Source organism: Eriocheir sinensis, unplaced genomic scaffold, assembly GCF_024679095.1.
Source record: "Eriocheir sinensis breed Jianghai 21 unplaced genomic scaffold, ASM2467909v1 Scaffold733, whole genome shotgun sequence".
NCBI lineage: Eukaryota > Metazoa > Arthropoda > Malacostraca > Decapoda > Varunidae > Eriocheir > Eriocheir sinensis.
The window spans coordinates 80,001-210,000 of NW_026112091.1; the positions used below are offsets into that span (position 1 = coordinate 80,001).

Sequence of the window (130,000 nt, forward strand, 5' to 3'; positions counted from 1 at the left end):
GTGTTCAAGTGACAAGACAGAGGGAAAGCGGCGGGTGGCAGGGTGGTGGTCACCGATAGTGGCTCGTGTGCACGCTGCCATTTGAAACAACGGTATCTATCGCTGGCCACAGTGGCGTGGTCGGAAAATGGCACCGCCCGCCACTACTCGCCACTGTTTAGTCGTGACCACAGAAAAATGTCTCGTGTGCTTGTACCCATAGAGATGTGTGTGTTCTATTTTGACCATTATTTTGTGGCGGCCACTGACCACTAAAAAGTGTCTCGTGTGCTTGCACCCATAGAGATGTGTGTGTTCTATTTTGACCATTATTTTGTGGCGGCCACTGACCACTAAAAAGTGTCTCGTGTGCTTGCACCCATAGAGATGTGTGTGTTCTATTTTGACCATTATTTTGTGGCGGCCACTGACCACTGAAAAGTGTCCCGTGTGCTTGCACCCATAGAGATGTGTGTGTTCTATTTTGACCATTATTTTGTGGCGGCCACTGACCACTAAAAAGTGGCTCGTGTGAAGCCAGCCTTACCGCACTACTCCGGAAAAAAATACCGCACTACAGCAACCGCACTACTGATTTTTCAGTACCGCGCCCACCTTTGCATATCAGGGACTTTTGACAGGATTTTCGTAGAGTTTGGTGCCTTCCAGAGGTACCTTTATGACCCTGGTGGTAGTGTGACTCTACTTCTGTACCGTGAACGTGAAAACACCATGAAAAGCCGGTTAATATCCTTTTTGGCCTTTGGAAATAGTTGACGAGAGTGTTGGAGGCGTCTGAGGATACCTACCCAGGTAAGGATACATATTAACGAGGTCGAGAAACGTAAGTACACGGCAGAATAAGGCCTGCAACTTACCTGTCTAGAATGAGGCGGAAGTTTCCCATTAATATGTACGGAAGAATTTGAACTGCCGGGCACTGAGCAAGCCTCCCCTAAAGTCTCGCGGACGCACAGAAAACCAGTTGTCGAAAGGGTAGCTAGGATACATTATTGTGGAGCACTACGGATTCATTTATTTATATATTTTTGCAACAAGGGAGGCAGTTCAGGGGAAAAAATAAAAACGACAACAAAAATTGGCCACTATGCGCTGCTCCGAGCAAAGGGAAAAAGAGCGAGACGCCAAAAGCGAGGTGGAGCGAGCGGCGTCTTGATGCTGTCCTCTTCAATGTGAAAAACTCGTGAATACAAACAGATATACAGAGACGATACAAACATGATGACAGGGCGATAGCTAAATGTCAGCTGGTGTGTGAGAGAGAGGGAGAGAGAGAGCAAGAGGGGAAACCAATAACCAGCAAAAAGTGCTCATCACCAAGAGAGAAAATAGAGATTGCAGGAACGTAACTAATGGACACCAACACCAATATATAAAGACGTACACTACTCCCATACAGCTGCTGCTGCTGCTAAGATTAATCCCCATGTATGTATGAGGCCTTTGGCCGTACGCCGAGTCGAGGCAATGCAAGCTTCGGGGGGCGTCCCCGCCGGCAGGTGCGCGCGGCGGAAGCATGGGTGCGCTGGGCAGCCCGTGGCAGGACCCGGGGGAGCAGCCAGACAGTCAGCTTAAAACCGGCGGACCGGAAGGGCGGGCCAAGCTGCTCACTCGAGGAGGACTGGCGTGTCTCTGTCTCCCATACATACACCCACAGAGACATATACGAACTCATGGACAGACATACACCACTCCCATAGGCATATACACCCACATACAGACATACACAACCCATACACCCACAGAAAGACATACACACAAACTTGGACAGACATGCAATACCCCCATAGATCCACAGAAATACAGGTATTCACCCACAATGACAGGCATACACCACTTCCATATACTCACTGAAAGACATATACATCGGGTATTCGATATATGCGAGTTCGATATATGCAAATTCGCTCATATGCGACTAACCTACATGTGCCAAGTATTCGTTTTATGCGAGAAAAAATCGATATTATGCAAGAGAGAGAGAGAGAGAGAGAGAGAGAGAGAGAGAGAGAGAGAGAGAGAGAGAGAGAGAGAGAGAGAGAGAGAGAGAGAGAGAGAGAGAGAGAGAGAGTGGCGGCTTTATATGGAGGCTGCATCCTCAGGCCCTCAGGCCCTAAGTATTCAGGGGCCCCCCGATGAGGCAATGATTTAAAAACAAATAAATTAGTAAAAGAAACAAAACCAACAAATATAATGTGAAAATATCTTTTTACTTTCCCTAAATATACTGCTTTTCCCTTCGTATTATTTTCATTTTAGCTGAAATACTATAATTAATGTGTCAACACTGCAACAAACAACAGTGGCAACACTGTACTGCCACTGTGTGGGATCTGTATCTTTCGCGGTTTTCAGAGTGAGATATCAGTGACAAAGCTGTGTTGTGTCTATCAGCATGTCCTGTAATAGCCACTGATCATTGTCAGACAGTGATAAAACCCGGTCGCTGCCACAGACATGATTTGTGATGAGTCTTGCAGTGTTGACTTGATCTTTGAAATGAGAAACAAAGCTGGCTGATGGCCGCTTGGTGCATGGCATGGTTCATGGTGGGGTCTGTATTTTAATAACTTATGTGCTGATGGGTAAGAATCCGACTGACTGCTATTATAGTGAATACGAGCAACAACATTGTGTTGTGTTTTATCAGCATTCAGCATGCTGTATAATGACGAGTGATCATTGTCGGCCAGAAAGTGACAAAACCCCGGTCATTGCCACATACAAAGTGCGATGAGTTTTGCAGTGGTGTTTCTGTACTGAGTGGCATGATGCGTGGCAGGATCCTGCTATTCTAACAACTTTTGTGCTGAATAGTGATTATAAGAACTTGTTGGATTTGTGTTGTGGTATAAACCGTAGAATGCAAGGGATGCATGTTTAAAAGATATGGAGATTGCACCTAATCCTCACCCTAATCCTAAGTCCTAACCCAAATCCTAATCCCTTCCCAGCCTCCTGAGCCCCCCGCACAACCCCCGCATACTATACCGCCCAAATGCGGCCCTCTGTGGATCCGTGACTTGAAAACTTGAATACGCACGATAAATATATTATGTGGCCGTGGTCCATGTGGGACACTGATCAGCTGGCGTTGTGATGCACGACGCCAAAAGATACACCACCAGGTGCCACCTACGAGGTGCTGTGCCTGTAAGTATGTTTCTCCGTTTACTGCGTCATGACTGACTGACGTAGTCCATTTTGATCATTTATTGCACGAATATTACATTGTTGACAACCAAAAATAGCGTAATTAATAGTTACTATTGCCGGTTACCTTCATTACTTCATCCCGAATAGGTATGGCTGCCAGCTATATGAACTCAGTAATAATATTATAATAGGCTATAATAATAATGTTAATATGATAAGCTAAAATAATATTAGTATAATAGGCTACCTATGTAAAATATAACATTAGGATATATTAATGATATAATAGGATATAGTAATTATAATAATATAATAGGTTACCTATATGAATTTTAATATAATAGGCTGAAATAATATTAATATAATATGCTATAACGATAATAATAGTAATAATACCTAATAATAATACACTAATTACTAAAGAATTATGGGCATACTACAGGTTTGACAAGTTTTCCAGGAAAATGTCTTGCTATTGAAAATTGTGAGCTGTGATCTTTTTTTTTTTTTTTTTTTTTACTGCCGACTACCAGCCCGCGGCCATGGCGCTGCTTCGCTTGCCGGCCGCCTCCGGCAAAATTTCGCGAACAAAAGTTTGTCCAGGGGCCTCCAGCCAGTCTGTTACGCCATTGACTAGGGGGCGGTGCGTGAAAATGTTTTCCCGCACTTTCCTCGCCTATAGTTAACATTTTCCTCCCTCTGATCCTAAAGTTAATACTCAGGTAGCTAATTATCAGCCTAACTTTGGATGTGTCTCCCCGGAAGCAATCAGCAACCCTGGGTTGTCAGACTCGGTGAAGCTCCCTTGAATAAGGCACACATAGCTTCGAGTGTAGTATCCATGTCCTGATTTCCCTTCAGTAAGAATCAAAATACATATGAATATACATTACGTGATATAGAAGAAAAAAAAAAAACATGCACATTATAACTGTTGCTTTAGTGCTTTATTATTGTGAAACGATGCCGGAATAAATAGTTAGAGGGTTCGAAAACGGGTCGTGGAACATAACCCCCTAGAATTAATGGGATGATAGGTTTGATATATGCGAATTTTCTTTATGCGAGCTTTTTGCAGAACGTAGCCCTCGCATATAACGAACACTTGGTCTTTATCCTCTTTGACAGACATACCCCGCTCCCATTCACACAAACACAGATATATTCAGTGTTACACACACACACACACACACACACACAGGCCAAGAAATTCACATATACTTCATTTTTAATATCTCAGACAGGTGTTGATCGAGAGAGAGAGAGAGAGAGAGAGAGAGAGAGAGAGAGAGAGAGAGAGAGAGAGAGAGAGAGAGAGGCAAGGATTGAAACCGTCTTATTGACTGACTGGCTGGGTATGACCTGTGTGGCATAGGAAGTAAAGGAGGGGGATTAAGATAGTAGAGGATGGAGAGCGGAAAGCAGGGAGGGAGGGATGCAAGAAAGGCCGTCTGACTGTCTCGCAAACTGGCTGGCTGGCTTGGATTGGTTAAATAAGACAATTTGAATGTTATAAATGGGTCTTCCTTTTAGAGTTTTTGTTTACGTTTTCAAATTACTATCGATAGGAGGATGAAGGCCTTTTCCGATGATTTTCAAGGCAATGGGAGTAAGAGGACTGACTGATTTTGGGGGGTATAAATGGGCCTTCCCCTCAGAATGTTTTTGTTTACGCTCTCATAAAGACTGTGGATGGGAAGCTAAAGCCCTTCTCTAGTGATTTTTAAAGCAATTGGAGGGACGAGACTAACTGTTTTGGGGTTTGGATATAATGGAGGAGGTGATAGTTTAAATGGGCCTTCCCTTGATTCAGTTGTTGTTTACGGTTTCGAAGTACTGTGGATGGGAAGGTGAAGGACTTTTTTGGTTATTTTGAAGGCAATGAGAAAGACAAGACTGACTGACTTTTAGCTTTGGTTATATTAGACAAGTTGAATGCTCTAAATGGACCTTCCTTTAATGTAGTTTTTGTTTACGCTTTCCAAGTAGGTACTGTGGATGGGAAAATGAAGGCTTCTTCTGGTTATACTGAGGGAAATGAGGAACAAGACTGATTTGCTGGCAAGCTAAATTTGTTTTTGTTGCATAAACCAGGATCTCAGGGCCATAAAAGGACCATGTTTTGAGAGCTGATATAACCAAACTGCTACGCTTCTAAGGACGGTGTAGAGGTGGACGGACGTCGTGGAGAAATTAGGAAAGAGGAGAGAGATAAAGATCCCTGTGACTTCCTGACTAACCGGCTGCCGTGGTTTGGTTATTTGGACAGGGTGAAACCAATGATGGGACGGGTTTTGAGGGCGCCTACCCACGCTGTTACGCTTCCATAAGATATTGAAGAAGAAGGTGGAAGTCTCGTTTGATGATTCTGTGATTATTGGCGTGGATGGGAGATATGGCGGGGAGGAAGGGAGGGAGCGACGGGGAGAAGGAGGGTGGGAGAAGGCGGCGGGTTGAGAGGACACAGCTCGACGAATCGGTCAGTGGCGGTGAACATGAGTAGACCAAGACCAAAATAAGACCACAGACCAACATCGAGACCAGACTTAAGGAGAAGAAAAAGGTAGAGTGAATGTGAGAGGGAAGTTTTCTCTTTACTTTGCCTCCGTTTAGAAATGTTAATCATATTCCACTCGCTCGTCCAATAAATCTATGTAATGTTATCGCCTTACTTTCACGTCCGCTCAGGCTATACAACTGTGTTCGTTATCGCACAGTTATATTATCAAGGAGACTCAGGATGTCACGTAGTATTTTTTCAACAAGGACTTGAAGATATATTAAAACAGGGGGAGGAGGAGGAGGATATGAGGAGGAGGATATGAGGAGGAGGATATGAAGAGGATTAAGAGGAGGAGGAGGAGGAGGAGGAGGAGGAGGTGGAGCAGGAGGAGGAGGAGGAGGAGGAGAATAAGTAAAGGTATAGGTAAAACGAAAGGGAAAAAGAAAGGGAAAGGGAAGCGTTAAGGCAACGAGAAAGGGAAAGTGAAAGGAAGAGGAGGAGGAGGAGGCGAAGCAAAACATAAAAACGCGCATTACTCAAATAGGACGCCACGTTTAAGTTGCAGAAACGAAAAGAAATATCAAGATGGTTGTTGAGCACAGCCACTGGCTAGGTCTGGGCTAATGGCCTGTCTTGTGAGAGCCATAAGGTGCCTTACACAACACAGCTCCCTCAGAATGGAGGTCGTTAAAAAAAGTAAATCGTGTATAGCTGGAGTAGGTAGGAAGACACCTACCGAACGGGCGCAAGCCACTCCCGGTGAGGTATAAATGGGAGCTGAGAAGGGAGCTGAAGCCCTCCAAAGACCCTTCCCATGTCCTCACTAACCGTTTCCCTATTGTCTCACCAACACCGGAGAGTAGTTCAGCATGCTTTCTAAAGACAGATCCTCTTTATCCACACCACACTACATTCACACAACATATACATCTTTTCCCAAAATCCAAATTTCAAAATGGCGCACTTACATCAAGCCTCGGAGTCCCCGCCTGGGGGGGGGACCACAAATTCCCCCAGGGAGGACTCCCCTTCTGGCTGCCGACCCGAGAGGTGTCTTGATAACTCCTCGAACCTCTTTCTTCTCAATTTCTGCAACATTCGCGATCTTCGCTCTAATTTTCATTCTGTGGAACACCATCTCTCTTCCTCTAAGCCTCACCTTCTCTTCCTCAATGAATCACACTCTACCTACGCTGAAATCTCCATTCTAGGAGATTTCAATGTTCACCACCAGCTTTGGCTTTCATCTTCTTTCACTGACCAGCCTGGTGGACAAGCCTACAACTTTACTATCCTCAACGATCTAGAGCAGTTGGTCCAGCACCTTACACGTATTCCCGACCGTCTTGGAGATCGGCCCAACATTGAAGACCTCTTCCTTACCTCAAACCCCTCTGCTTATTCTGTCAAACTGTTCTCTCCGTTGGGCTCCTCCGATCACAATCTTATTTATGTATCATGCTTCTGGCATTTTGCTTCAGCTCGGTGGGACGACCTGAGGATGTACTTTTCCGATTTCCCGTGGAAAGATTATTGCTTCCAGTATAGAGACCCCTCTGTGTATGCTCAGCGCATCACAGAGGTGATTGTCTCTGGAATGGAGGCATACATTCCACATACTTTCTTTACTCCTCACGCTAAAAAGCCTTGGTTTAATCACGTTTGTTATCATGCTGTCAATGCTAGAGAGGCAGCTCACAAAAGGTATCAGAGCCTTCAAACTAATGCTAACTATGAACTTTACATTTCTGCCACGAATCGTGCCAAATCTATTTTCCGACTAACCAAAAACTCTTTCATTAATAGAAAATGCCAAAATCATGCTTTCTCTAACGCTTCCCGTGACTTCTGATATCTAGCCAAACACATCTCCTCCAACTTCACTTCTTACTCTTTCCCTCCACTCCTCAGTCCTGACGGCAAGACTGCCGTCTCATCTGTCTCTAAGGCTGAACTTTTCTCTCAAACTTTTTCTAAAAACTCCACTCTGGACGATTCTGGGCATATTCTTTCTACTCATCCCCCCTCTGACTCTTTTATGCCTGTTATAAAGATTCTTCAAAATGATGTTTTCTATGCCCTCTCTGGCTTCAATCCTCAGATGGCTTATGGACCTGATGGAGTGCCTCCAATTGTCCTTAAAAACTGTGCCTCCGTGCTGTCACCGTGCCTGGTGAAACTCTTTCGCCTCTGCCTGTCAACATCTACCTTTCCTTCCTGCTGGAAGTATGCCTTCATACAGCCTGTGCCTAAGAAGAGTGACCGCTCCAATCCCTCAAACTACCGTCCTATACCTTTACTTTCTTGTCTATCTAAAGCTTTTGAATCAATCCTTAACCGGAAGATACAAAAGCAGCTTTCCACTTCTGACCTTCTATCTGATCGCCAGTATGGGATCCGGAAGGGGCGTTCTACTGGTGATCTCCTTGCCTTCCTAACAGAGTCTTGGTCATCCTCTCTTAGCCATTTCGGTGAAACCTTTGCTACTGCGCTGGACATATCAAAAGCTTTTGATAGGGTCTGGCACAGATCTTTGATTTCCAAACTACCCTCCTACGGTTTCTCTCATTCTCTCTGTACCTTTATCTCCAGTTTCCTTTCTGACCGTTCTATTTCCGCTGTGGTAGACGGTCACTGTCTACCAAGGAGGGGGGGGGCAGCATGCATTAGCAGAGAGAGAAAGCAGAAATGAAAAAATGAATAGGAGATAAGAGAGGCAACATGGCAGAAATTTGGGTAAAGTACTCAGTAGTAGAGGAGAGAAGAGAGGAGGAGGGAGGAGGATACTCCTCCAGTCCAACAGAGAGAGAGTGAGTGCCCCAACACATGACATGCGACATGCTATGACCATGGACAATGCCTGGATGATATGGATATTGTAATATGGGTGGAGAAGAGGGCGGTGGAGAAGAACTGGCGAGAACCCCCAACCTCGAGGAGGCTGATTTTGTGATAGAGGAGATGTGAAGTTTCCTGTTAAAATTTTTAGTTAAGGATAGACTGAGGATGTTTAGTGTAGAAAAAAAGGTTACAGCTGAGTGTTATCGAAGAATATGGGTATATGTTTGGAAGATTGTGTCTAGTTGATATGTGCAGAATTTTAGCTTTTGAGGCATTGAAGGACACCAGGTTTCTTCTGCCCCAGTCGGAAATAATAGCAAGGTCAGAGGTTAAGCGTTCTGCAGCCTCCCGTGTAGTCTTGTAATTCCTGTTGAGAGGGTCTTCTGTTGAAAGAAGTTGAATAATGCAGTTTTTTTATGGAAAGAAGATCATTGATGAATAACAGGAAGAGAGTGGGTGATAGGACAGAGCTCTGTGGAACAACACTGTTAATAGGTTTAGGGGAAGAACAGTGACCGTCTACCAGAGCAGAACGGTCTGAAAGGAAACTGGAGATAAAGGAACAGAGAGAAGGATAAAAGAGGGCAGTTAAGAAAGAAGACTGTGCCAGACTCTATCGAAGGCTTTCGATATGTCTAGCGCAACAGAGAAAGTTTCACCGAAACGGCTAAGAGAGGATGACCATGAATAATTTAAAGGAGCAAGAAGATTGCCAGTAGAACGCACCTTGCGGAACCCAACGATCAAACTGAGGATCAGAAATGGAAAGGTACTTTTGAATCTTCCGGTTTAGGATTGATTCAAAAGCTTCAGATGGACAGGAAAGTAAAGCTATAGGGCGGTAGTTTGAGGGATTGGAACGGTTACCCTTCTTAGGCACAGGGCTTGAGAAAACGCAACATAGGCTGCCCCAGCAAGACGCCGGCTTCACAAGGGTGTCTGGAATAAAAGGCCTCTAGATCCGCGTTCCTTTAGGACAGATATTTTTTTTCATGAGGAAACTATTTTACATTACGTAGTCTTAGGGAGTACAGTCCGCGTTAGTGGTGGGAATTTTAAGGGAAGATGACTGAAGACTCGAAAAAAGATGATTCGAGAGAAAATGACGACTAATGTCAACTGTGTGATGACTGTGGTTGGATTCATGGCTAAAGCAAAGGGCAAACTGTAGGGTGAGCATTCTAGGAGATTTCAATGTTCACCACCAGCTTTGGCTTTCATCCTCTTTCACTGACAATCCTGGTGAACAAGCCTACAACTTTGCTATCCTCAACGACCTAGAGCAGTTGGTCCAGCACCCTACACGTATTCCCGACCGTCTTGGAGACCGGCCCAACATTCTAAACCTCTTCCTTACCTCAAACCCTACTGCTTATTCTGTCAAACTGTTCTCTCCGTTGGGCTCCTCCGATCACAATCTTATTTCTGCATCCTGTCCTTTCGCTCCTGTACACCCTCTGGACCCACCGAAGAGGCGATGCTTCTGGCATTTTGCTTCAGCTCGGTGGGACGACCTGAGGATGTACTTTTCCGATTTCCCGTGGAATGATTATTGCTTCCAGGATAGAGACCCCTCTGTGTGTGCTCAGCGCATTACAGAGGTGATTGTCTCTGGAATGGAGGCATACATTCCTCGTTCTTTCTCTACTCCTCACGCTAAAAAGCCTTGGTTTAATCACGCTTGTTCTCGTGCTGTCAATGATAGAGAGGCAGCTCACAAAAGGTACCAGAGACTTCAAACTAATGCTAATTATGAACTTTACATTTTTGCCCGAAATCGCGCCAAATCTATTCTCTGACTAACCAAAAATTCTTTCATTAATAGAAAATGCCAAAACCTTGCTTTCTCTAACTCTTCCCGTGACTTCTGGCATGTAGCCAAAAACATCTCCTCCAACTTCACTTCTTCATCTTTCCCTCCACTCCTCAGTCCTGACGGCAACACTGCCGTCTCATCTATCTCTAAGGCTGAACTCTTTTTTCAAACTTTTTCTAAAAACTCCATTCTGGACGATTCTGGGCATATTCCTCCTACATATTCCTCTGACTCCTTTATGCCTGTTATAAAGATTCTTCAAAATGATGTTTTCTATGCCCTCTCTGGCCTCAATCCTCAGAAGGCTTATGGACCTGATGGAGTGCCTCCTATTGTCCTTAAAAACTGTGCCTCCGTGCTGTCACCGTACCTGGTCAAACTGTTTCGCCTCTGCCTTTCAACATCTACCTTTCCTTCCTGCTGGAAGTATGCCTTCATACAGCCTGTGCCTAAGAAGGGTGACCGCTCCAATCCCTCAAACTACCGTCCTCTAGCTTTACTTTCTTGTCTATCTAAAGCTTTTGAATCAATCCTTAACCGGAAGATTCAAAAGCACCTTTCCACTTCTGACCTTCTATCTGATCGCCAGTATGGGTTCCGCAAGGGGCGTTCTACTGGTGATCTCCTAGCCTTCTTAACTGACTCTTGGTCATCCTCTCTTAGCCGTTTCGGTGAAACTTTTGCTATTGCGCTGGACATATCAAAAGCTTTTGATAGGGTCTGGCACAAATCTTTGCTTTCCAAACTACCCTCCTACGGTTTCTATCCTTCTCTCTGTACCTTTATCTCCAGTTTCCTTTCTGACCGTTCTATTTCTGCCGTGGTAGACGGTCACTGTTCTTCCCCTAAATCTATTAACAGTGGTGTCCCACAGGGTTCTGTCCTATCTCCCACTCTTTTTCTGTTGTTCATTGATGATCTTCTTTCCAAAACGAACTGTCCTATTCATTCCTACGCCGATGATTCCACTCTGCATTACTCAACTTCTTTCAATAGAGGACCCACCCTACAGGAACTTAACGACTCAAGGCTGGAGGCTGCAGAACGCTTAGCCTCAGACCTTACTATTATTTCCGATTGGGGCAAGAAGAACCTGGTGTCCTTCAACTCCTCAAAAACACAGTTTCTCCACCTATCCACTCGACACAATCTTCCAAACAACTATCCCCTATTCTTTGACAACACCCACCTATCACCTTCCTCAACACTAAACATCCTCGGTCTATCCTTAACTCAAAATCTCAACTGGAAACTTCATATCTCATCTCTTACTAAATCAGCTTCCTCGAGGCTGGGCGTTCTGTAACGTCTCCGCCAGTTCTTCTACCCCGCACAGCTGCTGTCCATATACAGGGGCCTTGTCCGCCCTCGTATGGAGTATGCATCTCATGTGTGGGGGGGCTCCACTCACACAGCTCATCTGGACAGAGTGGAGGCTAAGGCTCTTCGTCTCATCAGCTCTCCTCTTCATACTGATAGTCTTCTACCTCTTAAATTCCGCCGCAATGTTACCTCTCTTTCTATCTTCTATCGATATTTCCACGCTGACTGCTCTTCTGAACTTGCTAACTGCATGCCTCCCCCCCTCCCGCGGCCCCGCTACACTCGACTTTCTACTCATGCTCATCCCTATACTGTCCAAACCCCTTATGCAAGAGTTAACCAGCATCTTCACTCTTTCATCCCTCACGCTGGTAAACTCTGGAACAATCTTCCTTCATCTGTATTTCCTCCTGCCTACGACTTGAACTCTTTCAAGAGGGGGGTATCAGGACACCTCTCCTCCCGTATTTGATCTTGCTTTCGGCCACCTCTTTTGTTTCTTTTTTAGGAGCAGCGAGTAGCGCTTTTTTTTTATTATTGTTTTCTTTTTTGTGTGCCCTTGAGCTGCCTCCTTTGTTGTAAAAAAAAAAAAAAAAAGTTGTACGGGCGCAAGTTTTTGCTCATAGAGACCTGAGCCCACATTACGTGCCCTCTCTTCCTGGGCCATTCCCTTGACATCAGTTCCACCATTTCATTATACCAAACCCTTTCACGACAAGGTTTTTATGAGACACTTATTCATGTTAGTAGCTACATCAAACATATTAATTATCTACGTAGCAAAATGTACATTAATATAAGGCATGCATTTATAACAGCAGCATGCTGAAGGATTTTGTTGTTTATATACCCATTGCTGTGATGTCTCTATCGGCGTATTTCTGCCTCTCCTTTACTAAAAGATGTCGCTTATTATCAACTCGTAACTGAACAGCAGCTCATAAATAGTTTTCCGCTCTTGGTGAGCTCCACATACCTAAGATACAATTATTTTTATCTTGGGTTATTTGCGCTAAAGAACAACAACACGGCTCACCACCTGATCGCCGGTAAGACGCACCATGCCTCGTGGTCTGTGCAGTATCTGTTTTCGAAAATTTTCGAGATTTTTCACTGTGATATAACAGCTACTCCGATTTTGTGTTCCCTTGAAAACGTGGCCGAGCAGCCTGTCTGTTCTGCTCATCTTGTATTCCAAAGTCAAGTCATACGCAACTTTGTAGGAGGAGACACGTCAGAGGCGTGGCTTATGCGTGACCCTGCTTAGTGCCAAACTAGAAAATGTAGAAGGAAGATTTAGAAAAACGAGGAAAAGCGGACTATTTAAATCAATCACCTCAACATGCCCCTCCACCCCTTCCACCTCATATCCCACACCGCCGTTTGTAGGCACTGGAATTAAGTCACGCATATCACAATAAAAAGGTATATTTTTTCGTCAGTTGCTTGCCTGAGCACGCTGTGAAAGTAGGCGAGCATGCACATCCAAAGCGCATACACGGCCGCACCATTAAGCCCTATTCACACATAGGCGATCTAGGGACGTCATCGCCACGATCCTGGTTCGTTCTGGTATCGTCGGGATTTGGTGCACTTAAGCCCGTCCAAGGGGTGTGGATTATTTTGACACGACGCTTGTAAGAGTATTTCCGAAACGCTGGACGGAAGCTGCACAACCATAAAGATGCCTGCCGCACAGCTGTCCGGTATCTGAACGATCGACGACGATCAATCTTGGAGATTTGGATTTAACGTGGTATGTGAACCGCCCTTTCCATAAACGCTAATCACTAGGTGCGGGAAATGGGAGGAACACAGACATGTGTTCCTGCCATTGTCGACCCATCTCTCTCTCTCTCTCTCTCTCTCTCTCTCTCTCTCTCTCTCTCTCTCTCTCTCTCTCTCTCTCTCTCTCTCTCTCTCTCTCTCTCTCTCTCTCTCTCTCTAGATGGCTACAGATTCTTCAACAATGATCGTGTAAACCGTAGAGGGGGTGGTGTCGCCCTTTTTGTCAAAAGCTACTTGCAACCCACTGACAAAACACCAAGAAACAGTAACGTTGAACATTTGTGCGTGCGAGTAAACACTGCAAAAGTCAATTTAAATATATCTGTCACAGGCCTCCGGGGCAATCACTCGATGCCGATCTTGAAATGTACAGCGTCTTAAGGCAGTCACTTAATAACAGCGACTCACTGATACTAGGAGACTTTAACCTTCCCCATATCGACTGGGCGACACTGTCGGGTACAGAAGGTGAGTCCCACAGAATGATCGAATTTCTAGAGGAAAATTATCTAAGCCAAATGGTTTCTGAACCAACTCGACAAAATAACATACTTGACCTTGTTATAGCGACCCAAGATAACCTAGTCAGTAATGTCACGGTAGGAGAACACCTTGGTTCCTGCGATCATAAACTAGTGCGCGTTGACATTAGAGCTCAAACATCGGTGACTGAAAACAAAGTAAAGGTGCCCAATTTCAAAAGAGCCAACTTCGTAGAAATCCGACGAAAACTAATAGATATGCAACTATCAGATGACGGCAATGTAGAGGACGCCTGGCTAAGCTTTAAAAATCACTTACTCACTCAGCAGGACACATTTGTCCCCTTGTGCGAGAAGCGAATTAACACTAATAAAAGTCCACCTTGGTTTAATAGCGAAATTAAACACTCAGTCAAGGAGAGAAAATTGTCTTACAGGTTAAAAAAAGAGCAAAGCACGCCCGAAAACATTAGACTTTACAATGATGCCAGGCGACGAGTAAACAGATTAGTGCGTCAGGCAAAGCGTAGATATGAAGAAAATATTGCAGCCAACTGTAAAAATAATCCGAAATCCTTCTTCAGTTACATTAACAACAGAAAGGCGATCAGAAGTGGAATTGGACCTTTAACAAACAGCGACGGTGCACTAGTGACTGACAGCCAACACGTTGCAAACCTATTAAACAATTACTTTTCCTCGGTGTTTAATAATAACAGTCCTCCCGCCACCACCACCAACACCAGTACTAATGTAAATCCCGAGCATGCATTGTCTAACTTTGAAATAAAACCCGATGAAGTCCTTAAAGCCCTCAAATCACTCAAAACAAATAAAAGTCCTGGACCTGACAAAGTATATCCAACTCTGCTGAAAGAAACAAAGAGCGAAATACTCTCCCCCCTCACAACCGTATTCAATATGTCCTTGCGACAAGGCATCGTCCCTTCAGATTGGAAAAAGGCTAACGTGACACCGATTTTTAAGAAAGGAGACAAAAAAGTACCAGGTAATTACAGGCCCATTAGTCTAACTTCGGTTGTAGGTAAGCTACTTGAGGGCATAATTAGAGACAAAACTGTGAGTTACCTTGAAAGCCACTCATTAATTGGGGACTCACAACATGGCTTCCGAAACAAAAGATCCTGCCTATCAAACCTATTAACCTTTTATAACGACCTCCTCACTGTTTATGACGTAACCAAATCACTGGACGTAGTCTATCTTGATTTCCAGAAAGCGTTTGATAAAGTCCCGCATCATAAATTACCTTACAAATTAAAGCAAATAGGTATTGACGGTCAAGTAAACCAATAGATCGCGAATTGGTTGAGCAACAGACAACAAAGAGTAGTGATTGACGGATTTAACTCAGAGTGGGCGCCGGTCACTAGTGGCGTCCCTCAGGGCTCGGTTCTTGGCCCAGTGCTCTTCATTATTTACATCAACGACGTGGATGTTGGACTCAATAACCGCATTAGTAAATTTGCAGACGACACAAAGATTGGTAACTCGGTTCTGACTGACGAAGACAGGCAAAGCCTCCAAGAGGATTTGCACAAAATTTCAACTTGGTCGGATAGATGGGAGATGCCCTTTAACGTAGACAAGTGCCAGGTCCTTCAAGTTGGAACGAGGAATAAGAAGTTCGAATACGAAATGCACGGCGTTAAACTCAAAAACGTTCAATGCGTCAAGGACTTGGGGGTCAAAATCGCGTCAAACCTCAAATTCTCACAGCAATGCATCGATGCAGCAAATAAAGCGAACAGAATGTTGGGCTTCATTAAAAGAAACTTTGTATTCAAGAATAAAGATGTAATACTCCCGCTCTACAACAGTTTAGTCAGACCCCACTTGGAATATGCGGTACAGTTTTGGTCTCCCCACCATGCAAAGGATATTGCTAAATTAGAAGGTGTTCAGCGTCGGGCAACGAAAATGAATTCCTTGCGCAACAAATCCTACGAAGAAAGGCATTTTTTCTACCCTTAACATGTTCTCTCTTGAGAAACGTCGCCTCCGAGGAAAACTGATCGAATGTTTTAAAATACTTAATGGTTTCACGAATGTAGACAGATCAACATTGTTTATGATCGATGACACTTTGCGCACGAGGAACAATGGCGTAAAACTCAGATGTAGACAAGTAAATTCAGACTGCACCAAATTTTTCTTCACCAACGTTGTAGTGCGAGAATGGAATAAGCTTCCACCATCAGTTATAGTGGTCCAGTGTAACACGATCGATTGACTCCTTTAAAAATAATTAAGCTCGACCGTCACTTCCTTCAACTTATTAATATCAACTAGAGTAGAAATGCAACGTTTTGGAGCCTTCTGATTAATGTAAAATCACTTAGGTTTAAGGACAGACCACCAAGTCTGGACCATGGGTCTGTGGTCTGATTTTCTATGTATATCTATGTAATTCTCTCTCTCTCTCTCTCTCTCTCTCTCTCTCTCTCTCTCACACACACACACACACACACACACACACACACACACACACACACACAGAAACAAACACACAGACACACACACACACACACACACACACACACACACACACACACACACACACACACACACACACACACACACACACACACACACACACACACACAGAGAGAGAGGGAGAGAGGGGCGCACACACACACACACACACACACACACACACACACACACACACACACAAAGGGAGAGAGAGGGAGAGAGAAAGATAAAAAGAACACACACACACACACACACACACACACACACACACACACACACACACACACACACACACACACACACACACACACACACACACACACACACACAGAGAGAGAGAGAGAGAGAGAGAGAGAGAGAGAGAGAGAGAGAGAGAGAGAGAGAGAGAGAGAGAGAGAGAGAGAGAGAGAGAGAGAGAGAGAGAGAGACACACACACACACACACACACACACACACACACACACACACACACACACACACACACACACACACACACACACACACACATGCAATACATACACATAGACATAAACGCTTAAGGGAAACCATTGGGCACCTCTCATATTTCCCACCCTCACATCCTTTCTACTTGCCATCCTGTTCGCCTTCCTCCTCCCTCTTTGCGCTGCCGTTTATACGGTTCCTAGAACTCTACTTTTCTGCTGCTGCCTGGATCTCCCTTCTTCTTCCGCTGCTCTTCCCTATTCCGATTAATAGAACCGACCTGAGAAACATGGCATGCAGGCGGACCTAACGTTCAGAAAACGTAACTTGGATCAACCACGATATATAACCTAACACAACGCACGACAAATCAATACGAAACCCCCAAATGCGTAAAATAAAACACACACACACACACACACACACACACACACACACACACACACACACACACACACACACACACACACACACACACACAGAGTATTCCACCATGCAATACATAGACAAAACGCTTATAAGGGAACTATTAGGCAGTCTGATCTTAAGTCACTTCGTTTCTCCGTCCCCTTTCTCCCTTATACTTTTTTTTTTTTTGAGGAAGGAATATAACATGTAACGTAACTTGGATCAACCACGATATATAACCTAACACATCGCACGACAAATCAATACGAAACCCCAAAATGCCTAAGAAGCAGAACAGGCCACTCGCGCACGCCTTACGAGAACACAGAAAAAGCTAAAAAAACAAGTTCCATGGCACATTACCTGAACCTATTGGCATGCACGGGAGAGACCGGCACGTTACCTGTGGGAGAGAAAGGAAGCATGTTAGCAGCCATATAGTAGAGGTTTATTATAAGAAATATTACTATTGCCATTACTATTATTGTAGTTTCGAGGAGGGAATATAACATGTGAGCGACAATAGTTACTTTGATAGACATGCCGCTAGATTTTATAAGTGGTTGTAGCAGTAGTAGTAGTAATAGTAGTAGTAGTAGTAATTGTAGTAGTAGTAGGGGTAGTAGTAGAAGTAGTATTAGTATTAGTATTAGTAGTAGTAGTAGTAGTAGTAGAAGTAGTAGTAGTAGTAGTGTGTGTATATATATATACCGAACGGGTGCAAGCCACTCCCGGTGAGGTATATATGGGAGGTGAGAGGGGAGCTGAAGCCCTCCAAAGACCTTTCCCATGTCCTCACCAACCGTTTCCCTATTTTCTCACCAACACCGGGGAGTAGTTCAGCATGCTCTCTAAAGACAGATCCTCTCTCTATCGACACCACACTACATTCCCACAAAATATACACCTTTTCCCAAAATTCAAATTTCAAAATGGCACACCTACATCATGCCTCGGAGTCCCCGCCTGGGGGGGGACCATAAATTCCCCTAGGGAGGACTCCCCTTCTGGCTGCCGACTTGAGAAGTGTCCTGACAACTCCTCGAACCTCCTCGTCAATTTCTGCAGCATTCGCGGTCTCCGTTCTAATTTTCATTCTGTGGAACACCATCTCTCCTCCTCAAAACCTCACCGAAACACAGGCTTCTGAGGCTACTGACAGCAATCTCTACTCTGTTCCCTTCTACTATCCCTATCCGAAATTTCAATCCAAAGCTGGATGTTGCGCCTACGTGCGCAACGGCATCACTTGCTCTCGTGCCCACAACCTTGACTTCTGAATTTTCCACCATCTGGCTAAGACTTCATTGTCATTCTATTACTAAATACATCTGCGCTGTTTATCTCTCACCTAACTCTACTATGTCAAATTCTTTGACTATTTGAACTCTAAAGTGGAGCACATCTTGACCCACTCTCCCTTCGCTGAAATCTCCATCCTAGGAGATTTCAATGATCACCACCAGCTTTGACTTTCATCCTCTTTCACTGACCATCCTGGTGAACAAGCCTACAATTTTGCTATCCTCAACGATCTAGAGCAGTTGGTCCAACACCCTACACGTATTCCCAATCGTCTTGGAGACAGGCCCAACATTCTAGACCTCTTCGTTACCTCAAACCCTTCTACTTATTCTGTCAAACTGTTCTCTCCGTTGGGCTCCTCCGATCACAATCTTATTTCTGCATCCTGTCCTATCGCTCCTGTACACCCTCTGGACCCACCGAAGAGGCGATGCTTTTAGCATTTTGCTTCAGCTCGGTGGGACGACCTGAGGATGTACTTTTCCGATTTCCCGTGGAATGATTATTGCTTCCAGGATAGAGACCCCTCTGTGTGTGCTCAGCGCATCACAGAGGTGATTGTCTCTGGAATGGAGGCATACATTCCTCGTTTTTTCTCTACTCCAAATCACGCTTGTTCTCGTGCTGTCAATGATAGAGAGGCAGCTCACAAAAGGTACCAGAGCCTTCAAATTAATGCTAATTATGAACTTTACATTTCTGCCCGGAATCGTGCCAAATCTATTCTCCGACTAACCAAAAACTCTTTCATTAATAAAAAATGTCAAAACCTTGCTTTCTCTAACTCTTCCCGTGACTTCTGGCATCTAGCCAAAAACATCTCTTCTAACTTCATTTCTTCATCTTTCCCTCCACTCCACAGTCCTGACGGCAACACTGCCGTCTCATCTATCTCTAAGGCTGAGCTCTACTCTCAGACTTTTTTCTAAAAACTCCACTCTGGATGATTCTGGGCATATTTCTCCTACTCATCCCCCCCTCTAACTCCTTTATGCCTGTTATAAAGAGTCTTCGAAATGATGTTTTCTATGCCCTCTCTGGCCTCAATCCTCAGAAGGCTTATGGACCTGATGGAGTGCCTCCTATTGTCCTTAAAAACTGTGCCTCCGTGCTGTCACCCTGCCTGGTCAGACTCTTTCGCCTCTGACTGTCAACATCTACGTTTCCTTCCTGCTGGAAGTATGCCTTCATACAGCCTGTGCCTAAGAAGGGTGACCGTTCCAATCCCTCAAACTACCGTCCTATAGCTATACTTTCTTGTCTATCTAAAGCTTTTGAATCAATCCTTAACCGGAAGATTCAAAAGCACCTTTCCACTTCTGACCTTCTATCTGATCTCCAGTATGGGTTCCGCAAGGGGCGTTCTACTGGTGATCTCCTAGCCTTCTTAACTGACTCTTGTTCATTCTCTCTTAGTCGTTTCGGTGAAACCTTTGATTTTGCGCTGGACATATGAAAAGCTTTTAATAGGGTCTGGCACAAATCTTTGCTTTCCAAACTACCATCCTACGGTTTCTATCCTTCTCTCTGTACCTTTATCTCCAGTTTCCTTTCTGACCGTTCTATTTCTGCTGTGGTAGACGGTCACTGTTCTTCCCCTAAACCTATTAACAGTGGTGTCCCACAGGGTTCTGTTCTATCTCCCACTCTCTTTCTGGTGTTCATTGATGATGATCTTTCCAAAACGAACTGTCCTATCCATTCCTACGCCGATGATTCCACTCTGCATTACTCAACTTCTTTTGAAAGAAGACCCACCCTACAGGAACTTAACGACTCAAGCCTGGAGGCAACAGAACGTTTAGCCTCAGACCTTACTATTATTTCCGACTGGGGCAAGAAGAACCTGGTGTCCTTCAACGCCTCAAAAACACAGTTTCTCCACCTATCCACTCGACACAATCTTCCAAACAACTATCCCCTATTCTTTGCCAACACCCAGCTATCACCTTCCTCAACACTAAACATCCTCGGTCTATCCTTAACTCAAAATCTCAACTGGAAACTTCATATCTCATCTCTTACTAAATCAGCTTCCTCGAGGCTGGGCGTTCTGTACCGTCTCCGCCAGTTCTTCTACCCCGCACAGCTGCTGTCCATATACAGGGGCCTTGTCCGCCCTCGTATGGAGTATGCATCTCATGTGTGGGGGGGCTCCACTCACACAGCTCTCCTGGACAGAGTAGAGGCTAAGGCTCTTCGTCTCATCAGCTCTCCTCCTCATACTGATAGTCTTCTACCTCTCAAATTCCGTCGCAATGTTGCCTCTCTTTTTATCTTCTATCGATATTTCCACGCTGACTGCTCTTCTGAACTTCCTAACTGCATGCCTCCCCCCTTCCGCGGCCCCGCTGCACACGACTTTCTACTCATGCTCATCTCTTTACTGTCCAAACCCCTAATGTAAGAGTTAACCAGCATCTTCACTCTTTCATCCCTCACGCTGGTAAACTCTGGAACAATCTTCCTTCATCTGTATTTTCTCCTGCCTACGACTTGAACTCTTTCAAGAAGAGGGTATCAGGACACCTCTCCTCCTGCATTTGACCTTGCTTATGGACACTTCTTTTTTTTGGGGGGGGAGCAGCGAGTAGCGGGCATTTTTATTATAGTTTTCTTTTTATGTGTGCCCTTGAGATGTGTCCTTTGTTATAAAAAAAAATATCATGTTCCTGATCACGGGTCAGTCAGTCAGTCACTCACTCTGTAAGGAATTGGGTTCATATACACTCCTTGGAAGGTCAAACTGGTGCCTGCTATTGTCTATAGCTTTGTATATTACCAAGCCGACAAAATATATATCATGTTCCTTGTCACGGCTCACTCACTCACTCACTCACTCTGTAAGGAATTGGGTTCATATACACTCCTAGGAAGGTCATACTGGTGCCAGCTACTGTCTATAGCAGTGTTTAATGGGGTCCGGAACACCTGAGGTCATCTAACTAAACTATCTTGTACTGCGACGAAACAAAGTAGGTATCTATGTTGCCTACATTTTGTACGAGCCAGAACAATGTATGTATACTTTATGTATACTAATACGTATACATGTGCTTATAAGTGTAGCGACACTTAAAAATACACAGCACCATTAATACAAAGCCAATCACTTTCTTTTTTTGGCTGTAAATAGTCTTTAGGTATGCTTAGAGCGCTATAGAAAATATTCTGAAAGTTTCCCATTTAAAAAGGCATAATGGTATTTCTTTTATTATGTTCGTCGAACATCGCGTAAAATCGTTTTTTTGTCACTTTTTCCTGTTAATACTCCTATCTCCTTCACCCTATCAACAATATCTAATCATAGGTCCCAAGCTACTTGTACAATCAACATTCCCTCTACTTTTTACGTAGATCTGATTGATTTTAGATTTTCTGCGCCGGTAGGTTCGGGGATCATGTTTCGAAAAGGCCCCTCTAAGCGAACTAATGAGAAAAAATAATCACTCACAAAAAAAACATTTCATATTATATATCAACGCATTTGTGATCAGGTTATGCATAATTTATTTTTTGGGGGGTTTATATCATGGCAAAAATTTGGCCCCCGTCGCTGGTACACGGTAAAGCCACAAATTTGGCCCGTCGCTGGTACACGGTAAATCCACAAATTTGGCCCGTCGCTGCTACACGGTAAAGCCACAAATTTGGCCCGTCGCTGCTACCGGACTAACTCGATCCATTTAAACCCTCGCCAGACATGTAAAATTTGCGCTACGAGGAAAACATTGCTCGGGGATTATTTCTAGATGGTATATGAACTTTTTAAATCAAGTTTTGCAAAATGGTATATTTTGACAAAAACACCCCTCCCCAGGTGTCGCGTACGTCCTTAAGACTAAGCTTTGAATATATATCATTTTCCTTTTCACGGCTCAGTCACATAGTCACTCACTCACTCACTCACTCTGTAAGGAATTGGGTTCATATGCACACCTAGGAAGGTCATACTAGTGCCAGCTAAAGTCTATAGCTATGTTTAACCCTTTAAGTGCTATGGCCGGTCATGGATGAGTTCTATGGTAAGACTAAAAAAATATATATATATATATATATATATATATATATATAGCATATATATATATACATATATATATATATATATATATATATATATATATATATATATATATATATATATATATATATATATATATATATATATATATATATATATATATATATAGATATATAGATATATATATATGCACAAATATGTTACTCTTTCTTTCAGTGTAATGATAAACCCTATATAATAAAATAATAGGAAAAAATAATTAGCTGCACTTCATTTGATGAAATGGGAAATAAATACTACAAAATGAACTCGCATTATGATGACGTCATCGGGAACGACATTCATGCATGACTATATAAATCTTGTGTGTGAAGTCAGCGAGATTATGAAAAAAAATCACACAATCAATTGTCTATATTTTTAATAAACGCTAAAATCCTAAGAGAAGTATTAACAAGTGGCCAGACATATAATTCAAAGTTGCACGAGATATACGACAGACGACGCGATATAGCCTATTGTCTGGGTAGAGACGATGCTTGGCCAGCGCTGCACTGCTGCTTTCTTTCATTCATCACTGTCGAGTGAATTATATACATCTGATCAAAATAATAATATATATAATTTGTAGGTATGAATAGTGAAGCGACCCCTACTCCGCCCCGGCGATTCTTTAAATGAATGTGGGTGGCTACATAACCTATCATTCCAATACGTTTCTCTTTGCCACATTCACATAAAGCGTTTAAAATTAAGTAGTTTTATAAGAGTCGGTAGAGAATGTTTCCCCGAGGATAGTTGCCAGATATCGCCAGCCTACGCCCCGTGTCCGAAAGATTATGAAAAATGTGTTAACACTTCGTAGCGCGACTGTACATAACACAATATTAATAATGTTAATGTAAGGGTGGTGATGTTACCAAAACTCTGATACCTTTCCACAGCATTTATTTCAAACAAGTCGCTATGCAAATGTATATTAGGTAGTTAAAATTGATATATAAAATTATGATATGAACAGAAGTACCGGTATTTGCTTCAACTTTGAAACTTGAAAAAAATCAACATATTACTTCATATTACAACCAAGAAAAATTATATACCTATTTAAACTTGCTTAGTACAGTAATTGAGTAATATCATTCACCATGCCTGCCGTGCATAAGGAAACAAGTTATTGTAATATAATGAAAATTATTTTTACTCAGTACTTTAAGCAAATCACTTTTAAATTGTAATGTAAAAACATTAATAAAGTAATATCCTTCACCATGCCTACCGTGCATAAGACAGTAAATTAGTAGAAGACTTGAGAGTCTGATAAACTTTCTGTACACTACCATTTCTAGTAGCATCTGGGATCACCACAAGAACGAGAAAATTGTCAACTTCTAACATATTAAGACCGGTATGTTTTCACAAAGCAAGGCTAAATTATAAGTAACAGACTACTAGAAGTATTTGTTCTCCATACAGGAGATGACAGTTGGGCAGTAAACAAAGTTGTAAACATGAGGGTTACGGTATGTCTTTAGTTTTGTGGTACCAGTGTCCAGTATTTAATGAAGATTAATCACATTTATACTTTATAAATAATCGGCCGATTCTTGGTTACCGATTAATAGGTAATCGGCCAAATTGCTTATCGGTGCAATCCTAGAGACAAGCAGGATGGCACCACTGCAAACACTTGCCTCTACCATAACAGCTTACCGGTGCCATAGGCAGTCGTCGGTTTGACACAGTCATTCCAGCGATATCCCATGATTCTGCGTAGACACTTATTACCAAAGGCATCAATCTGCCTCTCCAAGTCTCCATTTAGTGTCCATGTCTCCCAACCATAGAGTAAGACAGGGAGCACAAGGTACTTGAAGATCCGGATCTTAGTCCTTCTGCACAGGTATTGACAACGCTGAGCGAGTCCATAACACCGTGGGCCAGACCAATCCGTCGCAAGACTTCCTGGCCAGACTCACCGTTGTTATGAATTACGCTACCAAGATACGTGAAGCTTTCTGAGATCTCAACGTCCTCGCCACACTCATGAACAGACTGTACTGTGTCATTCAGCAAGCCTCCAAACACCTGTGCCTTGGTCTTGGAACAGGAGACCTGGAGTCCCAAGGGGTTCCCCTCCTCGTGCAGTGCCTCGAGAGCCATCACCAAGACCTCCAGCGACCATGCCAGGATTACTGCATCATCAGCAAAAACAAGGTCAGTGACCCTGGTATTGCCAATGGATGCTCTGCAATGACTCTGGTCCACAACCCTGCCCAGTACGCAGCCTATACAAGTGTTGAAAAGCGATGGGGCAAGGGCACAGCCCTGCCTCACTCCCGCATTCACGGGAAAGAAGCTGGACAAGCCCCCCCCACACTTCACAGCACTCTGTCCCAGAATACAGGCCAGTCAGCAGACCAATAGTCCTCGCAGGAATCCCACGGAGTCGCAGAAGATCCCAGAGTGCCTCACGATGCACTGAATTAAACGCCTTCTTGAGATCAACATAGGCTGCAAGCATCCCCTGTCCAAACTCACGTCGGCGCTCCACCAGCACGTGCACAACAACATTTTGAGTAATTGTTATTGAGCTTTTAAAATAAAAGAGTAGCTGTAATTTGAACTGAGCTATTAGATTAATAGTAGTTATAACTGTTGGTGGAATTGAGGTTTTAAATCAAATAATTGTAATTCAGCCTAACCCTCTCGCGCACGATGACATATTTTGCGTCATCAGGGGTAAGAGGTCCTGGCACACGGTGACGCAAAATGCCTCATAAACTTTAAAAAATTGATTAAGAAATAAGCTTTCGGTGAAAATGCATCAAATTTGGGAGCTTCATTTGTCGGGATAAGTTTCTTAATGGTAACATATGGCAACATTTCTAAGGAGCGTAGATGAGGAGCTTTAAGCGATTTTTTTTTTTAGCCTACTGTGACGGAAGAAAAAAAAATAAAGTTTTCTTGGTGTAACTCGGGAACTATTTGGCGTATGAAGATTTTGAGGATACCATAAAAGTCCTCACTAAGCTCCGCTTCGAAACATATATTCAGATAAAAAAAGTTGGCCCATAAGATTTCGAGCTAGCGAGTGGGGAAGAGCTGGTACTTAGGATTTGTTGTCTACAATACTCTATACGGAGACATGAAACAAGTCTGCATTGTTTATATATTAAAAGTTCCTCTATTTTTATTTGTGGATGTTCTAGTACAGGTTTTTATGAAGCCATTGATATCAAATTTTTGGGGGTACGATATATCTGTGAGGGTAAAATATGACCGGGAATGTGGAGTATCGCGGCGGCAAAAAAAGGCCGGTCGGGCCAGAGAAATGCATGATGATTTTGTGTGTGTGTGTGTGTGTGTGTGTGTGCGGGGGGAGGGGAAGATTGCTCCATCTTGCACGAGGGGGCACGGGCCTTTGCCAAAGGCAAAGCAGGGAGCCGACAGACCGACTTTATCGGCGATCAAAATCTAGCCGACCAAGTCGGTCTGTCGACAAGGACTGGCGTGTCTCTGATGCATGATGAGTGGAATAGTTTACTTTTTACAACTCTTAACCCTCTCCCGCACTGAACGTTTCCAATAAGTTTCCAATGCATGATGAGTGGAATAGAAACTTATTGGAAACTTTCGGTGCGGGAGAGGGTTAAGAGTTGTAAAAAGTAAACTGACTCATGCAAAAAATATTATCATGAGTAAATACAATCATCATATATATAAAGAAAAAAGTGCCCACCACCTCAGTCAATTTGGTGGAGGAGACTTAAAAATCCCTCCCTGACACTTACCCTGACGGTGGTAAGGGTATACAATATACATCTACATATTAGCGACATTTCACAGGAGGTTTAATACATTATGTTAGTATTTTAGCCTTAATTAATACATACTAACTAACAGCTTACAGAATATTGAAAACTTAAAAAAAAAAAGCTAAAAGTTTTAAACCATACATTGCATTCTGGCAGAGACACAGGTCAGTCAGGTGTCATGTTAGGTCTTGCTCGAGTTCATTATGTTTGGTTGCAATTAAATAACACTAAACTTCCTAGCGATTTGATCACACCTCGGACAATGCATTGCATCAGAAGCACACGTTAGGTTTTATAAGGTAATGATTCTTGCTGTAAACAGAACCAGCTCATGGGTAATATATATGACAACAACATTGCCCACATAGCTGTGTGCTGGATAATCATAAACAGCATGCATTACTTACCAACTGACGCCGGGGCAGGTCATGACGTGCGGGGCGGGGCAGGGCGGGGCGTCAGGGAGTGGACCTCCAGTATTGAAAAGTCACCCATTCAGCGCACGGTTTCTGTAGAATAGCACCATCCCCATAATAAAGGGCATCATATAGGTACTGACGAGAGCAGTAGTACCAATGAATCAAGGTACAGACGGAATACGAGAAATTTTTAAAGTAAATTCTCAGACGGGGTTAGATTAGGTTAGTTTCTTTTTTTATTAATAGTAAAGGAAGCAGTTCAAGGGTAACTATGCATGAACACAACAAAGCCCACACAGCTATAGGCTTGTGCAACCATCAACAGTGGTATGCATCTCTTACCAATTTATGCTGGGAGGTCATGACGCAGGGCAGGGTGGGTCGTCTCAGACATCGAAGAGTCAGTCATTTAGGAGTTTCTGGAAAATATAACCTTATAAATAATAACAGGCATCATATTTTTGTTATCAGAAATGAACAGTCAGTGTCACAAAAATGGTAGGCAAAGCTAATATACATAACTACTACTCCCAAGGTTAGGTTAGAATTGTTTTGAATCTTACAGTAAAGGAATACAAGTCAAGGGTATATATAACAACACACCCCACATAGCTATGGACTGGAATATCCATTAAGAGCATGCATTTCTTACCAATTTATGCCAGGGGGGCGGGCAGGTCATGATGGTGGGTTGGGGCGGGGCGGTGCATCTCAGGCATGTAGTGGTTTCTGTAAAATATACTAAATCCAAGGAATTACCAGACTTAAACCACTATTACACCAGCCCACCACTCACGACACACCACAAAAAATGTCCATATATGCAAACTAACCCCTCCTCCCAACCCAGCAGGGGGCTTCGTGGTGCAGTGGTTAGCACACTCGGCTCACAAACAAGAGAACCCGGGTTCGATTCCCATGGCACCCTTCCACGCCCGTGCACACGTGGATATATGAAACGAGTGCAGGAAAGATGTATTATAGCCGTGAAAAAGAAAAATATGTCACGGGTTAGGTTTCTGCCCTAAGCCCGCCACGAAAAATATAGATCCCTATTTTCTCACAAACGAAGCCACTTAAGATAACGCCCGTAAGCCCATGTCAAGCTTCCACGCCCGTGCACACGTGGATATATGAAAAGAGTGCAGGAAAGATGTATTGTAGCCGTGAAAACGAAAAATATGTCACGGGTTAGGGTTCTGCCCCAAGCCCGCCACGAAAAATATATATCCTTATTTTCTCACAAACAAAGCTACTTACGATCACGCCCATAAGCCCACGACAGCCTTCCACGCCCGTGCACACGTGGATACATGAGACGAGTGCAGAAAAGATGTATTTTAGCCGTGAAAACGAAAAATATGTTACGGGGTACAAGTCAAACTGCCCGCCGAGAATATTTTACCTTGTTTTCTGCAATATTACATTATCTACGCTAACGCCAGTGTAGGCAAGCCTTTCCCCATCGACAATGAATGCGTGGGGCGTTGTGGCGTCTCTTGCAAACGATAATTAGTAACATAACGTAAGAAAAACTGTCGGGTGTTAGAATCGCTCCTAACGGGGTAACTAAAACTGGCACACCTGACCTGGCACCTCACACACCTGCCGGCACACCTCTAAATTATGTTGTAATAGTCCACGCCTCCCCAGTGGTCAGTATTTGGCCACCTTAACTGATATTGGACGAGGCAACTGTTCGTCCATAATTAAGCAAACGTTCGTGTTTTTTCCAAATCAGTGATAAAAATGCATAAACGTTCCTTATTTCTAAACGTACAGCAATTCTGATGACACCACTGGATTCGTCGTCATCTTCTACACATAATACTTGACGATTTAGAGCGGAATAATAACTTTTATTTATTTTGTTACCCCGATAACAAGAAAATAAACAATGAATTTGGGAGCAAAACTGTGACGTCAAGATCAGGATCTAGATGTAGAAAACTGCGAATAACTCTTTTCATATTCATTATAGAGTAAAACCAAGACCAGTTTTGAAATCCTCGTCACATTCTGCATCATGTGAATCTTGTTCGTCCATAATTAAGTAAACATTCATGTTTTTCCCAAATAAACGGTAAAAATGCATATATGTCCCTTATTTCTAAACGTACAGCAATTCTGATGACAACACTGGATTTGTCGTCATCTTCTACACATAATATTTGACGATTTCAAGCGGAATAATAAGTTTTAATATTTTTGTTACCCCGATAGAAAAAAATAAACAATGAAACTGGGAGCAAAAACTGTGACCTCAAGATCAGGCTCTAGATATAGAAAACTATGATATTTCTGGCTTAGTTTTTACTCTGAACTTTGCAAAGGGTACCTAATCAATGCAGAAAACTCCGACGAATCGAATGATACTCTCAGAATTGCTCCAAGATAAAAAATAACCGATATATTTGCATATAACTATCACGAATCTTCGGGGATTTTTTTGATTTACAGAAAAAAAACACTTTTATTCCTTTTTTTTAGGTATCTATTTCCCAGAGGCACTTCATCTTATATAGTAAAGGATGAGGAAGCCGTTCATGGCCTGAAATCAACGCTCCGGGCAAAATTAACGGTGTTTGGGGTATGGTCCCTTTTGCGAAAAACAAGAAAAGCTGATTTTTATCGCTTTACTTACATTCCATTAGCTCCCCCCCAATTACCATTAACCCCCGCCCCTTTTAATTATCACCACGCAATTAACTGATCCCATTTACTCCCTGTTCGACACCGAACATGACCTAATTCCTTATTCCACCTACTCCCATTAGCTTCCCCCATTACCACTAACCCCCGCCCCCTCTAATTAACACCACGCAATTTACTGATCCAATTAACCCCCTACTCAACACCCCATATGACCTATTTCCGAATTCTAGCGTCCAGATCTTCTTCCTCCTCTTGAGGGCTTATAACGGAGCCACGCACGGTATCCACTGCATCGCGGAGCAAGGTCTTCTCCTTCTTCTTCTTTTGACCCATCACACAACACCCGCTCTTATGAATTGCTGTTTTCTTACTCTCAACTAGCTCGATTTCTCTATGGAAAGGTCTTCTTCCTCCTCTTCTTTTGGCCTCTCAACAACACCCGAACTTATGCGGTGCTGTTGAAAATTAGGGTGTTGAAATCAAGTTAGGTTTTGTTAAGGTACCATAAACTCAATAGCATTTCATAAGATGGGGTGTTGATGAGAGGCCACAAGAAGAAGAGGAAAAAGACCTTTCCGTAGAGAAATTGAGTTAGGTTAGGGTAAAGGAACAGCAATTCATAAGTTTGGGTGTTGTATATTTGCATATAACTATCAGGAATGTTCGAGGATTTTTTTGATTTACAGAAAAAAAACGCTTTTATTCCTTTTTCTATCTCCCAGAGGCATTTCATCTTATGTAGAAAAGGATGAGGAAGCCGTTCATGGCCTGAAATCAACGCCCCGGGCAAAATTAACGGTGTTTGGGGGTAAGGTCCCATCTGCGAAAAACAAGATAAGATGAATTTTATCGCTTAGTTTTTAGTATGAACTTTGAAATGGGCACCTACCCCATGCAGAAACGTCCGCCGAATCGAACGGTACTTTCAGAATTGCTTTACGATGAACGCTAATAGAGTTATTGTCATTTTACGATGTATTTTATTAGGTTATTTTTATATAAAAAAATAAAATGAAATCATTTCCGTATTCCACCTACTCCCATTAGACCCCACCCATTACCATCAACCTCATCCCTCTTTAATTATCACCACGTAAATTACTGACCCGATTTAATCCCTATTCGACACCTGACATGATATATTTTCGAATTCCACCTATTCCCATTAGCCCCAACAATTACTTTTCACTCCCACCCCCTTTAATTATCACCACGCAATTTACTGACCCCATTTACCCCTTATTCGATACCGAACATGACTAATTACGAATTCCATTTACTCCCATTAGCCACCCCACATTATCATGAACCTCCGCCCCCTCTAATTATCACCACGCAATTTACTGACCCCATTAACCCCCTACTCGACACCCCATATGACCTATTTCCGAATTCTAAAATCTAGACCTTCTTCTTCTTGAGGCCTTATAACGGAGCTATGCACGGTAACCACTGCATCGCTTAGCAATGTCTTCTTCCTCTTCTTCTTTTGACCCATCCCACAACACACAATCTTATGAATTGCTGTTTTCTTACTCTAAGCTAACTCGTGAAATCGAGTTAGGCTAGGCTAATGAAACAGCAATTCACAAGTAGCGGTGCTGTGTCGACGTGTATGGAAAAGTGATTTTTCTCGCTTAGTTTTTACTCTGAACTTTGCAAAGCGTACCTAATCGATGCTGAAAACTCCGACGAATTGAATGGTACACTCAGAATTGCTTTAAGATAAAAACTAACGGATATATTTGCATATAACTATCAGGAATGTTCGGGGATTTTTTTGATTTACAGAAAAAAACCGCTTTTATTCCTCTTTCTATTTCACAGAGGCATTTCATCTTATGTAGAAAAGGATGAGGAAGCCGTTCATGGCCTGAAATCAACGCCCCAGGCAAAATTAACGGTGTTTGGGGGTATGGTCCCCTTTTGCGAAAAACAAGAAAAGATGAATTTTATCGCTTAGTTTTTAGTATGAACTTTGAAATGGGCACCTACCCCATGCAGAAACGTCCGCCGAATCAAATGATACTTTCAGAATTGCTTTACGATGAACGCTAATGGAGTTATTGTCATTTTACGATGTATTTTATTAGGCTATTTTTATATAAAAAAAATAAAATGAAGCCATTTCCGTATTCCACCTACTCCCATTAGTCCCCCCCCCCATTAACTTTAACCTCATCACCCGCATAATTATCACCACGTAAATTACTGACGAGATTTAATCCCTATTCGACACCTGACATGACCTATTTTCGAACTCCACCCCATCCCATTAGCCCCCCCAATTACTTTTCACCCCCGCCCCCTTTAATTATCACCACGCAATTTACTGACCCCATTTACTCACTATTCGACACCGAACATGACCTAATTACGAATTCCACCTACTCCCAATAGCACCCCCTCCTTACCCTAACCTCCCGCCCCCTCTGATTATCACCACGCAATTTACTGACCCCATTTAACCAGTATTCGACACCTCACATGACCTATTTTCGAGTTTCACTTACTCCCATTAGTCCCCCCCCAATTACCGTTAACCCCCGCCCCCTTTAATTATCACCACGCAATTTACTGACCCCATTTACCCCTTTTTCGATTCCGAACATGACCTAACTACGAATTCCAATTACTCCCATTAACCCCCCCCCCCCTTACCATCAACCTCATCCCCCTTTAATTAACACCACGTAAATTACTGACCCGATTTAATCCCTACTCGACACCTGACATGACCTATTTTCGAATTCCACCTATTCCCTTTAGTCCCCAAATTACCTTTCATTCCCACCCCCTTTAATTATCACCACGCAATTTACTGACCCCATTTAATCCCTATTCGACACCGAACATGACATAATTACGAATTCCACCTACTCCAAATAGCCCCCTCCCCACTTACCCTAACCCTCCGCCCCCTCTGATTATCAACATGCAATTTACTGACCCCATTTAACCAGTATTCGACACCTCACATGACCTATTTTCGAGTTTTACCTACTCCCATTAGCCCCCCCCCCCATTACCGTTAACCCCCGCCCCCTTTAAATATCACCATGCAATTTACTGACCTAATTTACCCCTTATTCGATACCGAACATGACCTAATTACGAATTCCACCTACTCCTATTAGCCCCCCCCCACATTATCATGAACCCCCGCCCCCTCTAATTATCACAACGCAATTTACTGACCCCATTTACCCCTTATTCGATACCGAACATGACCTAATTACGAATTCCACCTACGCACATTAGCCCCCCCCCACATTATCATGAACCCCCATCCCCTCTAATTATCACCACGCAATTTACTGACCCCATTAACCCCCTACTCGACACCCCATATGACCTATTTCCGAATTCTAGCATCTAGATCTTCTTCCTCCTCTTGAGTCCTTATAACGGAGCTATGCACGGTAACCACTGCATCGCGGAACAAGGTCTTCTTCCTCTTCTTCTTTTGACCCATCAAACAACACCCAATCTTATGAATTGCTGTTTTCTTACTCTAACCTAACTCGTGAAATCGAGTTAGGTTAGGCTAATGGAACAGAAATTCATAAGTATGGGTGTTGTGTCGACGTGTATGAAAAATGTGATATTTCTCGCTTAGTTTTTAATCTGAACTTTGCAAAGGGTACCTAATCGATGCTGAAAACTCCGACGAATCGAATGGTACACTCAGAATTGCTCTAAGATAAAAACTAACGGATATATTTGCATATAACTATCAGGAATGTTCGGGGATTTTTTTGATTTACAGAAAAAACCGATTTTATTCCTTTTTCTATTTCCCAGAGGCATTTCATCTTACGTAGAAAAGGATGAGGAAGCCGTTCATGGCCTGAAATCAACGCCCCAGGCAAAATTAACGGTGTTTGGGGGTATGGTCCCCTATGCGAAAAACAAGAAAAGATGAATTTTATCACTTAGTTTTTAGTATGAACTTTGAAATGGCACCTACCCCATGCAGAAACGTCCACCGAATCGAACCGTACTTTCAGAATTGCTTTACGATGAACGCCCATGGAGTTATTGTCATTTTACGATGTATTTATTAGGCTATTTTTACATTAAAAAATAAAACGATGTCATTTCCGTATTCCACCTACTCCCATGAATCACCCCCCCCCCCCGTTACCATCAACCTCATCCCACCTTAATTATCACCACGCAAATTACTGACCCGATCTATTCCCTATTCGACACCTAAGATGAACTATTCTCGAATTACACCTATTTCCATTAGCCCCCCCATTACTTTTCATCTCCACCCCTTTTAATTACCACCACGCAATTTACTGACCCCATTTACTCCCTACTCGACACCGAACATGAACTAATTACGAATTCCACCTACTCCCAATAGCCCCCTCCCCTTATCTTAACCCCCCCGCCCCCTCTGATCATCACCCCACATTTTACTGACCCCATTTAACCAGTACTCGACGCCTCACATGACCTATTTTCGAGTCTCACCTACTCCCATTAGTCCCCCCCCAATTACCGATAAACCCCGCCCCCTTTAATTATCACCAAGCAATTTACTGACCCCATTTACCCCTTATTCGATACCGAACATGACCTATCTACGAATTCCACCTACTTCCATTAGCCCCCCCATATTATCATGAACCACAGCCCTATCTAATTATCACCACGCAATTTACTGACCCCATTAACCCGATACTGGACACCCCATATGACCTATTTCCGGATTCTAGCATCTAAATCTTCTTTCTCTTCTTGAGGACTTATAACGAAGGTATGCACGGTAAGCACTGCATCGCTTAGCAATGTCTTCTTCCTCTTCTTCTTTTGACCCATCCCACAACACACAATCTTATGAATTGCTGTTTTCTTACTCTAACCTAACTCGTGAAATCGAGTTAGGCTAGGCTAATGGAACAGCAATTCACAAGTAGGGGTGTTGTGTCGACGTGTATGGAAAATGTGATATTTCTCGCTTAGTTTTTACTCTGAACTTTGCAAAGGGTACCTAATCGATGCTGAAAACTCCGACGAACTGAATGGTACACTCAGAATTGCTTTAAGATAAAAACTAACGGATATATTTGCATATAACTATCAGGAATGTTCATGGATTTTTTTGATTTACAGAAAAAATCGCTTTTATTCCTTTTTCTATTTCCCAGAGGCATTTCATCTTATGTAGAAAAGGATGAGGAAGCCAGTCATTTTACGATGCATTTTATTAGGCTATTTTTATATAAAAATAAAATAAAATGAAGCCAATTCCGTATTCCACCTACTCCAATTAGCCCAACCAGTTTCCATCAACCTCATCCCCCTTTAATTACCACCACGCAAATTACTGACCCGATTTATTCCCTATTCGACACCTGAGATGACCTATTCTCGAATTCCACTTATTCCCATTAGCCCTCCCCATTACTTTTCATTCCCGCCCCCTTTAATTATCACCACGCAATTTACTGACCCCATTTATTCCCTTTTCGACACCGAACATGACCTAATTACAAATTCCACCTACTTCCAATAGCCCCCTCCCCTTATTCTAACCCCCCGCCCCCTCTGATCATCACCCCACAATTTACTCTCTCCATTTACCCAGTATTCGACACCTCACATGACCTATTTTTGAGTTTCAAATAGTCTCATTAGCCCCCCCTAATTACCGTTAACCCACGCCCCCTTTAATTTTCACCACGCAATTTACTGACCCCATTTACCCCTTATTCGATAAAGGGTACCTAATCGATGCAGAAAACTCCGACGAATTGAATGGTACACTCAGAATTGCTCTAAGATAAAAACTAACGGATATATTTGCATATAACTATCAGGAATGTTCGGGGATTTTTTTGATTTACAGAAAAAAACCGCTTTTAATCCTTTTTCTATTTCCCAGAGGCATTTCATCTTATGTAGAAAAGGATGAGGAAGCCGTTCATGATCTGAAATCAACGCCCCAGGGAAAATTAACGGTGTTAGGTGGTATGTTTCCCTTTGCGAAAAAGAAGAAAAGATGAATTTTATCGCTTAGTTTTTAGTATGAACTTTGAAATGGGCACCTACCCCATGCAGAAATGTCCGCCGCATCGAACGGTACTTTCAGAATTGCTTTATGATGAACGCTAATGGAGTTATTGTCATTATACGATGTATTTTATTAGGCTATTTTTATATAAAAAAATAAAATGGTCATTTCCGTATTCAACCTACTTCCATTAGCCCCCCTCCCATTACCATCAAACTCTTCCCCCTTTAATTATCACCAAGTAAATTACTGACCCGATTTAATCCCTATTCGACACCTGACATGAGCTATTTTCGAATTCCACCTATTCCCATTAGCCCCCTCAACTACGTTTTACCCCCGCCCCCTTTATTTATCACCAAGCAATTTACTGACCCCATTAACTCCCTATTCGACACCGAACATGACATAATAACGAATTCCACCTACTCCCAATAGCCCCCCCCTTACCATAGCCCCCCGCCACTTCTGATCATCACCACACAATTTACTGAACCCATTTACCCAGTATTCGACACCTCACATGACCTATTTTCGAGTTTCACCTACTCCCATTAGCCCCCCCAATTACTTTCCAACCCCGCCCCCTTTAATTATCACCACGCAATTTACTGACCCCATTTGCCATTTATTCGATACCGAACATGACCTAATTACGAATTCCAATTACTCCCATTAGCCACCCCACATTATCAAGTACCTCCGCCCCCTCTAATTATAACCATGCAATTTACTGACCCTATTAACCCCTTACTCGACACCCCATATGACTTCTTTCCGAATTATAAAATCTAGACCTTCTTCCTCTTCTTGAGGCCCTATAACTGAGCTATGCACAGTAACCACTGCAATGCGGAGCAAGGTCTTCTTCCTCTTCTTCTTTTGACCCATCACACAACACCCAATCTTATGAATTGTTGTTTTCTTACTCTAACCTAACTCGTGAAATCGAGTTAGGATAAACTAATGGAACAGCAATTCATAAGTATGCGTGTTGTGTCGACGTGTATGGAAAATGTGATATTTCTCGCTTAGTTTTTACTCTGAACTTTGCAAAGGATACGTAATCGATGCAGTAAACTCCGACGAATCGAATGGTACACTCAGAATTGCTTTAAGATAAAAGCTAACGGATATATTTGCATATAACTATCAGGAATGTTCGGGGATTTTTTTGTTTTACAGAAAAAAACTGCTTTTATTCCTTATTCTATTTCCCAGTGGCATTTCATCTTATGTAGAAAAGGATGAGGAAGCCGTTCATGGCCTGAAATCAACGCCCCAGGCAAAATTAACGTTGTTTGGGGGTGTGGTCCCCTCTGCGAAAAACAAGAAAAGATGAGTTTTATCGATTACTTTTTAGTATGAACTTTGAAATGAGCACCTACCCCATGCAGAAACGTCCGCCGAATCAAATGGTACTTTCAGAATTGCTTTACGATGAACGCTAATGGAGTTATTGTCTTTTTACGATGTATTTTATTAGGCTATTTTTATATAAGAAAATAAAATGAAGCCATTTCCGTATTCCACCTACTCCCATTATACCCCCCCACTACCATCAACCTCATCACCCCCTTAATTATCCCCACGTAAATTACTGACGAGATTTAATCCGTATTCGACACTTGACATGACCCATTTTCGAACTCCACCTATTCCCATTAGCCCCCCCAATTACTTTTCACCCCTTGCCCCTTTTAATTATCACCACGCAATTTACTGACTACATTTACTCACTATTCGACATCGAACATGACCTAATTACGAGTTCCACCTACTCCCAATAGCACCCCCTCCTTACCCTAACCTCCCGCCCTCTCTGATTATCACCACACAATTTACTGACCCCATTTAACCAGTATTCGACACCTCACATGACCTATTTTCGAGTTTCACTTACTCCCATAAGTCCCTCCCCAATTACCGTTAACCCCCGCCCCCTTTAATTATCACCACGCAATTTACTGACCCCATTTACTCCCTATTCGACACCGAACATGACCTAATTACGAATTCCACCTACTCAAAATAGCCCCCCACCTTACCCTAACCCCCCGCCCCCTCTGATTATCACCACGCAATTTGCTGACCCCATTTAACCAGTATTCGACACCTCACATGACCTATTTTCGAGTTTCACCTACTCCCATTAGCCCCCTCCAATTACCCTTAACCCCCGCCCCCTTTAATTATCACCACGTAATTTACTGACCTCATTTACTCCTTATTCGCAGCCGAATATGACCTACTTACGAATTCCACCTTCTCCCATTAACCCCCCCCCTTTATTATTAACCCCCGCCCTATCTAATTATCACCAAACAATTTACTGACCCCATTAACCCCCTACTCGACACCCCATATGACCTATTTCCGAATTCTAGCATCTAGATCTTCCTTCTCTTCTTGAGGCCTTTTAACGGAACTATGTACGGTAACCACTGCATCGCGGAGCAAGGTCTTCTTCCTCTTCTTCTTTTGACCTTTCCCTCAACACCCAATCTTATGAATTGTTGTTTTCTTACTCTAACCTAACTCGTGAAATCGAGTTAGGTTAAGCTAATGGAACAGCAACTCGTAAGTTTGAGTGTTGTGTCGACGTGTATAAAAAATGTGATATTTCTCGCTTAGTTTGTAATTTGAACTTTGCAAAGGGTACGTAATCGATGCAGAAAACTCCGACGAATCGAATGGTACACTCAGAATTGCTTTAAGATAAAAACTAACGGATATATTTGCATATAACTATCAGGAATGTTCGGGGATTTTTTAGATTTACAGAAAAAACCGCTTTTATTCCTTTTTCTATTTTCCAGAGGCATTTCTTCTTATGTAGAAAAGGATGAGGAAGCCGTTTATGGCCTGAAATCAACGCCCCAGTCAAAATTAGCGGTGTTTGGGGGTATGGTCCCCTTTGCGAAAAACAAGAAAAGATTAATTTTATCGCTTAGTTTTTAGTATGAACTTTGAAACGGGCACCTACCCCATGCAGAAACGTCCGCCGAATCGAATGGTACTTTCAGAATTGCTTTACGATGAACGGTAATGGAGTTATTGTTATTTTACGATGTATTTTTAAGGCAATTTTTATAAAAAAAAATATAAAAAAATAAAGCCATTTCCGTATTCCACGTTCTCCCATTAGCCCCCCCCTATTACGATCAACCTCATCCCCCTTTAATTATCACCACGCAAATTACTGACCCGATATATTCCCTATTTGACACCTGACATGACCTATTTTCGAATTCTACCTGTTCCTATTAGCCCCCACCATTACTTTTCCCCGCCACCCCCTTTAATTATCACCACGCAGTTTACTGACCCCATTTACTCCCTATTCGACACCGAACATGACCTAATTACCAATTCCACCTACTCCAAATAGCTTAACCCCCCTTACCCATAACCCCGCCACCTCTGATTATCACCACGCAATTTACTGACCCCACTTACCCAGCATTCGACACCTCACATGACCTATTTTCGAGTTTCACCTACACCCATTAGCCCCCCCCCCCAATTACCATTAACCCCCGCCGCCTTTAATTATCACCAAGTAATTTACGGACCCCATTTACCCCTTATTCGATACCGAACATGACCTAATTACGAATTCCACCTACTCCTATTAACCCCTCCCACATTTTCATGAGCCCCCGCCCTATCTAATTATCACCACGCAATTTACTGACCCCATTAACCCCATACTCGATACCCCATATGACCTATTTCCGAATTCTAGCATCTAAATCTTCTTTCTCTTCTTGAGGACTTATAACGAAGGTATGCACGGTAACCACTGCATCGCAGAGCAAGGTGTTCTTCCTCTTCTTCTTTTGACCCATCTCACAACACACAATCTTATGAATTGCTGGTTTCTTACTCTAACCTAACTCGTGAAATCGGGAAATGGAACAGCATTTCATAGGTACGGGTGTTGTGTCGACGTGTATGGAAAATGTGATATTTCTCGCTTAGTTTTACTCTGAACTTTGGAAAGCGTACCTAATCGATGCTGAAAACTCCGACGAATTGAATGGTACCCTCAGAATTGCTTTAAGATAAAAACTATCGGATATATTTGCATATAACTATCAGGAATGTTCGGAGATTTTTTAGTTTTACAGAAAAAAACCGCTTTTATTCCTTTTTCTATTTCCCAGAGGCATTTCATCTTATGTAGAAAAGGATGAGGAAGCCGTTCATGGCCTGAAATCAACGCTCCGGGCAAAATTAACGGTGTTTGGGGGTATGGTCCTCTTTGCGAAAAATAAGAAAACATGAATTTTATCGCTTAGTTTTTAGTATGAACTTTGAAATGGGCACATACCCCATTTAGAAACGTCCGCGGAATCGTACGGTACTTTCAGAATTGCTTTACGATGAACGCTAATGGAGTTATTGTCAATTTACGATGTATATTATTAGGCTATTTTTATTAAAATTAAATAAAATGAAGCCATTTCCATATTCCACCTACTCCCATTAGCCCCCCACATTACGATCAACCTCATCCCCCTTTAATTATCACCACGCAAACTATTGACCCGATTTATTCCCTATTCGACGCCTGACATGACCTATTTTCGAATTCCACATATTCCCTTTAGCCCCCCCCATTACTTTTCATCACCGCCCCCTTTAATTATCACCACGAAATTGACCTAATTACGAATTCCACCTACTCTAAATAGCCCCCCACCTTACCCTAACCCCCCGCCCCCTCTGATTATCACCACGCAATTTGCTGACCTCATTTAACCAGTATTTGACACCTCACATGACCTATTTTCGAGTTTCACCTACTCCCATTAGCCCCCTCCAATTACCCTTAGCCCCCGCCCCCTTTAACCCTAGAACACTAACCTTAGAAAAAGTCACACCACTACTAACCATGGGTACATCATACCCGATTTTGAAAAAAAATAAAATAAAATTAAATGTAAGGTTTTAATGGAATAAAGTTACATGAAGGGACTTCAAACTTTGTATCTTGACTTAACATTAAGAAGAACTGAAAAACGTATTGTTTTGGTATGAAAATCAGGTACTGAAAAATGTTACTAAAAATAGGAAAAATGTTCAAAAATTTCAAAAAAAAAATTTCATAAAAAAAATTATCATCCGATGGCTTCCAAACTAATTGTATGGCCTCCCAGGTCCTGTGATCCACTGCACAGGTGATCACTAAAAAAGTACGTAAACAATATCCTAGGGACATGTACAACACCCTGTATCACCAACCATGGGTATGCCGCACCCGAATGTAGGCCAACAACAAAGGTGAGCAGAGAGAGCGAGACAACGTGACCTTCCCCTACACTGTCAAGCGGGCACATGAAGCTACTGAGGAGGTGGGTACCCTCAGAGCACCGGAACCATACACAATGGCAATGACGTCATTCGCTTCGGGTACCTCATACCCATGGTTAGCGTTCTAGGGTTAATTATCACCACGTAATTTACTGACCTCATTTACCCCTTATTCGTAGCCGAATATGACCTACTTACGAATTCCACCCTCTCCCATTAACCCCCCCCCCTTTATTATTAACCCCCGCCCTATCTAATTATCACCAAACAATTTACTGACCCCATTAACCCCCTATTCGACACCCCATATGACCTATTTCCGAATTCTAGCATCTAGATCTTCCTTCTCTTCTTGAGGCCTTTTAACGGAACTATGTACGGTAACCACTGCATCGCGGAGCAAGGTCTTCTTCCTCTTCTTCTTTTGACCCTTCCCTCAACACCCAATCTTATGAATTGTTGTTTTCTTACTCTAACCTAACTCGTGAAATCGAGTTAGGTTAAGCTAATGGAACAGCAATTCATAAGTTTGGGTGTTGTGTCGACGTGTATAAAAAATGTGATATTTCTCGCTTAGTTTGTAATTTGAACTTTGCAAAGGGTACGTAATCGATGCAGAAAACTCCGACGAATCAAATGGTACACTCAGAATTGCTTTAAGATAAAAACTAACGGATATATTTGCATATAACTATCAGGAATGTTCGGGGATTTTTTTGATTTACAGAAAAAACCGCTTTTATTCCTTTTTCTATTTTTCAGAGGCATTTCATCTTATGTAGAAAAGGATGAGGAAGCCGTTTAGGGCCTGAAATCAACGCCCCAGTCAAAATTAGCGGTGTTTGGGGGTGTGGTCCCCTTTGCGAAAAACAAGAAAAGATTAATTTTATCGCTTAGTTTTTAGTATGAACTTTGAAATGGGCACCTACCCCATGCAGAAACGTCCGCCGAATCGAATGGTACTTTCAGAATTGCTTTACGATGAACGCTAATGGAGTTATTGTTATTTTACGATGTATTTTTTAAGGCTATTTTTATAAAAAAATAAATAAAATGAAGCCATTTCCGTATTCCACGTTCTCCCATTAGCCCCCCCCATTACGATCAACCTCATCCCACTTTAATTATCACCACACAAATTGCTGACCCGATTTATTCCCTATTTGACACCTGACATCACCTATTTTCGAATTCCACCTGTTCCTATTAGCCCCCACCATTACTTTTCCCCGCCACCCCCTTTAATTATCACCACGCAGTTTACTGACCCCATTTACTCCCTATTCGACACCGAACATGACCTAATTACCAATTCCACCTACTCCAAATAGCTTCCCCCCCCTTACCCATAACCCCGCCACCTCTGATTATCACCACGCAATTTACTGACCCCCTTTACCCAGCATTCGACACCTCACATGACCTATTTTCGAGTTTCACCTACACCCATTAGCCCCCCCCCAATTACCATTAACCCCCGCCCCCTTTAATTATCACCAAGTAATTTACGGACCCCATTTACCCCTTATTCGATACCGAACATGACCTAATTACGAATTCCACCTACTCCTATTAGCCCCCCCCACATTTTCATGAGCCCCCGCCCTATCTTATTATCACCAGGCAATTTACTGACCCCATTAACCCCATACTCGATACCCCATATGACCTATTTCCGAATTCTAGCATCTAAATCTTCTTTCTCTTCTTGAGGACTTATAACGAAGGTATGCACGGTAACCACTGCATCGCAGAGCAAGGTGTTCTTCCTCTTCTTCTTTTGACCCATCTCACAACACACAATCTTATGAATTGCTGGTTTCTTACTCTAACCTAACTCGTGAAATCGGGAAATGGAACAGCATTTCATAGGTACGGGTGTTGTGTCGACGTGTATGGAAAATGTGATATTTCTCGCTTAGTTTTTACTCTGAACTTTGCAAAGCGTACCTAATCGATGCTGAAAACTCCGACGAATTGAATGGTACACTCAGAATTGCTTTAAGATAAAAACTATCGGATATATTTGCATATAACTATCAGGAATGTTCGGAGATTTTTTTGTTTTACAGAAAAAAACCGCTTTTATTCCTTTTTCTATTTCCCAGAGGCATTTCATCTTATGTAGAAAAGGATGAAGAAGCCGTTCATGGCCTGAAATCAACGCTCCGGGCAAAATTAACGGTGTTTGGGGGTATGGTCCTCTTTGCGAAAAACAAGAAAAGATGAATTTTATCGCTTAGTTTTTAGTATGAACTTTGAAATGGGCACATACCCCATTTAGAAACGTCCGCGGAATCGAACGGTACTTTCAGAATTGCTTTACGATGAACGCTAATGGAGTTATTGTCATTTTACGAAGTATAATATTAGGCTATTTTCATAGAAATAAAATAAAATGAAGCCATTTCCATATTCCACCTACTCCCATTAGCCCCCCACATTACGATCAACCTCATCCCCCTTTAATTATCACCACGCAAACTACTGACCCGATTTATTCCCTATTCGACGCCTGACATGACCTATTTTCGAATTCCACATATTCCCTTTAGCCCCCCCCATTACTTTTCATCACCGCCCCCTTTAATTATCACCACGAAATTTACTGACCCCATTTACTCCCTATTCGACACCGAACATGACCTAATTACCAATTCCAGCTACTCCAAATAGCCACCCCCCTTACCCTAAACCCCGCCACCTCTGATTATCACCACGCAATTTACTGACCCAATTTACCCAGCGATCGACACCTCACATGACCTATTTTCGAGTTTCACCTACTCCCATTAGCCCCTCCCAATTACCGTTAACCTCAGCCCCCTTTAATTATCACCAAGCAATTTACTGACCCCATTTACCCCTTATTCGATACCGAACATGACCTAATTACGAATTCCACCTACTCCCATTAGCCCCCTCCACATTATTATGAACCCCCATCCCCTCTAATTATCACCACGCAATTTACTGACCCCATTAACCCCCTACTCGACACCCCATATGACCTATTTCCGAATTCTAGCATCTAGATCTTCTTCCTCCTCTTGAGTCCTTATAACGGAGCTATGCACGGTAACCACTGCATCGCGGAACAAGGTCTTCTTCCTCTTCTTCTTTTGACCCATCAAACAACACCCAATCTTATGAATTGCTGTTTTCTTACTCTAACCTAACTCGTGAAATCGAGTTAGGTTAGGCTAAGGGAACAGCAATTCATAAGTATGGGTGTTGTGTCGACATGTATGGAAAATGTGATATTTCTCGCTTAGTTTTTACTCTGAACTTTGCAAAGGGTACCTAATCGATGCAGAAAACTCCGACGAATCGAATGGTACACTCAGAATTGCTCTAAGATAAAAACTAACGGATATATTTGCATATAACTATCAGGAATGTTCGGGGATTTTTTTGATTTACAGAAAAAAAAGCGCTTTTATTCCTTTTTCTATTTCCCAGAGGCATTTCATCTTATGTAGAAAAGGATGAGGAAGCCGTTCATGGCCTGAAATCAACGCCCCAGGCAAAATTAACGGTGTTTGGGGGTATGGTCCCCTTTGCGAAAAACAAGAAAAGATGAATTTTATCGCTTAGTTTTTAGTATGAACTTTGAAATGGGCACCTACCCCATGCAGAAACGTCCGCCGAATCAAATGGTACTTTCAGAATTGCTTTACGATGAACGCTAATGGAGTTATTGTCATTTTACGATGTATTTTATTAGGCTATTTAAAAAAAAAAAAAAATTAGGCTATTTCCGTATTCCACCTACTCCCATTAGCCCCCCCCCATTACCATCAACCTCATCACCCCCTTAATTATCACCACGTAAATTACTGACGAGATTTAATCCCTATTCGACACCTGACATGACCTATTTTCGAACTCCACCTATTCCCATTAGCCCCCCCAATTACTTTTCACCCCTTGCCTTCTTTAATTATCAAAACGCAATTTACTGACTACATTTACTCACTATTCGACACCGAACATGACCTAATTACGAATTCCACCTACTCCCAATAGCACCCCCTCCTTACCCTAACCTCCCGCCCCCTCTGATTATCACCACGCAATTTACTGACCCCATTTAACCAGTATTCGACACCTCACATGACCTATTTTCGAGTTTCACTTACTCCCATTAGTCCCCTTCCAATTACCGTTAACCCCCGCCCCCTTTAATTATCACCACGCAATTTACTGACCCCATTTACCCCTTTTTCGATTCCGAACATGACCTAACTACGAATTCCAATTACTCCCATTAACCCCCGCCACATTATAATGAAACTCCGCCCCCTCTAATTATCACCACGCAATTTACTGACCCCATTAACCCCCCACTCGACACCCCATATGACCTATTTCCGAATTCTAAAATCTAGACCTTCTTCCTCTTCTTGAGTCCTTATAACGGAGTTATGCACAGTAACCACTGCATTGCGGAGCAAGGTCTTCTTCCTCTTCTTCTTTTGACCCATCCCACAACACCCAATCTTATGAATTGCTGTTTTCTTACTCTAACCTAACTCGTGAAATCGAGTTAGATTAGGCTAAGGGAACAGCAATTCATAAGTATGGGTGTTGTGTCGACATGTATGGAAAATGTGATATTTCTCGCTTAGTTTTTACTCTGAACTTTGCAAAGGGTACCTAATCGATGCAGAAAACTCCGACGAATCGAATGGTACACTCAGAATTGCTCTAAGATAAAAACTAACGGATATATTTGCATATAACTATCAGGAATGTTCGGGGATTTTTTTGATTTACAGAAAAAAAGCGCTTTTATTCCTTTTTCTATTTCCCAGAGGCATTTCATCTTATGTAGAAAAGGATGAGGAAGCCGTTCATGGCCTGAAATCAACGCTCCGGGCAAAATTAACGGTGTTTGGGGGTATGGTCCCCTTTGCGAAAAACAAGAAAAGATGAATTTTATCGCTTAGTTTTTAGTATGAACTTTGAAATGGGCACCTACCCCATGTAGAAACGTCCGCGGAATCGAACGGTACTTTCAGAATTGCTTTACGATGAACGCTAATGGAGTTATTGTCATTTTACGATGTATATTATTAGGCTATTTTTATAAAAATAAAATAAAATGAAGCCATTTCCATATTCCACCTACTCCCATTAGCCCCCCACATTACGATCAACCTCATCCCCCTTTAATTATCACCACGCAAACTACTGACCCGATTTATTCCCTATTCGACGCCTGACATGACCTATTTTCGAATTCCACCTATTCCCATTAGCCCCCCCCCATTACTTTTCACCACCGCCCCCTTTAATTATCACCACGAAATTTACTGACCCCATTTACTCCCTATTCGACACCGAACATGACCTAATTACGAATTCCACCTACTCCCAATAGCCCCCCACCTTACCCTAACCCCCCGCCCCCTCTGATTATCACCACGCAATTTGCTGACCCCATTTAACCAGTATTCGACACCTCACATGACCTATTTTCGAGTTTCACCTACTCCCATTAGCCCACCCCAATTACCGTTAACCCCGCCCCTTTAATTATCACCAAGCAATTTACTGAACCCATTTACCCGTTATTCGATATCGAACATGACCTAATTACGAATTCCAATTACTCCCATTAGCCCCCCCCACATTATCATGAGCCCCTGTCCTATCTAATTATCACCAAACAATTTACTGACCCCATTAACCCCCTACTCGACACCCCATATGACCTATTTCCGAATTGTAGCATCTAGATCTTCTTTCTCTTCTTGAGGCCTTATAACGAAACTATTCACGGTAACCACTGCATGGCAGAGCAAGGTCTTCTTCCTCTTCTTCTTTTGACCCTTCACTCAACACCCAATCTTATGAATTGGTGTTTTCTTTCTTTAACTTAACTCGTGAAATCGAGTTAGGTTAAGCTAATGGAACAGCAATTCATAAGTTTGGGTCATGTGTCGACGTGTATAAAAAATGTGATATTTCTCGCTTAGTTCTTAATCTGAACTTTGCAAAGCGTACCTAATCGATGCAGAAAACTCCGACGAATCGAAAGGTTCACTCAGAATAGCTTTAAGATAAAAACTAACGGATATATTTGTATATAACTATCAGGAATGTTCGGGGATTTTTTTGATTTACAGAAAAAACCGCTTTTATTCCTTTTTCTATTTCTCAGAGGCATTTCATCTTGTGTAGAAAAGGATGAGGAAGCAGTTAATGGCCTGATAACAACGCCCCAGGCAAAATTAACTGTGTTTGGGGGTATGGTCCCCTTTGCGAAAAACAAGAAAAGATGAATTTTATCGCTTAGTTTTTAGTATGAACTTTGAAATGAGCACCTACCCCATGCATAAACGTCCGCCGATTAAAATGGTACTTTCAGAATTGCTTTACGAAGAACGGTAATGGAGTTATTGTCATTTTACGATGTATATCATGAGGCTATTTTTATAAAAATAAAATAAAATGAAGCCATTTCCGTATTCCACCTACTCCCATTATCCCCCCCCCATTATCATCAACCTCATCCCCCTTTAATTATCACCACGCAAATTACTGACCAGATTTATTCCCTATTCGACACCTGACATGACCTATTTTCGAATTCCACCTATTCCCATTAGCCCCCACCATTACTTTTCACCACCGCCCCCTTTAATTATCACCTCGCAATTTACTGACCCCATTTACTCCCTATTCGACACCGAACATGACCTAATTACGAATTCCACCTACTCCCAATAGCCCCCCCCCCTTACTCTAACCCCCCGCCCCCTCTGATTATCACCACGTAATTTACTGACCCCATTTACCCAGTATTCGACACCTCACATGACCTATTTTCGAGTTTCACCTACTCCCATTAGCCCCCCCCAAATAACCGTTTACCCCCGCCCACTTTAATTATCACCACGCAATTTACTGACCCCATTTACCCCTTATTCGATACCGAACATGACCTAATTACGAATTCCACCTACTCACATTAGCCCCCCCCCACATTATCATGAGCCCCCATCCCCTCTAATTATCACCACGCAATTTACTGACCCCATTAACTCGACATCCCATATGGCCTATTTCCGAAATCTAGCATCTAGATCTTCTTCCTCCTCTTGAGTCCTTATAAAGGAGCTATGCATGGTAACCAATGCATCGCGGAACAAGGTCTTCTTCCGCTTCTTCTTTTGACCCATCAGATAACACCCAATCTTATGAATTGCTGTTTTCTTACTCTAACCTAACTCGTGGACGTGTATGGAAAATGTGATATTTCTCGCTTAGTTTTTACTCTGATCATTGCAAAGGGTACCTAATCGATGCAGAAAACTCCGACGAATCGAAGGGTACACTTAGAATTGCTCTAAGATAAAAACTAACGGATATATTTGCATATAACTATCAGGAATGTTCGGGGATTTTTTTGATTTACAGAAAAAAAGCGCTTTTATTCCTTTTTCTATTTCCCAGAGGCATTTCATCTTATGTAGAAAAGGATGAGGAAGCCGTTCATGGCCTGAAATCAACGCTCCGGGCAAAATTAACGGTGTTTGGGTGTATGGTCCTCTTTGCGAAAAACAAGAAAAGATGAATTTTTTCGCTTAGTTTTTAGTATGAACTTTGAAATGAGCACCTACCCCATGTAGAAACGTCCGCGGAATCAAACGGTATTTTCAGAATTGCTTTACGATGAACGCTAATGGAGTTATTGTCTTTTTACGATGTATATTATTAGTCAATTTAATAAAAATAAAATAAAATGAAGTCATTTCCATATTCCACCTACTCCCATTAGCCCCCCATATTACGATCAACCTCATCCCCCTTTAATTATTACCACGCAAACTACTGACCCGATTTATTCCCTATTCGACGCCTGACATGACCTATTTTCGAATTCCACCTATTCCCATTAGCCCCCCCCCCCATTACTTTTCACCACCGCCCCCTTTAATTATCACCACGAAATTTACTGACCCCATTTACTCCCTATTCGACACCGAACATGACCTAATTACGAATTCCACCTACTCCCAATAGCCCCCCACCCTTACCCTAACCCCTCGCCCCCTCTGATTATCACCACGCAATTTGCTGACCCCATTTAACCAGTATTCGACACCTCACATGACCTATTTTCGTGTTTCACCTACTCCCATTAGCCCCCCCAATTACCGTTAACCCCCGCCCCCTTTAATTATCACCACGCAATTTACTGACCCCATTTACACCTTATTCGATACCGAACATGACCTAACTACGAATTTAAATTACTCCCAGTAGCCCCCCCCACATTATCATGAGCCCCTGCCCTATCTAATTATCACAAAACATTTTACTGACACCATTAACCCCCTACTCAACACCCCATAAGACCTATTTCCGAATTCTAGCTTCTAGATCTTCTTTCTCTTCTTGAGGCCCTATAACGGAACTATGCACGGTAACCACTGCATCGCGGAGCAAGGTCTTCTTCCTCTTCTTCTTTTGACCCTTCACTCAACACCCAATCTTATGAATTGCTGTTTTCTTACTCTAACCTAACTCGTGAAATCGAGTTAGGTTAATCTAATGGAACAGCAATTCATAAGTTTGGGTGTTGTGTCGACGTTTATAAAAAATGTGATATTTCTCGCTTAGTTTTTAGTCTGAACTTTGCAAAGCGTACCTAATCGATGCAGAAAACTCCGACGAATCGAATGGTACACTCAGAATTGCTTTAAGAAAAAAACAAACGGATATATTTGCATATATCTATCAGGAATGTTCGGGGATTTTTTTGATTTACAGAAAAAAACGCTTTTATTCCTTTTTCTATTTCCCAGAGGCATTTCATCTTATGTAGAAAAAGATGAGTAAGCCGTTCATGGCCTGAAATCAACGCCCCAGGCAAAATTAACGGTGTATGGGGGTATCGTCCCCTTTGCGAAAAACAAGAAAAGATGAATTTTATCGCTTAGTTTTTAGTATGAACTTTGAAATGAGCACCTACCCCATGCAGAAACGTCCGCCGAATCAAATGGTACTTTCAGAATTGCTTTACGATGAACGCTAATGGAGTTATTGTCATTTTACGATGTATTTTATTAGGCTATTTTTATATATAAAAAAAAAATGAAGCCATTTCCGTATTCCACCTACTCCCATTAGCCCCCCCCCCATTACCATCAACCTCATCACCCCCTTAATTATCACCACGTAAATTACTGACGAGATTTAATCCCTATTCGACACCTGACATGACCTATTTTCGAACTCCACCTATTCCCATTAGCCCCCCCAATTACTTTTCACCCCTTGCCCTCTTTAATTATCACCACGCAATTTACTGACTACATTTACTCACTATTCGACACCGAACATGACCTAATTACGAATTCCACCTACTCCCAATAGCACCCCCTCTTTACCCTAACCTCATGCCCCCTCTGATTATCACCACGCAATTTACTGACCCCATTTAACCAGTATTCGACACCTCACATGACCTATTTTCGAGTTTCACTTACTCCCATTAGTCCCCCCCCAATTACCGTTAACCCCCGCCCCCTTTAATTATCACCACGCAATTTACTGACCCCATTTACCCCTTTTTCGATTCCGAACATGACCTAACTACGAATTCCAATTACTGCCATTAACCCCCGCCATATTATAATGAAACTCCGCCCCCTCTAATTATCACCACGCAATTTACTGACCCCATTAACCCCCCACTCGACACCCCATATGACTTATTTCCGAATTCTAAAATCTAGACCTTCTTCCTCTTCTTGACTCCTTATAACGGAGTTATGCACAGTAACCACTGCATTGCGGAGCAAGGTCTTCTTCCTCTTCTTCTTTTGACCCATCCCACAACACCCAATCTTATGAATTGCTGTTTTCTTACTCTAACCTAACTCGTGAAATCGAGTTAGGTTAAGGTAAGGGAAGCGTAATTCATAAGGTTGGGTGTTGTGTCGACATGTATGGGAAAAGTGATATTTCTCGCTTAGTTTTTACTCTGAACTTTGCCAAGGGTACCTAATCGATGCAGAAAACTCCGACGAATCGAATGGTACACTCAGAATTGCTTATAGATAAGAACTAACGGATATATTTGCATATAACTATCAGGAATGGTCGGGGATTTTTTTGATTTACAGAAAAAAAAGCGCTTTTATTCCTTTTTCTATTTCCCAGAGGCATTTCATCTTATCTAGAAAAGGATGAGGAAGCCGTTCATGGCCTGAAATCAACGCTCCGGGCAAAATTAACGGTGTTCGGGGGTATGGTCCACTTTGCGAAAAACAAGAAAAGATGAATTTTATCGCTTAGTTTTTAGTATGAATTTTGAAATGGGCACCTACCCCATGCAGAAACGTCCGCGGAATCGAACGGTACTTTCAGAATTGCTTTACGATGAACGCTAATGGAGTTATTGTCATTTTACGATGTATATTCTTAGTCTATTTTTATAAAAATAAAATAAAATGAAGCCATTTCCGTATTCCACGTACTCCCATTAGCCCCCCACAATACGATCAACCTCATCCCCCTTTAATTATCACCACTCAAACTACTGATCCGATTTATTCCCTATTCGACGCCTGACATGACCTATTTTCGAATTCCACCTATTCCCATTAGCCCCCCCCCCCATTACTTTTCACCACCGCCCCCTTTAATTATCACCGCGAAATTTACTGACCCCATTTACTCCCTATTCGACACCGAACATGACCTAAATACGAATTCCACCTACTCTAAATAGCCCCCCCCCCCTTACCCTAACCCCCCGGCCCGTCTGATTATCACCACGCAATTTGCTGACCCCATTTAACCAGTATTCGACACCTCACATGACCTATTTTCGAGTTTCACCTGCTCCCATTAGCCCCCCAATTACCGTAAACCCCCGCCCCCTTTAATTATCACCAAGCAATTTACTGAACCCATTTACCCCTTATTCGATATCGAACATGACCTAATTACGAATTCCAATTACTCCCATTAGCCCCCCCCACATTATCATGAGCCCCTGTCCTATCTAATTATCACCAAACAATTTACTGACCCCATTAACCCCCTACTCGACACCCCATATGACCTATTTCCGAATTCTAGCATCTAGATCTTCTTTCTCTTCTTGAGGCCTTATAACGAAACTATTCACGGTAACCACTGCATCGCGGAGCAAGGTCTTCTTCCTCTTCTTCTTTTGACCCTTCACTCAACACCCAATCTTATGAATTGCTGTTTTCTTACTTTAACTTAACTCGTGAAATCGAGTTAGGTTAAGCTAATGGAACAGCAATTCATAAGTTTGGGTCATGTGTCGACGTGTATAAAAAATGTGATATTTCTCGCTTAGTTCTTAATCTGAACTTTGCAAAGCGTACCTAATCGATGCAGAGAACTCCGACGAATCGAATGGTACACTCAGAATAGCTTTAAGATAAAAACTAACGGATATATTTGTATATAACTATCAGGAATGTTCGGGGATTTTTTTGATTTACAGAAAAAACCGCTTTTATTCCTTTTTCTATTTTCCAGAGGCCTGAAATCAACGCCCCAGGCAAAATTAACGGTGTTTTGGGGTATGGTCCCCTTTGCGAAAAACAAGAAAAGATGAATTTTATCGCTTAGTTTTTAGTATGAACCTTGAATTGGGCACCTACCCCATGCAGAAACGTCCGCCGAATCGAATGGTACTTTCAGAATTGCTTTACGATGAACGCTAATGAAGTTATTGTCATTTTACGATGTATTTTATTAGGCTATTTTTATTTAAAAAATAAAATGAAGCCATTTCCGTATTCCACCTACTCCCATTAACCCCACCCCCCTTACCATCAACCTCATCCCACCTTAATTATCACCACGCAAATTACTGACCCGATTTATTCCCTATTCGACACCTGAGATGACCTATTCTCGAATTCCACCTATTTCCATTTGCCCCCCCCATTACTTTTCACCCCCGCCCCCTTTAATTATCACCACGCAATTTACTGACCCCATTTACTCCCTATTCGACACCGAATATGACCTAATTACCAATTCCACCTACTCCAAATAGCCCCTTCCTTACCCTAAACCCCGCCACCTCTGATTATCACCACGCAATTTACTGACCCCATTTACCCAGCATTCGACACCTTACATGACCTATTTTCGAGTTTCACCTACTCCCATCAGCCCCCTTCAATTACCGTTAACCTTAGCCCCCTTTAATTATCACCAAGCAATTTACTGACCCCATTTACCCCTTATTCGATACCGAACATGACCTAATTACGAATTCCACCTACTCCCATAAGCCCCCTCCACATTATTATTAACCCCCATCCCCTCTAATTATCACCACGCAATTTACTGACCCCATTAACCCCCTACTCGACACCCCATATGACCTATTTCCGAATTTTAGTATCTAGATCTTCTTCCTCCTCTTGAGTCCTTCTAACGGAGCTATGCACGGTAACCACTGCATCGCGGAACAAGGTTTTCTTCCTCTTCTTCTTTTGACCCATCAAATAACACCCAATCTTATGAATTGTTGTTTTCTTACTCTAACCTAACTCGTTAAATCGAGTTAGGTTAGGCTAATGGAACAGCAATTCATAAGTATGGGTGTTGTGTCGACGTGTATGGAAAATGTGATATTTCTCGCTTAGTTTTTACTCTGAACTTTGCAAAGGGTACCTAATCGATGCAGAAAACTCCGACGAATCGAATGGTACACTCAGAATTGCTCTAAGATGAAAACTAGCGGATATATTTGCATATAACTATCAGGAATATTCGTGGATTTTTTTGATTTACAGAAAAAAACAGCTTTTACTCCTTTTTCTATTTCCCAGAGGCATTTCATCTTATGTAGAAAAAAATGAGGAAGCCGTTCATGGCCTGAAATCAACGCCCCAGGCAAAATTAACGGTGTTTGGGGGTATGGTCCCCTTTGCGAAAAACAAGAAAAGATGAATTTTATCGCTTAGTTTTTAGTATGAACCTTGAATTGGGCACCTACCCCATGCAGAAACGTCCGCCGAATCGAATGGTACTTTCAGAATTGCTTTACGATGAACGCTAATGAAGTTATTGTCATTTTACGATGTATTTTATTAGGCTATTTTTATTTAAAAAAATAAAATGAAGCCATTTCCGTATTCCACCTACTCCCATTAACCCCCCCCCTCATTACCATCAACCTCATCCCACCTTAATTATCACCACGCAAATTACTGACCCGATTTATTCCCTATTCGACACCTGAGATGACCTATTCTCGAATTCCACCTATTTCCATTAGCCCCCCAATTACTTTTCACCCCCGCCCCCTTTAATTATCACCACGCAATTTACTGACCCCATTTACTCCCTATTCGACACCGAATATGACCTAATTACCAATTCCAGCTACTCCAAATAGCCACCCCCCTTACCCTAAACCCCGCCACCTCTGATTATCACCACGCAATTTACTGACCCCATTTACCCAGCATTCGACACCTTACATGACCTATTTTCGAGTTTCACCTACTCCCATCAGCCCCCTTCAATTACCGTTAACCTTAGCCCCCTTTAATTATCACCAAGCAATTTACTGAGACCATTTACCCCTTATTCGATACCGAACATGACCTAATTACGAATTCCACCTACTCCCATAAGCCCCCTCCACATTATTATTAACCCCCATCCCCTCTAATTATCACCACGCAATTTACTGACCCCATTAACCCCCTACTCGACACCCCATATGACCTATTTCCGAATTTTAGCATCTAGATCTTCTTCCTCCTCTTGAGTCCTTCTAACGGAGCTATGCACGGTAACCACTGCATCGCGGAACAAGGTTTTCTTCGTCTTCTTCTTTTGACCCATCAAACAACACCCAATCTTATGAATTGTTGTTTTCTTACTCTAACCTAACTCGTTAAATCGAGTTAGGTTAGGCTAATGGAACAGCAATTCATAAGTATGGGTGTTGTGTCGACGTGTATGGAGAATGTGATATTTCTCGCTTAGTTTTTACAAAGGGTACCTAATCGATGCAATACTCGAAGAAACGAGAAAACGAATCAGATGGTGAATGGTACAGAATTGCGATAAAACGGATATAATGGTTATTATCATTTTACGATGTTCATTATTAGGCCATTTTTTTTAAAAAAATAAAATGAATTCATTTACGTATTCCACCTACTCCCATTAACCCCCCTCTCCTCCCCCCCATTACCATCAACCTCATCCCACCTTAATTATCACCACGCAAATTACTGACCCGATTTATTCCCTATTCGACACCTGAGATGACCTATTCTCGAATTCCACCTATTTCCATTTGTCCCTCCCATTACTTTTCATCTCCACCCCCTTTAATTATCACCACGCAATTTACTGACCAAATCTACTCCCTATTATTCGACACCGAACATGACCTAATTTCGAATTCCACCTACTCCCAATAGCCCCCCATTACCCTAACCCCGCCCTCTGATTATCACCACGCAATTTACTGACCTAATTAACCCCTTATTCGATACCGAACATGACCTAATTACGAATTCCACCTACTCCTATTAGCCCCCCCCCACATTATCATGAACCCCCGCCCCCTCTAATTATCAAAACGCAATTTACTGATCCCATTTACCCCTTATTCGATACCGAACATGACCTAGTTACGAATTCCACCTACACACATTAGCTCCCCCCCCCCCCACATGTTCATGAACCCTCATCCCCTCTATTTATCACCACGCAATTTACTGACCCCATTAACCCCCTACTCGACACCCCATATGACCTATTTCCGAATTCTAGCATCTAGATCTTTTTCCTCCTCTTGAGTCCTTATAACGGAGCTATGCACGGTAACCACTGCATCGCGGAGCAAGGTCTTCTTCCTCTTCTTCTTTTGACCCATCACACAACACCCAATCTTATGAATTGCTGTTTTCTTACTCTAACGTAACTCGTGAAATCGAGTTAGGTTAGGCTAATGGATCTGCAATCCATATGAATGGGTGTTGTGACGACGTGTATGGAAAATCTGATATTTCTCGCTTAGTTTTTAATCTGAGCTTTGCAAAGGGTACCTAATCGATGCAGAAAACTCCGATGAATCGAATGGTACACTCAGAATTGCTCTAAGATAGAAACTAACGGATATATTTGCATATAACTATCAGGAATGTTCGGGGATTTTTTTGATTTACAGAAAAAAACGCTTTTATTCCTTTTTCTATTTCCCAGAGGCATTTCATCTTATGTAGAAAAGGATGAGGAAGCCGTTCATGGCCTGAAATCGACGCCCCAGGCAAAATTACCGGTGTTTGGGGGTATGGTCCCCTATGCGAAAAACAAGAAAAGATGAATTTTATCACTTAGTTTTTAGTATTAACTTTGAAATGGCACCTACCCTATGCTGAAACGTCCGCCGAGTCGAAAGGTACTTTCAGAATTGCTTTACGATGAACGCTAATGGAGTTATTGTCATTTTACGATGTATTTTATTAGGCTATTTTTATATTAAAAACTAGAACGAAGTCATTTCCGTATTCCACCTACTCCCATTAGCCCCCCCCCCCCCATTACCATCAACCTCATCCCCCTTTAGTTATCACCACGTAAATTACTGACCCGATTTATTCCCTATCCGACACCTGACATGACCTATTTTCGAATTCCACCTATTCCCATTAGCATCCTCCATTATATATCACCCCCGCCCCCTTTAATTACCACCACGCAATTTACTGACCCTATTTACTCACTATTCGACACCGAACATGACCTAATTACGAATTCCATCTACTCCCAATACTCCCTTTTTCTATTTCCCAGAGGTATTTCATCTTATGTAGAAAAGGATGAGGAAGCCGTTCATGGTCTGAAATCAACGCCCCAGGCAAAATTAACGGTGTCTGGGGGTATGGTCCCCTTTGCGAATAAGAAAAGATGAATTTAATCGGTTAGTTTTTAGTATGAACTTTGAAATGGGCACCTACCCCATGCAGAAACGTCTGCCGAATCGAACGGTACTTTCAGAATTGCCTTACGATGAACGCTAATAGAGTTATTGTCATTTTACGATGTATTTTATTAGGCTATTTTTATAAAAAAAAAAAAAAAATGAAGTCATTTCTGTATTCCACCTACTCCCATTTGACACCACCCATTACCATAAACCTCATCCCTCTTTAATTATCACCACGTAAATTACTGACCCGATTTAATCCCTATTCGACACTTGACATGACATATTTTCGAGTTTCACCTACTCCCATTACACTGGGTAACAAAAAAATATTTTTTGAAAATCGTCCAGGGTTTTCCAGCTGAATTAGACTAATTTTGATGCTCTGAGTCCGAAAATGACCTTGGTTTTGCTCAATCAGGTCAAGATTTTTTGCTACAGAATTTTTTTTATAATCGATTTTTCGTAAAAAAAACAAATTTCTGCGGATCATCAGCTGAGAAACCCTGACGATTTTTTCCGTTTTCCTCAAGAAATAAAAGTCAACGTATCCAAATTCATTCAGTTTTTATTTACTCCATCAAATTTGATAAGCATATACTACTTCTAAATAAACGTTACGTGACACAAAATTTCAGAGTTCACGGCATAAATCGGCGTTTCTTCGATTCCCGTGCGTGAGCAGCTGCTGGGTTGTCTCTCTTCAGCGACCAGCAGTAGTCCGCCAGCATGACTGCATCCCACCTCCCCTGGTACCTCTCCTCCATTTGGCGCATGTCCTGATGGAACCTTTCCCCTGCTCGTCGCTCATCGCCCCAAGGTTTTCAGGAAACTTCTCCATGTGTGAGAATAGGAAGTGCATCTTTATACTCATCAAACACCCGAGTTTTTGAAAAGCCTCTATCATGCTGCTGATGAGTCTGGCGTGGTTTGCTGCCTTCGTGTTCCCCAGGAAGTTGTTCACCACCCCCACAAACGATTTCCAGGCGGCGCACTCTAGCGTGTTCGTGGAGTTTTGGAACTCTGTGTCGTTGATGAGCTGCCGTATCTGTGGGCCATCGAAAATGCCGGCCTTCAGCTTCTCAATGGTCAGTCGAGGAAAGGCTCGGCACAGGTAGTTGAAGCACCTCCCATCCTTGTCCAAAGCGCGCGTGAACTGTTTCATTAACCCAAGCTTCATGTGCAGCGGTGGGATCAATATCTTCTCCCGGTCAACAAGAGGTTCGTTTATGATGTTTCTCGCCCCAGGTACTAACTGCTCTCGCGCCGGCAACTCTTTCTTTACATAGTGCTGGGCTCTGTCTCGACTGTCCCACATACATATAAAGCATGGGTACTTTGTGAACCCGGACTGCTGACCAAGTAGAAAGTTCACCATCTTGAGGTCGACGCAGATGATCCATTGGTGCTGCTCATATTGGATTTTGTCGAGCACGTACTTCACTGCTTCATAGTTCTCTTCGCGAGTTGTGGAGTGCGCAAGAGGGATTGAGGCGAACTGGTTCCCGTTGTGGAGGAGCACACACTTCAAAGAGCGCTTGCAGCTGTCAATGAAGAGTCGCCAATCTCTCGGATCGTATTGAGAAGCGCCGAGTTTAACAAAAAGACCGGCGACATCTCGGCAGTACACGAGGTCTTCCTCCTGGCAGAAGTAGCCCATGTAGTCCTCATGCCTTCTACGAAAGAAAGTGATACGCGCGTCCTCGCCAAGTAGATTTTTCTCTTTGAGTCTAGAGGCCAACAGCTCGGAGGAAGTCTTCGACAAGCTGAGATCCCGAACCAGATCATTAAGCTCACTTTGTGAAAAGGGCTGCGGACCATACTCCTCTTCTGTATCTCCTCCCTCGTCTGTAGTGGTGGCCTCGTCGTCGCTGTCAGGAAGCTCTCTGAACGCTGGAACAGGAATTTCTTCGCAGTGAGCAACTGGACGGCGGGCAGATGGAAGGTCGGGGTACTGGAGGCTGTGCCGATTCTTCCGGTTGATGCCAGTAGTATTGATGGCGCAGAAGTAACAATCCGATTCATGGTCAAACGGCTCCCTCCAAACCATCGGAATCCCAAACTTCAGTGAAGTTTTCGCGCCCTTCGTCCACCGCCGGAGGTATTCCACGCACGTCTTGCACACCGTGTGCGGTGCCCAGGACTTATCTTGGTCACCCAGCTTGACTTCAAAGTAAGCCTGTTAGGCGCGCTTCACAAATCCTGTGATGTTCTTCCTGTCCACTGACAGCGTGTATTCTCCGCAGATGTAGCAGAAAACGTCAGGATTATTCCTGCATGACCGTCGCGCCGAAGCCATATCAATGACCTGAAAAATATTAAAAAATAATATATGTAATATGTAATAGCAGGATGCAGCTGACTGTCAGCAGAATGACTGACTGACACGTATGCAGCTAATTTAGAGAAGTAAGTTAGTTTTGTAATTCGATATATTCTTCAAGAAAAATATGATTGAACTCAAAACCCCTGATATTAGCATATGTATAGCTCGTCAGGTAGGCCTATGGCTGTATCTCAAAAACGTTGACCTGATAGAGCAAAATCAGTGTGATATTCGGACTCAGAACACCAAAATTAGTCAGAATCAGCTGAGAAACCCCTGACGATTTTTTTATTGTTACCCTGTGTTAGTCCCCCCTAAATTACCGTTAATCCTCGCCCCCTTTAATTATCACCACGCAGTTTACTGATCCCATTTACCCCTTATTCGATACCGAAGATGACCTAAATACGAATTCCTATTACTCCCATTAGCCCCCCCCACATTATCATGAGCCTCCGCCCCCTCTAATTATCACCACGCAATTTACTGATATCATTAACCCCCTATTCGACACCCCATATGACCTATTTCCGAATTCTAAAATCTAGACCTTCTTCTTCTTCTTGAGGCCTTATAACGGAGCTATGCACAGTAACCACTGCAAGGTCTTCTTCTTTTTCTTCTTTTGACCCATCCCACAACACTGAATCTTATGAATTGCTGTTTTCTTACTCTAACCTAACTCGTGAAATCGAGTTAGGTTAGACTAATGGAACAGCAATTCATAAGTATCGGTGTTGTGTCGACGTGTATGGAAAATGTGATATTTCTCGCTTAGTTTTTACTCTGAACTTTGGAAAGCGTACCTAATCGATGCTGAAAACTCCGACGAATCGAATGGTACACTCAGAATTGCTTTAAGATAAAAACTAACGGATATATTTGCATATAACTATCAGGAATGTTCGGGGATTTTTTTGATTTACAGAAAAAAACGCTTTTATTCCTTTTTCCATTTCCCAGAGGCATTTCATCTTATGTAGAAAAGGATGAGGAAGCCGTTCATGGCCTGAAATCAACGCCCCAGACAAAATTAACGGTGTTTGGGGGTATGGTCCCCTCTGCGAAAAACAAGAAAAGATGCATTTTATCGCTTAGTTTTCAGTATGAACTTTGAAATGAGCACCCACCCCATGCAGAAACGTCCGCCGAATCGAACGGTACTTTCAGAATTGCCTTACGATGAACACTAATGGAGTTATTGTCATTTTACTATGTATTTTATTAGGCTATTTTTATATAAAAAAAATAAAATGAAGTCATCTCCGTATTCCACCTACTCCCATTAACCCCCTCCCCTTTTACCATCAACCTCATCCCCCTTTAATTAACACCACGTAAATTACTGACCCGATTTAATCCCTATTTGACACCTGACATGACCTATTTTCGAATTCCACCTATTCCCTTTAGCCCCCAAATTACTTTTCATTCCCACCCCCTTTAATTATCACCACGCAATTTACTGGCCCCATTTACTCTCTATTCGACACCGAACGTGACATAATTACGATTTCCACCTACTCCAAATAGCCCCATCCCCCCTTACCCTAACCCTCCGCCCCCTCTGATTATCACCACGCAATTTACTGACCCAATTTAACCAGTATTCGACACCTCACATGACCTATTTTCGAGTTTTACCTAATCCCATTAGCCCCCCCCCCATTACCGTTAACCCCCTGCCCCCTTTAAATATCACCATGCAATTTACTGACCTAATTTACCCCTTATTCGATACCGAACATGACCTAACTACGAATTCCACCTACTCCTATTAGCCCCCCCCCCCCAATTATCATGAGCCCCCGCCGCCTCTAATTATCACAACGCAATTTACTGACCCCATTTACCCCTTATTCGATATCGAACATGACCTAATTACGAATTCCACCTACTCACATTAGCCCCCCCCCCCACATTATCATGAACCACCATCCCCTCTAATTATCACCACGCAATTTACTGACCCCATTAACCCCCTACTCGACACCCCATATGACCTATTTCCAAATTGAAGCATCTAGATATCCTTTCTCTACTTGAGGCCTTATAACGGAGCTATGCACGGTAACCACTGCATTGCTGAGCAAGGTCTTCTTCCTCTTCTTCTTTTAACCCATCCCATAACACCCAACCTTATGAATTGCTGTTTTCTTACTCTAACCTAACTCGTGAAATCGAGTCAGGTTAGGCTAATGGAACAGCAATTCATATGTATGGATGTTGTGTCGACGTGTATGGAAAATGTGATATTTCTCGCTTAGTTTTTACTCTGAACTTTGCAAATGATACCTAATCGATGCAGAAAACTCCGACGAATCGAATGGTAAACTCAGAATTGCTCTAAGATAAAAAGTAACGGGTATATTTGCATATAACTATCAGGAATGTTCAGGGATTTTTTTGATTTACAGAAAAAGACCGCTTTTATTCCTTTTTCTATTTCCCAGAGGCATTTCATCTTATGTAGAAAAGGATGAGGAGGGCGTTCATGGCCTGAAATCAACGCCCAAGACAAAATTAACGTTTTTGTGGGTATGGTCCCCTATGCGAAAAACAAGAAAAGATGAATTTTATAGCTTAGTTTTTAGTATGAAATTTGAAATGGGCACCTACCAAATGCAAAAACGTCCGTCGAATCGAATGGTACTTTCAGAATTGCTTTACGATGAACGCTAATGGAGTTATTTTTATTTTACGATGTATTTTATTAGTCTGTTTTTATAAAAAAAAAAAAAGGCCATTTCCGTATTCCACCTACTCCCATTAGCCACCCCCCCTCCCCTTCCTCCCATTACCATCAACCTCATCCCCTTTTAATTATCACCACCCAAATTACTGACCCGATTTATTCCCTATTCGACACCTGACATGATCTATTTTCGTACTCCACCTATTCCCATTAGCCCCCCCAATTACTTTTCATCCCTTGCCCCCTTTAATTATCACCACGCAATTTACTGACTACATTTACTCACTATTCGACACCGAACATGACCTAATTACGAATTCCACCTACTCCCAATAGCACCCCCTCCTTACCCTAACCTCCCGCCCCCTCTGATTATCACCACGCAATTTACTGACCCCATTTAACCAGTATTCAACACCTCACTTGACCTATTTTCGAGTTTCACTTACTCCCATTAGTCCCCCCCGAATTACCGTTAACCCCTGCCTCCTTTAATTATCGCCACGCAATTTACTGACCCCATTTACCCTTTTTTCGATTCCGAACATGACCTAACTACGAATTCCAATTACTCCCATTAACCCCCGCCACATTATAATGAAACTCCGCCCCTTCTAATTATCACCACGCAATTTACTGACCCCATTAACCCCCTACTCGACACCCCATATGACCTATTTCCGAATTCTAAAATCTAGACCTTCTTCCTCTTCTTGAGTCCTTATAACGGAGTTATGCACAGTAACCACTGCATTGCGGAGCAAGGTCTTCTTCCTCTTCTTCTTTTGACCCATCCCACAACACCCAATCTTATGAATTGCTGTTTTCTTACTCTAACCTAATGCGTGAAATCGAGTTAGGTTAGACTAATGGAACAGCAATTCATAAATATGGGTGTTGTGTCGACATGAATGGAAAATGTGATATTTCTCGCTAAGTTTTTACTCTGAACTTTGCAAAGCGTACCTAATCGATGCAGAAAACTCAGACGAATCGAATGGTACACTCAGAATTACTCTAAGATAAAAACTAACGGGTATATTTGCATATAACTATCAGGAATATTCGGGGATTTTTTTGTTTTACAGATAAAAACCGCTTTTATTCCTTTTTCTATTTCCCAGAGGCATTACATCTTATGTAGAAAAAAATGAGGAAGCCGTTCATGGCCTGAAATCAACGCCCTAGGCAAAATTAACGGTGTTTGGGGGTATGGTCCCCTTTGCGAAAAACAAGAAAAGATGAATTTTATCGCTTAGTTTTTAGTATGAACCTTGAATTGGGCACCTACCCCATGCAGAAACGTCCGCCGAATCGAATGGTACTTTCAGAATTGCTTTACGATGAACGGTAATGAAGTTATTGTTATTTTACGATGTATATATTAGGCTATTTTTATTTAAAAAAAATAAAATGAAGCAATTTCCGTATTCCACCTACTCCCATTAACCCCATCCCCCCATTACCATCAACCTCATCCCACCTTAATTATCACCACGCAAATTACTGACCCGATTTATTCCCTATTCGACACCTGAAATGCCCTATTCTCGAATTACACCTATTTCCATTAGCCCCCCCATCACTTTTCACCTCCATCCCTTTTAATTAGCACCACGCAATTTACTGACCCCATTTACTCCCTACTCGACACCGAACATGAACTAATTACGAATTCCACCTACTCCCAATAGCCCCCTCCCCTTATCTTAACCCCCCGCCCCCTCTGATCATCACCCCACATTTTACTGACCCCATTTACCCAGTATTCGACACCTCACATGACCTATTTTTGAGTTTTACCTACTCCCATTAGCACCCCCCAATTACCGTTAACTCCCGCCCCCTTTAATTATCACCACGCAATTTACTGACCCCATTTACCCTTTATTCGATACCGAGCATGACCTAATTACGAATTCCAATTACTCCCATTAGCCCCCCCCACATTATCATGAACCCCCGCCCTATCTCATTATCACCACGCAACTTACTGACCCCATTAACCCTCTACTCGACACCCCATATAACCTATTTCCAAATTCTAACATCTAAATCTTTTTTCTCTCCTAGAGGCCTTATAACGGAGCTATGCACAGTAACCACTGCATTGCGGAGCAAGTTCTTCTTCCTCTTCTTCTTTTGACCCATCCCACAACATCCAATCTTATGAATTCCTGTTTTATTACTCTAACCTAATTCGTGAAATCAAGATAGAATAGACTATTGGAACAGCAATTCATAAGTATGGGTGTTGTGTCGACGTGTATGGAAAATGTGATATTTCTCGCTTAGTTTTTAATCTGAACTTTTCAAAGGGTACCTAATCGATGCAGAAAACTACGACGAATCGAATGGTACAGAAATAATTGCTCTAAGATAAAAACTAACGGGTATATTTAAATACCACTATCAGGAATGTTCGAGGATTTTTTTTGATTTACAGAAAAAAACAGCTTTTTTTCCTTTTTCTATATCCCAGAGGCATTTCACCTTTTGTAGAAAAGGATGACGAAGCAGTTCATGGCCTGAAATCAACGCCCCAGGCAAAATTAACGGTGTTCGGGGGTATGGTCCCCTTTGCGAAACACAAGAAAAGATAAAATTTTATCGCTTAGTTTTTAGTATGAACTTTGAAATGGGCACCTACCACATGCAGAAACGTCCGTCCAATCGAATGGTACTTTCAGAATTGCTTTACGATGAACGCTAATGGAGTTATTGTTATTTTACGATGTATTTATTAGGCTGTTTATATAAAAATAAAAAAAATGAAGTCATTTCCGTAGTCCACCTACTCCCATTAGCCCCCCCCCTCATTACCATCAACCTTATCCCCTTTTAATTATCACCACCCAAATTACTGACCCGATTTATTCCCTATTCGACACCTTAGATGACCTATTCTCGAATTCCACCTATTCCCATTAGCCCCCCCATTACTTTTGATCCGCGCCCCCTTTAATTATCACTGACCCCATTTACTGCCTATTCGGCACCGAAAATTAACTAATTACGAATTCCACTTAATCCCAATAGCCCCCCCCCCCCCCCATTACCCTAACATGCCGCCCCCTCTGGTTATCACCACGCAATTTACTGACCCTATTTACCCCCTACTCGACACCCCATATTACCTATTTCCGAGTTCTAGCATCTAGATCTTCTTTCTCTTCTTGAGGCCTTATATCGGAGCTATGCACGCTAACCACTGCATCGCCCAGAAAATTTTCCTATTATTAGCCCTCCCAACTTACCCTATCCCCCCGCCCCCTCTGATTATAACCACGCAATTGACTGACCCCATCTACCCAGTATTCGAGACCTCACATGACCTTTTTTCGAGTTTCATATACTCCCATTAGCCCCCCCCCATTACCGTTAACCCCCGCCCTCTTTAAATATTACCACGCAATTTACTGACCGAGATCAACGCCCCAAGCAAGATTATCGGTATATGGGGTTATGGTCACCTTTGCGAAAAACAAGAAAAGATGAATTTTATTGCTTAGGTTTTAGTTTGAACTTTGAAATGGGCACCTACCCCATGCAGAAACGTCCGCCGAATCGAATGGTACTTTCAAAATTGCTTTACGATGAACGCTAATGGAGTTATTGTCATTTATTTATTAGGCTATTTTTATATAAAAAAAAAGTTGTCATTTCCGTATTACACCTACTCCCATTAGCCCCCTCCCCCTTACCATCAACCTTATCCCCCTTTAATTATCACCACGCAAATTACTGACCAGATTTATTCCCTATTCGACACCTGACATGACTTATTTTCGAATTCCACCTACTCCCATTAGCATCCTCCATTACTTTTCACCACCGCCCCCTTTAATTATCATTATGCAATTTACTGACCCCATTTACTCCCTATTCGACACCGAACATGACCTAATTACGAATTCCACCTGCTCCCAATAGCCCCCCCCCTTACTCTAGCCCCCCGCCCCCTCTGATTATCACCAGGCAAATTATTGACCCCATTTAACCTGTATTCGACAACTCACATGACCTAATTTCGAGTTTCACCTACTCCCATTAGCCCCCCCAATTACCGTTAACCCCCGCCCCCTTTAATTATCACCACGCAATTTACTGACCCCATTAACCCCCTAATCGACACCCCCTTATGACCTATTTCTGAATTCTAAAATCTAGAGCTTCTACTTCTTCTTGAGCCATTATGTCGGAGCTATGCACAGTAATCACTGCATTGCGGAGCAAGGTCTTCTTCCTCTTCTTCTTTTGACCAATCCAACAACACCCAATCTTATGAATTGCTGTTTTCTTACTCTAGCCTAACTCGTGAAATCGAGTTAGGTTAGATTAAGGTAAGAGCAATTCATAAGTATGGGTGTTGTGTCGACCTGTATGGAAAATATGATATTTCTCGCTTTGTTTTTACTCTGAACTTTGCAAAGGGTACCTAATCGATGAAGAAAACTCCGACGAATCGAATGGTATACTCAGAATTGCTCTAAGATAAAAACTAACAGATATATTTGCATATATCTATCAGGAATGTTCAGGGATTTTTTTGATTTACAGAAAAAAACGCTTTTATTCCTTTTTCTATTTCCAAGAGGCATTTCATCTTATGTAGAAAAGGATGCGGAAGCCGTTCATGGCCTGAAATCAACGCCCCAGAATAAATTACGGTGTTTGGGGGTATGGTCCCCTTTGCGAAAAAGAAGAAAATATGAATTTTATCGCTTAGTTTTTAGTATGAACTTTGAAATGGGCACCTACCCCATGCAGAACCGTCCGCCGAATCGAATGGTACTTTCAGAATTGCTTTACGATGAACGCTAATGGAGTTATTGTCATTCTACGATGTATATAATTAGGGTCTGGTATTGATAGGGTCTGGCACAAATCTTTGCTTTCAAAACTACCCTCCTACGGTTTCTATCCTTCTCTCTGTACCTTTATCTCCAGTTTCCTTTCTGACCGTTCTATTTCTGCCGTGGTAGACGGTCACTGTTCTTCTCCTAAATCTATTAACAGTGGTGTCCCACAGGGTTCTGTCCTATCTCCCACTCTTTTTCTGTTGTTCATTGATGATCTTCTTTCCAAAACGAACTGTCCTATCCATTCCTACGCCGATGATTCCACTCTGCATTATTCAACTTCTTTCAATAGAAGACCCACCCTTCAGGAACTTAACGACTCAAGGCTGGAGGCTGCAGAACGCTTAGCCTCAGACCTTACTATTATTTCCGATTGGGGCAAGAAGAACCTGGTGTCCTTCAACGCCTCAAAAACACAGTTTCTCCACCTATCCACTCGACACAATCTTCCAAACAACTATCCCCTATTCTTTGACAACACCCAGCTATCACCTTCCTCAACACTAAACATTCTCGGTCTATCCTTAACTCAAAATCTCAACTGGAAACTTCATATCTCATCTCTTACTAAATCAGCTTCCTCGAGGCTGGGCGTTCTGTACCGTCTCCGCCAGTTCTTCTCCCCTGCACAGTTGCTGTCCATATACAGGGGCCTTGTCCGCCCTCGTATGGAGTATGCATCTCATGTGTGGGGGGGCTCCACTCACACAGCTCTTCTGGACAGAGTGGAGGCTAAGGCTCTTCGTCTCATCAGCTCTCCTCCTCATACTGATAGTCTTCTACCTCTTAAATTCCGCCGCAATGTTGCCTCTCTTTCTATCTTCTATCAATATTTCCACGCTGACTGCTCTTCTGAACTTGCTAACTGCATGCCTCCCCCCCTCCCGCGGCCCCGCTGCACTCGACTTTCTACTCATGCTCATCCATATACCGTCCAAACCCCTTATGCAAGAGTTAACCAGCATCTTCACTCTTTCATCCCTCACGCTGGTAAACTCTGGAACAATCTTCCTTCATCTGTATTTCCTCCTGCCTACGACTTAACTCTTTCAAGAGGAGGGTATCAGGACACCTCTCCTCCCGAAACTGACCTATCTTTCGGCCACCTCTTTGGATTCTTTTTAGGAGCAGTGAGTAGCGGGGTTTTTTTTTTTATTAATGTTTGCTTTTTGTGTGACCTTGAACTGTCTCCTTTGCTTTAAAAAAAAAAAAAAAAAAAAAGCCTATTTTTATAAAAAAATTATATAAAATGAAGCCATTTCCTATTCGATACCTGACATGACCTATTCTCGAATTCAACCTATTCCCATTAGCCCCCCCCCATTAATTATCAACCCCCACCCCCCTTTAATTATCACCACGCAATTTACTGACCCCATTTACTCACTATTCGACACCGAACATGACCAAATTACGAATTCCACCTACTCACAACAGCTCCCCCCCCTTACCCTAACCCCCCGTCCTTTCTGATTATCACCAGGCAATGTACTGACCCCATTTACCCAGTATTCAACACCTCACATGACCTATTTTCGAGTTTCGCGTACTCCTATTAGCCCTCCCCATTATCGTTAACCCCCGCCCTCTTTAATTATAACCACGCAATTTACTGACCCCATTTGCCCCTTATTCGATACCGAACATAACCTAATTACGAATTCCACCTACTCACATTAGCCCCCCCCCCCACATTATCATGATCCCCCATCCCCTCTAATTATCACCACGCAATTTACTGACCCCATTAACCCCCTAATCGACACCCCATATGACCTATTTCCGAATTCTAGCATCTAGATCTTCTTCCTCCTCTTGAGTCCTTATAACGGAGCTATGCACGGTAACCACTGCATCGTGGAATAAGGTCTTCTTCCTCTTCTTCTTTTGACCCATCAAACAACACCCAATCCTATGAATTGCTGTTTTTTTACTCTAACCTAACTCGTGAAACCGCGTTAGGTTAGGCTAATGGAACAGAAATTCATAAGTATGGGTGTTGTGTCGACGTGTATGGAAAATGTGATATTTCTTGCTCAGTTTTTAATCTGAACTTTGCAAAGGGTACCTAACCGATGCAGAAAACTCCGACGAATCGAATGGTACACTCAGAATTGCTTTAAGATAAAAACTAACGGATATATTTGCATATAACTATCAGGCTGGAGTAGGTAGGAAGACACCTACCGAACGGGCGCAAGCCACTCCCGGTGAGGTATATATGGGAGGTGAGAAGGGAGCTGAAGCCCTCCAAAGACCCTTCCCATGTCCTCACTAACCGTTTCCCTATTGTCTCAATAACACCGGAGAGTAGTTCAGCATGCTCTCTAAAGACAGATCCGCTCTTTATCCACACCACACTACATTCACACAACATATACACCTTTTCCCAAAATTAAAATTTCAAAATGGCGCATACACACCAAGCCTCGGAGTCCCCGCCTGGGGGGGGGGGGACCACAAATTCCCCCAGGGAGGACTCCCCTTCTGGCTGCCGACCCGAGAGGTGTCTTGATAACTCCTCGAACCTCTTTCTTCTCAATTTCTGCAACATTCGCGGTCTTCGCTCTAATTTTCATTCTGTGGAACATCATCTCTCCTCCTCTAAACCTCACCTTCTCTTCCTTACCGAAACACAGGTTTCTGAGGCTACTGACAGCAATCTCTACTCTGTTCCCTCCTACTATCTCTATCCTAAATTTCAATCCAAAGCTGGTGGTTGCGCCTACGTGCGCAACGACATCACTTGCTCTCGTGCCCACGACCTTGACTCTTCTGAATTTTCCACCATCTGGTTAAGACTTTACTGTCATTCTATTACTAAATACATCTGTGCTGTTTATCTCTCACCTAACTCTACCAACTATGTAAAATTCTTTGACTATTTGAATTCTAAAGTGGAGCACATCTTGACCCACTCTCCTTTCGCTGAAATCTCCATCCTAGGAGATTTCAATGTTCACCACCAGCTTTGGCTTTCATCCTCTTTCACTGACCATCCTGGTGAACAAGCCTACAACTTTGCTATCCTCAACGACCTAGAGCAGTTGGTCCAGCACCCTACACGTATTCCCGACCGTCTTGGAGATCGGCCCAACATTCTAGACCTCTTCCTTACCTCAAACCCTTCTGCTTATTCTGTCAAACTGTTCTCTCCGTTGGGCTCCTCCGATCACAATCTTATTTCTGCATCCTGTCCTATCGCTCCTGTACACCCTCTGGACCCACCGAAGAGGCGATGCTTCTGGCATTTTGCCTCAGCTCGGTGGGACGACCTGAGGATGTACTTTTCCGATTTCCCGTGGAATGATTAGTGCTTCCAGGATAGAGACCCCTCTGTGTGTGCTCAGCGCATCACAGAGGTGATTGTCTCTGGAATGGAGGCATACATTCCTCGTTCTTTCTCTACTCCTCAAGCTAAAAAGCCTTGGTTTAATCACGCTTGTGTCAATGATAGAGAAGTAGCTCACAAAAGGTACCAGAGCCTTCAAACTAATGCTAATTATGAACTTTACATTTCTGCCCGAAATCGTGCCAAATATATTCTCCGACTAATCAAAAAATTCTTTCATTAATAGAAAATGCCAAAACCTTGCTTTCTCTAACTCTTCCCGTGACTTCTGGCATCTAGCCAAAAACATCTCCTCCAACTTCACTTCTTCATCTTTCCCTCCACTCCTCAGTCCTGACGGCTACACTGCCGTCTCATCTATCTCTAAGGCTGAACTCTTCTCTCAAACTTTTTCTAAAAACTCCACTCTGGACGATTCTGGGCATATTCCTCCTACTCATCCCCCCTCTGACTCCTTTATGCCTGTTATAAAGATTCTTCAAAATGATGTTTTCTATGCACTCTCTGGCCTCAATCCTCAGAAGGCTTATGGACCTGATGGAGTGCCTCCTATTGTCCTTAAAAACTGTGCCTCCGTGCTGTCACCCTGCCTGGTCAAACTCTTTCGCCTCTGCCTGTCAACATCTACCTTTCTTTCTTGCTGGAAGTATGCCTTCATACAGCCTGTACCTAAGAAGGGTGACCGCTCCAATCCCTCAAACTACCGTCCTATTGCTTTACTTTCTTGTCTATCTAAAGCTTTTGAATCAATCCTTAACCGGAAGATTCAAAAGCACCTTTCCACTTCTGACCTTCTATCTGATCGCCAGTATGGGTTCCGCAAGGGGCGTTCTACTGGTGATCTCCTAGCCTTCTTAACTGACTCTTGGTCATCCTCTATTAGCCGTTTCGGTGAAACTTTTGCTATTGCGCTGGACATATCAAAAGCTTTTGATAGGGTCTGGCACAAATCTTTGCTTTCTAAACTACCCTCCTACGGTTTCTATCCTTCTCTCTGTACCTTTATCTCCAGTTTCCTTTCTGACCGTTCTATTTCTGCCGTGGTAGACGGTCACTGTTCTTCCCCTAAATCTATTAACAGTGGTGTCCCACAGGGTTCTGTCCTATCTCCCACTCTTTTTCTGTTGTTCATTGATGATCTTCTTTCCAAAACGAACTGTCCTATCCATTCCTACGCCGATGATTCCACTCTGCATTATTCAACTTCTTTTAATAGAAGACCCACCCTTCACGAACTTAACGACTCAAGGCTGGAGGCTGCAGAACGCTTAGCCTCAGACCTTACTATTATTTCCGATTGGGGCAAGAAGAACCTGGTGTCCTTCAACGCCTCAAAAACAGAGTTTCTCCACCTATCCACTCGACACAATCTTCCAAACAACTATCCCCTATTCTTTGACAACACCCAGCTATCACCTTCCTCAACATTAAACATCCTCGGTCTATCCTTAACTCAAAATCTCAACTGGAAACTTCACATCTTCTCTTACTAAATCAGCTTCCTCGAGGCTGGGCGTTCTGTACCGTCTCCGCCAGTTCTTCTCCCCTGCACAGTTGCTGTCCATATAGAGGGGCCTTGTCCGCCCTCGTATGGAGTATGCATCTCATGTGTGGGGGGGCTCCACTCACACAGCTCTTCTGGACAGAGTGGAGGCTAAGGCTCTTCGTCTCATCAGCTCTCCTCCTCATACTGATAGTCTTCTACCTCTTAAATTCCGCCGCAATGTTGCCTCTCTTTCTATCTTCTATCGATATTTCCACGCTGACTGCTCTTCTGAACTTGCTAACTGCATGCCTCCCCCCCTCCCGCGGCCCCGCTGCACTCGACTTTCTACTCATGCTCATCCCTATACTGTCCAAACCCCTTATGCAAGAGTTAATCAGCATCTTCACTCTTTCATCCCTCACGCTGGTAAACTCTGGAACAATCTTCCTTCATCTGTATTTCCTCCTGCCTACGACTTGAACTCTTTCAAGGGGAGGGTATCAGGACACCTCTCCTCCCGAAGCTGACCTGTCTTTCGGCCGCCTCTTTGGATTCTTTTTAGGAGCAGGGAGTAGCGGGCTTTTTTTGTTGATGTTTACTTTTTTTGTGCCCTTGGACTGTCTCCTTTGCTGTAAAAAAAAAAAAAAAGAAATGTTCGGGGATTTTTTTGATTTACAGAAAAAACCGCTTTTATTCCTTTTTTCTATTTCCCAGAGGCATTTCATCTTATGTAGAAAAGGATGAGGAAGCCGTTCATGGCCTGATGTCAACAACCCAGGCAAAATTAACGGTGTTTGGGGGTATGGTCACCTCTGCGAAAAACAAGAAAAGATGAATTTTATCGCTTAGTTTTTAGTATGAACTTTGAAATGGGCACCTACCCCATGCATAAACGTCCGCCGATTAAAATGGTACTTTCAGAATTGCTTTACGAAGAACGGTAATGGAGTTATTGTCATTTTACGATGTATATCATGGGGCTATTTTTATAAAAATTAAATAAAATGAAACCATTTCCGTATTCCTCATTATCATCAACCTCATCCCCCTTTAATTATCACCACACAAATTACTGACCAGATTTATTCCCTATTCGACACCTGACATGACCTATTTTCGAATTCCACCTATTCCCATTAGCCCCCACCATTACTTTTCACGACCGCAACCTTTAATTATCACCTCGCATGGTACTGACCCATTTACTCCCTATTCGACACCGAACATGACCCATATACGAATTCCACCTACTCCCAATACTCCCTCTGATTATCACCACGTAATTTACTGACCCCATTTACCCTGTATTCGACACCTCACATGACCTATTTTCGAGTTTCACCTATTCCCATTAGCCCCCCCCATTTACCGTTTACCCCCGCCCCCTTTAATTATCACCACGCAATTTACTGACCCCATTTACCCCTTATTCGATACCGAAGATGACATAAATATGAATTCCATTTACTCCCATTAGCCCCCCCCACATTATCATGAGCCTCCGCCCCTCTAATTATCACCACGCAATTTACTGACCCCATTAACCCCCTACTCGACACCCCTTATATGACCTATTTCCGAATTCAAAAATCTAGACCTTCTTCCTCTTCTTGAGGCCTTATAACGGAGCTATGCACAGTAACCACTGAATTGCGGAGCAAGGTCTTCCTCCTCTTTTTCTTTTGACCCATCCTACAACACCCAATCTTATGAATTGCTGTTTTCTTACTCTAACCTAACGCGTGAAATCGAGTTAGGTTTAGTTAAGGGAACAGCAATTCATAAGGCTGGGTGTTGTGTCGACATGAATGGAAAAAGTGATATTTCTCGCTTAGATTTTACTCTGAACTCTGCAAAGGGTACCTAATCGATGCAGAAAACTCCGACGAATCGAAGGGTACAATTAGAATTGCTCTAAGATAAAAACTATCGGATATATTTGCATATAACTATCAGGAATTCTGGACAGAGTGGAGGCTAAGGCTCTTCGTCTCATCAGCACTCCTCCTCATACTGATAGTCTTCTACCTCTTAAATTCCGCCGCAATGATGCCTCTCTTTCTATCTTCTATCGATATTTCCACGCTGACTGCTCTTCTGAACTTGCTAACTGCATGCCTCCCCCCCTCCCGCGGCCCCGCTGCACTCGACTTTCTACTCATGCTCATCCCTATACTGTCCAAGCCCCTTATGCAAGAGTTAACCAGCATCTTCACTCTTTCATCCCTCACGCTGGTAAACTCTGGAACAATCTTCCTTCATCTGTATTTCCTCCTGCCTACGACTTGAACTCTTTCAAGAGGAGGGTATCAGGACACCTCTCCTCCCGAAGCTGACCTATCTTTCGGCCACCTCTTTAGTTTTACTTTAGGAGCAGCGAGTAGCGGGCTTTTTTTTTTTTATTATTGCTTTCTTTTTTTGTGTGCCCTTGAGCTGCCTCCTTTGTTGTTAAAAAAAAAAGGAATGTTCTGGGATTTTTTTGATTTACAGGAAAAAAAGGGCTTTTATTCCTTTTTCTATTTCCCAGAGGCATTTCATCTTATGTAGAAAAGGATGAGGAAGCCGTTGATGGCCTGAAATCAACCCTCCGGGCAAAATTAACGGTGTTTGGGGGTATGGTCCCCTTTGCGAAAAACAAGAAAAGATGAATTTTATCGAATAGTTTTTAATATGAACTTTGAAATGGGCACCTACCCCATGTAGAAACGTCCGCGGAATCGAACGGTACTTTCAGAATTGCTTTACGATGAACGCTAATGGAGTTATTGTCATTCTACGATGTATATTATTAGGCTATTTTTATAAAAATAAAATAAAATGAAGCCATTTCCATATTCCACCTACTCCCATTAGCCCCCCCCCATTACGATCAACCTCATCCCCCTTTAATTATCACCACGCAAATTACTGACCCGATTTATTCTTTATTCGACGGCTGACATGACCTATTTTCGAATTCCACCTATTTCCATTAGCCCCCTCCCCCATTACTTTTCACCACCGCCCCCTTTAATTATCACCACGAAATTTACTGACCCCATTTACTCCCTATTCGACACCGAATATGACCTAATTACGAATTTCACCTACTCCCAATAGCCCCCCCCTTACTGTAACCCCCTGCCCCCTCTGATTATCACCACGCAGTTTGCTGACCCCATTTAACCAGTATTCGACACTTCACATGACCTATTTTCGTGTTTCACCTACTCCCATTAGCCCCCCCAATTACCGTTAACCCCCGCCCCTTTTAATTTTCACAACGCAGTTTATTGACCTCATTTACCCCTAATTCGATACCGAACATGACCTAATTACGAATTCCAATTACTCCCATTAGCCCCCCCCACATTATCATGAACCTCCGCCCCCTCTAATTATCACCACGCAATTTACTGACCCCATTAACCCCGTATTTGACACCCCATATGACCTATTTCCGAATTCTAGCATCTAGATCTTCCTCCTCTTGAGTCCTGATAAAGGAGCTATGCACGGTAACCACCGCATCGCGGAACAAGGTCTTCTTCCTTTTCTTGTTTTGACCCATCAAATAACAACCAATCTTATGAATTGCTGTTTTCTTACTCTAACCTAACTCCTGAAATCGAGTTAGATTAAGCTAAGGGAACAGCAATTCATAAGTATGGGTGTTGTGTCGACATGTATGGAAAATGTGATATTTCTCGCTTAGTTTTTACTCTGAACTTTGCAAAGGGTACCTAATCGATGCAGAAAACGCCGACGAATCGAATGGTACACTCATAATTGCTCTAAGATAAAAACTAACGGTTATATTTGCATATAACTATGAGGAATGTTCGGGGATTTTTTTGATTTACAGAAAAAAACCGCTTTTTTTCCTTTTTCTATTTCCCAGAGGCATTTCATCTTATGTAGAAAAGGAAGAGGAAGCAGTTCATGGCCTGAAATCAACGCCCCAGGCAAAATTAACATTGTTAGGGGGTATGGTCCCCTTTGCGAAAAACAAGAGAAGATGAAATTTATCGCTTAGTTTTAAGTATGAACTTTGAAATGGGCACCTACCCCATGCAGAAACGTCCGCCGAATCGAATGGTACTTTCAGAATTTCTTTAAGATGAACGATAATGGAGTTATTGTTATTTTACGATGTATTTATTAGGCTAATTTTATATAAAAAAAAAAAATGAAGCCATTTCCGTATTCCACGTACTCCCATTAGCCCCCCACATTACGATCAACCTCATCCCCCTTTAATTATCACCACGCAAATTAGTGACCCGATTTATTCCCTATTCGACACCTGACATGACCTATTTTAGAATTCCACCTATTCCCATTAGCCCCCCACCATTACTTTTCACCCCCGCCCTCTTTAATTATCACCACGCAATTTACTGACCCCATTTACTTCCTATTTGACACCGAACATGACCTAATTACCAATTCCACCTACTCTAAATAGCCACCCCCTTACCCTAAACCCCGCCACCTCTGATTATCACCACGCAATTTACTGACCCCATTTACCCAGCATTCGACACCTCACATGACCTATTTTCGAGTTTCACCTACTCCCATTAGCCCCCCCCAATTACCGTTAACCTCCGCCCCCTTTAATTATCACCAAGCAATATACTGACCCCATTTACTTCTTATTCGATACCGAACATGACCTAATTACGAATTCCACCTTCTCCCATTAGCACCCTCCACATTATTATAATTATCACCACGCAATTTACTGACCCCATTAACCCCCTACTCGACACCCAATATGACCTATCTCCGAATTTTAGCATCTAGATCTTCCTCCTCTTGAGTCCTTAAAACGGAGCTATGCACGGTAACCACTGCATCGCGGAACAAGATTTTCTTCCTCTTCTTCTTTTGACCCATCAAACAACACCCAATCTTATGTTGTTTTCTTACTCTAACCTAACTCGTGAAATCGAGTTAGGCTAGGCTAAGGGAACAGCAATCCATAAGTATGGGTGTTGTGTCGACGTGTATGGAAAATGTGATATTTCTCGCTTAGTTTTTACTCTGAACTTTTGAGAGAGTACCTAATTGATGCAGAAAACTCCCACGAATCGAAGGGTACAGTCAGAATTGTTCTAAGGTAAAAACTAACGGATATATATGCATATAACTATCAGGATTGTTTGGGGATTTTTTTGATTTACAGAAAAAAACCGCTTTTATTCCTTTTTCTATTTCCCAGAGGCATTTCATCTTATGTTCAAAAGGAAGAGGAGGCCGTTCATGGCCTGAAATCAACGCCCCAGGCAAAATTAACATTGTTAGGGGGTATGGTCCCCTTTACGAAAAACAAGAAAAGATGAATTTTATCGCTTAGTTTTTAGTATGAACCTTGAAATGGGCACCTACCCCATGCAGAAACGTCCGCCGAATCGAATGGTACTTTCAGAATTGGCTTACGATGAACGGTAATTTAGTTATTTTCATTTTACGATTTATATTATCAGGCTATTTTTATAAAAATAAAATAAAATGAAGCCATTTCCATATTCCACCTACTCCCATTAGCCCCCCTAATTACCATCAACCTCATCCCCCTTTAATTATCACCACGCAAATTACTGCCCCTATTTATTCCCTATTCGACACCCGACATGACCTATTCTCGAATTCCACCTATTCCCATTAGCCCCCTACCATTATTTTTCACCCCCGCCCCCTTTAATTATCACCATGCAGTTTGCTGACCCCATTTACTCCCTATTCGACACCGAATATGACCTAATTACGAATTCCACCTACTCCCAATAGCCCCCTCCCTTACCCTAACCCCCCGCCCCCTCTGATTATCACCACGCAATTTACTGACCCCATTTACCAAGTATTTGACACCTCACATGACCTATTTTCGAGTTTCACCTACTCCCATTAGCCCCCCCCCAATTACCGTTAACCTCCGCCCCCTTTAATTATCACCAAGCAATTTACTGACCCCATTTACCCCGTATTCGATACCGAACATGACCTAATTACGAATTCCACCTTCTCCCATTAGCCCCCTCCACATTATTATGAACCCCCATCCCCTCTAATTATTACCACGGAATTTACTGACCCCATTAACCCCCTACTCGACACCCCATATGACCTATTTCCGAATTTTAGCATCTAGATCTTCTTCCTCCTCTTGAGTCCTTAAAACTGAGCTATGCACGGTAACCACTGCATCGCGGAACAAGGTCTTCTTCCTCTTCTTCTTTTGACCCATCACACAACACCCAATCTTATGAATTGCTGTTTTCTTATTCTAACCTAACTCGTGAAATCGGGCTAGGCTAGGCTAAGGGAACAGCAATCCGTAAGTATGGGTGTTGTGTCGACGTGTATGGAAACTGTGATATTTTTCGCCTAGTTTTTACTCTGAACTTTGCAAAGGGTACCTAATCGATGCAGAAAACTGTGACGAATCGAATGGTACACTCAGAATTGCTCTAAGATAAAAACTAACGGATATATTTGCATATAACTATCGGGAATGTTCGGGAATTTTTTATATTTACAGAAAAAAACCGCTTTTATTCCTTTTTCTATTTCCCAGAGGCATTTCATCTTATGTAGAAAAGGAAGAGGAGGCCGTTCATGGCCTGAAATCAACGCCCCAGGCAAAATTGACATTGTTAGGGGGTATGGTCCCCTTTGCGAAAAACAAGAGAAGATGAATTTTATCGCTTAGTTTTTAGTATGAACTTTGAAATGGGCACCTACCCCATGCAGAAACGTTCGCCGAATCGAATGGTACTTTTAGAACTGCTTTACGATGAACGCTAATGGATTTATATTCATTTTACGATGTATATTATTAGGCTATTTATATAAAAAAAAAAAAGCCATTTCCGTATTCCACCTACTCCCATTAGCCCGCCCCATTACCATCAACCTTATCCGCCTTTAATTATCACCACGCAAATTACTGAACCGATTTATTCCCTATTCGACACCTGATAATAGATATAGATAATAGGTTAGGTTAGGTCATCGGTCAAAGAAACCTCTTCACAAGCACACAGACTTATGTACGAGATCACAAACACTCACATTGACCCACGCACGTACCTAGCCTACACAGCGCAAACAGCCAACGTACTGAGTAACACACATTTTATACACCAAAAGATCACACTACCACTGACGCATACAAGCAGTAGTGTGACATTAGAAGAACAAAGGATATCTCCAAATTTAAGAAAGAACTAAAAACATTTCTGTTCTCTGATGGTTTGACATGGAAACATTGACAATTAACATGGCATATAAGTTGTGATCAATATTGAGAATTTAATGAATTAAATATGTGGGTCCTGCATAGCACTTCGGCGGAAGTGGGACTAGATAAATAAGAAACACAAGTAACAAGTAACAAGTAACTTTCCACGCACCATACACCACTAGAACAGCCTCCCTCTATAGACTGCGGTACAATAGACTCATTCAGAAAAGCAAAACACACTCACTTGTCACCACAACACACCAACACTAACAATTACACTTCCTTCACTTCCCTCCCCTGCACACTCGGCTCCCCGGTCCCCCAAACAGCCAACACAAATATGCGTTTCATGCAACTGACAGCTGCCCGCCGCATTATAATATAGATCCAGAATCAGTCCTCAAAGCTAACTGGCAATGATGTGTGTTTGAGTGTGTGTTGGGTGTTATTCTAGAGTAATTCAGTGCGTTGGGTGTGATTCCGGAGCAATTCAGTGTGTGTTGGGTGTGATTGTTGAGTAATTCGGTGTGTTGGGTGTGATTCTGGAGGAATTCAAAGTGTTGGGTGTGATTCTGGAGTAATTCAGTGAGTGCTGGGTGTGATTCTGGAGTAATTTGGTGACCTGATTGAACTCTTTTTTAAACTTTGGGAATAGGTTATATGCGGCACCCCAGAGCCAAAACAATGACTTGAGGCACTCATTCATTAATGAAGACTAATGAAACGTGTAATAAGTCCTGCGATGGTCAAATAGTAGCTTCAAAATAAGGTCAAACACTCACAGTCCAGCGGCGCCCTCAGACCGGGCATGGCGCCGCAGATTACAGGTGTGGCACTGCCCTGGCACTGCGTGGGGCAGCACTGTGATGAGCCTGACCACCTCAAGCCCTGCAGGAGGCCATGGAGGGAGCTTTGGGGCGGGCTGAGGGGCCGAGGCGGGCTGGCGGTCTTGCTCTTGCTCTTGCTGTACAAAGGCCTGGCTGGGGAGAAATCCCGAGCCACCTGTGACATCAAGATCAAGATCAAGATCAAGCCTTCGTATCGGCACAACCTGTAATAAATAAAACAACACAAGCAGTATCCATTACAAATCTTCCAATTCCCTATTTCTTGCACACCACATCTTTGCCAGAAAACTCTTCATGGCTTCTATAATTCTCTCTCTCTCTCTCTCTCTCTCTCTCTCTCTCTCTCTCTCTCTCTCTCTCTCTCTCTCTCTCTCTCTCTCTCTCTCTCTCTCTCTCTCTCTCTCTCTCTGTGTGTGTGTGTGTGTGTGTGTGTGACTGACTGACTTTCTTAACGGATGGACTGACTGTCACTGACTGGCTGACTGAATAACTAACTGACTGAATGCACTGATATCCTCAAAAGTGCTGTCTTACGAGGGTGGACTTATAACTATTCCTGCGCGTGAGCTCATCTTGGGGGTCAGGGGTCAAGCTGTACTTAGCCAGGTTGTCCCTACATGAAAACTACACACATCAACCTTGACCTGGAATATATTATAAACTTGAATTCAATGCATGGATATGTAAAGGTCATAATAAATTACTTTTTGAACATAACGACATCTGTTTTCACTTTATAACACCTGTAGTAGTATATAGTAGTAGTAGTAGTACGTAGTAGTAGTAGTTGATTTACAGAAAAAAATCGCTTTTATTCCTTTTTCTATTTCCCAGAGGTATTTCATCTTATGTAGAAAAGGATGAGGAAGCCGTTCATGGCCTGAAAGCAACGCACCGGGCAAAATTAGCGGTGTTTGGGGGTATGGTCCTCTTTGCAAAAAACGAGAAAATTTGAATTTTATCGCTTAGTTTTTAGTATGAACTTTGAAATGAGTACCTACCCCATGCATAAACGTCCACCGATTCAAATGGTACTTTTAGAATTGCTTTACGAAGAACGGTAATGGATTTATTGTCATTTTACGATGTATTTTATTAGGCTAATTTTATATAAAAAAATAAAATGAAGCCATTTCCGTATTCCACCTTCTCCCATTAGCTCCCCTTATTACCATCAACCTCATCCCCCTTTAATTATCACCACGCAAATTACTGACCCTATTTATTCCTTATTCGACACCTGACATGACCTTTTCTCGAATTCCACCTATTCCCATTAGCCCCCCCTATTACTTCTCACCCCCGCCCCTTTTAATTATCACCACGCAATTTACTGACTCCATTTGCTCCCTATTCGACACCGAACATGAACAGTGATGTTATATACCTGGTCTTTCAGAAAGCCTTCGATAAGGTACCGCACGAGCGACTCCTTAAGAAACTGCACTCGGCGGGCATCGGAGCCAATCTGACCGCGTGGATAAGAGATTGGCTCACCGACAGAAAACAACGAGTACTACTCAACGGACAGCCTTCCGATTGGCTTCCAGTCACTAGTGGAGTGCCTCAAGGGTCAGTGCTGGGACCCTTACTCTTTATCATATATATCAATGACCTAGAATCAGGACTGAAATCCACAATATCGAAATTGCAGATGACACCAAGGTGGGTGGAGATGCCCTCACAAAGACCGACTGCGAAATCATTCAGAAAGACCTCAATCACATTATCGAATGGTCGGAAAAATGGCAAATGTCTTTTAATGTTGACAAATGCAAAGTCATGCACATTGGGTCCCAAAATAGTAACCATACATACATCATGAATGGGAGACCTCTGCAAGCGATGCAGGAGGAAAAGGATCTTGGAGTCACTATCAGCAGTGACCTGAAACACGCGAATCACTGTAAAAAAGCACACAACAAGGCCAACATTATTCTCGGGTTCATAGCGAGGAACTTCGAGTGTAAAACACCAGACGTGATGCTATCCTTGTCTAGTTCCATGGTAAGACCGCACCTCGAGTATGCAGTGCAGTTCTGGTCTCCCAATTACAGGTAGGACATTGCTCTACTGGAAAGGATTCAACGACGCGCCACAAAGATGATTCCAACCTTCAGGGCTCAACCGTACGAGGAACGACTCAAGCGACTCAATCTCTTTACATTGGAGAAAAGACGACTACGAGGGGATATGATTCAAGTCTTCAAGTATCTAAAAAAGTTCAATAACGTCGATTACTCCAAATTCTTTGAACTGCAAACCAACTCAAGAACTAGAAATAACGGTTTACCCATTCAGTCGAGTCGATGTAACACAGACATTGGAAGGAGTTTCTTTTCAAATCGAGTCATCCGCCACTGGAACAATCTTCTCTCAGAAGTAGTGAATGCGAATACCTTCAACTCCTTCAAATATAGAATCGACCGTCATTTCGCTGCGTCGGGAGTAAACAGAATAACGAGGGGCTTCCATCTGCTCCTCAATATCGAGGTGCTTTCATCTGCTCACCAAGCCTCAAGTGGCGATCGAGCAGATTAAATCACCCAAGCGGGCGACTCATAATGAGCCAATAGGCTTTCTGTTGCCTGCATTTCCATGTTTCCATGTAATTACGAGTTCCACCTACTCCCAATAGCCCCCCCCCCTTATCCTAACTCCCGCCCCCTCTGATTATCACCACGCAATTTACTGACCCCATTTTACCAGTATTCGACATCTCACATGAACTATTTTCGAGTTTCACCTACTCCCATTAGCCCCCCCCCCCATTACCGTTAACCCCCGCCCCCTCTAATTATCACGGCACAATTTACTGACCCCATTTACCTCTTATTCGATACCGAACACGAGCTAATTACGAATTCCACCTACTCACATTAGCCCCCGACACATTATCATGAATCCCCGCCCCCTCTAATTATCATCACGTCATCTACTGACCTCATTAACCCCCTAATCGACATCCCATATGACATATTTTCGAATTCTAGCATCTAGATCTTCTTCCTCTGCTTGAGGCCTTATAACGGAGCTATGCACAGTAACCACTGCTTCGCGGAGCAAGGTCTTCTTCCTCTTCTTCTTTTGACCCATCCCACAACACCCAATCTTATGAATTGCTGTCTTCTTACTATAACCTAACTCGTGAAATCGAGTTAGGTTAAAGTAAGGGAACAGCAATTCATAAGGTTGGGTGGTGTGTCGACATATATGGGAAAAGTGATATTTCTCGCTTAGTTTTTACTCTGAACTTTGCAAAGCGTACGTAATCGATGCAAAGAACTCCGACGAATCAAATGGTACACTCAGAATTGCTTTTAGGGGAAAAGATGATTTTTTTCGCTTACTTTTTAGTATGAACTCTGAAATGGGCACGTACCCCATGCAGAAAGGTCCGCCGAATCGAACGGTACTTTCAGAATTGCTTTACGATGAACACTAATGGAGTTATTGTCATTTTACGATGTATTTTACTAGGCTATTTTTATATATATAAAAAAAAATTAAGTCATTTCCGTATTCCACCTATTCCCATTAGACACCACCCATTACCATCAAACCAATCAGTCTTTAATTATCACCACGTAAATTACTGACCCGATTTAATCCCTATTCGACACCTGACATGACATAATTCGTGTTTCACCTACTCCCATTAGTCCCCCCCAAATTACCGTTAACCCTCGCCCCCTTTAACTATCACCACGCAATTTACTGATCCCATTTACCCATTATTCGATACCGAACATGACCTAAATACGAATTCCAATTACTCCCATTAGCCCCCCCCACATTATTATGAGCCTCCGCCCCCTCTAATTATCACCACGCAATTTACTGACCCCATTAACCCCCTACCCGACACCCCATATGACCTATTTCCGAATTCTGAAATCTAGACCTTCTTCTTCTTCTTGAGGCCTTATAACGGAGCTATGCACAGTAACCACTGCAAGGTCTTTTTCCTCTTCTCCTTTTGACCCATCCCACAACACCCAATCTTATGAATTGCTGTTTTCTTACTCTAACCTAACTCGTGAAATCGAGTTAGGTTAGGCTAATTGAACAGCAATTCATAAGTATCGGTGTTGTGTCGACGTGTATGGAAAATGTGATATTTCTCGCTTAGTTTTTACTCTCTTTGGAAAGCGTACCTAATCGATGCTGAAAACTCCGACGAATCGAATGGTAAACTCAAAATTGCTCTAAGATAAAAACTAACGGATATATTTGCATATAACTATCAGGAATGTTCGGGGATTTTTTTGATTTACATAAAAAAACCGCTTTTATTCCTTTTTCTATTTCTCAGAGGCATTTCATCTCATGTAGAAAAGGATGAGGAAGCCGTTCATGGCCTGAAATCAACGCCCCAGGTAAAATTAACAATGTTTGGGGGTATGGTCCTCTGTGCGAAAAAGAAGAAAAGATGAATTTTATCGCTTAGTTTATAGTATGAACTTTGAAATGGGCACCTACCCCATGCAGAACCGTCCACTGAATCGAAGGGTACTTTCAAAATTGCTTTACGATGAACGCCAATGGAGTTATTGTTATTTTACGATGTATTTTATTAGGCTATTTTTATTTGAAAAAAATAAAATGAAGCCATTTCCGTATTCCACCTACTCCCATTACCCACCCCCCCTATTACCATCAACCTCATCCCACCTTGACTATCACCACGCAAATTACTGACCCGATTTATTCCCTATTCGACACCTGAGATGACCTATTCTCGAATTCCACCTATTTCCATTAGCCCCCCCATTACTTTTCATCTCCACCCCCTTAAATTATCACCACGCAATTTACTGACCCGATTTACTCCCTATTCGACACCGAACATGAACTAATTACGAATTCCACCTAATCCCAATAGCCCCCTCCCCTTATCTTAACCCCCCGCCCCCTCTGATCATCACCCAACATTTTACTGACCCCATTTACCCAGTATTCGACACCTCACATGACCTATTTTTGAGTTTTACTTACTCCCATTAGCACCCCCCAATTACCGGTAACCCCCGCCCCTTTTAATTATCACCACTCAATTTACTGACCCCATTTACCCTTTATTCGATACCGAGCATGACCTAATTACGAATTCCAATTACTCCCATTAGCCCTCCCCACATTATCATGAGCCCCCTATCTCATTATCACCACGCAATTTACTGACCCCATGAACACCCTACTCGACACCCCATATGACCTATTTCCGAATTCTAGCATCTAGATCTTCTTTCTCTTCTTGAGGCCTTATAATAGAGCTATGCACGGTAACCACTGCATCGCGGAGCAAGGTCTTCTTCCTCTTCTTCTTTTGACCCATCACACAACACCCAATCTTATGAATTGCTGTTTTCTTACTCTAACCTAACTCGTGAAATTGTGTTATGTTATGTTAAAGGGACAGCAATTCATAAATATGGGTGTTGTGACGACGTGTATAGAAAATGTGATATTTCTCGCTTAGTTTTTACTCTGAACTTTGCAAAGGGTACGTAATCGATGCTGAAAACTCCGACTAATAGAATGGTACACTCAGAATTGCTCTAAGATAAAAACTAACGGATATATTTGCATATAACTATCAGGAATGCTCGGGGATTTTTTTGATTTACAGAAAAAATCGCTTTTATTCCTTTTCTATTTCCCAGAGGCATTTCATCTTATGTAGAAAAGGATGAGGAAGACGTTCATGGCCTGAAATCAACGCCCCAGGCAAAATTAACGGTGTTTGGGGGTATATTCCCCTTTGAGAAAAACACGAAAAGATGAATTTTATCGCCTAGTTTTTAGTATGAACTTTGAAATGGGCACCTACCCTATGCCGAAACGTCCGCCGAATCAAATGGTACTTTCAGAATTGCTTTACGATGAACGCTAGTGGAGTTTTTGTCATTTTACGATGTATTTTATTAGGCTATTTTTATATAAAAAAATAAAATGAAGCCATTTCCGTATTCCACCTACTCCAATTAAACCCCCCCCATTACCATCAACCTCATCACCCCCTTAATTATCACCACGTAAATTACTGACGAGATTTAATCCGTATGCGACACTTGACATGACCTATTTTCGAACTCCACCTATTCCCATTAGCCCCTTCAATCACTTTTCACCCCTTGCCCCCTTCAATTATCACCACGCAATTTACTGACTACATTTACTCACTATTCGACACCGAACATGACCTAATTACGAATTCCACCTACATCTCAATAGCACCCCCTTCTTACCCTAACCTCCCGCCTTCTCTGATTATCACCACGCAATTTACCGACCCCATTTAACCAGTATTCGACACCTCACATGACCTTTTTTCGAGTTTCACTTACACCCATTATTCCCCCCCCCTAATTAACGTTAACCCCCGCCCCATTTAATTAACACCACGCAATTTACTGACCCCATTTACCCCTTTTTCGATTCCGAACATGACCTAACTACGAATTCCAATTACTCCCATTAACCCCCGCCACATTATAATGAAACTCTGCCCCCTCTAGTTATCACCACGCAATTTACTGACCCCATTAACCCCCTACTCGACACCCCATATGACCTATTTCCGAATTCTAAAATCTAGACCTTCTTCTTCTTCTTGAGGCCTTAAGACGGAGCTATACACAGTAACCACTGTAAAGGTCTTCTTCCTCTTCTTCTTTTGACCCATCCCACAACACCCAATCTTATGAATTGCTGTTTTCTTACTGTTGCCTAATGCGTGAAATCGAGTTAGGTTAAGCTAATGGAACAGCAATTCATATGTATGGGTGTTGTGTCGACGTGTATGGAAAATGTGATATTTCTCGCTTATTTTTTACTCTGAAATTTGCAAAGGGTACCTAATCGATGCAGAAAACTCCGACGAATTGAATAGTACACTCAGAATTGCTCTAAGATAAAAACTAACGGGTATATTTGCAAATAACTATCAGGAATATTCGAAGATTTTTTTGATTTACAGAAAAAAAACAAATTTTATTCTTTTGTCTATTTCATAGAGGCATTTCATCTTATGTAGAGAAGGATGAGGATGCAGTTCATGGCCTGATATCAACAACCCAGGCAAAATTAATTGTGTTTGGGGGTATGGTCCCCTTTGCGAAAAACAAGATAAAATGAATTTTATCGCTTAGTTTTTAGTATGAACTTTGAAATGGGCACCTACCCCATGCAGAAACGTCCGCCGATTAAAATGGTACTTTCAGAATTGCTTTACGAAGAACGGTAATACAGTCATTGTCATTTTACGATGTATATCATGGGGCTATTTTTATAAAAATAAAATAAAATGAAGCCATTTCCGTATTCCACCTACTCCCATTACTCCCCCCCCCTTATCATCAACCTCATCCCCCTTTAATTATCACCACGCAAGTTACTGACCAGATTTATTCCCTATTCGACAACTGACATGACCTATTTTCGAATTCCACCTATTCCCATTAGCCCCCACATTACTTTTCACCACCTCCCCCTTTAATTATCACCCCGCAATTTTCTGACCCCATTTACTCCCTATTCGACACCGAAATTGAAATAATTACGAATTCCACCTACTCCCAATAGCCCTCCCCCTTACCCTATCTCCCGCCCCCTCTGATCATCACCACACAATTTACTGACCCCATTTACCCAGTATTCGACACCTCACATGACCTATTTTCGAGTTTAACATACTCCCATTAGCCACCCCAAATTAGCGTTAACCCCCGCCCCCTTTAATTATCATCACGCAATTTACTGACCCCATTTACAATTTATTTGATACCGAACATGACCTAATTACGAATTCCACGTACTCCCATTATCATGAACCCCCATCCACTCTAATTATCATCAAGCAATTTACTGACCCAATTAACCCCCTACTCGACACCTCATATGACCTATTTCCGAATTCTAGCATCTAGATATTCTTCCTCTTCTTGAGGCCTTATAACGGAGCTATGCACGGTAACCACTGCATCGCGGAGCAAGGTTTTCTTCCTCTTCTTCTTTTGACCCATCACACAACACCCAATCTTATGAATTGCTGTTTTCTTACCCTAACCTAACTCGTGAAATCGAGTTAGGTTAGGTTAATGGAACAGTAATTCATAAGTATGGGTGTTGTGTCGACGTGTATCGAAAATGTGATATTTCTCGCTTATTTTTTACTCTGAACTTTGCAAAGCGTACCTAATCGATGCTGAAAACTCCGACGAATCGAATGGTACACTCAGAATTGCTTTAAGAGAAAAACTTACGGATATATTTGCATATAACTACCAGGAATGTTCGGGGATTTTTTTGATTAACAGAAAAAAACCGCTTTTAATCCTTTTTCTATTTCCAAGCGGCATTTCATCTTATATAGAAAAGGATGAGAAAGCCGTTCATGGCCTGAAATCAACGCCCCAGGCAAAATTAACGGTGTTAGGGGGTATGGTCCCCTTTGCGAATATAAAGAAAAGATGAATTTTATCGCTTAGTTTTTAGTATGAACTATGAAATGGGCAACTACCCCATGCAGAAACGTCCGCCGAGTCGAATGGTACTTTCAGAATTGCCTTACGATGAACGCTAATGGAGTTATTGTCATTTTACGATGTATTTTATTAGGCAATTTTTATATATATATAAAAAAAAAATGAAGCCATTTCCGTATTCCACCTACTCCCAATAGACCCCCATCCCCTTACCATCAACCTCATCCCTCTTTAATTATCACTACATAAATTACTGACCCGGTTTAATCCCTATTCGACACCTGACTTGACATGTTTTCGAATTCCACCTATTCCCATTAGCCCCCCCAATTACTTTACACCCCCGCCCCCTTTAAGTATAACCACGCAATTTACTGACCCCATTTACCCCTTATTCGATACCGAGCATGACCTAATTACGAATTCCAATTACTACCATTAGCCATCCCACATTATCATGAACCTCCGATCTTCTAATTATCACCACGCAACTTACTGACCCCATTAACCCCATACTCGACACCCCATATGACCTATTTCCGAATTCTAAAATCTAGACCTTCTTCCTCTTCTTGAGGCCTTATAACGGAGCTATGCACAGTAACCACCGAATTGCGGAGCAAGGTCTTCTTCCTCTTCTTCCTTTGACCCATCCCACAACACCCAATCTTATGAATTGCTGTTTTTTTACTCTAACCTAACTCGTGAAATCGAGTTAGGTTAAGTTAAGGGAACAGCAATTCATAAGTATGGGTGTTGTGTCGACGTGTATGGAAAATGTGATATTTCTCGCTTAGTTTTTACTTTGAACTTTGCAAAGGGTACCTAAACTCCGACGAATCGAATGGTACACTCAGAATTGCTCTAAGATAAAAACTAACGGGTATACTTTCATACTTTCATACTTTCCACGCACTATACACCACTGGAACAGCTTCTGTCTACAGACAGCGGTACAATAGACTCATTCAGAAAACCAATACACACTCACTTGTCACCACAACACACCAACACTAACAATTTCACTTCCTTCACTTTCCTCCCCTGCACATTCGGCTTCCCGGTCCCCCGAACAGCCAACACAAATATGCGTTTCATGCAACTGATAGCTGCCCGCCGCATTATCTAGAATCAGTCCACAAAGCTAACTGGAAATCATGTGTGTTTGAGTGTGTGTTGGGTGTTATTCTGGAGTAATTCAGTGAGTGTTGGTTGTGATTCAGGAGTAATTCAGTGTGTGTTGGGTGTGATTCTGGAGGAGTTCAATGTGTTGGGTGTGATTTTGGAGGAATTCAATGTGTTGGGTGTGATTCTGGAGCAATTCAGTGTGTGTTGGGTATGATTCTGGAGTAATTCAGTGTGTTGGGTGTGATGCTGGAGCAATTCGGTGTGTTGGGTGTGATTCTGGAGTAATTTGGTTTCACTCGTGAAAACCTGATTGACCTCCTTTTTAACCTTTGGGAATAGGTTATGTGCGGCACCCAGAGCCAAAACAGACACTTCATGCACTCATTCATTAATGAAGACTAATGAAACGTGTAATAATTCCTGCGATGGTCAAATAGTAGCTTCAAAATAAGGTCAAACACGAGGTCAACACTCACAGGCCAGCGGCGCCCTCAAACCGGGCATGGCGCCGCAGATTACAGGTGTGGCACTGCCCTGGCACTGCGAGGGGCAGCACTGTGGGGAGCCTGACCACCTCAAGCCCTGCAGGAGGCCATGGAGGGAGCCTTGGGGCGGGCTGAGGGGCCGAGGCGGGCTGTCGGTCTTGCTCTTGCTCTTGCTGTACAGGTGACCCGTTGGAGAGTCAGGCCTTCGTATCGGCACAACCTGTAATAAATAAAACAACACAAGCAGTATCCATTACAAATCTTCCAATTCCCTATTTCTTGCACACCACATCTTTGCCAGAAAACTCTTCATAGCTTCTATAATTCTCTCTCTCTCTCTCTCTCTCTCTCTCTCTCTCTCTCTCTCTCTCTCTCTCTCTCTCTCTCTCTCTCTCTCTCTCTCTCTCTCTCTCTCTCTCTCTCTCTCTCTCTCTCTCTCTCTCTCTCTCTCTCTCTCTCTCTCTCTCTCTGTGTGTGTGTGTGTGTGTGTGTGTGTGTGTGTGTGTGTGTGTGTGTGTGACTGACTGACTTTCTTAACGGATGGACTGACTGTCACTGACTGGCTGACTGAATAAGTGACTGACTCAATGCACTGATATCCTCAAAAATGCTGTCTTACGAGGGTAGACTTATTACTATTCCTGCGCGTCAGCTCATCTTGGGGGTCAAGGGTCAAGCTGTACTTAGCCAGCTTTTCCCTACATGAAAACTATACACATCAACCTTGACCTCGAATATATTATAAACTTGAGGTCAATGCATGGATATGTAAAGGTCATGATAAACTACTTTTTGATCATAATGACATCTGTGTTCACTTTATAACACCTGTAGTAGTATATAGTAGTAGTAGTAGTACGTAGTAGTAGTAGTTGATTTACAGAAAAAAACCGCTTTTATTCCTTTTTCTATTTCCCAGAGGCATTTCATCTTATGTAGAAAAGGATGAGGAAGCCGTTCATGGCCTGAAAGCAACGCACCGGGCAAAATTAGCGGTGTTTGGGGGTATGGTCCCCCTTGCAAAAAACGAGAAAAGTTGAATTTTATCGCTTAGTTTTTAGTATGAACTTTGAAATGGGCACCTACCCCATGCATAAACGTCCACCGACTCAAATGGTACTTTCAGAATTGCTTTACGAAGAACGGTAATGGAGTTATTGTCATTTTTCGATGTATTTTATTAAGCTAATTTTATATAAAAAAAATAAAATGAAGTCATTTTCGTATTCCACCTACTCCCATTACGCCCATCCACCCCCATTACCATTAACCTGATCCCCCTTTAAGTATCACCACGTAAATGACTGACTCGATTGATTCCCTCTTCGACACCTGACATGACCTCTTCTCGAATTCCACCCATTCCCATTAGCCCACCCACATTACTTTTCATAACCGCCCCCTCTAATTATCAGCACGCAATTTACTGACCCCATTTACTCCCTATTCGATACAGAACATGACCTAATTACGAATTCCACCTACTCCCAATAGCCCCCCCCCCTAACCCTAACCCCCCGCCGCCTCTGATCATCACCACACAATTTACTGAGCCCATTTACCCCTTATTCGCCACCGAACATGACCTGATTACGAATTCCACCTACTCGCATTACCCTCACCCCCCCCCCCGCCCCTTTTAATTATCAGCACGCAATTTACTGAGCCCATTTCCCCCTTATTCGCCACCGAACATGACCTAATTACGAATTCCACCTACTCCCATTACCCTCCCCCTTCCCATTACCGTTAACCCCCTCCCCCTTTAATTATCAGCACGCAATTAAGTGACCCCATTTAACCCTTATTCGACACCGAACATGACTTCATTACGAAATCCAACTACTCCCATTAGCCCCCCCACCCCTCCTTACCCTAACCCCCCGCCCCTTTTAATTATCAGCACGTAATTTACTGAGCCCATTTACCCCTTATTCGCCACCGAACATGAGCTAATTACGAATTCCACTTACTCCCACTCATCCACCCCACCCCATTACCGTTAAACCCCTCCCCCTTTAATTATCAGCACGCAATTAAGTGACCTCATTTAACCCCTATTCGACACCGAAAATGACTTAATTACGAATTCTAACTACTCCCATTAGACCCCCCCCCTTTACCCTAACCCCCCGCCCTTTCTGATCATCATCACACAATTTACTGACCCCATTTACCCCATATTCGCCACCGAACATGACCTGATTACGAATTCCACCTACTCCCATTACCCCCCCCCCCCCGTTACCGTTAACCCCTCCCCTTTTAATTATCAGCACGCAATTTACTGAGCCCATTTACCCATTATTAGCCATCGAACATGACCTAATTACGAATTCCACCTACTCCCATTATCCTCCCCCCCCCCATTACCGTTAACCCCCTCCCCCTTTAATTATCAGCACGCAATTAAGTGACCCCATTTAACCCCTATTCGACACCGAACATGACTTCATTACGAATTCAAACTACTCCCATTAGAACCCCCTCCCCCGCCCCCTCTGATTATCAGCACGGAATTTACTGAGCTCATTTCCCCCTTATTCGCCACCGAACATGAGCTAATTACGAATTCCACCTAGTCCCATTACCCCCCCCATTATTATTGAGCCCCGCCCCCTCTAATTATCAGCACGCAATTTACTGAGCCCATTAACCCCCTACTCGACAGCCCATATGACCTATTTCCGAATTCTAGTATGTAGATCTTCTTCCTCTTTTTGAGGCCTTATAACGGAGCTATGCACAGTAACCACTGCATCGCGGAGCAAGGTCTTCTTCCTCTTCTTCTTTTGAGCCATGACACAAGACCCTATCTTATGAATTGCTGTTTTCTTAGTGTAACCTAATTCGTGAAATCGAGTTAGGTTAGGTTAAGGTAACAGGAATTGATAAGGTTGGGTGTTGTGTGGACATGTATGGAAAAATTGATATTTCTCTCTTATTTTTTAGTCTGAAGTTTGCAAAGGGTACCTAATCGATGCCGAAAACTCCGACGAATGGAATGGTACACTGAGAATTGCTCTAAGATAAAAAGTAGCGGGTATATTTGCATCTAACTATCATGAATTTTTGTTGATTTTTTTGATTTCCATAAAAAAACTGCTTTTCTTGTTTTTTTTATTTCCCCGAGGCATTTCACCTTATTTAGAAAAGGATGAGGAAGCCGTTCATGACCTGAAATGAACGGTCCGGTCTAAATTAACGGTGTTTGGGGGTATGAAGTGGAAGAAGGGGAGGTATAGGGGGAGGAAGAGGAGGTGGAGGAGGAGGAGGAGGAGGAGGAGGAGGAGGAGGAACTGGATGAAGAAGAAAAGGAGGAGGAAACATGGAAACATGGAAACATGGAAACGCAGGCAACAGAAAGCCTATTGGCTCATTACGAGGTTGCCCGCTTTGGTGATTTAATCTGCTCGACAGCCTGGGGCCTGGGGAGCAGATGAAAGCACCTCGACATTGAGGAGCAGATGAAAGCGCCTCGATATTGAGGAGCAGATGAAAGCAACTCAATATTCAGTTTACTCCCGACGCAGCGAAGTGACGGTCGATTCTATATTTGAAGGAGTTGATAGTATTCGCATTTACAACTTCTGAAGGAAGATTGTTCCAGTGACGGATGACTCGGTTTGAAAAGAAACTCCTTCCGATGTCTGTGTTACATCAACTAGACTGAATGGGTAAACCGTTATTTCTAGTTCTTAGGTTGGTTTGCAATTCAAAGAAATTGGAGTAATCGACGTTATTGAATTTTTTCAGATACTTGAAGACTTGAATCATATCTCCTCGTAGGCGTCTTTTCTCTAATGTAAAGAGATTGAGTCGCTTGAGTCGTTCCTCGTACGGTTTAGCCCTTAAGGTTGGTATCATTTTCGTGGCGCGTCGTTGAATCCTTTCCAGTAAATCAATGTCCTTTCTGTAATTAGGAGACCAGAACTGTACTGCATACTCGAGGTGCGGTCTTACCATGGAATTGTACAAGGATAGCATCACGTCTGGCGTTTTACACTCGAAGTTCCTCGCTATGAACCCGAGCATAGTGTTGGCTTTGTTGTATGATTTTTTACAGTGATTCGCGTGTTTCAGGTCACTGCTGATAGTGACTCCAAGATCCTTTTCCTCCTGCATCGCTTGCAGAGGTCTCCCATTCATGATGTATGTGTGGTTACTATTTCTGGACCCAATGTGCATGACTTTGCATTTGTCAACATTAAAGGACATTTGCCATTTTTCCGACCATTCGATAATGTGATTGAGGTCTTTCTGAATGATTTCGCAGTCGGTCTTTGTGAGGGCCTTTCCCCCCACCTTAGTGTCATCAGCAAATTTCGATATTGTGGATTTCAGTCCTGATTCGAGGTCGTTGATAGGGAAGATTGACCTGGTTTTCTTGGGTGACTTTACCGTTGAAGGCGTATAGGTCGTGTCAAGCTATGACCAGGGTCACAAAACAGTCCATGAAAATCCCTGAGCAACTTCTACTGTAGTCTTTTTCAGCAAGCGATCTGAGGCCCCGAGACGTTTATAAATTCGGGCTTGAGTCTGCCTTCCCTCCCGCTACAGTAACTTGGAGCGCGGGGTCTTATCAGGAGTTATCGGCATCAACATGTACAAAACAAATGATTCTTTTCTAAGACGTATCCACGAAACTCAACAAAGCGCTCCGCTCGCTGCCAGCCTTCCTGACGCCGGGGGGCTGCTCTGGGGGGCGGGGGAGGGAGGGTGGGCATTCTTAAGTGTCTCGGGGGTTCACTATACGTTTCCCAAGACGTTACGAATATGGGTCTTGGGTCACCCCTCCCCGCCCCGCCTCGCCGCCCCCCGTTACCGCCCCGCCGAAGCCACCACGCGGGGCACTGGAGGTCACGAGATACGGGTACAACACTAACAAAGAATTCAATGCCCCTGGTGATGGCCACGGCGGGGGTAGAGGGGCCGACCACAGGGGAGCCCCCGGGGTTTGTCTGTCTTAGGTGAACAGGTTATATACAGGTATTTACAGGGACCGTGGACAAGGCCGGGGTCACGGAACGCACGCACGCACGCACTCACGCACTCGATTTCTCTCTAAAGTACCTCCTGAAACGGCGCCACCGACTGGTGTTGAGTGGTGATAATGTGGTGATGAAAGGGTGATGGAGTTGAGATTTGGTGGTGATGGTGGTGGTGGTTTGGAAGAAAAGGAGGAGGAGGAGGAGGAGGAGGAGGGGGGTAAGGATAGTGTTAAAGGGTCAGAGACATGGTGGTGGTGGTGAAAAATGGTGATGAAAAACGGTGATGAGACTGTTAAAACGAAGGGAGGAAGAGGATTACTGAAGTGCTGAGAGAGAGAGAGAGAGAGAGAGAGAGAGAGAGAGAGAGAGAGAGAGAGAGAGAGAGAGAGAGAGAGAGAGAGAGAGAGAGAGAGAGAGAGAGAGAGAGAGAGAGAAGAGAGAGAGAAGAGAGAGAGAAGAGAGAGAGAAGAGAGAGAGAAGAGAGAGAGAGAGAGAGAGAGAGAGAGAGAGAGAGAGAGAGAGAGAGAGAGAGAGAGAGAGAGAGAGAGAGAGAGAGAGAGAGAGAGAGAGAGAGAGAGAGAGAGAGAGAGAGAGAGAGAGAGAGAGAGAGAGATATAAAAGCAAATAAATAACTACCATAAAGAAAATCCCTAGTTACCCTTGCAATGATGTGTCCCATATGCTTGAACAAGTATTGGAGCAGCAGGCGGTTGGCGGTTGGCAGGCGGTTGATCAGCTGGCGCATGGCCTCGGCGCGCTCCCCGGGGTTAGGAATGATCGCTAACCTAACCTAATCTAACCCTACCTAACCTAATCTAACCCTACCTAACCTAATCTAACCTAATCTAACCTTACCTAACCTAATCTAACCTTACCTAACCTAATATAACCTTACCTAACCTAATATAACCTTACCAAACCTAATCTAACCCTACCTAACCTAATCTAACCTTACCAAACCTAATCTAACCTTACCTAACCTAATCTAACCTAATCTAACCTTGCATAACCTTACCTAACCTAATCTAACCTAATCTAACCTTGCATAACCTAATCTAACCTTACCAAACCTTATCTAACCTTATCTAACCTAATCTAGCCTTACCTAACCTAATCCAACCTTACCTAACCTAATATGACCTTGCAAAACCTTAGCAAACCTAATCTACCCCTACCTAACCTAATCTAACCTTACCAGAGAGAGAGAGAGAGAGAGAGAGAGAGAGAGAGAGAGAGAGAGAGAGAGAGAGAGAGAGAGAGAGAGAGAGAGAGAGAGAGAGAAATAAATATAAAAGCAAATAAATAAGTACCATAAAGAAAATCACTTGTTACCCTTGCAATGATGTGTCCCATATGCTTGAACATGTATTGGAGCAGCAGGCGGTTGGCGGTTGGCGGTTGGCAGGCGGTTGATCAGCTGGCGCATGGCCTCGGCGCGCTCCCCGGGGTTAGGAATGATCGCTAACCTAACCTAATCTAACCCTACCTAACCTAATCTAACCCTACCTAACCTAATCTAACCTAATCTAACCTTACCTAACCTAATCTAACCTTACCTAACCTAATATAACCTTACCTAACCTAATATAACCTTACCAAACCTAATCTAACCCTACCTAACCTAATCTAACCTTGCCAAACCTAATCTAACCTTACCTAACCTAATCTAACCTAATATAACCTTGCATAACCTTACCTAACCTAATCTAACCTAATCTAACCTTGCATAACCTAATCTAACCTTACCAAACCTTATCTAACCTTATCTAACCTAATCTAGCCTTACCTAACCTAATCCAACCTTACCTAACCTAATATGACCTTGCAAAACCTTAGCAAACCTAATCTACCCCTACCTAACCTAATCTAACCTTACCAAACCTTAACTAACCTAACCTAATCTAACCTTACACACACACACACACACACACACACACACACACACACACACACACACACACACACACACAGAAACGGCAAAAGATAGAGAGAAAAATTTTAAAAAATCACTCATTTATATTGCAGTTGTTAGCACTGGAGCAATTGAGTGTGTTGGGTGTGATTTTGGATGAATTCGGTGTGTTGGGTATGATTCTGTAGTAATTTGTTTTGTGTTGATGTGATTTCCTAGGAGTCTGGGTCACTTGCATGGGTATATTAGTGAGCCTGGATGCAGTTTGACCCCTCCTCTGCACCTTGAACCTGTAAAACACTCGTGAAGGCCTGATTGACGTCCTTTTTAAGCTTTGGGAATAGGTTATGTGCGGCAGCCCAGAGCCAAAACAATGACTTGAGTCACTCATTCATTAATTAAGACTAATGAAACGTGTAATAATTCCTGCGATGGTCAAATAGTAGCTTGAAAATAAGGTCAAACACTCACAGTCCAGCGGCGCCCTCAGACCGGGCATGGCGCCGCAGATTACAGGTGTGGCACTGCCCTGGCACTGCGTGGGGCAGCAGTGTGGGGAGCCTGAACACCTCAAGCCCTGCAGGAGGCCATGGAGGGAGCTTTGGGGCGGGCTGAGGTGCCGAGGCGGGCTGTCGGTCTTGCTCTTGCTCTTGCTGTACAGGTGACCCGTTGGAGAGTCATGCCTTCGTATCGGCACAACCTGTAATAAACAAAACAACACAAGCAGTATCCATTACAAATCTTCCAATTCCCTATTTCTTGCACACCACATCTTTGCCAGAAAACTCTTCATGGCTTCTATAATTCTCTCTCTCTCTCTCTCTCTCTCTCTCTCTCTCTCTCTCTCTCTCTCTCTCTCTCTCTCTCTCTCTCTCTCTCTCTCTCTCTCTCTCTCTCTCTCTCTCTCTCTCTCTCTCTGTGTGTGTGTGTGTGTGTGTGTGTGTGTGTGTGTGTGTGAGACTGACTGACTTTCTTAACGGTTGGACTGACTGTCACTGACTGGCTGACTGAATAACTGACTGACTGAATGCACTGATATCCTCAAAAATGCTGTCTTACGAGGGTAGACGTATAACTATTCCGGCGCGTCAGCTCATCTTGGGGGTCAGGGGTCAAGCTGTACTTAGCCAGCTTGTCCCTACATGAAAACTACACACATCAACCTTGACCTCGAATATATTATAAACTTGAGGTCAATGCATGGATATGTAAAGGTCATAATAAATTACTTTTTGAACATAATGACATGTTTTTACTTTATAACACCTGTAGTAGTATATAGTAGTAGTAGTAGTAGTAAGTAGAAGTAGTAGTAGTAGTAGTAGTTGTAGTAGTAGTAGTAGTAGTAGTAGTAGTACGTAGTAGTAGTAGTTGATTTACAGAAAAAAACGCTTTTATTCCTTTTTTCTATTTCCCAGAGGCATTTCATCTTATGTAGAAAAGGATGAGGAAGCCGTTCATGGCCTGAAAGCAACGCACCGGGCAAAATTAGCGGTGTTTGGGGTATGGTCCCCTCTGCAAAAAACGAGAAAAGTTGAATTTTATCGCTTAGTTTTCCAACAGGCACAGGGAAGATTGACCGGGTTTTCTTGGGTGACTCTACCGTTGAAGGCGTATAGGTCGTGTCAAGCTATGACCAGAGTCACAAAACAGTCCATGAAAATCCCAGAGCAACTTTTACTGTAGTCTTTTCCAGCAGGCGATCTGAGGCCCCGAGACGTTTATAAATTCTGGCTTGAGTCTGCCTTCCCTCCCGCTACAGTAACTTGGAGCGCGGGGTCTTATCAGGAGTTATCGGCATCAACATGTACAAAACAAATGATCCTTTTCTAAGACGTAACCACGAAACTCAACAAAGCGCTCCGCTCGCTGCCAGCCTTCCTGACGCCGGGGGGCTGCTCTGGGGGGGCGGGGGAGGGAGGGTGGGCATTCTTAAGTGTCTCGGGGGTTCACTTTACGTTACCCAAGACGTTACGAATATGGGTCTTGGGTCACCCCTCCCCGCTTCGCCTCGCCGCGCCCCGTTACCGCCCCGCCGAAGCCACCACGCGGGGCACTGGAGGTCACGAGATACGGGTACAAAACTAACAAAGAATTCAATGCCCCTGGTGATGGCCACGGCGGGGGGAGAGGGGCCGACCACAGGGGAGCCCCCGGGGGTTGTCTGTTTTAGGTGAACAGGTTATATACAGGTATTTACAGGGACCGTGGACAAGGCCGGGGCCACGGAACGCACGCACGCACTGAATAACTGACTGACTGAATGCACTGATATCCTCAGAAATGCTGTCTTACGAGGGTAGACTTATAACCATTCCTGCGCGTCAGCTCATCTTGGGGGTCAGGGGTCAAGCTGTACTTAGCCAGCTTGTCCCTACATGAAAACTACACACATCAACCTTGACCTCGAATATATTATAAGCTTGAGGTCAATGCATCGATATGTAAAGGTCATAATAAATTACTTTTTGGACATAATGACATCTGTTTCCACTTTATAACACCTGTAGTAGTATATAGTAGTAGTAGTAGTAGTAGTACGTAGTAGTAGTAGTTGATTTACAGAAAAAAATCGCTTTTATTCCTTTTTCTATTTCCCAGAGGCATTTCATCTTATGTAGAAAAGGATGAGGAAGCCGTTCATGGCCTGAAAGCAACGCACCGGGCAAAATTAATGGTGTTTGCGGGTATGGTCCGTCTTCGAAAACACGAAAAGATGAATTTTATCGCTTAGCTTTTAGTCTGAACTTTAAAATGGGCACCTACCCCATGCAGAAACGTCCGCTGAATCGAATGGTACTTTCAGAATTGCTTTACGAAGATCGGTAATGGAGTTATTTTCATTTTACGATGTATTTTATTAGGCTAATTTTATATAAAAAATAAAATGAACCCATTTCCGTATTCCACCTTTTCCCATTAGATCCCCTCATTACCATCAACCTCGTCCCCTTTTAATTATCACCACGCAAATTACTGACCCTGTTTATTCCCTATTCGACACCTGACATGACCTATTCTCGAATTCCACTTATTCTCATTAGCCCTCCTCATTACTTTTCATCCCCGCCCCCTTTAATTATTACCACGCAATTTACTGACCCCATTTGCTCCCTATTCGACACCGAACATGACCTAATTACGAATTCCACCTACTTACTATAGCCTTCCCCCTTATCCTAACCCCCCGCCCCCTCTGATTATCACCACGCCATTTAATGACCCCATTTAACAGTATTCTACATCTCACATGACCTATTTTCGAGTTTGACCTACTTCCATTAGCCCCCAATTATTTTTCACCCCCGCCCCCTTTAATTATCACGACGCAATTTACTGACCCCATTTACCCCCTATTCGATACCGAACATGACCTAATTACGAATTCTAATTACGAATTCCAATTACTACCATTAGCCATCCCACATTATCATGAACCTCCGCCCCTCTAATTATCACCACGCAATTTACTGACCCCATTAACCCCCTACTCGACACCCCATATGACCTATTTCCGAATTCTAAAATCTAGACCTTCTTCCTCTTCTTGAGGCCTTATAACGGAGCTATGCACAGTAACCACTGAATTGCGGAGCAAGGTCTTCTTCCTCTTCTTCTTTTGACCCATCCCACAACACCCAATCTTATGAATTGCTGTTTTCTTACTCTAACCTAACTCGTGAAATCGAGTTAGATTAGGCTAATGGAACAGCAATTCATAAGTATGGGTGTTGAGTCGACGTGTATGGAAACAAGAAAAGTTGAATTTTCTCGCTAAGTATTTGGTCTGAACTTTGAAAAGAGCACCTAATTGATGCAGAAAACCTGTTACTCGAATGGTACCCTCAGAATTGCTTTACGACGAACGCAAATGGAGTTATTGTCATTTTACCATGGATTTCATTAGGCTATTTTTATATTAAATAATAAAATGATGCCATTTCTTTACATTTAAGTATTTTGATTCGAAGAGGCACTTCATCTTATGTCGAAAATGATGAGGAAGCCTCAAATCAACGCTCCGGGCAATTTGAACAATGGAATGCAACACCATACAATGAAGTGGAATAGAGTTCGATGAAATTCAACACAAAACAATAAAATGGAACAGATAACAATGAAAAGGAAGTCATTATAATCATATGGAACACAAAACAATGAAATCCAACACAATGGAATGAATTGCAACACAACTCATACACATACCGAGTCTAGCACATGATCGGGCCATGGTGAACCCATATCACGAGTCAAGCACATGATCAGGCGGTGGTGAAAACATATAACGAGTCCAGAACATGATCAGGCCATGGTGAACTTCTTACACGAGTCTAGCACATGATCTGGCCGTGGTGAACTTATACCACGAGTCTAGCACATGATCGGGCAGTGGTGAACACATATCCGTATTCCACATGATCAGGTCGTGGTTAACTCATACCACGAGTCTAGCCCCTTTTAATTATCACCACGCAATTTACTGACCCCATTTACCCCTTCTTCGATGCCGAATATGACCTACGAATTTCCACATATTCCCAATAGCCCCCCCCTTTACCTCAATCCCACCTCTTTAATTATCACCACACAATTTACTGACCCCATTTGCCCAGTATTCGACACCTCACATAACGTATTTTCGAGTATGACCTACTCTGATTAGCCCCCCCCCCCATTACCGCAAACTCTCCGCCCTCTCTGATTATCACCAGGGAATTTACTGACCCCATTTAACCAGTATTCGACACCTCACATGCCCTATTTTCTAGTTTTACATACTCCCATTAGCCCTCCCCCCCCATTACCGTTAACCCCCCGTCCCCTCTAATTATCACAACGCAATTTACTGACCCCATTTACCCCTTATTCGATATCGAACCTGACCTAAGTACGAATTCCACCTTCTCCATTTAGCCCCCCTTTAATTTTAACCACCATCCCCTCTAATTATCACCACGCAATTTACTGACCCCATTAACCCCCTACTCGACACCCCATATGACCTATTTCCGAATTGTAGCATCTAGATATTCTTTCTCATCTTGAGGGCTTATAACGGAGCTATGCACGGTAACCACTGCATTGCTGAGCAAGGTCTTCTTCCTCTTCTTCTTTTAACCCATCCCATAACACCCAACCTTATGACTTGCTGTTTTCTTACTCTAACCTAACTCGTGAAATCGAGTTAGGTAAAGCTAATGGAACAGCAATTCATATGTATGGGTGTTGTGTCGACGTGTATGGAAAATGTGATTGTTCTCGCTTAGTTTTTACTATGAACTTTGCAAATGATACCTAATCGATGCAGAAAACTCCGACGAATCGAATGGTAAACTCAGAATTGCTCTAAGATAAAAAGTAACGGGTATATTTGCATATAACTATCAAAAAATGTTCTGGGATTTTTTTGATTTACAGAAAAAAAAACGCTTTTATTCCTTTTTCTATTTCCCAGAGGCATTTCATCTTATGTAGAAAAGGATGAGGAGGCCGTTCATGGCCTGAAATCAACGCCCCAGGCAAAATTAACGGTTTGGGGGTATGGTCCCCTTTGCGAAAAACAAGAAAAGATGAATTTTATCGCTTAGTTTTTAGTATGAACTTTGAAATGGGCACCCACCCCATGCAGAAACGTCCGCCGAATCGAATGGTACTTTCAGAATTGATTTACGATGAACGCTAATGGAGTTATTGTCATTTTACGATGTATATTATTAGGCTATTTAAAAAAAGTGAAGTCATTTCCGTATTCCACCTACTCCCATTAGCCCCCCCCCCATTACCATCAAACTCATCCCCCTTTAATTATCATCACGCAAATTACTGACCCGATTTATTCCCTATTCGACACCTAACCTGACCTTTTTTCGAATTCCACCTATTCCCATTCGCATCCCATTCCTTTTCATCCTTGCCCACTCTAATTATCACCACGCAATTTATTGACCCCATTTATTCTTTATTCGACACTGAACATGTCCTAATTACGAACTCCACCTACTCAAAATAGCCCCCCAACATACCCTAACCCCCCGTCCCCTCTGATTATCACCACGCAATTTGCTGACCCCATTTAACCAGTATTCGACACCTCCCATGACCTATTTTCGAGTTTCACCTACTCTCTTTTGCCCCCCCCAATAACCGTTAACCCCCGCCCCCTTTAGTTATCACCACGCAATTTACTGACCATATTTACCCCTTATTCGCAACCGAATATGACCTAATTACCAAGTCCACCTTCTCCCATTAACCCCCCCCCTTATTATTGACCCCCGCCCTATCTAATTATCACCAAACAATTTACTGACCCCATTAACCCCCTACTCGACACCCCATAATTATGACCTATTTCCGAATTCTAGCATCTAGATCTTCTTTCTCTTCTTGAGGCCTTATAACGGAGCTCTGTACGGTAACCACTGCATTGCTGAGCAAGGTCTTCTTCCTCTTCTTCTTTTAACCCATCCCATAACACCCAACCTTATGAATTGCTGTTTTCTTACTCTAACCTAACTCGTGAAATCGAGTTAGGTTAAGCTAATGGAACAGCAATTCATAAGTTTGGGTGTTGTGTCGACGTGTATAAAAAATGTGATATTTCTCGCTTAGTTTTTAATCTGAACTTTGCAAAGCGTACCTAATCGATGCAGAAAACTCCGACGAATCGAATGGTACACTCAGAATTGCTTTAAGATAAAAACTAACGGATATATTTGCATATAACTATCAGGAATGTTCGGGGATTTTTTTGATTTACAGAAAAAACCGCTTTTATTCCTTTTTCTATTTTCCAGAGGCATTTCATCTTATGTAGAAAAGGATGAGGAAGCCGTTCATGGCCTGAAATCAACGCCCCAGTCAAAATTAGCGGTGTTTGGGGGTATGGTCCCCTTCGCGAAAAACAAGAAAAGATTAATTTTATCGCTTAGTTTTTAGTATGAACTTTGAAATGGGCACCTACCCCATGCAGAAACGTCCGCCGAATCGAATGGTACTTTCAGAATTGCTTTACGATGAACGCTAATGGAGTTATTGTAATCTTATGAAGTATTTTTTTAAGGCTATTTTTATATAAAAAAATAAAATGAAGCCATTTCCGTATTCCACGTACTCCCATTAGCCCCCCACATTACGATCAACCTCATCCCCCTTTAATTATCACCACGCAAATTACTGACCCGATTTATTCCCTATTCGACACCTGACATGACCTATTTTCGAATTCCACCTATTCCCATTAGCTCCCCCTATTACTTTTCACCGCCGCCCCCTTTAATTATCACCACGCAATTTACTGACCCCATTTACTCCCTATTCGACACCAAACATGACCTAGTTGCCAATTCCACCTACTCCAAATAGCCCCCCCCCCCTTACCCTTAACCCCGCCACCTCTGATTATCACCACGCAATTTATTGACCCCATTTATCCAGCTTTCGACACCTCACATGACCTATTTTCGAGTTTCACTTACTCCTATTAGCCCCCCCAATTACAATTAACCCCCGCCCCCTTCAATTATCACCAAGCAATTTCCTGACCCCATTTATCCCTTATTCGACACCGAACATGACCTAATTACGAATTCCACCTACTCCCATTAGCCCCCTCCACACTATTATGAACCCCTATACCCTATAATTATCATCACGTCATCTCCTGACCTCATTAACCCCGTACTCGACATCCCATATGACATATTTTCGAATTCTAGCATCTAGATCTTCTTCCTCTTCTTGAGGCCTTATAACGGAGCTATGCACAGTAACCACTGCTTCGCGGAGCAAGGTCTTCTTCCTCTTCTTCTTTTGACCCATCCCACAACACCCAATCTTATGAATTGCTGTTTTCTTACTCTAACCTAACTCGTGAAATCGAGTTAGGCTAGGCTAATGGAACAGCAATTCATAAGTATCGGTGTTGTGTCGACGTGTATGGAAAATGTGATATTTCTCGCTTAGTTTTTACTCTGAACTTTGCAAAGGGTACCTAATTGATGCAGAAAACTCCGACGAATCGAGTGGTACACTTAGAATTGCTCTAAGATAAAAACTAACGGGTATATTTGCATATAACTATCAGGAATGTTCGATGATTTTTTTTGATTTACAGAAAAAAACAACTTTTATTCCTTTTTCTATTTCCGAGAGGCATTTCATCTTATGTAGAAAAGGATGAGGAAGCAGTTCATTGCCTGATAACAACGCCCCAAGCAAAATTAACTGTGTTTGGGGATATGGTCCCCTCTGCGAAAAACAAGAAAAGATGAATTTTATCGCTTAGTTTCTAGTATGAACTTTGAAATGAGCACCTACCCCATGCATAAACGTCCGCCGATTAAAATGGTACTTTCAGAATTGCTTTACGAAGAACGGTAATGGAGTTATTGTCATTTTACGATGTATATCATGAGGCTATTTTTATAAAAATAAAATAAAATGAAGAAATTTCCATATTCCACCTACTCCCATTAGTCCCCCCCCCCCATTACCATCAACCTTATCCCCTTTTAATTATCACCACGCAAGTTACTGACCCGATTTATTCCCTATTCGACACCTTAGATGACCTGTTCTCGAATTCCACCTATTCCCATTAGCCTCCCAGTTACTTTTCATCCCCGCCCCCTTTAATTATCACCACGCAATTTACTGACCCCATTTACTCCCTATTCGACACCGAACATGAACTAATTACGAATTCCACTTAATCCCAATAGCCCCCCCCCCCCATTACCCTAACCCGCCGCCCCCTCTGATTATCACCACGCAATTTACTGACCTTATTTACCCCCTACTCGCCACCCCATATTACCTATTTCTGAATTCTAGCATCTAGATCTTCTTTCTCTTCATGAGGCCTTATATCGGAGCTATGCACGATAACTACTGCATCGCGAAGCATAGTCTTCCTATTAATAGCCCCCCCCCACTTAACCTTAGCCCCCGCCCCCTCTGATTATCACCACGCAATTGACTGAACCCATCTACCCAGTATTCGAGACCTCACATGACCTTTTTTCGAGTTTCATGTACTCCCATTAGCCCCCTCCCCATTACCGTTAACCCCCGCCCTCTTTAATTATTACCACGCAATTTACTGACCGAGATCAACGCCCCAAGCAAAATTAACGCTGTATGAGGTTATGGTCACCTTTGCGAAAAACAAGAAAAGATGAATTTTATTGCTTAATTTTTAGTCTGAACTTTGAAATAGGCACCTACCCCATGCATAAACGTCCGCCGATTCAAATGGTACTTTCAGAATATCTTTACGAAGAACGGTAATGGAGTTATTGTCATTTTACGATGTATTTTATTAGGCTATTTTTATATATATATATATATAAAAAAAAAAAAATGTAGCCATTTCCGTACTCCACCGAATCCCATTACCCACCCCGTTACCATCAACCTCATCCTCCTTTAATTATCACCACGCAAATTACAGACCCGATTTATACCCTATTCGACACCTCAGATGACCTATTTCCGAATTGCACCTACTCCCATTACCCACCCTCCCCCCCCATTACTTTTTAGCCCCACCCCCTGTTAGCGATTTTTAAGTGTTTTTGATTAAGGCGCGAACTGTTATCTCACGTGAGGTCCGGTATACCGTTGCCTGCTTTCACAAGTTGATTGTAGTAAGGTGAGATAACACAATAGCCTTTTAGTTAAGTGATGTGTGGCCGAGCGGTAGCCGTTATAAGTTCACTTTAGTTCACTTTAGTTCTCTCTCTCAGGTTGATACAAATACCAAATGTATTTTAACTATATTAACAGTTGTACTACATAAGGTTTACAGTTTACGTGAGCGAGACGCACGAAATCAGAGACAGCCACACCGCTGCAGGGCGCGGGGCGGCAGAGCACCGCTCGCCTGCCCGTCACCCGTCTTCTCTCTCTTCTCTGCGTTGTTCGCCTGTTTTATTTGCTTGTAGTTCGTCCGGAAGGGTGGGGCTTCCGGTTGATGACTGTTGATGAAAGTCATCATTTGCTGATCCTAGTGTCAGTTCATCACAGCTTCCCCACGGCCAAAAGCACGACGTGTTGCTAGACATCCTGTTGTGCGACACCGACCGGGTGTCGCCACACGTACAGTCATACATACACATGTACATTATAATATACACATTACATCGCTCGGTTCTCTAAAAGTCGCGACCTCGCGACTCACCCGACCTTTAAAAGCAGTGTACCTACCCATGTTACAGTCGCACAATGTGTACTAGTTAAACGAGGTCCTGTTATTGCTTAAAAAAAATATATACAAGTCAGAGCCCGCCTAACGATACAGCATCGGGAAATGCCAATGATAATAAAAATAATCATGGAAGTAACAAGAAATGGGCAAAGTACATACAGGGCGAGGTAAACAGGGCTAGAGTCGTGGACATGGAAGCTCAGTACTATTCCGAGAAAACAAAATAATAGCTCGAAAAATTATTTACATGATACATCCTAGTAAAATTAAATTGACTAAACTGTCATTAGGATACATGGTAATGGAGCTATTTGGAATAGTAAAAAGAAAAAGGAACAATCCTTGAAGAAGATCTGCTACACACTGAACCTTCGAGTCACACCTGGACACAAAACTGTCGCAGAGAAACACTCATCCGTTGCGTGACAATTAATTGCCAGTGTCGTTACCCTCGGCACGCCTTCGAGACGGGTGGGGTTTACAACAATAGATAAGGTTGTGTGAAAAGAGGTAATGTTATCCGTAGAGTCTCCTAATAGTTACAATGTGATAACAAGGACAAGTCTGGAGAACCTTAGAAGCATCGGCAGTCAGCACCACTAACTCCTAATACTCCGTTTTACGGGTCTACAGTACTATAAAAGAAAATCCTGTCACTAAGTTGTGAAGTCACTGTTATAACAAATCTCACAGAAATATATAATTCCAGCATAATTGATTAAAGTAATTCCAGCATTAATAAACATCAAATGACAAAGACAAATTTCCACCTATCCCTCGATCGTAACGAACGTGGATGACTGACATCTGTGACGCCAAAAATAATTCCCGTAACGGGTAACAGTGGTATGTCAAGTAAGGGTAAGTAAGACTTGTCTGCTTACTTCCAAAGCTTACAGATATTCACACGCTGGTTACGATAAAAGCTAGGGACAGCATCTGCTCAAGTTAAGTCTGTTAGTGCAGAGAAAAAGTCTGTTTTAAGCAGAAGCACATGAGGTTCAAGGTTAAATTGTACCTATCCCTATGTTAGTCTACACCCTCGGTTATTACGGCTCCAATTAAATTAAGAAGACTGACTGCCTTGCATCAACTCAGCAATAAAAGAAAATAGTGGGTTAGAGTGAAAAGTATTACTCAAGCACTCCCTTCGCATGAAAAAGATGCAGGCTTAGGAACCAAACATAAATTAGTAGATGCGAGGATGCAGGTTATAGTCGTGTGGTGGAAAGATACACAAAGCAGCGTCAGGCTGAACCTCAAGCCGGCGCTAGTCTTCGGAGACGATCACTATGCACCATTCTGTGCGAAAAAAAAAATCGTAAAGCTCAAATTTCCAACCACCTATTTATCTGACTATTTCTGCCTAAACCACGGGTAAAAGAACACACCAAGGAATTTTTGATTACCGCTGGTGACACCCAAAAAGGTTTAGGTCAGAGGGTCGCGAAGGCCCCCCTCCCCGACGAACGTGTCGACGGCAAACGAAGCTTCAAAAAGGACCCAAAATTACTTTAAATGCCATAAAAGTTGGCTGATAAAACCGTGTAGGTTGCCAGTGGGGCTGTAGTCAAGGGATACTGCACTCCTTCGAAGAGGAACTTTAAGGACAATCATGTACATAAGGAACTCTAGTAATAATCTAGCATTAGCTACAGAAATGGTTTCTCCATCTGTCTAGTTTCCTTGTTTAAAACACGAGATCAAATCAGTAGATAGCCTATAGGCGTCCACTGGCCTGTTAAAAAGGCCACTCGTTTGCACAGTGTCCACAGCAAAATTTATACCCTTTACGAGGCTGTGTTGCCCATCTTCCCCAAATGTTTCAAGAAAAAGTGACCGAAACGCATCATAATCCTTCCGTCCAGTGAACGCGCTCCTGTTTATGAGGGCCCTGCGCCCGTTCCCGGGATTGACCTTCGAGCGGCTGAGAGATATTTAATCTCCCGGATTTGACACGAATGAAATGTCCATGACAATCTCACTTTGAAACAAGAAGTCCCTGGCCGAATAATCTGCCTCCCTTGCTACCCTGCGAAAGGCCTAACTGCTGTTGCTGTTAGTGGGTGATTAGAGGCAGAAGCCATTGTGGGATTAGTAAGGTAAGTAAATACCTCTTGGTTGCACATGCAGCGTAGGAGGAGCAAGCACTCTTTGAAGACTGCTACACTCCTTACATGAGAACAGTTACCGTTATCCTTGACGGCACTGTTTATCTCTACCCACCCCTCATAGTCCTCTGGTCAGGTTTCTCTGCCATTAAAAAGAGTTACTAGTAAAATGAGGAGTAAAATGGTAAAAGAAAAAAAATATTGCTGCAAAAATAAGTAAAGTAATAATCATTCACCGCTAAGTATGTGCTCACTCCTCCCCTATGCTTTTAAAATGCATAATAAAAGAGGAAAAAGAATAATGAGTGAGGCTTAGCAAGACATAACTTCTCCACAGTGCAATAAAACACACAAAAGAAAGGAGAAAAGAAAATGAATGATTATACATAAAATGCGTAACCATGTTACTCAAGAAAAATATTAAACATCCACACGCCAGAAAAATCAACAGCTGAAAAATCTAATAGATTATATACGGCCCCACACGCCTAAACACGTGAACATAATAATAGTAATGCACCTGAAATAATGTTGCAAGTGGTGTAATTACTGAAACCGTATCAATGAGTGTCAGCTATAATGTGTTAAAAACCTCGAAGACAGCAACTCGATGCCCCACTACTCAGCACGCTCGCGTCCTTCGCCTCGCCGGTGGCAAGGGCAGGGCTGCAGGGGTGGCAGGGTGTGCCGTCCCCCGTCTGGTAGCGGTGGTGGGAGGGGCGGCGGGCAGACAATATACGCCCACCAGTCACCCTCAAAGGTCCGAGTTGCCTGGCGAAGATAAGTGCGCTCCTACGACGAGTTGTGTCGTAGGAAGAAACAAATGCCTGGACACCTCCAAGGAAACTTGGTTGTGTGGAGGTGCGAGGCGTGGCGCGCTGGCTGTGTGGAGGTGCGGGGCGGGGCGGGGTGTGCTCAGGTGCGGCTGTGTGCTGACTCGACTCACTGGGGCAGGAAAAGCCGCGCGCTGATGTCAGCGTATGCTTGCTGTGTCCGATACCGTTCACTGCCCCCACACATTGTCACTGAAGCTACGTTTGAGAGAGAGATATAACAATTCGGAGTAGTTCGTAACCACGCTGCACATCATTTATGTTAATAACTTTTGAGCGTTACTTTTTTTAACGTGGTTAACGACGAGGCGGCCACCAGCCACCATGCATTTTATGTTATGTTAGATTAGAGATAACACCGATAGAACACTTCGGAGAGGTCCGTAAACCGCTGTTCACCATTTTTGTTAGCCTTTTTGTTAGCTGATGTGTGTTTTTGATTAAGGCGCCAACTGTTATCTCACGTGAGGTCCGGTATACCGTTGCCTGCTTTCACAAGTTGATTGTAGTAAGGTGAGATAACACAATAGCCTTTTAGTTAAGTGATGTGTGGCCGAGCGGTAGCCGTTATAAGTTCACTTTAGTTCACTTTAGTTCTCTCTCTCAGGTTGATACAAATACCAAATGTATTTTAACTATATTAACAGTTGTACTACATAAGGTTTACAGTTTACGTGAGCGAGACGCACGAAATCAGAGACAGCCACACCGCTGCAGGGCGCGGGGCGGCAGAGCACCGCTCGCCTGCCCGTCACCCGTCTTCTCTCCTCTTCTCTGCGTTGTTCGCCTGTTTTATTTGCTTGTAGTGCGTCCGGAAGGGTGGGGCTTCCGGTTGATGACTGTTGATGAAAGTCATCATTTGCTGATCCTAGTGTCAGTTCATCACAGCTTCCCACGGCCAAAAGCACGACGTGTTGCTAGACATCCTGTTGTGCGACACCGACCGGGTGTCGCCACACGTACAGTCATACATACACATGTACATTATAATATACACATTACACCCCTTTAATTATCACCACGTAATTTACTGACCCCATTTACTCCCTATTCGACACCGAACATGACCTAATTACGATTTCCACCTAATCCCAATAGCCCCCCCCCCATTACTCTAGCCCCCGCCCCCTCTGATTATCATCACGCAATTTACTGACCCCATCTACCCAGTATTCGACACCTCACTTGACCTTTTTTCGAGTTTCACGTACCCCCATTAGCCCCCCAAATTACAGTTAACCCCCGCCCTCTTTAATTATTACCACGCAATTTACTGACCCCATTTACCAATTGTTCGATACCGAACATGACCTAATTACGAATTCAACCTACTACCATTAGGCCCCCCCCCCCTATTATCATGAACTCCCGCCCCCTATAATTATCGCCACGCATTTTACTGACTCCATTAACCACCTCCTCGACAGCCCATAAGACCTATTTCCGAATTCTAGTATCAAGATCTTTTTTTCTCTTTTTGAGGCCTTATAACGGAATTATGCACAGTAACTACTGCATCGCGGAGCAAGGTCTTCTTCCTCTTCTTCTTTTGACCCATCAAACAACACCCAATCTTATGAATTGCTGTTGTCTTACTCTAAACCTAACTCGTGAAATCGAGTTAGGTTGGGGTAAGGGAACAGCATTTCATAAGCTTGGGTGTTGTGTCGACATGTACGGAAAATGTGATATTTCTCGCTTAGTTTTTACTCTGAACTTAGCAAAGCGTACGTAATCGATGCAGAAAACTCCGACGAATCGAATGATACACTCAGAATTGCTTTAAGATAGAAACTAACGGATATATTTGCATATAACTATCAGGAATGTTCGGGGATTTTTTTGATTTACAGAAAAAAAACCGCTTTTATTCCTTTTCCTATTTCCCAGAGGCATTTCATCTTATGTAGAAAAGGATGAGGAAGCCGTTCATAGCCTGAAAGCAACGCCCCAGGCAAAATTAACGGTGTTTGGGGGTAGGGTTCCCTTCTGTGAAAAACAAGAAAAGATGAATTTTATCGCTTAGTTTTAAGTATGAACTTTGAAATGGGGACCTATCCCATGCAGAAACGTCCGCCTAATCAAACGGTGCTTTCAGAATTGCTTTACGATGAACGCTAATTGAGTTATTGTCATTTTACGATGAATTTCATTAGGCTTTTTTTATATGAAAAAAATAAAATGAAGTCATTTCCGTATTCCATCTACTCCCATTAGCCCCCCCCCCCCATTACCATCAACCTCATCCCCCCTTAATTATCACCACGCAAATCACTGATCCGATTAATTCCCTATTCGACACCTTAGATGACCTATTCTCGAATTCCACCTATTCCCATTAGCCCCCCCTTATTACTTTTCATCCCCATCCCCTTTAATTATCACCACGCAATTTACTGACCCCATTTACTACCTATTCGGCACCGAAAATGAACTAATTACGAAATCCACTTAATCCAAATAGCCCCCCCCCCATTACCCTAGCCCGCCGCCCCCTCTGGTTATCACCACGAAATTTACTGACCCTATTTACCCCCTACTCGACACCCCATATTACCTATTTCCGAATTCTAGCATCTCGAGCTTCTTTCTCTTCTTGAAGCCTTATATCGCTAACCACTACATCGCGCAGAAAAGTCTTCCTATTAATAGCCCTTCCACTTACCCTATCACCCCGCCCCCTCTGATTATCACAACGCAATTGACTGACCCCATCTACCCAGTATTCGAGACCTCACATGTCCTTTTTTCGAGTTTCATATACTCCCATTAGCCCCCTCCCATTACCGTTAACCCCCGCGCTCTTTAAATATTACCACGCAATTTACTGACCGAGATCAACGCCCCAAGCAAAATTAACGGTATATGGGGTTATGGTCACCTTTGCGAAAAACAAGAAAAGATGAATTTTATTGCTTAGGTTTTAGTCTGAACTTTGAAATGGGCACCTACCCCATGCATAAACGTCCGCCGATTCAAATGGTACTTTCAGAATTGCTTTACGAAGAACGGTAATGGAGTTATTGTCATTTTACGATGTATTTTATTAGGCTATTTCTATAAAAAAAATACAATGTAGTCATTTCCGTATTCCACCTACTCCCATTAGCCCCCTCCCCCTTACCATCAACCTCATCCCCCTTTAATTATCACCACGCAAATTACTGATCCGATTTATTCCCTATTCGACACCTGACATGACCTATTTTCGAATTCCACCTATTCCAATTAGCCCCCTTCCATTACTTTTCACCACCGCCCCCTTTAATTATCATTACGCAATTTACTGACCCCATTTACTCCCTATTCGACACCGAACATGACCTAATTACGAATTCCACCTGCTCCCAATAGCCCCCCCCCTTACCCTAATCCCCCGCCCCCTCTGATTATCACCACGCAATTTATTGACCCTATTTAACCAGTATTCGACAACTCACATGACCTATTTTCGAGTTTCACCTACTCCCATTAGCCCCCCCAATTACCGTTAACCCCCGCCCCCTTTAATTATCACCACTCAATTTACTGACCCCATTTACCCCTTATTCGATACCGAACATGACCTAATTACGAATTCCAATTACTCCCATTAGCACACCCCACATTATCATAAACCCCCCGCCCCCTCTAATTATCACCACGCAATTTACTAACCCCATTAACCCCCTAATCGACACCCCCTTATGACCTATTTCTAAATTCTAAAATCTAGACCTTCTACTTCTTCTTGCATTATATATATGAGCTATGCACAGTAATCACTGCATTGCGGAGCAAGGTCTTCTTCCTCTTCTTCTTTTGACCCATCCAACAACACCCAATCTTATGAATTGCGGTTTTCTTTTTCTAACCTAACTCGTGAAATCGAGTTAGGTTAAGGTAACAGCAATTCATAAGTATGGGTGTTGTGTCGACGTGTATGGAAAATGTGATATTTCTCGCTTAGTTTTTACTCTGAACTTTGCAAAGGGTATCTAATCGATGAAGAAAACTCCGACGAATCGAATGGTACACTCAGAATTGCTCTAAGATAAAAACTAACAGATATATTTGCATATATCTATCAGGAATGTTCGGGGATTTTTTTGATTTACAGAAAAAACCGCTTCTATTCCTTTTTCTATAGAAAAGGATGCGGAAGCCGTTCATGGCCTGAAATCAACGCCCCAGGCAAAATTAACGGTGTTTGGGGGTATGGTCCCCTCTACGAAAAAGAAGAAAAGATGAATTTTATCGCTTAGTTTTTAGTATGAACTTTGAAATGGGCACCTACCCCATGCAGAACCGTCCGCTGAATCGAATGGTACTCTCAGAATTGCTTTACGATGAACGCTAATGGAGTTATTGTCATTTTACGATGTATATAATTAGGCTATTTAAAAAAAAAAAATAAAGCCATTTCCTATTCGACACCTGACATGACCTATTTTCGAATTCAACCTATTCCTATTAGCCCCCCCCCCCATTAATTATCAACCCACCTCCTTTAATTATCACCACGCAATTTACTGACCCCATTTACTCACTATTCGACACCGAACATGACCAAAATACGATTTCCACCTACTCACAACAACTCCATTCCCTTCCCCTAACCCCCCGCCCTCTCTGATTATCACCAGGCAATGTACTGACCCCATTTAACCAGTATTCAACACCTCACATGACCTATTTTCGAATTTCGCGTACTCCTATTAGCCCTCCCCATTATCGTTAACCCCCGCCCTCTTTAATTATTACCACGCAATTTACTGACCCCATTTGCCCCTTATTCGATGCCGAACATGACCTTATTACGAATTCCACCTACTCCCACTAGCCCCCCGTATTATTTTGTACTCCCGCCCCCTCTAATTATCGCCACGCAATTTACTGACCCCATTAACCCCTCCTCGACACCCCATATGACCTATTTCCGAATTCTAGCATCTAGATCTTTTTTCTCTTCTTGAGGCCTTATAACGGAGCTATGCACAGTAACCACTGCATCGCGGAGCAAGGTCTTGTTCCTTTTCTTCTTTTGACCCATCCCACAACACCCAATCTTATGAATTGCTGTTTTCTTACTCTAACCTAACTCGTGAAATCGAGTTAGGTTAGACTAATGGAACAGCAATTCATAGGTATGGGTGTTGTGTCGACGTGTATGGAAAAATGATTTTTCTCGCTTAGTTTTTACTCTGAACTTTGCAAAGCGTATCTAATCAGTTCATGGCCTGAAATCAACGCCCCAGGCAAAATTAGCGGTGTTTGGGGGTATGGTCCCCTTTGCGAAAAACAAGAAAAGATTAATTTTATCGCTTAGTTTTTAGTATGAACTTTGAAATGGGCACCTACCCCATACACAAACGTCCGCCGAATCGAACGGTCCTTTAAGAATTGCTTTACGATGAACGCTAATGGAGTTATTGTCATTTTACGATCTATTTTATTGGGCTATTTTTATATAAAAAAAATAAAATGAAGTCATTTCCGTATTCCACCTACTCCTATTAGCCTCCCCCCAATTACCATCAGCCTCATCCCCCTTTAATTATCACCACGTAAATTACCGACCCGATTTAAACCCTATTCGACACCTGACATGACCTGTTTTCGAATTCCACCTATTCCCATTAGCCTCCCAATTACTTTTCACCCCCGCCCCCTTTAATTATCACCACGCAATTTACTGACCCCATTTACTCCCTATTCGACACCGAACATGACCTAATTACGAATTCCACCTACTCCCAATAGCCCCCCCTCCTTACCCTAACCCCCCGCCCCCTCTGATTATCACCACGCAATTTATTGACCCCATTTAACCAGTATTCGACACCTCACATGACCTATTTTCGAGTTTCACTTACTCCCATTAGTCCCCCCCCAATAACCGTTAACTCCCGCCCCCTTTAATTATCACCATGCAATTTACTGACCCCTTTTATCCCTTTTTCGATACCGAACATGACCTAATTACGAATTCCAATTACTCACACTAGCCCCCCTTACATTATTATGAACCTACGCCCCCTCTAATTATCACCACGCAGTTTACTGACCCCATTAAACCTCTACTCGACACCCCATATGAGCTATTTCCGAATTCTAAAATCTAGACCTTCTTCCTCTTCTTGAGGCCTTATAACGGAGCTATGCACAGTAACCATTGAATTGCGGAACAAGGTCTTCTTCCTCTTCTTCTTTTGACCCATCCCACAACACCCAATTTTATGAATTGCTGTTTTCTTACTCTAACCTAACTCGTGAAATCGAGTTAGGTTATGCTAATGGAACAGCAATTCATACGTATGGGTGTTGTGTCGACGTGTATGGAGAATGTGATATTTCTCGCTTAGTTTTTACTTTGAACTTTGCAAAGGGTACCTAATCGATGCCGAAAACCCCGACGAATCAAATGGTACACTCAGAATTGCTCTAAGATAAAAACTAACGGGTATACTTTCATACTTTCATACTTTCCACGCACCATACACCACTGGAACAGCCTCCCTCTACAGACTGCGGTACAATAGACTCATTCAGAATACTAATACACACTCACTTGTCACCACAACACACCAACACTAAGAATTACACTTCCTTCACTTTCCTTCCTTGCACACTCGGCTCCCCGGTCCCCCGAACAGCCAACACAAATATGCGTTTCATGCAACTGACAGCTGCCCGCCGCATTATCTAGAATCAGTCCACAAAGCTAACTGGAAATCATGTGTGTTTTTGTGTGTGAGGGTGTTTTTCTGGAGTAATTTAGTGTGTTGGGTATGATTCTGGAGTAATTCAGTGTGTGTTGGGTGTGATTCTGGAGGAATTCAATGTGTTGGGTGTGATTCTAGAGGAATTCAATGTGTTGGGTGTGATTCTGGAGCAATTCAGTGTGTGGTCGGTATGATTCTGGAGTAACTTAGTGTGTTGGGTGTGATTCTGGAGCAGTTCAGTGTGTGTTGGGTATGATTCTGGAGTAATTCAATGTGTTGGGTGTGATGCTGGAGCAATTCGGTGTGTTGGGTGTGATTCTGGAGTAATTTGGCTTCACTCGTGAAAGCCTGATTGACCTCCTTTTTAACCTTTGGGAATAGGTTATGTGCGGCACCCAGAGCCAAAACAGACACTTCAGGCACTCATTCATTAATGAAGACTAATGAAACGTGTAATAATTCCTGCGATGGTCAAATAGTAGCTTCAAAATAAGGTCAAACACGAGGTCAACACTCACAGGCCAGCGGCGCCCTCAAACCGGGCATGGCGCCGCAGCTTACAGGTGTGGCACTGCCCTGGCACTGCGAGGGGCAGCACTGTGGGGAGCCTGACCACCTCAAGCCCTGCAGGAGGCCATGGAGGGAGCCTTGGGGCGGGCTGAGGGGCCGAGGCGGGCTGGCGGTCCTGCTCTTGCTCTTGCTGTACAGGTGACCCGTTGGAGAGTCATGCCTTCGTATCGGCACAACCTGTAATAAACAAAACAACACAAGCAGTATCCATTACAAATCTTCCAATTCCCTATTTCTTGCACACCACATCTTTGCCAGAAAACTCTTCATGGCTTCTATAATTCTCTCTCTCTCTCTCTCTCTCTCTCTCTCTCTCTCTCTCTCTCTCTCTCTCTCTCTCTCTCTCTCTCTCTCTCTCTCTCTCTCTCTCTCTCTCTCTCTCTCTCTCTCTCTCTCTCTCTCTCTCTCTCTCTCTCTCTCTCTCTCTCTCTCTCTCTCTCTCTGTGTGTGTGTGTGTGTGTGTGTGTGTGTGTGTGTGTGTGTGTGTGTGTGTGTGTGTGTGTGTGTGTGTGTGTGTGTGTGTGTGACTGACTGACTTTCTTAACGGTTGGACTGACTGTCACTGACTGGCTGACTTTTTTTTTTTTTTTTTACAACAAAGGAGGCAGCTCAAGAGCACACAAAAAAAGAAAACAATAATAAAAAAAAAGGCCGCTACTCGCTGCTCCTAAAGTAAAACAAAAGAGGTGGCCGAAAGGAAGATCAAATACAGGAGGAGAGGTGTCCTGATACCCTCCTCTTGAAAGAGTTCAAGTCGTAGGCAGGAAGAAATACAGATGAAGGAAGATTGTTCTAGAGTTTACCAGCGTGAGGGAAGAAAGAGTGAAGATGCTGGTTAACTCTTGCATAAGGGGTTTGGACAGTATAGGGATGAGCATGAGTAGAAAGTCGAGTGCAGCGGGGCCGCGGGAGGGGGGGAGGCATGCAGTTAGCAAGTTCAGAAGAGCAGTCAGCGTGGAAATATCGATAGAAGATAGAAGAGAGGCAACACTGCGGCGGAATTTAAGAGGTAGAAGACTATCAGTATGAGGAGGAGAGCTGACGAGACGAAGAGCCTTAGCCTCCACTCTGTCCAGAAGAGCTGTGTGAGTGGAGCCCCCCCACACATGAGATGCATACTCCATACGAGGGCGGACAAGGCCCCTGTATATGGACCGAGTTAGTCCGGTAGCAGCGACGGGCCAAATTTGTGGCTTTACCGTGTAGCAGCGACGGGCCAAATTTGTGGCTTTACCGTGTAGCAGCGACGGGCCAAATTTGTGGCTTTACCGTGTAGCGGCGACGGGCCAAATTTGTGGCTTTACCGTGAACCAGCGACGGGGGCCAAATTTTTGCCTTTATATAAACCCCCCCCAAAATAGATTATGCATAACCTGATCACAAGTGCGTTGATATATAATATGAAATGTTTTTTTTTTTTTTTTGTGAGATGATTTTTTTCTCATTAGTTCGCTTAGAATGGCCTTTTCGAAACATGATCCCCGCAGCTAGCGGGCTAAAGGTTAAATTTTGTCTTTTTTTTTTTTTAATCGCAGAAACTCTAAAATCAGTCAGATCTACGTAAAAAGTAGAGGGAATGTTGATTATACAAGTTGCTTGGGACCTATGATTAGATATTGTTGATAGGGTGAAGGAGATAGGAGTATTAACAGGAAAAAGTGATGTTCGACCAACATAATAAAAGAAATACCTTCATGCCTTTTTATATGGGAAACTTTCAGAATATTTTCTATAGCGCTCTAAGCATACCTAAAGACTATTCACACTCAAAAAAAGAAAGTGATTGGCTATGTATTAATGGTGCTGAGTAATCTTAAGTGTCGCTACACGTATACGCACATGTATACGTATTAGTATCTTCCACATTTGATTAGATAGTTAAACAGACTCGTAAGGACCAGCAACTCTGCTGTTGTTTGTTCTTTCTTTGTGTTTCTTTGTGTTAAAGTATACATACATTGTTCTGGCTCGTACAAAATGTAGGCAACATAGATACCTACTTAGTTTCGTCGCAGTACAAGATAGTTTAGTTAGATGACCACAGGTGTCCCGGACCCCATTAAACACAGCTATAGACAGTAGCTGGCACCAGTATGATCTCCCTAGGAGTGTATATGAACACAGTTCCTTACAGAGTGAGTGAGGGAGGGAGGGAGCCGTGACCAGAAACGTGATATATATTCACAGCTTGGTCATAAACACAGCTATAGGCAGTAGCTGGCACCAGAATATATGAACCCAATTCCTTACAGAGTGAGTGAGTGAGTGAGCCGTGACAAGGAACATGATATATATTGACAGCTTGGTAATAAACAAAGCTATAGACAATAGCAGGCACCAGTTTGACCTTCCAAGGAGTGTATATGAACCCATTTCCTTACAGAGTGAGTGAGTGACTGACTGACCCGTGATCAGAAACGTGATATTTTTTTTTATAACAAAGGAGACATCTCAAGGGCACACATAAAAAGAAAACTATAATAAAAATGCCCGCTACTCGCTGCTCCCAAAAAAGAAACAAAAGAAGTGTCCAAAAGCAAGGTCAAATGCAGGAGGAGAGGTGTCCTGATACCCTCTTCTTGAAAGAGTTCAAGTCGTAGGCAGGAGGAAATACAGATGAAGGAAGATTGTTCCAGAGTTTACCAGCGTGAGGGATGAAAGAGTGAAGATGCTGGTTAACTCTTACATAAGGGGTTTGGACAGTATAGGGATGAGCATGAGTAGAAAGTCGTGTGCAGCGGGGCCGCGGAAGCCGGGAGGCTAGCAGTTTGCTAGTTAAGAAGAGCAGTCAGCGTGGAAATATCGATAGAAGATAGAAAGAGAGGCAACATTGCGACGGAATTTGAGAGGTAGAAGACTATCAGTATGAGGAGGAGAGCTGATGAGACGAAGAGCCTTAGCCTCCACTCTGTCCAGGAGAGCTGTGTTAGTGGAGCCCCCCCACTCATGAGATGCATACTCCATACGAGGGCGGACAAGGCCCCTGTATATGGACAGCAACTGTGCGAGGGAGAAGAACTGGCGGAGACGGTACAGAACGCCCAGCCTCGAGGAAGCTGATTTAGTGAGAGATGAGATATGAAGTTTCCAGTTGAGATTTTGAGTTAAGGATAGACCGAGAATGTTTAGTGTTGAGGAAGGTGATAGCTGGGTGTTGTCAAAGAATAGGGGATAGTTGTTTGGAAGATTGTGTCGAGTGGATAGGTGGAGAAACTGTGTTTTTGAGGCGTTGAAGGACACCAGGTTCTTCTTGCCCCAATCGGAAATATTAGTAAGGTCTGAGGCTAAGCGTTCTGCAGTCTCCAGCCTTGAGTCGTTAAGTTCCTGAAGGGTGGGTCTTCTATTAAAAGAAGTTGAATAATGCAGAGTGGAATCATCGGCGTAGGAATGAATAGGACAGTTCGTTTTGGAAAGAAGATCATCAATGAACAACAGAAAAAGAGTGGGAGATAGGACAGAACCCTGTGGGACACCACTGTTAATAGATTTAGGGGAAGAACAGTGACCGTCTACCACGGCAGAAATAGAACGGTCAGAAAGGAAACTGGAGATAAAGATACAGAGAGAAGGATAGAAACCGTAGGAGGGTAGTTTAGAAAGCAAAGATTTGTGCCAGACCCTATCAAAAGCTTTTGATATGTCCAGCGCAATAGCTAAAGTTTCACCGAAACGGCTAAGAGAGGATGACCAAGAGTCAGTTAAGAAGGCTAGGAGATCACCAGTAGAACGCCCCTTGAGGAACCCATACTGGCGATCAGATAGAAGGTCAGAAGAGGAAAGGTGCTTTTGAATCTTCCGGTTAAGGACTGATTCAAAAGCTTTAGATAGCAAGAAAGTAAAGCAATAGGACGGTAGTTTGAGGGATTGGAGCGGTCACCCTTCTTAGGTACAGGCTGTATGAAGGCATACTTCCAGCAAGAAGGAAAGGTAGATGTTGACAGGCAGAGGCGAAAGAGTTTGACCAGGCAGGGTGACAGCACGGAGGCACAGTTTTTAAGGACAATAGGAGGCACTCCATCAGGTCCATAATCCTTCTGAGGATTGAGGCCAGAGAGGGCATAGAAAACATCATTTTGAAGAATCTTTATAACAGGCATAAAGGAGTCAGAGGGGGGACGAGTAGGAGAAATATGCCCTGAATCGTACACAGTGGAATTTTTGGTTCAAGTTTGAGAGAAGAATTCAGCCTTAGAGATAGATGAGACGGTAGTATTGCCGTCAGGATTTAGGAGAGTATGGAAAGATGGAGAAGTGAAATAGGAGAAGATATTTTTGGCTAGATGCCAGAAGTCACGGGAAGAGTTAGAGAAAGCAAGGTTTTGACATTTTCTATTAATGAAAGAATTTTTGGTTAGTCGGAGAATAGATTTGGCACGATTTCGGGCAGAAATGTAAAGTTCATAATTAGCATTAGTTTGAAGGCTCTGGTACCTTTGTGGGCTACCTCTCTATCATTGACAGCACGAGAACAAGCGTGATTAAACCAAGGCTTTTTAGCGTGAGGAGTAGAAAGAACGAGGAATGTATGCCTCCATTCCAGAGACAATCACCTCTGTGATGCGCTGAGCACACACAGAGGGTCTCTATCCTGGAAGCAATAATCATTCCACGGGAAATCGGAAAGTACATCTCAGGTCGTCCCACTGAGCTGAAGCAAATGCCAGAAGCATCGCCTTATATATATATATATATATATATATATATATATATATATATATATATATATATATATATATATATATATATATATACATATATATATATATATATATATATATATATATATATATATATATATATATATATATATATATATATATATATATATATATATATATATATATATATATATATATATATATATATATATATATATATATATATATATATATATATATATATATATATATATATATATGATATATATAAGTAATTGTTTTATCTGACAGTAATAATGTCGCTTCCTCCTCCTCCTCCTCCTCCCCCTCTTTCTCCTCCTTTTCTCCGTTCATCCTTTCTAATTTCCTCTCATTTCTTCTATTTTCCTTCTTGTTTTCTTATTTCCTCCTCATCTTCCTTTTCCTCCTCTTCCTCTTCATTCTCCTTCTCTTGCTTCTTTCTTTTGTCATTTCCGTTTAAGAGAGCGAAACGAACAAGTAGACTCAGTTGTTGGAGAGGATGAGGAAGGAGATGGGAGGAGAAAGGAGGTAGGAACAGGGAGGAAATGGAGAGGGAGGAAGTGGAGGTAACAGGTGGCTGGAGAGGGAATAAGGAGGAAGGAGAGAGGAGCGGAGGGGAGAGAGAAGGGAAGAAGTCACTCCACAATATCGGTCATTCCGTCGGTGTGTTGCAGGACGTGAAGATGGACCCAAAGTGATTGCCAAGGACTTACCAGGTGAATAGCGGTGGTTGTACGTACGTGTGTTTTAGTGTTTGTGAGCGGTGTTTGGACGTGTTTGTCAGTGTTTGTCATCTGGTTAATCTTAGTATAGTGATTTTTGGGGGGTGCCGCAAGACGTGGTTAGGCCCTAATGTGATTATCAAGGTGAATATAGATGTTTGCACCTGTTGTTAGTGTCTGTGAGAGGTTTTTGTACGTGTTTAAGTGTTTTCTTTTCGTGGTCTATCATAGGATCAAATCAAATATTCTATATACATTAAATAAGATCTGGAAGCGCCACGGTTTTAGGAACAATCATTGTATCAAATTAAATGTTCTCTATACATTTAATAAGATATGGAAGCGCCACGGTCCAAGAAACTCCCCGAGCGGGCCTCACCAAACTGACTTTACAGCTGATTAGGACTAGTTACTAAGCTTGGGGGCTGGGATGGGGCTAATTACCTTGCCATAGCCGAATAATTACTTTTGTTAACGTTTACTGATGGTTACTTAGCTTTAAAAACATTTTCCTTAAGCCTAATGATGGCTTGATAGCGATGTACTCTGTATATATAGGCTCAGCGGGGTCCGTAATTACCTTGCTATAGTGTAATCATTACCCCTGTTAGTGTCTTCATCTCCTGGTTACCTAGCTTAAATTACAGGTGACAAGAGGTAGATCATGCCCTCCTTCCTTCCCTTCCCTCCTTCTTCTCCTCCCTCCCTTCCCTACTTCCCTTCCCTCCTCCCTCCTTACCTTTCTGCCTTCCTCTCCCTCATCTTCCCTACTTCCTTCCCTCCTCCTCCCTTCCTTACCTTACCTTTCTGCCTTCCTCTCCTCCTTCCCAACTTCTTTTCCCTCCTGGCTCATTTCTTACCTTATCTTTCTTCCTGCCTCTCCCTCCCCTTCCCTACTTCCCTTCACCTCCTCCCTGCCTTCCTTACCTTACTTTTCTTCCTGCCTCTCCCTCCCCTTCCCTACTTCCCTTCACCTCCTCCCTGCCTTCCTTACCTTAAGTTTCTGCCTTCCTCTCCTCCCTTCCCTACTTCCCTTCACCTCCTCCCTGCCTTCCTACCTTACTTTTCTACCTCTCCTCCCTCCCCTTCCCTACTTCTCTTCCCCTCCTCCCTCCCTTCCATCAGCCTATTTTATCCTTAGTGTCTGTGTGTATAATTAAGTATATGTATCTCTTTCCAAGTGTGTGTGTGTGTGTGTGTGTGTGTGTGTGTGTGTGTGTGTGTGTGTGTGTGTGTGTGTGTGTGTGAGATTAATCACCTCTTTGTCTAACTCTCCCACCCATACCTCCTCCTCCTCCTCCTCTCCCCCAACTTATAACAAGCATTCGGCCGTCCACTTTCAACCTCCTCCTCCTCCTCCTCCTCCTCCTCTTCCTCCTCCTCTTCCTCCAACTACCATTCCTCCTCTTCTCGTTCCCCTCCCCCCCCTTCTTCCTCCACACACACTTTCCTCCCCTTCCTCCTCTTTCCTTCTCTTCTCTTCCTCCTCCTATTCCCTCTTCCTCTCTCACCCTTCTCTTCTCTTCCTCCTCCTATTCCCTCTTCCTCTCTCACCCTTCTCATTCCCCATTTTCATAGTAATAATAGAAAGAGTAATTATAATAGTTATCGTAATAGCACTAAGAAAGGAAATAATTATGATAGGCTGGCAGCGGGGTGTGTGTGTGTGTGTGTGTGTGTGTGTGTTTCACAGTGTGTGTGTCACAGTATGTGTGTGTGTGGTGTGTGTGTGTGTGTGTGTGTGTGTGTGTGTGTGTGTGTGTGCAGGTAGGCGGGTGGGTGAGAGAGAGAGAGAGAGAGAGAGAGAGAGAGAGAGAGAGAGAGAGAGAGAGAGAGAGAGTTTATATTTATACTTTCAAGATGTATGCCTTGAGGTGAAAGCGAGCCTATAGATGACGGGTGGACCAATTGCTGGGTACTGACGTGTTCGGGGGGATGTGTTTGCTGGGGCCATGGACAGTAAACACATGGCCCGTAGTTTTGGCAGATTTATTTATTTATTTTATTTATTTTTTTTTTTTTTTTGGGGGGGGCGGGGTGAGGGGTGGGGGGGACATCATGGGTTTTTGAGGTGGGGGGTGATGATGGCGAGTGAAGCGAGCACTCTAATTGAGGGGCATTTTGCGGCTGATATAAATAACATATAGTGCCCCGTTGCCCCCCATAAATTACGTCCCTGTGAACATCTTTTACCATAGGTTACGAGTGACCAGTTTCAAATGTCACCTCTTTACACATAGAACCCTTTCACACTATACCACAAAAACTAGACATAGAAAAAGAAACACATTATAATCACTTCTTTTTCCCATTTATTCCCCTCCACTAAGTAACCCTTTCAAATTTACAGTGAACTGTGTGGAAATTAAAACGTGGCAGCAGTGCGAACAGAACAAGTTGCCAGCTAGCCGCCAGCGAGGGTGACCCAGCATTGCCCACGCACTGGATAATGGTGAGTACTTCTGGCCCTGTTTACTTGTGTCTGTGGCTTGTTCTTGTGGTTATTTCATGTTTTTGTGTGTTTTGAAAGTGGGGTGACGAGTGACAGGGACGCTGAATGGGGGTGGCGATAGTGATATGGTTTGGGTTGGTTAGGTTACAAGTGGTGTCTGGGAATTCGTTGTTAGTACACTTCCCTCTCCCCTCCTTCCTCTCTCTCCTTTCTTTTCCACCCACCCTCCCTCTCTGATAACTTTTCTCCTTTTCCTCCTTTATCTCTACTTTCTCTCCCTCCTTGATAAACTCCCTCCAACCTACCATTCTCTTCCTTTCCTCCTTCCTCTCTTCTCTCTCTCTCTCTCTCTCTCTCTCTCTCTCTCTCTCTCTCTCTCTCTCTCTCTCTCTCTCTCTCTCTCTCTCTCTCTCTCTCTCTCTCTCTCTCTCTCTCTCTCTCTCTCTCTCTCTCTTCCCTCACACCTAGTTATATAGATTATAATGCGCGGCAGGCACCGCCCTCCGCCCTTGGGGTATATCCCCAACGAAACACACACACACAAAAAAAAAAAAAAATAAAGACCCATTTAACAGTTACTTCCACGACAGTATTATTACTATTAATATTATTATTATTATTATTATTATTATTATTATTATTATTATTATTATTATTATTATTATTATTATTATTATTACGTTTATTATTACTATTACTACTCTTATAATTATTATTATTATTATTATTATTATTATTATTATTATTATTATTATTATTATTATTATTATTATTATTATTATTATTATTATTATTATTATTATTATTATTATTATTATTATTATTATTATTATTATTATTATTATTATTACATTATTATTATTATTATTATTATTATTATTATTATTATTATTATTATTATTATTATTATTATTATTATTATTATTATTATGATTATGATTATGATTATTATTATTATTATTATTATTATTATTATTATTATTATTATTATTATTATTATTATTATTATTTTTATTAATATTATTATTCGTTGATGTGTTGTATTTATGTGAATGCAATGTGTGTGTGTGTGTGTGTGTGTGTGTGTGTGTGTGTGTCGTCGCGTGAATTGTTATGTTGTGTTCTAAAGTTTTAAGGTCAAGTCTGCCAGGGAGGGCTGTGTATCTCTCTCTCTCTCTCTCTCTCTCTCTCTCTCTCTCTCTCTCTCTCTCTCTCTCTCTCACACACACACACACACACACACACACACACACACACACACACACACCAAGTATTTTGTTTTTTACTCCCAGGCGTCATTAGTGTGTTTTCAACCTGTCTGTCTGTCTGTCTGTCTCCTAATCTACGGTGCTTACCTCTCTTTACATTACAACTTGCTTTGTATTTTTCTTTTATACGTTTCTAACTTTAAAAATAAGGCGGTCATGTTGTCATACACTAAAATTTAAAAGGTATAAAAAGGGTAAAAAGGGTATAGTTATAGTGCTCAAAATAGTGTACTCTTTTGGGGTATATTGCACTCTAATATACCATTCATAGTGTACCCTTGCATGGGTATAACGGATGCTTCCCATACCCTTACCCAGGGGTGTGTTCAACACAAAGAATGCCCTGCGAAAAGGTATTTTAGATGATTACATGTCACCACCACTACCATATCACCACCACCACCAGCATCACCACCATCAAGCACCGCCACCACCACCACCACCAGTATCACCACCAGCATTGCTACCACCAGAACCATCACCATGATGACCACCACCACCACTAGAAGCATCGTTATTACTACCACCATCACCGTCAGCATCGTCAACACACCACCACCACCACCGCTACCACCAGCAGCATCACTGCCACCACCACCATCACCACCATCACAACCTTCATCACCACCATGATGTTGGTGGTGGTGGTGGTGTTGATGATGATGGTGGTGGTAATGGTGATGATGATGATGGTGGTGGTGATGGTGGTGGTGGTGGTGATGATGATGGTGGTGGTGGTGGTTGTGATGATGATGGTGGTGGTGGTGATGATGATGGTGGTGGTGATGGTGGTGGTGGTGATGATGATGGTGGTGGTGGTGGTAGTGGTAATGACGATGGTGGTGGTGGCTGTGATGATGGTGGAGGTGATGATTTTTTTTTTTTTACAGCTAAGGAGACAGTTCAAGGGCGTAAAGACAAAAAAAAAAAAGACCCGCTACTCACTGCTCCCGAACAGAGGTTAAAGGAGTCTCCAAAATCAGAGGTCAATTTCGGAAGGAGAGGTGTCCTGATACCCTCCTCTTGAAAGAGTTCAAGTCGTAGGCAGGAGGAAATACAGATGAAGGAAGATTGTTCCAGAGTTTACAAGCGTGAGACATGAGGGAGTGAAGATGCTGGTTGACTCTTGCATAAGGGGTTTGGACAGTATAGGGATGAGCATGCGTAGAAAGTCGTGTGCAGCGGGGCCACGGGAGGAGAGGAGGCATGCAGTTAGCAAGTTCAGAAGAGCAGTCAGCATGAAAATATCGATAGAAGATAGAAAGAGAGGCAACTTGGAGGCGGAATTTCAGAGGTAGAAGACTATCAGTATGAGGAGGAGAGCTGATGAGACGAAGAGCCTTAGCCTCTACTCTGTCCAGGAGAGCTGTGTGAGTGGAGCCCCCCCACACATGAGATGCATACTCCATAAGAGGGCGGACAAGGCCCCTGTATATGGACAGCAGCTGTGCGGGGTAGAAGAACTGGCGAAGACGGTACAGAACGCCCAGCCTCGAGGAAGCTGATTTAGTAAGAGATGAGATATGAAGTTTCCAGTTGAGATTTTGAGTTGGATAGACCGAGGATGTTTAGTGTTGAGGAAGGTGATAGCTGGGTGTTGTCAAAGAATAGGGGATAGTTGTTTGGAAGATTGTGTCGAGTGGATAGGTGGAGAAACTGTGTTTTTGAGGCGTTGAAGGACACCAGGTTGTTCTTGCCCCAATCGGAAATAATAGTAAGGTCTGAGGCTAAGCGTTATGTTGCCTCCAGCCTTGAATCGTTAAGTTCCTGTAGGGTGGGTCTTCTATTAAAAGAAGTTGAGTAATGCAGAGTGGAATCGTCGGCGTAGGAATGGATAGGACATTTTGTTTTGGAAAGATCATCAATGAACAACAGAAAGAGAGTGGGAGATAGGACAGAACCCTGTGGGACACCACTGTTAATAGGTTTAGAGGAAGAACAGTGACCGTCTACCACAACAGAAATAGAACGGTCAGAAAGGAACCTGGAGATAAAGGTACAGAGAGAAGGATAGAAACCGCAGTGTCGGGACCCAGAAAACAGATACCCAGAGAGGAATGAGAGATATACAACTGTGTAAACATCTGACGGGACAAACACTAACAAGAAGGGTGACATAATTATATAACAGTGTAAACATCTCAAAGTACAAACGATAAATAAAATGAGGGTAAAGGAAAACATACCCAGACTCAAATAAAGAAAACAGATACCCGGTGGGCGTGGTCAGAAAGTATGAACAACCATTGAAAAAGACTCTGACCCGTGACGTCAGTCATGGCGACATGTTATGAGCCAATAATTTAACAGAAAAATCGCTGTGGGAGTGTCTTAACCCTTTAGCAGCGAGGGCCTTGATTCTGAATGCTCCCTCTAAGCGAGTTAATTTTGAAAAATATCACTAACGCAAATCATTATATAACACATATCAACGCACTCGTCATCAGTTTCTGCAGCCTCCAAAAATATTTACCTCTACTAAAGTACTTTATTAATCACTTAATAATACGTATAAATTACAGCGCGCCAGTAACTCTCCGTAGGCGTTCGACAGGTGGTCTAAAGAAAACGAGCCCGTTTTGAGGGAGACGTAAATAAGGATAAATAAATATATTCCTCATGAGAGGTCCTGACATCTGGTGACAGTCCTCGGAACCTCAACCTTCTCGCCTTGCTCCCAAGGGTTTAGCTGAACCTCTCTCTCTCTCTCTCTCTCTCTCTCTCTCTCTCTCTCTCTCTCTCTCTCTCTCTCTCTCTCATTATTCATACAATTCTAACGACTAATAAGCCATGGCAAGATTCAAAAGATATTTGTGTGTGTGTGGGGGGGGGGGGGGACCCATTCATTATTATTTTTTTTTTTTTACTGTCCGAAAAAATTCCTGCATTTGTATCCTTGCATTTCTTTTTTGGAGACGGCGTTGTGAAAGGCCCCTCGCCCGTCTGATTGCCCTGTGGGACTAGGGGAAGGTAATTAGGTCTGAGTTTGACCACGAAGGGCACCCTTGGGAGTACTTTGTTTATTCCTTTTCTCGTTTTTTATGAGTAGCTTGTGTTCTTTATTTTAGAGGAAAGAAGTGTGTGTGTGTGTGTGTGTGTGTGTGTGTGTGTGTGTGTGTGTGTGTGTGTGTGTGTGTGTGTGTGTTCTTTGTCCATGGTGTAAATCAGAATGTAAAAAATAAAGAAAGAAAAAAGAGAGAGCAAAAAATAGTTTACCACCAAATGAACAGGCTTGAGTCGTTTTTTGTGGTATGTCATCCACAACGAAAGAATAGAAAGGAAAATATTACTAATGTAGCTTCATATCTTGTGTGATATTATGAAAATTAGCCGCTGTACATAGCTCAGTGATGTATTGTGCTCTGAAATGACTACCAGATATCCGCCTACACTGACCAGGAAGGAATCGAACTACGAGCTTCCCAGGCGAAAGTGAGCATTATACCGACTGAGCTACCGCGGCTATGTTGCAATTTCATCAAATCTTACTTTCGTTTCAACACTCTCTCTCTCTCTCTCTCTCTCTCTCTCTCTCTCTCTCTCTCTCTCTCTCTCTCTCTCTCTCTCTCCAGGAGCAGGCACCAAAGAAGAAGTAGTGTGTGTGTGTTTTTGTGTGTGTGTGTGTATAGGCCGAGGCTCCCTCGCGTTATCTACATGGGAGGGGAGGGTGGAAGCGAGGTACCCTCGTATGGCAGAGAGAGAGAAGGCAGTACTGGCAACATTAGAACACTGCGCCAGCACAGATAACAATCCTGCTCATCACATGTGCCCTGAAGGCGAGGATACTTGGTGCTTTATAACAGACTTATTCATGAGAATAAAGATATACCTGCTGGTATTCATCAGCAGAAAGTTG

The 130,000-nt window shown here is 42.8% G+C and overlaps 1 protein-coding gene across 10 annotated transcripts; it reads right to left on the reverse strand.

Moving 5' to 3' along the window:
- Nucleotides 1-26,640: 26,640 nt before the first annotated feature.
- LOC126994160 (uncharacterized) lies at nucleotides 26,641-117,200 on the reverse strand. 10 transcript variants are annotated; one of them, XR_007748851.1, is made up of 7 exons: nucleotides 117,070-117,200; nucleotides 97,067-97,164; nucleotides 89,684-89,912; nucleotides 79,525-79,744; nucleotides 27,474-27,550; nucleotides 27,164-27,240; nucleotides 26,641-26,911 (listed from the first exon to the last, which is right to left on the reverse strand). XR_007748851.1 is itself a non-coding variant. In XM_050853410.1 (6 exons), the coding sequence occupies exons 1-4, from the start codon at nucleotides 96,046-96,048 to the stop codon at nucleotides 27,478-27,480; spliced, it is 555 nt and encodes a 184-aa protein (XP_050709367.1). In that variant the 5' UTR covers nucleotides 96,049-96,135; the 3' UTR covers nucleotides 26,641-26,911; nucleotides 27,164-27,240; nucleotides 27,474-27,477. The 10 variants fall into 10 exon arrangements, 1 of the variants encoding a protein (XP_050709367.1); XR_007748850.1 differs by lacking the exon at nucleotides 97,067-97,164 and adding an exon at nucleotides 97,165-97,295 and having other exon boundaries at nucleotides 89,684-89,781; nucleotides 116,972-117,114; XR_007748846.1 differs by having other exon boundaries at nucleotides 97,067-97,295; nucleotides 116,972-117,114.
- Between the last annotated feature and the right edge of the window lie 12,800 nt (nucleotides 117,201-130,000).

Coding starts and splice junctions, on each gene's coding strand:
- LOC126994160 (XM_050853410.1), bottom strand. CDS start 96,048: ATGTTCAAGCATATGGGACACATCATTGCAAGG. Junction 79,745..89,683: donor TTTGAGGGCGCCGCTGGCCT/GTGAGTGTTGAC, acceptor TTGATGTCACAG/GTGGCTCGGGATTTCTCCCC. Junction 27,551..79,524: donor TCTGAGGGCGCCGCTGGACT/GTGAGTGTTTGA, acceptor TATATTTTACAG/AAACCACTACATGCCTGAGA.